General features: G+C 40.2%; 12 protein-coding genes and 5 pseudogenes across 13 annotated transcripts; 6 read left to right on the top strand and 11 right to left on the bottom strand.

The window, feature by feature from the left end:
• Positions 1-6671: 6671 nt before the first annotated feature.
• Positions 6672-8466, bottom strand: LOC146368892 (tripartite motif-containing protein 16-like; annotated as a pseudogene).
• Positions 8467-21557: 13091 nt separating this feature from the next.
• On the top strand, positions 21558-22885 carry LOC146368893 (uncharacterized; annotated as a pseudogene).
• Positions 22886-23953: 1068 nt separating this feature from the next.
• On the bottom strand, positions 23954-26346 carry LOC146368894 (tripartite motif-containing protein 16-like). Its single transcript, XM_084911346.1, has one exon. It carries the CDS (start codon positions 26088-26090, stop codon positions 24423-24425), a length of 1668 nt encoding a protein of 555 aa, XP_084767472.1. The 5' UTR covers positions 26091-26346; the 3' UTR covers positions 23954-24422.
• Positions 26347-35483: 9137 nt separating this feature from the next.
• LOC146368895 (tripartite motif-containing protein 16-like) lies at positions 35484-37210 on the bottom strand. The gene has a single exon (XM_084913600.1). The coding sequence runs from the start codon at positions 37208-37210 to the stop codon at positions 35909-35911; it is 1302 nt and encodes a 433-aa protein (XP_084769726.1). The 3' UTR covers positions 35484-35908.
• A 3637-nt stretch (positions 37211-40847) lies between these two features.
• On the bottom strand, positions 40848-45867 carry LOC146368896 (uncharacterized). Its single transcript, XM_084911368.1, has 6 exons — positions 45413-45867; positions 44452-44559; positions 44057-44223; positions 43754-43952; positions 43564-43654; positions 40848-41366 (listed from the first exon to the last, which is right to left on the bottom strand). Exons 1-6 carry the CDS (start codon positions 45629-45631, stop codon positions 41164-41166), a joined length of 987 nt encoding a protein of 328 aa, XP_084767494.1. The 5' UTR covers positions 45632-45867; the 3' UTR covers positions 40848-41163.
• A 355-nt stretch (positions 45868-46222) lies between these two features.
• On the top strand, positions 46223-47065 carry LOC146368897 (uncharacterized). Its single transcript, XM_084911381.1, has one exon. The coding sequence runs from the start codon at positions 46328-46330 to the stop codon at positions 46934-46936; it is 609 nt and encodes a 202-aa protein (XP_084767507.1). The 5' UTR covers positions 46223-46327; the 3' UTR covers positions 46937-47065.
• A 10178-nt stretch (positions 47066-57243) lies between these two features.
• LOC146368898 (uncharacterized) lies at positions 57244-58746 on the top strand. The gene has a single exon (XM_084913601.1). It carries the CDS (start codon positions 57244-57246, stop codon positions 58744-58746), a length of 1503 nt encoding a protein of 500 aa, XP_084769727.1.
• A 3887-nt stretch (positions 58747-62633) lies between these two features.
• LOC146368899 (uncharacterized) lies at positions 62634-64785 on the bottom strand (annotated as a pseudogene).
• A 768-nt stretch (positions 64786-65553) lies between these two features.
• On the bottom strand, positions 65554-68356 carry LOC146368900 (uncharacterized). Its single transcript, XM_084913603.1, has one exon. It carries the CDS (start codon positions 67387-67389, stop codon positions 65554-65556), a length of 1836 nt encoding a protein of 611 aa, XP_084769729.1. The 5' UTR covers positions 67390-68356.
• A 7246-nt stretch (positions 68357-75602) lies between these two features.
• LOC146368901 (uncharacterized) lies at positions 75603-77303 on the bottom strand (annotated as a pseudogene).
• A 1196-nt stretch (positions 77304-78499) lies between these two features.
• Positions 78500-81322, bottom strand: LOC146368902 (uncharacterized). The gene has a single exon (XM_084911335.1). The coding sequence runs from the start codon at positions 80430-80432 to the stop codon at positions 78519-78521; it is 1914 nt and encodes a 637-aa protein (XP_084767461.1). The 5' UTR covers positions 80433-81322; the 3' UTR covers positions 78500-78518.
• A 1785-nt stretch (positions 81323-83107) lies between these two features.
• Positions 83108-84378, bottom strand: LOC146368903 (uncharacterized). Its single transcript, XM_084911378.1, has one exon. It carries the CDS (start codon positions 84128-84130, stop codon positions 83435-83437), a length of 696 nt encoding a protein of 231 aa, XP_084767504.1. The 5' UTR covers positions 84131-84378; the 3' UTR covers positions 83108-83434.
• Positions 84379-94215: 9837 nt separating this feature from the next.
• LOC146368904 (uncharacterized) lies at positions 94216-99885 on the top strand. Of its 2 annotated transcripts, XM_084911372.1 has the most exons (7): positions 94216-94396; positions 94968-95332; positions 96187-96294; positions 96523-96689; positions 96794-96992; positions 97092-97182; positions 99381-99885. In XM_084911372.1, the coding sequence occupies exons 2-7, from the start codon at positions 95114-95116 to the stop codon at positions 99581-99583; spliced, it is 987 nt and encodes a 328-aa protein (XP_084767498.1). In that variant the 5' UTR covers positions 94216-94396; positions 94968-95113; the 3' UTR covers positions 99584-99885. The 2 variants fall into 2 exon arrangements, with proteins under 2 accessions (XP_084767498.1, XP_084767497.1); XM_084911371.1 differs by lacking the exon at positions 94216-94396 and having other exon boundaries at positions 94856-95332.
• A 1480-nt stretch (positions 99886-101365) lies between these two features.
• LOC146368905 (serine/threonine-protein kinase pim-2-like) lies at positions 101366-104303 on the bottom strand. Its single transcript, XM_084911393.1, has 9 exons — positions 103951-104303; positions 103329-103565; positions 103078-103203; positions 102860-102954; positions 102674-102721; positions 102371-102589; positions 102101-102281; positions 101844-102014; positions 101366-101754 (listed from the first exon to the last, which is right to left on the bottom strand). The coding sequence occupies exons 1-9, from the start codon at positions 104009-104011 to the stop codon at positions 101663-101665; spliced, it is 1230 nt and encodes a 409-aa protein (XP_084767519.1). The 5' UTR covers positions 104012-104303; the 3' UTR covers positions 101366-101662.
• A 2461-nt stretch (positions 104304-106764) lies between these two features.
• LOC146368906 (malonyl-CoA-acyl carrier protein transacylase, mitochondrial-like) lies at positions 106765-107611 on the top strand. The gene is made up of 3 exons (XM_084911382.1): positions 106765-106884; positions 106986-107203; positions 107338-107611. Exons 1-3 carry the CDS (start codon positions 106806-106808, stop codon positions 107572-107574), a joined length of 534 nt encoding a protein of 177 aa, XP_084767508.1. The 5' UTR covers positions 106765-106805; the 3' UTR covers positions 107575-107611.
• A 4271-nt stretch (positions 107612-111882) lies between these two features.
• Positions 111883-113570, top strand: LOC146368907 (tripartite motif-containing protein 16-like). Its single transcript, XM_084911366.1, has one exon. The coding sequence runs from the start codon at positions 111940-111942 to the stop codon at positions 113134-113136; it is 1197 nt and encodes a 398-aa protein (XP_084767492.1). The 5' UTR covers positions 111883-111939; the 3' UTR covers positions 113137-113570.
• A 1009-nt stretch (positions 113571-114579) lies between these two features.
• Positions 114580-116300, bottom strand: LOC146368908 (uncharacterized; annotated as a pseudogene).
• Between the last annotated feature and the right edge of the window lie 6954 nt (positions 116301-123254).

A 123254-nucleotide genomic window follows, 5' to 3' on the forward strand; every position in this document is an offset into this window, starting at 1 on the left:
GATTGAACTGGTTTACTTAAACATATACAGGGAGTGCAGAATTATTAGGCAAGTTGTATTTTTGAGGAATAATTTTATTATTGAACAACAACCATGTTTTCAATGAACCCAAAAAACTCATTAATATCAAAGCTGAATGTTTTTGGAAGTAGTTTTTAGTTTGTTTTAGCTATTTTAGGGGGATATCTGTGTGTGCAGGTGACTATTACTGTGCATAATTATTAGGCAACTTAACAAAAAACAAATATATACCCATTTCAATTATTTATTTTTACCAGTGAAACCAATATAACATATCCACATTCACAAATATACATTTCTGACATTCAAAAACAAAACAAAAACAAATCAGCGACCAATATAGCCACCTTTCTTTGCAAGGACACTCAAAAGCCTGCCATCCATGGATTCTGTCAGTGTTTTGATCTGTTCACCATCAACATTGCGTGCAGCAGCAACCACAGCCTCCCAGACACTGTTCAGAGAGGTGTACTGTTTTCCCTCCTTGTAAATCTCACATTTGATGATGGACCACAGGTTCTCAATGGGGTTCAGATCAGGTGAACAAGGAGGCCATGTCATTAGTTTTTCTTCTTTTATACCCTTTCTTGCCAGCCACGCTGTGGAGTACTTGGACGCGTGTGATGGAGCATTGTCCTGCATGAAAATCATGTTTTTCTTGAAGGATGCAGACTTCTTCCTGTACCACTGCTTGAAGAAGGTGTCTTCCAGAAACTGGCAGTAGGACTGGGAGTTGAGCTTGACTCCATCCTCAACCCGAAAAGGCCCCACAAGCTCATCTTTGATGATACCAGCCCAAACCAGTACTCCACCTCCACCTTGCTGGCGTCTGAGTCGGACTGGAGCTCTCTGCCCTTTACCAATCCAGCCACGGGCCCATCCATCTGGCCCATCAAGACTCACTCTCATTTCATCAGTCCATAAAACCTTAGAAAAATCAGTCTTGAGATATTTCTTGGCCCAGTCTTGACGTTTCAGCTTGTGTGTCTTGTTCAGTGGTGGTCGTCTTTCAGCCTTTCTTACCTTGGCCATGTCTCTGAGTATTGCACACCTTGTGCTTTTGGGCACTCCAGTGATGTTGCAGCTCTGAAATATGGCCAAACTGGTGGCAAGTGGCATCTTGGCAGCGGCACGCTTGACTTTTCTCAGTTCATGGGCAGTTATTTTGCGCCTTGGTTTTTCCACACGCTTCTTGCGACCCTGTTGACTGTTTTGAATGAAACGCTTGATTGTTCGATGATCACGCTTCAGAAGCTTTGCAATTTTGAGACTGCTGCATCCCTCTGCAAGATATCTCACTATTTTTGACTTTTCTGAGCCTGTCAAGTCCTTCTTTTGACCCATTTTGCCAAAGGAAAGGACGTTGCCTAATAATTATGCACACCTGATATAGGGTGTTGATGTCATTAGACCACACCCCTTCTCATTACAGCGATGCACATCACCTAATATGCTTAATTGGTAGTAGGCTTTCGAGCATATACAGCTTGGAGTAAGACAACATGCATGAAGAGGATGAAGTGGACAAAATACTCATTTGCCTAATTATTCTGCACTCCCTGTATATTTCGATTTATTTAATTTATTTTCAGCATGGCAGTATTGATAAACTGAGCATAATTAAACCTCAGTGAAACCACATATAAGTTCTGGTAACTGGCACATATTTATGTTTAATATGTTGTTTTGTATTGGGCAGCACGGTGGCACAGCAAGAAGGTCCTGAGTTCAATTCCACCATCAGGCCGGGTGGTTGTAACAGTTATGACAACTGCAAACTCCTTTCTGTGTGGAGTTTGCATGTTCTCCCTGTGTCTGCGTGGGTTCTCTCCGGGTACTCCGGCTTCCTCCCACCGTCCAAAGACATGCAGTTTGTGGGGATAGGTTAATTGGATAATCCAAATTGCCACTAGGTGTGAATGTGCGAGTGTGAATGGTTGTCTGTCCTTGTGTGTTAGCCCTGTGACAGACTGGCGACCTGTCCAGGGTGTACCCCGCCTCTCGCCCTATGACAGCTGGGATTGGCTGCAGCACCCCCCGCAACCCTGAAAAGGATAAGCGGTAGCGAATGGATGGATGGATGGATGTTGTTTTATATTTTGATCAGTTTAATCAATAAAGTGTCTTTAAAAATGATTCAAAAACAGTTGTAGGAGCAGTTTTATGAACCATGTTCTGTTAATATACTGACTAACCAGCAGCAACACTCTGACTCAGTGTTTCCATCTGTGTTTATTTCCATCTTTACAGTCAGGCAGAAACATCTCACAGCAGCTGGAAAAACCAGTGAGCACACTTTAGAGGAAAAAAGTGAAAGTTTATGTTCAACTGTAAAATATTCTCTGTAATGTAAATTGTTCTGCTCTCTGACAAACCATCAGAGGTGCAGCACGTGTATCATTTGGTGTTTGAAGCAGAAACAAAAGCAAAGAGTTAAAGGCACATTTGAAGAAGAAGGAAAATGAAAACAAGACGTCACTGAGCAACAACCTGACAGAACAAGAGCCAACAGTTTACTATCAGAACTGAGGCTGATCATTAACAGGGAGCAGCAGGTAACAAGGTCATCAGCAGTGGAGGAAAGTATGGAAGTAATACTCAGCTTCATATTTGAAGATACTCGAGTATCTTAGCTGCAGGTCTGGAACAATGGTTTTATTTCCTTTCCCATTAAACATCTCACACAGCCCCTCATCTGTGACCCTTAGCAAACCCACTGGATATCTACCTGTACATAAAGGAGATCAGATCAGTTCCATCTAGACCAGCTGTAACAGGAAAATGCTGCTTACACTTTGATGCATCACTTTCAGTTTGTCATATAAGACAATATATCAGATTGAGGCATTATTTTCCTGCAGTGAGTAAATCTACTTTGTACTTTACTCTTTTCTTTTAGGTAAAGGGTCTAAACAGTACTTGTACACTGTGGAAATCCCATAAGAACGTCTCCTGAACTCTGAAAAATAACAAAACAAAGACTAAAAGGAGGTCATGGGTGCTGATGATGATGATAATGATGAGGAGGAGTAGCATGCATTTAAAAAGTGACTGATGTCCTAGAATACAACAGAACAGTGTCTCTACAAACTTATGAAAACATGACAGTCTTGCATTAGTTTGTATTCTTATGATTTCAAAAAACGAGGGAAAAATCTCCTTGAAATCCACAATTCCTTTTTGTTATTTCTTAGTGTGTGACGTATTTTATTGCCTTTATGATTGGTGCAAACAGTTTCCTGATTCATAATGGAAATAGATTTTAGACACAGGAGGAACACGCAGTGATCAGCAGGAGCAGCTTGGAGTCCAGTCTTCTTCACACTGAGGAGGGACATATATGCAGGAACAGTTGTCATAACTGTTACAACCACCAGATGGTGAAAGAGTCCCACTGCAACTTTAAGCCATGAAGGATGTGTCTTGATGTTTGCTTGTGATAAATCTGCTTTATGTGAGTCTTTTTCAGAGAGTAACAGTAATATGTCTGATTATATGTCTTTAATCAGTAAAGTCTCGCTTTGCTAGAAATCAATAAATAAATAATAAAATTGTAAACATGCAGCTGTATGTTAGAAGTCAAAGGGTCCTTAAGTAAGTCTTCTGTAAATTGACGGGGATCAAATGAAGGACACAAGTATCTGTTCTTACTCTAATAAATGCTGCTTTAATATCCAACAGACTATTTTCCTTCCTCATCAGCAGTAAACAGCTCGACTGCGTCTGTGCATTTGTGTCCTCCATACTTGTTTACACAGACATCTCAGGCTTGATGCCACGATGCAGTGTAGAAACCTGACAACCCTCTGACTCATGTTCAAATGTTCAAGGACATTTCTCAGGATCATGTATGACCCCTTTTTGAAATTTGGACTTTCATTAATAATATTTGTGTTTCTGAGTCATTTTTGTGGAGACTTCTGTCCAACATAGTGTCCAAAGGAAGCCTGAAGCTTTTCTTCACCCTCTTGTCAGATGGTCAGCAACAAAACTCTGTTCCAACCAATGTCTGATAAGAGATGAGACACAGCAGCTGAGCAAATGATCATTTCATGCTGAAGACATCCTCAGACAGAATTAAATACATACATAAACACAGCCTGGTGCCAATAACACAGCTAATGACACTGCTGTATCACTGGCTTTACTGATTAAAGACCATATCTGAAGGAAATCTTTGAACACAACAGAAAGTGACCTTTTAAACCTGCGACACTGATGCTGCATTCAAGGACCATTAAAAACATTTTAGAACATCAAGAAAATGTGACTTGTTTCTCTGTAATGAAGCTGTTTTAGTGAAGAAAGTTGAAAGGTCACAGAGCGACTGCTGAATCTTCTGCTCTAAACATGAACTCTGAACTTTGTGATGCTTCAGGAGGAAAACTGCTTCAGTTATTCTCTCAGATTAGTTTCATATTTTCTGCATCAGATTTGAGTGAGATCCTGGAATGAAGACAGAAGAAAAGACTTTGTTCAAAGTTTGATTTATAGTCAAACCTTCCAGTTTATTCACACAATAAAACATCAACACAATATATGAATTCATTCATTCAAATCACAGTTTTTCCTCATTTGTTTGATGATTTTGACAAAAACAAACACAAACACACACACATGGTCTGCCATACTCATGAAGAGAAATGTCGACATTTTTCAATACAAATATTCCAGAAACATTTAGAGGATAGAGAAGTTTACATTTTCATGTGGAGAAATATTTTAGTAAATCAAAATGATGATGAGCAGTGATAGCCTCCATAAACAGTCACAGGAAAGATCTCCTTTAAAAACTCAGAAACATCAAGAGAACAACTAGAAGATGTGGAGGTACCACCCATAATGTTTGACTGACAGCTGATCTCTGTGCAGAAATGATGGAGAGAAAATAAAATGAAACTAAAATACAGATTTAAACCCACAATATGAAAGACTTTAGTCTATTTCACTTTAACAAACTCAGCGTTGGCTCCACAATTATAAGGCAACAGTCCAGCATAGAGCGGCTGAGTGAATGTGGTCTGGACTCTGTGGAGGAGAGTCATGGTTTCAGAGACGCTGTAGAAGGACAAAATACCTGGTTCTGTTAGCCGCCAGGGCTGGGGGGCTGGGAGGAGGTGCTGGCCGTCAGACTGGGGTCTGGGATGCGGGGCCTCCCTGCTACTGCAGATAAGGAGGTGGTCCGCTTGCCTCCACCCCAGAGAGAAGGGTTACATCTCCTGGGTCTAGGTGCGGCTTGCCCCTCTGGGGGTGGGGGTACCTGGACCTGGGATATAGAGTATGTTTGGGGAGTGCGACTGTCTGTGCAGTGTCTATTTGTGTCTGTCTACACGTTGGGTGAGTGCCGAGTATTTGGTTGTGCATATGGGGGTGGGAATGCACGTCTGTGTCCGCGTGTGCCTGTTTGTCTGTGTCTATATGTCAGGTTGGGTCTTAGACTCAACCTCTCTGGGTACATCTCAGGCCCTCTAAAGTACGGAGGCCTATCTCCCCTCACCACACTCCCTGCCGGTGGCTGATGCCCTTAGACGTTGGTGTGTTGGTGGTCCTTGTCATCTGGGGCTGGGCGCTCATGCATGTACCGGCTCACTCCTGGTGGCCGATTGGCGGGGCCGGGCGCCTGTGGCCCGGCTGGGCTCCTTCCGGGGGGTGGGATGCCCTCAGGCCTCTGGCCTCTGGGCCTGAAGCTCGGTCCTCTCTGGCACAGCTGGCTGCCGGCGGAGCCCGCGGGCACGCCACTGCAACCCCCTCTGGCCTCTGCTCCGTAGCTGCGGGGTGACCTCTCGTTTGGGGCTCTACTCAGCTCTTCCCAGGAGGGTGGCACGGTTCCCCCCCCCTTTGGTGGTCCTCCTCGGGTCCTTGTACTCTGGGGCCTCTGGATATCTGGGGCCTGGATCTCCTCCATACCTGCTTCATACCCTGGTGGACGGGGCTATGGCTCCCCACACTCCCTAGCAGATCGTTACATGGAGAAACCTTTGGAATACAAGCATGCTGATCCACACAGGTATGCACACAGGTGTACACACGGGTGTTCACAGACGCGGACTACACCTTTCTTGGCTGCTGCCTCAAAGCGCATTGTGCGCTGTCTATCTTGCGTGCTGCACAATATCGTTTATTATTTAGTATCTACTGTTATCTACTGCTAGCTAGTTTATTGTGATGGTGCTGTTTTTATTATGTTGCTCTTTGTTGTTTGCTTTCTCTTCTGTTTTTTTTCTCCATACAGGTGATCCAGGCGTTTTGTTTGTTTGTTTGTTTTTTCCTTTCTTCCCCCCCTTCTCACCGTCTCTTCTCCCCTTTGGTTTTCTTTCTCTCCCTCTCTTTCTTTCATTCTTTCTCCCTGTCCTATCCCCCAGTCACGTCTGTCCCGTTTGTATCAACCGAAAATAAAATAAATACATAATTATAATAAAGGTCAATCAAATGGACCAATATGGCAAGGCCACGATGATCCACTTGGTAAAATAAATCCGCTTGGCATCTTTCTTGGCCTTAAGACAACAATTCTGATGGCTAAAGATCCAAACGGGACACAAAAAAAAACAAACAAAAAAAAAAAAAAAAAAAAAAAAAAAGAAATGATGGAGAGAGAATAAAATGAAACTAAACTACAGATTTAAACCCACAATATGAAAGACTTCAGTCTATTTCACTTTAATCAACTCAGCAGTGTCTCCATCATTATAAGGCAACAGTCCAGCATAGAGCGGCTGAGTGAATGTGGTCTGGACTCTGTGGAGGAGAGTCATGGTTTCAGAGACGCTGTAGAAGGACAAAATACCTGCTCTGTGATCCAGGTACACTCCTACTCTGGAGGAACGAGGACCTGAGACAGGAGTTTGGATGTTGTTGTACCAAAATGTATAACTGTTGTTGTTACAATTTAATGACCAAGATTTGTCATTCCATCCAAAAACACACTCATTCACACTCCCTGCTCTGCTGATATTCTTCTAAGCGACTGCTACTCGAACTCCTCCCCCTCTCCACTCCACCTCCCAGTAACAACGTCCAGTCAGACTCTCTCTACTCAGGACCTGACGCCATCCAGTGAATCTGTCTGGATGATCAGAATAAGACTGTTGTTGATTCATTAATGTTACTTTTCTGTTCCCCTCTGATAATAACAGCTGTTTGTGTGCTGTGTTTGGATCCAGTGTGATTTCACATGAATATTTTAAGAATCCAGCTCTGGTCTTTGGCTCTGCTGGTGGATCTGACAGTAAAACATCCACTTCAGTGACTGTCAGTGAGATGTTTGTCCATTCCTCTCTCAGAATGTCCTGTAGTTTATCTCTGACCTCTGACACAGCTGCTGTCACATCCTCAAAGTAGCTCAGAGGACGGATATTGATGCTGGATGAGTCTGTAGACTCACTGAGTGCTGACAGTGAGGGGTAGTTGTGTAGAAACTGGATGTGATCCTCTGTGTGTGAGAGCTGCTTCAGCTCAGCATCTTTCCTCTTCAGCTCAGTGATCTCCTGCTCCAGCTTCTCCTGAAGCTCTTTGACTCGACTCACTTCAGTTTCCTGCTGGGATCTGATCTGCTGCTTCACATCAGAGCTTCTTTTCTGGATGAGATGGATCAGCTCAGTGAAGATCTTCTCACTGTGCTCCACTGTTTGATCAGCAGACTGATTGATGGCCTCCACCTCCTGTTGAAGCAGCTTCACATCTTTCTCTCTGTCCTGGATTCTCTGCTGGATGTTTTGTCGACTCACCTCCAGCTCTCTCTGCCTCTCAGTCCTTTCTGCTGCAGCTGAGACTGTGTCGTGGCCTTTATGTTCATCCACAGAGCAGAGATAACAGATACTCTGCTGATCAGTACGGCAGAACATCTTCATCACCTCATCATGACGAGAGCAGATGTTCTCCTGGAGCTTCTTGGAGGGCTCCACCAGCTTGTGTTTCTTGAATGTAGGTGAATCATAATGAGTCTGAAGGTGTTTCTCACAGTAAGATGCCAGACAGAATAAACAGGACTTGAAGGCTTTCATTTTTCTTCCAGTGCAGACATCACAGGCCACATCTTCAGGTCCAGCATAGCAGTGATCAGCAGGAGCAGCTTGGAGTCCAGTCTTCTTCAGCTCCTCCACTAAATCTGCTAACATGGTGTTTTTCTCCAGGACAGGCCTCGCTTTGAAAGTCCTCCGGCACTGAGGGCAGCTGTAGATTTTCTTCTTTTCCTCTTCATCCCAGAAGCTTTTAATACAGTTCATGCAGTAGCTGTGTCCACAGGGAATAGTCACCGGATCCTTCAGTAGATCCAAACAGACTGAACAGCAGAATTTTGTTTGGTCCATTTGATTCATGTGCTGTGCCGTTTCACCGTCTCTCAGTGACTGTCAGACAGTTTCACTTCCTCTGAACAGAAACAACCTCTGTGCTCTGAAGGGAAACAGATCTCTGCTCTTGTTCACCTTCAGACCCATCCTGATACAGACACATCTGTGAAGAGAGATATATTCTTACAGAGCGACCAAGAGCCAATCACATGATGCAGGGTGTGGTATGTGTGATTACATCATGCAGTAACAAGTCTGACCCAGTTAAAGTTTAATAGTTTATCTTTACTTGGTGCTTTGAAATGTGACAGTCAACACTCAGTGAGTTCATTTTAAATTTCAAAAAGTTCAGCAAAGTTTAGGATGCTGTGATGAATAAAAATAAATCAAACTTTATATTTTGACATTTTCTAATCTTAGTTCATTCTCACACTTACAGAATGATGCATGGGAACAACTGACTCCACTAAATCAAACCTATGTTCAAATGAAATTACTGTACAAGACAGGCAGCAAGCTTGATTTCTTGATTATTTTTTTAAATAGTAAAATATATGTAAAACTATTTAAAAAACAAATACAGATAGTGTTCTAATTCTACATTCTTTAGTAATGTTTCCTGTGTACCACCATGGATTTCGAAACAATACATTAATATGTGCTTTAAATGCAGACACTCAAATTTAACTCAACATTCACACTGAAGATACACAGTAGACATAAGAATCAGTTTTCATGCCCTTTATTTTTTCTTTCATTTAAAATCTTTTTGGTAAAGATCATCATAATTACCCATTAACTTTCATGTACAGCTTAAATGTTTCACTACACTGTTGGCAGCAAACTAGAAGCTAAACGACTCTTCAGTCCAAGGGCGTAGATTTGGCATTAACGGAAGGGACATGTCCCCACCAATATCCAGCGATTATTGAATTGTCCCCACCAATAATTTGAAAGAAAAACAAACCCGATAGAAAGAAAAAAACGATCTGTCAACGTCTCATTCGCCTAGCGGTGCAGAAAGAGTTAAATTACGTTCTCTACTGGAGTCCTACGTCATGTGACAAATATGGCCAATGTGACTGGAGCTCTGTTTAGTTTTAGCAGCGGCAAGCCTGCGCTGAACCACTGGATGAGAGACTAACTGAAAAGGCAGCTGGTTTTATTACTCAATGATTTGTTGTTACAAAGATAAAAATTGTGAACAGGAAGAAGTAATGGTATTACTTCTCCCTTGTCACAAGAAGTCACCACAGCAGGTAGATGCCTTTCCTGAACCAAACCCAATGGGATAAGCGTCTCCTTCTGGGATCTTTCACCTGGTAGGCGAACCACTGTAAACCACGATACCAACTAAACCACTTGATAGTTTAGTTAAGAAAAAGTCTGTACAGATAAGGAACGTGCATTCTTCACCAGCTTTAAACCTTTGTTCACATGTAATGCCATATTCCACACTTTGCTATCAGTTGTGTACAAATCGGTGGCTACTCATGAGTTCCTCTGAACTTTCATACAACTGAGCTCAACAAACAATAACTGTCAGTCAGCAGAGGAAACTCATTTTTCCTCCAAAGTGATTCAGTGCATCAGAAATCTACGGTGTGTTTATTTTTGTTATTCAGTTCAGTTGTGCGTCAAGCTGACTGCTGTTAATCGTACCGATCAGGCACAAAAGTAAAAGCAGATAGGAATGATACTGTCAATCCGAAAGTCCACCACAAGCTGAAAGAAACAACTCTAAATGCTCTAAAACATAGGTGTCAAACTCTGGCCCGCGGGCCAAATTTGGCCCGCAGCCTACTTACATTTGGCCCGCGAAGCCATACCAAATTACTATCAGAGCTGGCCTACTGGTATTATACAGCTAATATATATATTGTTTAGTATTAAGCTTTGCTTGTTCCATATTCAGTTTTCAGCAAAACGTGTTTGAGTCCATAAGAAAAGATTCATTCTTATATCTGGAGGAATAAATATATTTCAATAAATATTAACGTTAGCCCGCGACTTTGTTCCAGTTTTGAATTTTGGCCCACTGTGTATTTGAGTTTGACACCCCTGCTCTAAAAGAACAATAAATGTTTTTCCACAAAAAAGCAAAACCAAAGGCTCTGAGCCTGGCCTTTTAACGGCTTCACCTACTTTGGAGTTTTTTAAAAACTTCAATACTAGCGTTTTATCTTTCCTGACTTTGTTTAACTTTACTTTTAAATAACCCTTTAATCTCTGGGAAATAATAAAATCATCTTCAGTTTTAGTTTTTTCTTGAGCAAAATACATAGAAGACAGCAGATGCATCCAATAAATTTCTCCCGAGTAGGCTGACTCAGTCAAAAAGGCTCACTGTCTGGTGATATATCTTAATCTCGTGTGGTTTTACATTGCTGTAAAAACTTTATTACTACAGATATCTAATAAGAAAACAAAACTGCTGTCACAGCCACTACAAACACAGACTTACATTGAGTTCTATGATCCAGAGCATGGTGATGAACAAGAGGTCAAAGGTGACAAAGAGGCAGAAAGTCCTCCTCACATCCGAGATGCATTTCTTCTCTCCGATGTCGTACGCCTCCAATCTCACAGAAACGGCCGGGGAGTTGACAGACCCCATGCCTGTTCTGACAGGGATCTGTGAGTAGCTACCGCTGCTGCTGCCTCCACCACGTCGGCCTTCCATCGCTGGCCACCCCACCTGGGCAGGGCTGGCCCCACCTACTGGTCAATTTTAGGAAAGAGTCAGAGGTGGAAGATCATTGGAGCTGGAAGCGAGGCTGGTGTTGGTGATGTGGAGTCACTGTGTGGAGGTTAAAAGCATCACTGCATCTGTAGAAAAGAAGATGAAGAAGGTAAAGAAATGGCAATCTCCTCTCAGGGAGTAAACCTCAGCGATTTTCTAAAGCATCCAAGTCTTTGTAGACATAATAAAAATTCTGACAATCGTCTGCTTCTTTTTTTGAACAACATAGTAAAGCAGAATAAGCTCCATCAGGCTGTGGATTTACATTGTTGAGTTAGATTTTATAACGATTTGTTCATAATACAAAGCTTTTAGAGATCTTTGGGCTTTGCAGTGCTAAGAGTGTTTATGTTTCTGGTTGCTGAGAGCAGAGCTAAAAACAAAACAAAACAAAACACAAAACAAACAAAAAAACAAGCACAACACAACCCCCCCCAAAATCTAATTCAAACCACTAGTCATGCACAAAACCAACCATATATATGCAAAGTTGTTGATGCTCTCTGTATGGTTGCCACTCAAACTCTTCACCGTATCTCAAAGACTGAACCCTTCAGGAGAAACTCATTTCTGCTGCTTGCGTCTGTGATTTCTTCACTACTCAACGTTTCTGAGATCTGGAATGCAGATCGACTAGTAAATCAAAACGTTCACCTTCTGGCTCAGTTCTCCCGTCACCACCACAGTCTAGTGCAACACCTGAGGTGTCGGATGTCATCCCAGCCTGTTCACATCCAGCAGTAAACTCTCTACTACATGGTGATTGTTCGGATGAAGCCAACAGAAACACAATGTCTGAAAAAAACGTTGTATTACATCTTTTTCTTCATGTAAACGAACGAAACTTCTCTCAAATCCATCAGTCTTTTCACTTACTCTTGAGTTAATTAATCAATGTTTGCATTTCTTACCATTTCCTGCATGAAGAGATTACAACAGCTGCAACTCATTATTTTACAGTACTGAAGTGAGCAGCTTCAAATTGCTCTTTCACTTATAACTGAGCTTAAATTGGACTTTTCTACTAAAAAAAACCCTGTAAAAATCACTGTCACATGACCCAGAAAAAGATTTCCGTTATCATCTAGCTTCAATGACTTTTGGACCTCATACCATTAAACATGTTTACACTGTCTTTGGTTTAAGGAACTGAAACCAGTTGTGCTTTTGCTTTAACTGTCAGCTGCTCTGATACACAGAAAAAAAAGGCAGGATGGAAACGTGATTTGTACAGTCTGGTCCCAGCAGGTTTTCTCTGGTGATGTGGTTTCACAGTCTTGTGACTTTCATGTTTTACATGAATTAGTCTTTTTGGTTCACAAAATGCATCTATTTTAGGGCTTTAGTCAGGTTTAAATGACTGTTAATTACCTGAAAAATAAATCTGTTAAAAGAACCATTCAGTCACTTTGTAATGGGACGTATCTTCAGCACAATCGTATGTACTGTGCACCTGAAACTAATATCGTTCACCATTTGGCGCTTCCTTCTCACATGCCAGAGAGCTATTACAGTTACACCGCAGATGGTGTCTAAAACGATTTAACCCTCAACTTCCTAGCAGTTGCATCATTACATTATTTCAGCATTTGCAGTTATTCCAACTGTTTTATTAATCCTTAACATACTTTTCATTTACTTGTTCAACTTTACAAAATGCCAGTCAAAAAAAAAAAAAACCCAGAAAGTATACGGGACATTGACTGTCATTCAAACCTGAACTTTACCCAGTATTTTCCACATAAATCAGCTAGCACCAACATTAAAACCAATTACATTTGCCACGCTGCAATGGATCCTGGTTTTTATGTGGATGTTGTTTTCACACAGACTGCCCTACTTAAACATTATTACAGCCAAATTACACCTCCCATATGGCAATGGCACTCCCTGACAGCTGCAGCTTCCCTTGGAAGTCTAATGCGTCAGACCGGAGCTTAATTACTCAGGAACAACAACAACAACAACAACAAAAGATAAATCCACATATATATTAGCGTCTGAGTTGCAAGGGCCAGCAGTCAAAGCAATTTTAAATGACATTTTATTTAAACATATGGGATCCCAGCACCACCCTCTCCCCAGCCACCTACTCCACCTCTTCCAAAGTGAAGGTGTGGTATCAGGGTGCTCAGCCCCGCCGTGAGATGTAATGTCTCCAGCACGTCCTGGGTCTGCACCAGCTTACAAAACAAAGAAACAGATTAGAGCTGGGGACCTGTCGCTGTTCTAAATGTCTTTGAGTGGTTACAATTTCCACTGCTTCAAATCTGTTAACTAACAAGTTTTCATTTAAATATGTGTATGAGACTCCAACGTATTTACAAGTAGTAACCTCCAGGTCTGAAAAATTAATCCAGAATGGAAGTGCAAACAACTAACAGGAGCAGTTCCTCTGAAAGACACCAAGGCTGGTGCCAATTCCCGCAGTTAGAGCAACAAATACTGAGGCAGCAGTTTGAACAGGCTTGCCAAAGCTGGACACAGCGGAAGATTGAAAAGATGTTGCTGGTCTGATGACTGCTGTGACATTCAAATGGTAGGGTCAGAATTTGGTGTAAACGACATAAAAGAATGAACATCTTGCCTTGTATTAACATTTCAAGTTGCTGATAGCGGTGTGAGAGTGTGGAGAATATTTTCTAGGCATACTTTGAGCCAATTAGTACCAGCTTAGCATTGTTTAACCACCACAGCCCAGCTAATGCTGACCATGTCTATCACTTTATAACCACACTGTACCCATTTTTTGATGGCTGCTTCCAGCTCAAATCATCTCAAACTGGTTTCTTGAACATGAAGATGAGTTCACTGTACTCCAATAGAGCATCTTTGGGATGAGGTGGAACGGCAGATTCAAGTCAACAATTAATGAACATGACTTCATGACGCAGTTCTGTCAGCAACAGGGGTCATACCTGCTATAAACAAGGTGTACCTAACAAAGTGGCCAGTAATTGCATATATGCTGTTATGATGGATGTTTATAATAAATATTAACTGAGAGAGAAAAGATACACCAAAGCTACTCTAGGGTAATAACAAAATGAGGGAAATTAACAAACTACATCTAACTGTTTTGGATTCAGAACTATTATTTTCAGCCTTTTATAAGGATTAAAATTTATTTCTGGAATAATTTTGGCAGCTTGAACTAGTTAAAGAAGATGCTGCCTATCCTGACATTTACATGAAAAGTCAAAACTACTATTTAAACACAATGACGACAGACTCTAGGCAGACAATCCTGTAAAACATGGAAATATGAAGCATCTCTGATGGCTCAACACAGTAAGAAGAAGGGATGGAAATGATGTATAACTAGTTGAATACTGGAATCAGTGTTTTAAGCTGTGATGTAATAAACTAGTGCTGGGAAAATGAAAAAGAAAGATATTTTTTTTTGATATTGAACTTCACATACCCCATCTGCCTCCATTTGGGACTGCAATGGCCTTAAAAACCCTACACATATCTTCCCTACTTAAGTGCAGCCTTTTTTCTAATGGAATTACAATATCGGCATCTGGTCTCTGACTTCTCATCAATTGTGTGGCCGTCCTTTAGAGGACATTTCATCGGAATAAAGGCAAATACGGTGGTGCCTTTATCTGCAGAAATATGTGGCCTGTAGCCAGTGGGTGGGGCACCACATGCTCGCTCTCACTGTTAGATTGGATAGAAAAGTCTGCAGCAGGACAAGCGAATATTAATGACGTTTCTGAGTGTTTCGATTCCATCAAGAACAAAAACAAATCTTAGCTAACCAACACTCACTGGGTTTTAGTGGATTACTATATTTCACAGAAATATTACAGAAACAGTTTCTTTGGTACAATAATCCAGCTGTGCAGAAATCAGGGAGTCGGGAAGAAGCAGCTCATTAAATTCTGTGCTTGTTTAAGACTGAAGCACATATTATATTATCATAATACCAGAGCTGAACTGGATGACTCATTCCTCATTAAATTACTTCAGATGTTATTTAAAAAATATGTATATTTTATGCAAGTGAAGCTGCTTGTGCTGCCACCTAAACCAATCATAACGTGGCCTCAAATGTTAAAGTAACCTTATGAGCAGAATCTGATATAAGAGACTATCAGTTATGGAGACAAAGATAAAGGCAAAAAAAAAAAAAACTGTATTTAAATTAAATAAGCAAACTGATATGAATGAACCTTACATTTAGATAATACAAATCATCAGCAAGAATAATAAAAAACAAGCAAAAACAAATAATAAAACAAACCTCAGCTAACGTGGAAGCTACACTGCAAGGTGGTCTGTTTAATAAATAAAATCTGACAGGTCACATACAGGACCATTAACATCTCTGTAAACAGAACTCAGCTCCCACAAAGCTCCAAATGAAGAAAAACTGCCTCTGCATGCAGAGAACTGTTTGTGGAGACATCCAGCATGTCGACGCACAGTGAGTGAATGATGAAGAACAAACCATAACGAGGGGCAGGGCTACTACACTGCATTGTGTCCATCAGGTAAAAAAAAAAAGAAATCTGTTGGCTAATCTACACCATATCAATAACAGCTTCCTTAAGGTTTTAAAATGCACTGCAGCTGCATTTTAAAACATATCTACAAGCAATGCCAAAGAAACACACAGGTATGAGTACAGAGGTACTATGAAGGTAGCTCACTTCTTACTGGAGTATATCACCATAGTGACTTAAACTGTAGAGCAAACCTGCTTCAGAGCAGGTTGTGTTTGAGATTACGGATCAACAAGTATGAAATCACCACTTAGCTACCAATCAGTTCTCTGGAAAACTGCTTTACAACAAGTACCTGAAAGATCCCTTTGGACTGCTGTGCCATGGATAGTGGGAGGATCTTTCCATTGATGAGCATCAGTAGTCTAATCAGTTTAGATTCTTAAATTCAACTTCATTCTTTGACTTTTCCCATTTGTCTGCAGAACAATTTCACAACATTTTGAATTCCTCTATAAACATTAATCTCGTTTTTTTCTTTTGTCTGCAACGCTTGTCCCTAGCATGTCCTCGTCCATGAAAGCATTTAATCTTATCTGAGCAATTCCTCTTGGTCTCCTGTATCACTGCTCATCATTCGACATGCTTTTCCCAGTATATCCACGGCCATTTTTGTATTTATGCTTGTATTTTCTCCCAGACTGGTAAACATCAACAGAGCTCAGCAAAATAACTTTTAGTTCCTATTTGAACTTTATTAATACAAGTGTTTAACCTTTTCATGTTTATAGTTTTATCTTTCTTTGTAAAGTCAGCTGTTCTGCTGCTCTGTATGTGATTGGTCAGATGCCCCCAACGCCACCCCTTTCATGTAAACAGGCTAGTAGCTAAAATGGGAAACCCTGGTTTACCTTATAGAGTTGATAACTAGCGTCACTTAGTCTGATTGACAATGTTGGGATAAGTTAATCAAGATAACAGAAAGATTTCTTGAGTATGATGAACAATGAATTTAACTCCTAAATATGACTTCCTAACACAGAATGTGATGACGTCATACGCTTTGTACTTTGATGTGTGGTGATTGGAAGTGTCTGTGTGGTGCAGCCTGGACAGACCAGACCAGCTGCACCACACAGACACTTCAAACCTCACCCGAGGACAAAAAGCACAAGAACAACAACAAAAAAAGAAAGAAAACAAACCTTAGAAACATGCAGGGTTACAGGAGAAGCCAGTCGTGCAGAGGTGAGCCTGTGCGAGTCTGAATTTAACTCCTATTTATGACTTCCTACCAAAGAATGATGATGGGAGAATTTGGATTTATTTATTAACAGATTTATTACGCATTAGTTTTATGGGTCTGTTCCACTTAAGGTCAGATTGGTGTCTATGAACCAAAATGAGTTTCACACCAAGACTAAACTCGTGTCATGGTTTGCATTATGCAGTGGTTACAGTGGTGACACTTATTAGACTCTGAAGTCTGTGCACCAGTTTTTCAGGGTCCTATAGGTGCAATTGTTGCGACCACTGTAAATGTGACACCATCACAGAAAAATTGTATAAAATCAGAAGAAGAAAGAGAACTCTAATATGATGGCTGCACACCAGCTGGATCATTATAACAACATCACATCACATGAGTAACTTCAACATGACGAGACTCCAAAGACTCCAACAATGTTCATACAGTGAGGATAAATAATGTTTTTTATTATTTATTATAAAAAGGACACAATATAGATATATAAAATGCAGCCAGAACTCCAATAACTAACATGTCCATTAATTTGACACGTTGGTTTATATATAATTTCTTTTTCTCTCTTAGCTTTTCAGCTCCACATTTTTGCCATTTCTTCCACACTCAACTCTTTTCTACAAGCTGAGCACACAGTGAAGGTAGGGGAGGGCTGGTGGCATTAAGAGATTTGATTGGGCAATCTAGGGGCCAGTTAGTTCTTTCCTTTGGTGAAAGTTGGGCTCTTCAATTCAGCATGGTACAACTCCAAAGATTCTGCAACATCAAACCCTCTGTCTGCTAATATTACATCCAGTTACAAGATGAGCTTCCCGACCCCCTGAACTACGGATGCCCTACATGACTGTTAGGACAACTTATGTATTGCAAGTATGCAGTACTAAGAATAACTTGATGTTTCTGACTTTGCATTATGAATTGTTTACCCACTGACAAACATTTCAAGTTCTACTAAATTAAAAAACAATTTGTGGTAACCTGATTATGATTCAAAAAGAATAATTAACAACACTTCTTGTAATGGTGTTAAAATCAGCCCAGCTTTTATTTTCATATGCAAAAAGTAAAAGAAAATCAGCCAACATACTGGACACACATAATTGTCAATATAATTGTTTATTGTTCAACACAATAAACAATTATACTGTCACCACGGTTACTGGTATTGAAAGCTTATTGATAATTTGTCCAAGTAAAGAATGCCCTCTCACAAATGTCATGTGACCACCTCATTGGCTTACAGAATCGTGATGTCACACACATTTAGAATCTTACCACCACTGTGATCCTTTGATCCTTTGATCCTAAAACCCTTAAATAGGGGTGAGACGCAAGAACTTTCAGTCCGTTATTCGCAGCATTTATGTGTGCAGCATTTAAACGTTCGCCAGAGAAGCCTTTTTTTTTGGATCCTTTTCAGAGTCACTGTTAACAGATTCCAACATGTCTCCAAGAAAACAGAAAAAAAGAGAAAACGTAAAGCCCAGCGCTCCTCTTTGCAATCGAGAAGACGATACTCAACTGCAGAAGATGTGCTCGGAAGAAATGCATGAGCAAAATCTCATGAGCAATCACAATACGCGACACCCGCCCCAGTCAGAGTACACCAGTTACATCTGGGAAAGTTTTTTTAAACAACGAGCGGAGATTATCAAACTGAGAGAGCACTGTGAGAGAAGGACCGCCGAAGTAGATAGACTGTTCAAACAGCTTCTTGATAAGGAGGATATTCAAAAGGAGAAAGAAATGGAACTCCTAGATATGCGGGGGAGGAACTTTGAGCTCCAAGCAAAGCTTAATAAAGTACAAGAAAAACCAACAGAAGAAATCCTCCAACAGAAGAAAAACGAGAAAGAGAGGGAAAAAAAGATTCAGGAGCTGCAAGTAAAGCTGGATGAAGCTCTGCAAAAAAATCAAGAACTCCTCCAAGAGAAGAAACAACTGGTCATAAAACTCCAAGGCACTGAGATAAATCAAAAAGTGCTGAAAGGAAGGGTTGAGTTTCTTCAAAAGAAAGCGCAACAGACCATGAAAAAGGAAGATATGGATTGCAAGCTTCAGGACAGCGAGAAACACAAGGAAGCCTTGCAAATAAAGCTTGATGAAGCTCTGCAAAAAAATCAAGAACTCCTCCAAGAAAAAGAACAAATGGACATAAAGCAGCGCAAACTGCAAGGCATGGAGGAAAAGCACAAAGGACTTCAGGCAAAGCTTGAAAAAACACTGAACAAAAATAAAGAGTTGCTTCAAGAAAAAAAGCAACTAGAAATTAAACAGAAAGAAACGGACTCCAAGCTTGAAGGCGTGGAGGAAAAATACACCGCGCTGAAAATAAAGCTTGATAAAACAGTGCAAAGAAATAAGGATTTCCTACAAGACAAAGAACAGCATGACACGAAACAGAAAGATCTGGATTGTGAGCTGCAGAACATCAAGAAACACAACCAAGGTTTGCAAGTAATGCTTGATGAAGCTCTGCAAAAAAATAAAGAAATCCTTGAAGAGAAAGAAAAACTGGACATAAACCAGAGAGGCATGCAGGAAAAATACGGAGCGCAGCAGGTAAAGCTTGATGAAACGCTGCACAAATATCAAGAGCTGCTTCAAGAAAAAGAACAACGGGAAATAAAGCAGAAAAAAGATAAACAAATTCTCCAGAACTTTGAGAGGAAAAACCAACAACTGCAAGACAGTTATAACAAACTGAACTCCAAAACAACTGAGCTGGAGGGGGAAAAGAAAAAAGTGCAAAAACAATGCTCAGAGATGCAGAGTAAGCTCAGTGACATGCTGAGAAAAAACACAGAACTGGAGAAACTTTCCAACAACTTGAAGTGCAAAAACACTGAGGTGCAGATGTTAAAGCAGCAACTAGAGAAAACAAGCAAAGACCTGCAGTGTACACTTCAAGAACTCGAGAGAAGTCAGCAGCTACAAGACGCACACAACAAATTACAACACAGTTATACAGAGATGCACGAGGCAAAGCTTATGCAGGAGGCCAAATGTAAAGAACTGAAAGAAAGGCTCGAAGAAAAACAAGCCAAATTAGAAGAAGTGGAGACAACATGCAGGAAACTCGAGAAGGAAAATACACAAACAATTGATGAGTTACGAACCCTCATCCTAGAGAAAAAAGTGCTCGTGGAAAAGATGATGGAAAAGAAGAAAAAACGCTTCCGCTTCTTCTGGAGAAAGAGCACTCCTGCTTTTTCTACTTTTTCTACTTTTCCTTCTGCTGATGTCACCCCGTCTTCCTCCTCCACCGTTGCATCGTAATTTTCACCTTAACTCCTAACACCTGTCCCATCTCCCCCCCCCCCACCCCCACCCCCCCTTTCTCTTTCACCCTCACCCCCCAACCAGTCCCGACAGTTGACTGCCCCCTCTAGAGCCTGGTTCTGTCATAGGTTTCTTCCTTTAAAGGGAGTTGTTCCTATCCACTGTCGCACCCAGTGCTTGCTCAGAGGGCATAGTTGGGGTTCTCTCTCCTCTATCTCTTTCCTCCTTTCTATCCCTTTCCTTTACCCTCTTCTTTACCCCCCACCCCTCCCCCCTTTTCTATTCCCCCGCTTTTCTATTTCCTTAATAATTTAATAATAAACACAATTGGCTACATTTTAAATGTGTCTGATCAACGTCTTCATTCAAGAATGAATTGTCTTTCTCACGGAGTCATGTGTATTTTGTGTTTTCCTCGGGCTGGTGATCCCCGCGGTCGTTCAGCCCCGGAGTCCAGAGTTTTAGTGTTTTAATCACATTTAGTGTTACATTTCAGATCACCACAATAGGATATCCATAATTTAGGATTCAGGCATTTGTTTTAGTTCAATATCGTAATCATTCTATGACTGAGTAGTTTACAGAACCTTCAGTCTGCAGCAATAACTTCTGTTGGAGCTATTTGTTCTTATTTTTTATTATTTTGAAATTAGTTAAAGTTTGTTGTTAGTTTACTTATATTTTGGGGTTTATTTACAAGTTTATTTGTAGGTTAATATTTCTTTCAATGTTTTGTTTGTTTGATGTTACCTTGTTAAATTAGTCAGTAAAAGCTGTAGGGCCATTTTGTTTCTATAAATAAAGAGACTGGTATAGGACCAGCATGCACTGGGGTGAGCCTATGGTTTTTTTACTAGAGCAGGAGAAGCAGCAGGAAGTAACTAAAAATGGATCTTGTTATTGCTTGCCAAACTGGATAAAATAAACCATAAAAACGCAACTTTAAAGTAGTTTGGACAGTGGACTTCTTTTGCCTGCGTACGAAATATTATCTCAGTGCAGCAGTGGCTTGTGGACTTTTAATTGTGGGATGTTTGGTTTGTCAAACAAAAGGAATTGCCACTACAAAAAGTAAAAAACCTGCCCGTGGACAAAGGAATAATCCTTCATTAATGGATATGTTGGATATATGGATTTCAAGGATCACCGTCGAACTCGAATAAAAGTTACTGGATCGTCTGTAAGTACTCCAGACGGATTTGATGTTGAAGCCTGGATCAACATGTCACTCGTTCATCAAAGCTGGTGAGTGACAATATTGTTTAAGCCGTAAAGGAAAACGGTGAAGCTATTGGAGTTTAAAGACATTATTTCACTACAAAGACTGATGAACTGAGTTTTGATGTACTAAATTTGTGCATAATAGGATCACTAATTGAAACATGCCAACGCCCTCTGTGGAAATGTTTGTTCACTGCAATCATGTTTGCGCTTTATGCTATGGATTCTCAGTGTGCTGTGCATCTTTATAATGTTTGACATAATCCAAGAGGACAATAAAAATGTCGGATATTAAGAGTAAACAAGAGAGTAAACAAGAGGATGACACTCAGATGCAAGCAGAGAAAAGAAGCATCAAATTTACGCCAAAAGGTTTGGATTTGTATATAAAGACATGCCAAGAAAAGCGGAGTTCAATGTGTAAGCAAGCATCTAAGTACATGGGGAAAATTTCTGCTTTAATGACCTCACATGAGAAGGTTAAGGAAGTGTCTTCGGAATTTGGGAAGTTTATTAAATGCTATCAAGATGCAAACGCTTTGCAAGAATCCTTTTTAAGTTTGCCACTGCCAGAAGATGAAGTGAAAAGGCAAAGCGCACATTTTCAGTCTAAGGTGACAGCATTCTCTGTTTTTATGGACAAAGTAAAGGTTTGGTTGCAGCAAGCAGGCGAGCCGTATACTGAACAAAGCAATACTGCTCTTAATGATCAAGCTGTTGAAAGTTTGGATGAAATAAATCCTGAAGACAGTGTCTCTAATATCTCAAGTGTAAAGCCACCTTCGAAAACATTGTCACAGCAAAGTCGAATTTCATCAACATCTTCCGCACGCATTAAAGCTGCGGCTGACAAGGCAGCGCTCATGGAGCGACTCGCTGCATTAAAGAAAAACATTCTATTGAAGCGCAAGAGGAAAAACTGAGAAAAGAAAAGGAGAAATTATCCTTGGAAACAGAGTTGGCAGCAACTAAGGCAAAGCTTCGTGTCTTAAAAATAAACTCAGTTTGTAGCTCTGAGCGTTCTGATGGAATGAACTCTTATTTTGAAAGAGGGCACGTACAAGAAGCGCCTAATTTAAATCCTTGTGCTGATACATTTGTTCCGGCAGAAAGAGATTACTCTGGTACAAATTCTGCATCTGAATCACAAGTAATCACACCTAGACAAAGTCAAAACCAACATCAGGTGGATGAGGTGATGGTAAAAGTTGATGATTCAGCTCAAGTGACGCAGCAAACACAGCCTCAGTCTCCTACTTTGACTGAGAATTGCACGAAGGAGATTGTCAATATTATGCAAAAACAAAATGACATCACTACTTTGCTTGTAAAACAAAACTTATCTTCTGTCCTTCCAGCTAGAAACATCCCTATGTTTGATGGAGACCCTTTACAGTACAGATCATTTATGAATGCCTTTGAAAATGGAGTGGAAGCTAAAACTGATAACTGGAGTGACTGTTTGCATTTTTTAGAGCAGTTCACTAGGGGGCAGCCTAAAGACTTGGTGCATAGTTGTCAGCATTTACCTCCTGAGCAGGGCTATTCCACAGCCAAATATCTTCTTGAAGAACATTTTGGGAACGGAAATAAAATTGCCTCTGCATAGATGGAGAGGATTGTGAGTTGGGCACCTATTAAAAGTGAGGATGTGAAAGGTCTACAGTCATTCTCTCTTTTTCTTCAAGGATGTTCGAATCTAACACAGCAAGTTGTTTATATGAAGGAGTTGGATTTGCCCTCAAATATGAGAATGATTGTTATGAAACTTCCATACAAATTGAGGGAAAAATGGAGAGTTGTTGCCTATGAACTGCAGGAACAAAATGGTCACAGAGCAGTGTTCACTGATCTGGTTGCCTTCATAATAAAACAGGTGAAAGTAGCATAAGATCCAGTGTTTGGCAACATCCAAGACTCACAATCTGGAAGCAGCTTTAAAGTTTCAAGTTCCACCAAGCAAAGAAAAAAGGGAAGTAGTTTTGCCACTAATGTCAGTACGGTTCCAGGAGTCGAAACTCAATCAACTGGAAGCAGAACAAATTCCACTGTTCTGCATAGTTGTTTGTTTTGTTCACACAGCAATCATTTACTAGAGAATTGTAAGCAGTTTAAAGCTAAAATGCATCGAGATAAGCTGACTTTTATCAAGGAAAGGGGAATTTGTTTTGGTTGTTTAAAAGTTGGTCACATAAGCAAAGACTGTAGGAGTCGTTTGAGACACAGCAGCTGAGCAAATGATCATTTCATGCTGAAGACATCCTCAGACAGAATTAAATACATACATAAACACAGCCTGGTGCCAATAACACAGCTAATGACACTGCTGTATCACTGGCTTTACTGATTAAAGACCATATCTGAAGGAAATCTTTGAACACAACAGAAAGTGACCTTTTAAACCTGCGACACTGATGCTGCATTCAAGGACCATTAAAAACATCTGAAAGGACTTAAGAACATCAAGAAAATGTGACTTGTTTCTCTGTAATGAAGCTGTTTTAGTGAAGAAAGTTGAAAGGTCACAGAGCGACTGCTGAATCTTCTGCTCTAAACATGAACTCTGAACTTTGTGATGCTTCAGGAGGAAAACTGCTTCAGTTATTCTCTCAGATTAGTTTCATATTTTCTGCATCAGATTTGAGTGAGATCCTGGAATGAAGACAGAAGAAAAGACTTTGTTCAAAGTTTGATTTATAGTCAAACCTTCCAGTTTATTCACACAATAAAACATCAACACAATATATGAATTCATTCATTAAAATCACAGTTTTTCCTCATTTGTTTGATGATTTTGACAAAAACAAACACAAACACACACACATGGTCTGCCATACTCATAAAGAGAAATGTTGACATTTTTCAATACAAATATTCCAGAAACATTTAGAGGATAGAGAAGTTTACATTTTCATGTGGAGAAATATTTTAGTAAATCAAAATGATGATGAGCAGTGATAGCCTCCATAAACAGTCACAGGAAAGATCTCCTTTAAAAACTCAGAAACATCAAGAGAACAACTAGAAGATGTGGAGGTACCACCCATAATGTTTGACTGACAGCTGATCTCTGTGCAGAAATGATGGAGAGAAAATAAAATGAAACTAAAATACAGATTTAAACCCACAATATGAAAGACTTCAGTCTATTTCACTTTAATCAACTCAGCGGTGGCTCCATAATAATAAGGCAAAAGTCCAGCATAGAGCGGCTGAGTGAATGTGGTCTGGACTCTGTGGAGGAGAGTCATGGTTTCAGAGACGCTGTAGAAGGACAAAATACCTGCTCTGTGATCCAGGTACACTCCTACTCTGGAGGAACGAGGACCTGAGAAGGGAGTTTCAATGTTGTTGTACCGAAATGTATAACTGTTGTTGTAAAAATTTAATGACCAAGATTTGTCATTCCATCCAAATAAACATTCATTACCCCCTCCTTTTCTGCTGATATTCTTGTATGCAACTGCCACACGAACTCCTTCCCCTCTCCACTCCACCTCCCAGTAACAACGTCCAGTCAGACTCTCTCTACTCAGGACCTGCCACCTGTCAGTGAATCTGTCTGGATGATCAGAATAAGACTGTTGTTGATTCATTAATGTTGCTTTTCTGTTCCCCTCTGATAATAACAGCTGTTTGTGTGCTGTGTTTGGATCCAGTGTGATTTCACATGAATATTTTAAGAATCCAGCTCTGGTCTTTGGCTCTGCTGGTGGATCTGACAGTAAAACATCCACTTCAGTGACTGTCAGTGAGATGTTTGTCCATTCCTCTCTCAGAATGTCCTGTAGTTTATCTCTGACCTCTGACACAGCTGCTGTCACATCCTCAAAGTAGCTCAGAGGACGGATATTGATGCTGGATGAGTCTGTAGACTCACTGAGTGCTGACAGTGAGGGGTAGTTGTGTAGAAACTGGATGTGATCCTCTGTGTGTGAGAGCTGCTTCAGCTCAGCATCTTTCCTCTTCAGCTCAGTGATCTCCTGCTCCAGCTTCTCCTGAAGCTCTTTGACTCGACTCACTTCAGTTTCCTGCTGGGATCTGATCTGCTGTTTCACATCAGAGCTTCTTTTCTGGATGAGATGGATCAGCTCAGTGAAGATCTTCTCACTGTGCTCCACTGTTTGATCAGCAGACTGATTGATGGCCTCCACCTCCTGTTGAAGCAGCTTCACATCTTTCTCTCTGTCCTGGATTCTCTGCTGGATGTTTTGTCGACTCACCTCCAGCTCTCTCTGCCTCTCAGTCCTTTCTGCTGCAGCTGAGACTGTGTCGTGGCCTTTATGTTCATCCACAGAGCAGAGATAACAGATACTCTGCTGATCAGTACGGCAGAACATCTTCATCACCTCATCATGACGAGAGCAGATGTTCTCCTGGAGCTTCTTGGAGGGCTCCACCAGCTTGTGTTTCTTTAATGGAGCCACATCATAATGAGTCTGAAGGTGTTTCTCACAGTAAGATGCCAGACAGACTAAACAGGACTTGAAGGCTTTCATTTTTCTTCCAGTGCAGAAATCACAGGCCACATCTTCAGGTCCAGCATAGCAGTGATCAGCAGGAGCAGCTTGGAGTCCAGTCTTCTTCAGCTCCTCCACTAAATCTGCTAACATGGTGTTTTTCTCCAGGACAGGCCTCGCTGTGAAAGTCTGTCTGCACTGAGGGCAGCTGTAGATTTTCTTCTTTTCCTCTTCATCCCAGAAGCTTTTAATACAGTTCATGCAGTAGCTGTGTCCACAGGGAATAGCCACCGGATCCTTCAGTAGATCCAAACAGACTGAACAGCAGAATTTTGTTTGGTCCATTTGATTCATGTGCTGTGCCGTTTCACCGTCTCTCAGTGACTGTCAGACAGTTTCACTTCCTCTGAACAGAAACAACCTCTGTGCTCTGAAGGGAAACAGATCTCTGCTCTTGTTCACCTCCTACAGGAAATGAGGCTCACCAGCAACTGCATTTACACCATGTTGTTTAGACCCATCCTGATACAGACACATCTGTGAAGGGAGGCACTAAAGAAATATTCTTACAGAGCGACCAAGAGCCAATCACATGATGCAGGGTGTGGTATGTTTGGTTACAGCATGCAGTAACAAGTCTGACCCAGATAAACTAGTTTAACTGGTTTAAACTGTTAAAATTAGTTTCAACTGGGTCAGCCCAGTTTAAGTTTTCTTGAGTTATGACAGTCAACACTCAGCAAGTTCATTTTATATTTCAAAAAGTTCAGCAAAGTTTAGGATGCTGTGATGAATAAAAATAAATAAAACTTTATATTTTGACATTTTCTAATCTTAGTTCATTCTCACACTTACAGAATGATGCATGGGAACAACTGACTCCACTAAATCAAACAGAAAATCGCAGATTGCTGGATCGAAGATGGCGCCGATGTGTATGTCTTGCCGTCTGTTCCTCCAAATTTCTGTTTTAATGTTTTTATTCTGCTATGATGTAGACTCCCTGCTGGTCTATGATCTTCGACTATCCCCCAATACGCCGGTGTGTAGACCGGGAAATGCACACAAAATACCGCCTCCGCTCCTGTCGTTGGTTCTTACTCACCTGCTCCGTGTACCTGTGCCGTCTCTGCGGAAGCGAGGTCGCCGTCGCGGCAAACGGAGTGGGAGATTAGTGAAACTGAAGGCCTGTCTGGCGTTTGGTTTTGCTGTCCCTGGCGTTGCCTGTCGCCCCCCTTTTCCCTGGCATCTTCGTAAGCCATCCTATACGTATCTGGTGCCGCTCGCTGGCTCTGAGCTGTTCCCGCCCGGCCACCCCCTGCCTCCCTGTCCATGGCAGCGCGGAGTGAATCTGCAAAACCTGCGTTATGTTGCACGAGCTTCTAAGTCTGGTGACTATTCAACTCCGGCCAAATTTGGCCTGGTAAACGCCGGTATCGAATAAGACTTTTATCCTTAAGGAATATTTTTTGTCACAGTACTTGGACTTTCTCTGCCTAACTGAGACGTGGATAACTGCTGGTGATTCCAGCGCCTTTGCAGAACTTTTGCTGCTATTTTAATGTTCCACGCAGATCTGGTCGAGGTGGAGGAGTAGCTACTATCTTCAGAGATCGCTACAAGTGTAAACAGCTTTCATTGGAATTTTATTTTTCCAGTTTTTAACTGTTACTGTTTGAAATAGAGATTGACAGACCACGTGACTTTCGTGCATTGCATGCCGGGTACGAGTGGCAACAACATCAAGACACTGCATCAAACACTAGCATTTCCAGCACCGGTAATCATTAATTCTGCGGTTTTAATCCCTACTTGCATTTTATTTACCCCCAAAACAGTTATGTACAAAACGACGAAGAACTCGGCAGGTCCGTACGAAGACAGACTTGACGAAAAGGCCAAAAAAAAAAAGTACGAGGAAAAAATCAAAGGAGTGAAAGGGTCAGACCCATACGAGCATACAGAGTGGAGTAAGCACGTTAGCGTGCTGCCCAACTTTCATCATGCACATATTTAATATTATATGATCCTGAGTGAAGTGTGAGTGCATACACTCACAAAATGTTTAGTAACTTTAGATCCCTGCAACAAGCCCAGGTCCAGTTTACTTTGGTGATTTGGACTATTCCATTTCACTGCTGTTGTTACATTTTTGTTCTTTATCTCCTGTACAGGCCAACACAATCTATTTGTTGTTTCAGGTTGTAGTGTTACACAACATTTTCAGATCTAATAGAAAAAAAGTGTTTTGTAATTCATTCATTTTTTCTTTATTTATAAATGGCATTATTGTTTCATTCTATTATAGAATCTTACAAGAAAGAGGCAAACTTGTATTCCATCATGCTTTATTAGCTGCTTCGGTGAAAAACAAATCAACAATGAGAAAAAAAACCAACATACTGGAAAACAGTTATTCATCACTTGCTTGCTTCAATACAACACTTGGGCACATATATGCAGACTTTTTGTGGCTGTTTTGATATCGCTCTCTCTCTTAACCGATCAAATCTCGCTGTGGTAGCAGCTTTACACTCGGTATGACCCAGGTTGATAGAGGGTGCCCAGTCTGGATCGCATTCCAGCATTTTGTAGGCTGATTTTTCTATAAAACACATCAAAAATTGGCAAAAATTAGCCCGCAAAGCCACAGCGAACAAAGCAGCAACGAATTCAATTCAAATCAATATAAGACTTATTTGTAACCTACATCAACAATGATGTTATGATAAATTACGTAATAACTACAACAGAAGACTTACCTTTGTGGAAATGCTTGGAGCAGACTAACATGTGAGCTGGAGTGTTCTGAAACGTTATATTTGGTCTGCAATCCAGGCCATCCGTCGCCTCTTTGTTACTTCGGAAACGTTAAACAATTTCTCTTCCACGACGTAATCCGATAACAACCGATCTCTTTACCGTCGGCTTCCCGTGGCTGTCATGCGACCAGCTATTGCAGTTAATAATACAACAGCTTTTTGTCATTTTTTGTGTTTCTTTTTATCGCTGTGTGACTGTTTTCATGTGAAAGCCTGCGTGCGCTAGTACCGCTTGCCACTCGTTCCCAGAATCCTTTGCGGTTTTGCCCCTGAATGACGTCACATTTTCAATCTCTATAGCCTGTTCTCCCCCTGTACTGTGCACAATAATATACAGGGCCCCAAAATTCAGTAAGGACTTTATAAAGGAATTTGCTGCATTTCTAACTGAAGTCACGATAAAATATGACTCCTTTCTTATTGTTGGGGATTTTAATATTCATGTGTGCTGTCCAGATAAGCCGATGGTTTAAGACTTTTTGAATCTTACTGATTCTTTTAATTTAGTTCGATGTGTGTCTGCACCCACGCAACAGTGTGGCCACACTCTCGATCTGGTTGTAGCGCACTTATTGCCTGTTTTTAATCTGAAAGTCTCTGATCCTGTTTTCTCTGATCATATGCCGGTTCTGTTTGACATCTCTTTATCTAGAAATGAATTCAGGGGGCATGTCCCTGCTAAGACATTTCGTTTGTTAAATTCTTCCACTGCAGCACGGTTCTCCACCTACTATAATCAGTTCTCCATTCCTGAGACCAGGGGCGATTCGTGGATCAGAGCTTTGAGGGGGCTGAGCACCTAGAGAGCTGCCCAGCCAGGCAAGATAAACTTTACTCATCACGATGAGACTTCTTCCCTGTCTCTGTCAGTCCCTGCATCCTTAAATGTCTCCAGTTGTCCTGAGTTTCCTCTGAGTGTCTCCTTGGTGCATTTAAACCCCTGTTCCTCCCTGTCCTTGTCGTCTGTTGTCTTCATCTCCGTTATTAGTCATCATAATTTTACCATCTCTGTGCAAGTCTCTAAATTTCTTTATTAAATCATAAGATTCTTAAATTCATCAAGTTTCTCTGTGTCTGGGTCCTCGTCACAAAACATGACATCACTGTTTTGTACATTTTAACACAATTTAATCCCCACATTTGTGAAAGAAAAGCAAAACACGTTTTTAAAGTATATAACAAAACCATCAAATCAGATAAAGGTTATTTAAATGCTGCAAATGAAGAATGGATTGAAATAAAAAAAAAAACATATCCTAACCGTAATTACTGAGGGAGAATGATGCTCACAGTAAATGAGAAGTAAACTGAGTGCATTTTTTGGACAGAGGTTCACTTTTAATGTGTGTGTATAATACAATACAGATATATAAAAATACACTCCAAAAATAGAGTCCTTGAAATGTACAAATGTACAAAATATTGATATAAAATTACAAAAATGGAGGCAACTTTGCCTGTGGTACGGTGTATACTATGTATGAAAAAGATCTTTACTGCAGATACTACTATGGCTCTGCAGATGTTTTCTTTTATTTTAACCTATGTCGCCTCACCTTGAAGTTGGCAAATCTGTCTGTCACTTTTGGTGGTCAACTCTCTCAAGCAGGTTAACAGTTTCTCTTGTGCCTGTCACTGTTCCCTGTCTGGTTCCTTACCTGGTTCTTCCTGACCTTGTACTTTCTCCTCACGTTCCCCTCTTTCCTCCTCTCTCCCTCTTTGGACTGACAATCATACACAAATAGATTGTATTCAATTAGATGAAAAAATTACATTAATATGAAAAAATTTAATATGAAATTTTTTTTTTATTAAGATCACTAATAAAAGTCCTCTCTCAGTGTACTTTCAACAAAAGGCAAATAACCAAACCACATGTACATCTAATAAAAGATATAAATATTGAAACACTGATCCAACATTATCCTTTATTGATGGATCATTTGTTCTTACACTTTTACCTGAATGTGGCTCCTGGGTTTAATTTCGGCACATATGACAAAATAACCAGCTTCTCTCATTCCATTTCAAACAGGACAGTGGTAACAGCAGCAGGCTACTGACAATTTTAAGTTTTAGATTTTAAATAGGCTGTATAACTTTCAATGGGAGCAACAGGGCGGTCAAATGTGGCTGATTTTACTACAGAGCAGGACGGATTGTAGGGTAGCAAATATCGTCGGAAAACACATTTTTAACACTGCAGGTTACCTGGTGTAATGTTTTTCAGCTAAAAAGAAACATGGTCTGACTCCTACCTAACTATATAAAGAGTAACTGAAGGTTAAATGCAGCTAATATGTCCTGTTTTAAGCCAGGCACTTACACCTCCGCTCCGCTGCGTCTCAGCCACCATAGCTCTGGCACCAAGGGTGCTAGAGCCAGAGTAGGGGAGTAGGGGAGAGGCGAGCTGGAACAAACCATTTTGGGAGGGGGGAGGGGTTATCTATACTTTTGTTGTTAAAATGTTACGTCTCAACCAAGTACTGTGTGCTTTTTACATTTTTAGTAGTGTGTCACACAAACAGCAAATATTGTCAGAGAAGTAAGAAATCTTTGGGGGGCTTTGATTCATTCAAAAATGGGCTAAAATCAACCCTGCCTGAGACGCTCCAATACGTAGAGGAACTCAGTTTTTGGTTTCATACCACTTGTCAGACTGTCTTGGATATTGTTGCCCCTCTAAAAATCAGGCATCCTAAGACTACGTTTGAACATTGGTTGAATGATGAAACCCGTGCTGCGAGGCGTGAATGTCGTAGGACTGAGCGGAGATGGAAAAAAGATAACTTACTGGTCTCCTTACAAAATTTAAGAGAGCACTGGGCCTTATATCAGCTTACAATAAAGAAGCAAAGCGGAAATACTTTGCAAACATTATTATGGTGAATTATCAGAAACCACATATATTGTTTAAGTCAATTGAGACTATTTTAAGCCCTCCCTCTGCTCTTAGTTTTGAGCCTTCACATGAAATGTGTGAAAAGTTTCTGCACTTCTTTATAAACAAGGTAGCCTCGGCTAGGGCGCGGATTATTTTTCCCACATCTGACCCCTCTGATCTTCCAATTTTCTCAGCTGTCTTGCAACAGTTTGAGTTGGTTACTCTTGCTCAGCTACAGGAGGTGGTGGATCATTTAAAGCCTGTAGGCTCACCTTACGATGCTATCCCTCCCCGTTTTCTGAAAGAAGTTTTTTCTACCGTAGGTCCAACTATTTTAACCATTTTAAATATCAGCCTTACCTCAGGTGTGGTTCCAAAGGATTTCAAAGATGTAATTGTGCAGCCACTTCTTAAGAAACCTGGGCTAGATACAAACGCTGTTGAAAATTTTAGACCAATATCTAAGCTGCCCTTTTTATCTAAAGTCTTGGAAAAAATTGTATATGACCAATTGATCCCATACTTGAATGCACAAAATGTTCAGGAGATTTTTCAATCTAGTTTTAAAGCAATGCATAGCACTGAATCAGCACTTTTAAGAATTTTTAATGATAGATTTTCATCATGTGATTCTGGTGAAAGTGTCATTCTTATTTTACTCGATTTAACTGCTGCATTTGACACTGTAGACCATGAAATTTTAATCTCACATTTGGAGCAGTGTGTCGGTGTAACAGGTGTGGCTCTGAAATGGTTCAGGTCTTACTTAACAAATCGAACCTTTTCAGTTCGCTTAGGAAACTGTGAGTCCTCCCGTGCTCCGTTGTCTCATGGAGTACCACAGGGTTCCATTCTGGGCCTTGTTTTCGCTTTATTTACTTCCATTGGGCTCAATTCTTAGGAAACACGGACTCTCTTTTCACTGTTATGCAGATGACTGCCAGATTTATGTTCCTCTTAAAAAGAAAGATGGGTCGTCTGTAAATCGTTTGCAAACATGTCTGGAGGACGTCAAGTCGTGGTTGGCGCTAAACTTTCTTTGTTTTAATGATTCTAAAACTGAAGTAATGGTGTTCAGACCTGCCTCTACTGCTGTTCCGTGTGTTGATTTGCAATCCCTGAAATCATTCTGTAAACCAGAGATTGTTAATCTGGGTTTTAAAATGGATTCTGAGCTTAAGCTTGAAAGCCAGATCGGGTTGGTTGTAACGTCTAGTTTCTTTCATCTGAGGCCAAAATTAAGCACTTACTTGCGAGACAACAATTTGAAACAGTAATCCATGCTTTTGTAACCGTTCGGCTGGATTACTGTAATTCTCTTTATTTTGGGGTGAGTGGATCTTCTGTTTTTCGACTACAGCTAGTTCAGAATGCTGCTGCACGCCTTTTAACTGGCACTCGTAGATGCGAGCATATCACCCCAGTTTTATATTCACTTCATTGGCTGCCCGTGCATTTTAGGATCCATTTTAAGCTGCTTTTATTTGTTTTTAAATGTCTGTCCAATGCTGCCCCTCTGTACCTCTCTGAGCTTCTTCATACCTTCCCGGTCCCTCAGGTCGGTAGACCAGCTCCTCTTGAGTGTGCCTAGGACTAATCGTAAGCTCAGAGGGGATCGGGCGTTTGATGTGGCAGCACCAAAATTGTGGAATGAGTTGCCTTTACATGTTAGACAGGCACCTTCCTTATCTGTTTTTAAATCACGTCTTAAAACATATTAGATTAGAAGGGCCAGCTCTGTTCTAGGATGCCCTCTGGACCCAGTGGAGGTGGTGAGTGACAGGAGAATGGTGGCTAAGCTGTCATCCCTGATGGACAACATCTCCCACCCCATGCAGGAGACTGTGACAGCACTGAGCAGCTCCTTCAGTGGCTGCGGCACCCACGGTGTGGGACGGAGAGATTTCGCAGGTCTTTCCTCCCCACTGCTGTCAGACTCCACAACAAAGACTCCAACTGATCAAACACACACATCCACACATGTGCAATAACACTAAGTGCAATACTCTTTTTCTGACAAAGTTGTATTTTTACTCAGTTGTATAAAGCATTTGCATTCTATTTTTATCCTATTGTATATTTTATTCTATTTATTCTACTGTATATAGTATTTTATTTTGTTCTATTCTGTACAATTGTGTACAGTATTTTATTCTTATTGTATTCTAATTTTGCTGTATAACTTTTGCACTGTCCACTTCCTGCTGTGACAAAACAAATTTCCCACGTGTGGGACTAATAAAGGTTATCTTATCTTATCTTATCTTAAATTTATTTACCTTGGCTTTCAGCACAGCAGGACTTGTTGATGTCTCTTAATATGTTTTCTTATTAATTATATTATTTTTAATTTTAAGATATTTTATATGTAATTTAAACTGTTTTCTCTCTCTTTTATATTTGTAGCACTTTGGTCAACATTGTTGGATGTAAAGTGCATTATAAATAAAGATGCTATGCTATGTTCATATGACATTACTGCCATCATGATCATTTAATAGACACAAATATTTAAATTTAGCAATAACAAATGCAGATCGCTCCACAATGTTTACAAAAACAAACAAACAAAACATTATTTTGTAGTCTTTCCTGTGTACACAGTCACAGTGGATTTTAAATTAAAACATCAAGATGTGCTTGAAATGTAAACTTTAAAGTTTAATTCAAGGTTTTAGTAAAATTTTGCCTGAACTGTTTAGTAATTTTTCACAGTGTCCATGTCAGTAATTCATTCAAATGTATTTTGGTCTTAAACTGATCCAGTAAATGTAACTTTTTCTCACCTACTTAATCGAGTATTTTAGTTGTTTAACTGTCATTATAACTAAACTGAACATCCAAAGCTTTACTCACTGCAGTTTTGTTGTGCAGTTATAGCAGCACTTTGAATCATCCACAGTTTTATAGAACTGTCTGTTGAATTGTTGTTTTGTTTGTTGCAATGCTTGCTTTTATTTAAACATTGATGATAATTTGATGTATTTGATTATTTATTACTGTCTGTCTGATTATATGTCTTTAATCAGTAAAGTCTCGCTTTGCTAGAAATAAATCAATAAATAATAAAATTGTAAACATGCAGCTGTATGTTAGAAGTCAAAGGGTCCTTAAGTCTTCTGTAAATTGACGGGGATCAAATGAAGGACACAAGTATCTGTTCTTACTCTAATAAATGCTGCTTTAATATCCAACAGACTATTTTCCTTCCTCATCAGCAGTAAACAGCTCGACTGCGTCTGTGCATTTGTGTCCTCCATACTTGTTTACACAGACATCTCAGGCTTGATGCCACGATGCAGTGTAGAAACCTGACAACCCTCTGACTCATGTTCAAATGTTCAAGGACATTTCTCAGGATCATGTATGACCCCTTTTTGACATTTGGACTTTCATTAATAATATTTGTGTTTCTGAGTCATTTTTGTGGAGACTTCTGTCCAACGTAGTGTCCAAATGAAGCCTGAAGCTTTTCTTCACCCTCTTGTCAGATGGTCAGCAACAAAACTCTGTTCCAACCAATGTCTGATAAGAGATGAGACACAGCAGCTGAGCAAATGATCATTTCATGCTGAAGACATCCTCAGACAGAATTAAATACATACATAAACACAGCCTGGTGCCAATAACACAGCTAATGACACTGCTGTATCACTGGCTTTACTGATTAAAGACCATATCTGAAGGAAATCTTTGAACACAACAGAAAGTGACCTTTTAAACCTGCGACACTGATGCTGCATTCAAGGACCATTACAAACATCTGAAAGGACTTAAGAACATCAAGAAAATGTGACTTGTTTCTCTGTAATGAAGCTGTTTTAGTGAAGAAAGTTGAAAGGTCACAGAGCGACTGCTGAATCTTCTGCTCTAAACATGAACTCTGAACTTTGTGATGCTTCAGGAGGAAAACTGCTTCAGTTATTCTCTCACATTAGTTTCATATTTTCTGCATCAGATTTGAGTGAGATCCTGGAATGAAGACAGAAGAAAAGACTTTGTTCAAAGTTTGATTTATAGTCAAACCTTCCAGTTTATTCACACAATAAAACATCAACACAATATATGAATTCATTCATTAAAATCACAGTTTTTCCTCATTTGTTTGATGATTTTGACAAAAACAAACACAAACACACACACATGGTCTGCCATACTCATAAAGAGAAATGTCGACATTTTTCAATACAAATATTCCAGAAACATTTAGAGGATAGAGAAGTTTACATTTTCATGTGGAGAAATATTTTAGTAAATCAAAATGATGATGAGCAGTGATAGCCTCCATAAACAGTCACAGGAAAGATCTCCTTTAAAAACTCAGAAACATCAAGAGAACAACTAGAAGATGTGGAGGTACCACCCATAATGTTTGACTGACAGCTGATCTCTGTGCAGAAATGATGGAGAGAAAATAAAATGAAACTAAAATACAGATTTAAACCCACAATATGAAAGACTTCAGTCTATTTCACTTTAATCAACTCAGCTGTGTCTCCATAGTAAAGCCAAAGTCCAGCATAGAGCGGCTGAGTGAATGTGGTCTGGACTCTGTGGAGGAGAGTCATGGTTTCAGAGACGCTGTAGAAGGACAAAATACCTGCTCTGTGATCCAGGTACACTCCTACTCTGGAGGAACGAGGACCTGAGACAGGAGTTTGGATGTTGTTGTACCAAAATGTATAACTGTTGTTGTTACAATCTAATGACCAAGATTTGTCATTATGTCCGAATTTACATTCACCCCCTCCTTTTCTGCTGATATTCTTGTATGCGACTGCTACATAAGCTCCTCTCCCTCTCCACTCCACCTCCCAGTAACAACGTCCAGTCAGACTCTCTTTACTCAGGACCTGCCACGATCCAGTGAATCTGTCTGGATGATCAGAATAAGACTGTTGTTGTTTCATTGCTGTTGCTTTTCTGTTCCCCTCTGATAATAACAGCCAGTTGAATGCTGTGTTTGGATCCAGTGTGATTTCAGGTGAATATTTTAAGAATCCAGCTCTGGTCTTTGGCTCTGGTGGATCTGACAGTAAAACATCCACTTCAGTGACTGTCAGTGAGATGTTTGTCCATTCCTCTCTCAGAATGTCCTGTAGTTTATCTCTGACCTCTGACACAGCTGCTGTCACATCCTCAAAGTAGCTCAGAGGACGGATATTGATGCTGGATGAGTCTGTAGACTCACTGAGTGCTGACAGTGAGGGGTAGTTGTGTAGAAACTGGATGTGATCCTCTGTGTGTGAGAGCTGCTTCAGCTCAGCATCTTTCCTCTTCAGCTCAGTGATCTCCTGCTCCAGCTTCTCCTGAAGCTCTTTGACTCGACTCACTTCAGTTTCCTGCTGGGATCTGATCTGCTGCTTCACATCAGAGCTTCTTTTCTGGATGAGATGGATCAGCTCAGTGAAGATCTTCTCACTGTGCTCCACTGTTTGATCAGCAGACTGATTGATGGCCTCCACCTCCTGTTGAAGCAGCTTCACATCTTTCTCTCTGTCCTGGATTCTCTGCTGGATGTTTTGTCGACTCACCTCCAGCTCTCTCTGCCTCTCAGTCCTTTCTGCTGCAGCTGAGACTGTGTCGTGGCCTTTATGTTCATCCACAGAGCAGAGATAACAGATACTCTGCTGATCAGTACGGCAGAACATCTTCATCACCTCATCATGACGAGAGCAGATGTTCTCCTGGAGCTTCTTGGAGGGCTCCACCAGCTTGTGTGTTTGAAATGTGGAGGATATAAACAGAGTAGCCCAGTAGTGGGACATGGTTCCAGCAACTCTGACGGTGACGGCCCGTTTGAAGCTGAAGCTCCGGCATGTGTCAAAAAATCAACACACTGCTTCAGAAACGCTGTGCTGAGGCTTGGTTTGTCTGAACAGAGTCACGTGATCAATGACGTCTGAAGCTTCATTCAGCACGTCACTGCTTCAGTATCTGATTCAATGATTTATAAGGAATTGAATCATTGGTGGGATTTGTGCTGTGTTTTGGTGATTTTGTGAGAACGAATCAGTGTGTGACATAATTATAGACATGGAGCCAGGAAGAGAGGACGCTCTGCCTGTTCCTGAATAAAAACCAGTTCATCAGCATTTCTGCTCCCAGGTCTAAAATGTACATAAGAAATATGATATACACATAATTATAATGATATAACTTATAGTATATTATATATAAACGTACCAGTCTGCTGGTTAATTACATAATCAGGTGGAGGCAGTGACCTCACAACCTCCTATAAGCTTTAAGTTAAGGTTACTTTATTTATACCCACAGGTGAATTTGCTTTACAGAACAATGATAGCATTTGGCCTCCCTTCACAAACACACACACCTAATGAAACCTGACAAAACACATATTTAGTAATTAAACAAAATGAATCAAATCAAAAACAATTCTTATTGAGTTCAGTGACAGCAGCAGGGACAAAGCTGTTTTTATAATGCTTTGTCCTGCATCTTGGAACTAGAAACCTCCGTCCTGAAGAAAGAAGCTAAATCCACCCCGTAGAGGATGGGAACCATTTTTAAGGTTTGATTAAGCCATCTGTGGTACCTGTTTAGAGTACAGGGAGTCTAAACAGGCCTGTGACTCATCTATCAGACGACTGGACCATCTCACTAACTAATTCAGTCAATTTTTCTCTGTGACAGAGGTCTGACTGAACCATGCCACCAAACAAAAAGATAAAACAGACTCAATAAAAGAACAAGAAAACAAAGTTAAAATCTTTCGCTCAATGTGGAAATGAGCAAGTTTCCTGAGGCAGTAAAGGCACTGGTGACCCTTTTTACAGACCGATTTGCAATAAAAGTTCAGTTTTTCATTGATTATGGTCCCAAGATATTTATATGATTGCACTTGCTCTATTTTCTGACCTTTAATTAAAGTGACTCTGTGCCCATTTTGTTGTTTCCTAAAATCAATAACCATATCTTTAGTTTTAGATATGTTCAATTGGAGATAAGACTCCTCCCACCACTGAACAAAGTCATCAATGATTGGACCGTGGTGAGTTTCACCCTCTTTCAGTAAGCTGACAATAACAAAGTCATCTGTAGATTTAATGATGGCCCTGTTTTCATATCTGCTCTGACACATGTTTGTAAAGAGAATGAATAATAAGGGCGATAAGAGACACCCTGGAGGAGAAGCTGTGGAGGAGAACACTGGGTCAGACAGAACCCCATTTATTCTCACTCTTTGTGACCTGTCAGTTAAAAGATCTAAAATCCAGCAAACCAGGTTTTTCCTGATTTCAAACTCTTCTAAAAGTCTTTTAATTAAAATATGGGGCTGTATTGTATTAAAAGCATAAGAAAAATCAATGAAAAGAAGTCTTGCAAAAGTCCCTTTACTCTCTGCATGTTTAAGAATCAGATTTAGTCGAGTCAAAAGCGCGTCCTGCACTCCTCTGTTGGGCCTGTACGCAAATTGCATTGGATCCAGCTGATATTCAATCTCTTCCATAATCACATTTCTGATGATTTTTTCAAAGACTTTCATGACAACTCAGGTGAGGCAACAGGCCTGAAGTCATTCAGGACGTTTGGACGACTAGATTTAGGGACATGAACAACGACAGCTTCCTTCCAAAGCGAGGGCACATTTTGTATTTGAAAGGATTTATTAAAAATAACCTGAAATTTAGGACTGAGTTCTTTATCGCAAGATTTAATTAGGCGGCACTAATGTTATCAGGGCCCTGGCTCTTGTTCACATTAACTGTATGAAAGGCCTTTTGGACATCGCTGAGTTCAGTGATGAAGTGTTGAGTATCTTTCAGTTTCTGTTTCAGTTCAGAAGAACTAAAACGAGCATAAAGCATATTCAAATCTCTGTCTGACTTAAAACCGTCTACAATGATCTGACTGCTGCTCTGGGGATTTTGAAACCCTGATATGGTTTTCATACAAGTCCAGGCAGACCCAAGTTTTGCAGCAAATTTGTTCATCAAATAAAGATGTGTTTTACTTAAAGTAAAATTTGATCAAAATAAAACTTGTTTAATTCATCTTTGCTGAGGATTCTCCTTCATTACTATTTTGTTTTGTTTTTTTGTTTTGTTTTTTTTTACCCATGGTGCATTTTGACAAATAAGAAAACTGAATCAGGTTAAAGTGTGCACAAAGACAGTCACACTGCAAATGATCTGAAGACTTGCATCTGTTGCTCTAACCCCCAACTAGTTTAGACAGATTTCCTGGTTCTACCAGAGGTTTTTTCCTTCAAGAAGGGAGTTTTTCCTTCCCACTGTTGCTGAGTGTTTGCTCATAGTGGGTTGTAAAAGCATAAAAGTTAATAAGAGGCATTCATAGCAGAGTTATCACAGCGGGAACTATATAGCTTAAATGTACAATTTCTACAGGACAAATTATAACTTCATTATGTATAAAAGCTCCTGTGGATAATTACTCCTATTTGTAACTTTACACAAGAGAAAGTTTGCTGTCACACTATTTATAACAGGTTGGATTTTGTCCTCTGAGTTGAGCCTTTGGTTGCAGTTTATTGAAGAATTTCCTCTAAAGTAGCTGTTGATAAAGATTTAAAGTCCTGTTTATATACAGAAATATGCTTTAGTTCATGTTTTTTTACATGTCTGCCTCAGTGGATCAGTAGAAGATCTGGCACAGGAAACTAGATGATGAAAAAAGGGTACGAATACACATATATATCTATATCTATATAGATACAGATATACACACACACACACACACACAGGTTGCAACGTAGTATTTTCATTTTTTCTTAGCATTTCTTTAACGTCTTGGTGCAAAAGAATACCTGCATTTGTGTGTAAAGAAATGTTACATATATACTAAAAACAGTTGGAAAAAAGAACTACAAATTTGGAAAGGAATTTATTCATGTTCTTACTCATAGATGGAGTACATGGTTTAAAAAACACTGAGGAAACAGATATGAGGCGGCTGTATCAACATAAAAACATTAATACAGTTAAAAATGAATAAAAAGTTGCACGCTTAAACTTATTTCTCTACAGTTTGTACAATTAATCCATGTAACAATAGGTTCTCTCTTAATATAGTAGTTAATTAAAATATCTTTACATAAAAATACATTTTTAAGTACTCTCCGGTGGAAGTCTGTTGTGGCTTATGTTTCTAAATGACACAACCATAAAGCAGCCCACAGAATATACAAATATGTCTTTGATAAGTGAATGTTGGCTCCCACAATGGCCTGTTAAGTTATTGCAAAAATAATTTACTGCATAATATGTCAGATTAGAACATGTTATAAGCACAAAACTGAAGGGGAAACAATAAAAACAAAAATTAAAAAACAAATACTAAATTAAGTTAAAGGATATTTCTTACTATACTATATAATTGTATAATGTTGCGTTTGATTGCAAAAGAAAACCCACCAAGAAAAAAAGAAAGAAAGAAAAAGAGAGAATAGAGTTTGATTTATTCAAAACACATTCTTTTCTTTTATTTAAGCTGTAGCGAGATTCAAATGGACAAAAGAGAAAGAAAAATATTACAGATTTGTTTTATTAATCATGAATAAACTTTATTATACACAACTCTAAATTTCAGTTGGTCTTAGTCAGATGTGTTTTTAATTAAATCCTGCAACACTGTGCTCGCTGCCATCACTTTATATCTTAGTGTGCAATTCAAATATATACTTATTACAATATTTTTCCCCCTTAACTCTCAACTCGCGTTTTTAAAATGTCTGTGATCATATTTGTCCGTTGACTTCTGTCTGGGCCTCGAACGATTCATCAGACAGGTTGGCAGCCTCCAACTGATGCTCCAGACTTTCATCATCGCCTCTATTCTGATCAACTCTTATCTTAAACTTAGTGATGAACTCATTACTGGCCAGCGCGCCCTCCTTTTTAGGGCACGTGGGCTTTGATAACAGCCGGCTTTCCAGTCGCTCTGCAAAGAAAATTCACAAAACATTTCTTATTTGGTAAGCTTGTTAACAAATTTTAGTTCAGTTTTGCTGAAAGTTATAGCATGCATCAGGTAAGAAGCAATTGGTTTTTAAAAAGCATATACATTCCCCAAAACATTTTTATTATGTGCATTTTGGAGAATAAAAGATTGTACACAATTTCCCTTTTTAAAGTAAAAAGATTATTAAGTCTAATTCTTACTTATTCAGTAGATTAAAGTATTGAAACATCATTATTCATAAAATATGCACATTACAAAATTAAAGTTATTCAAAAATTACTCAAGTACTTACTCCAATACTCACATTATTCAAGTACATTTAATTTTTGCCAATGTAATGTCACATAAAATCTTAATCTGAATAAGGGATTTGAACCCCACTGTCACGGCCAGGGGATCAGCAGGCCGCTGACTAGTAGTGTTCTCTCTCTTGCTCTCTCTCTCTCTCTTGCTCTCTCTCTCGCTCTCTCGCCAGGGCGGAACTCATGGTGGGTTCACGCCCTCGGCCCACGCCCCTCTGAAGAGGAAACACCTGGGCCTCATCAGTGCAGCCAGCATTTAAGCCAGGGAGTGGCTTCTACTCATCGCTGGATCGTTGTGTGTGACTCGCGTCAGTGCAGCCCGGCTCTGAGCAAGTTCTCTTTTGCTTCCCTGTGCAAAACCTCTAACGTGTGTTTCCTTCTGTACATAGATGCCCTGGACCCGACTCTGCATTCCCCGAGCGGATTCCCTTTTTGTGTGAGTGTTTGGAGAGAGAGTCAGAAGAGGAGCAAGTGTCTTTTCCCTACCTGGATTTCCCCGGAGCCTTTTCCCTGTCACCGCTTTGTATATAGCACTATCCCCTGCACTGTTTGTATATACACCTGGTGGAACTGTAATAAATACTGACTGTGCCTCTGAGTCCTGCGTGTGAGTCCTCAAGCGAACCGTGACACCCACACAGATGAGAGCTTAGCAGTGAAGCTCTCTCTTAAAATTTGAGTTATAAAGTCAGAAGTTATCACTGACAGAGATCCATGTTCTTTTAACATAAGAAAGAATATTTGCTGAAATTGACATTAATCCAAGCCCTTAAAACGCCATTTTGGATTAAGCATTTCCTTTTAGAAAAGTCTTCAATGAGCAGGAAGCTCCAGTACTGAAAAAGAAGCCAACATCAACTGCTAAACGTGCTAAAAGTAAGTAAGTCCCCGTAGACTCCTATGATCAAAACACATACAGTATAAAAGTTATAGGTTACAGATCTGAAAAGTAAAACAAATGTCAAAGTGCAAAAAGACTTATGGTCCCATAGAAGTCTATTCCATTTGCCTGGAATTAGGTGAACACCTTTGTGACAAATTTAATGGCTCAGTCATTTGTTTCATGTCATATTTAATAAAAGACTGACATGGTGGCATGTTGAATTGTCCATTTTGCACATATTTGGTCATTCTAAGCGTCAGAAGGGGAAAGATCATTCTGGGAATGCCTACTGGCGAAGGACGTGTGACTGACAAGTCCAGTGTGTGAAGTTTAACTACAGTCTAAGGAGCTTGGAAAGAAAAGCATCTGGACTTCTTTAAGTTTCTTGAAGATGTTTCACCTCTCATCTGAGAAGCTTCTTCAGTTCAGAATTTCTTCAGAGAACTGAAGAAGCTTCTTGAATGAGAGGTGAAACGCTCTTCAAGAAACTTAAAGAAGTCCAGATGCTTTTCTTTCCAAGCTCCTTAGACTACGATGACCTGAACGACTGAGAACCTTAACAGACAGTTCTTCCCTTCATTCATCATGCCTGATTTCAAAACACCAAGATGGCAGTCGTGAAAACACTCATCTTGAGTCTTCATGGGACTACGGTGAGATCAGTTATGCCTCTTATGATGCTGTCCCAGACTTCAAAGCAGTATAAAACATATTTGCAGCCTGTAACAACTGTGCATGCGGTTATTTTTCATTTTAAGATTTCCGTGTTTAAATCATAATAAGATTTAGTTTTAATTTTAATTAACTTGAGGTGAGTCAGATTCTTTCATTCAAGTCACTGAATGAATCTCTTGACATGTTTGGGGGTAGGTGCCTTTTGTAGCATTTTAATGCAATTATCTGACAGATTATATGGTCTACACTGTTATTAACTATACTAACACTCTGTTCCAGAAGTCTGTGCTGCAAAGAGGCAAAGTGAATACGGCACCTGCAGGAGTAATGGGGGTCATCAGTCGGTTCAGCTGGATGTTCCAGTGCCGTACATGTTGACTGGCATTCCTCAGCCTCTCCTGAACCTCCTGGAAACAAAAATCATGCAGGCATCCTCATCAGTGTTGTTTTAGAAGAGCACTAAATAAGATGCTGCTCACAAAGCCAGTCAAAACAAACTTGTTCACCTCCAGACGCTGGTGGCTTCTTTGGCGAGATGCCTGCAGATCCTGGAGCTCCTGAGAGGCAGAGTTGAGGGCTGAGGGGGTGTCCTCATCGGGACTGCCATCTGACAGCTCCTGTATGGGGCTGAGGTTTTGCATTGTACGTTGCTGCTCCTGGAGGAGCTGGAAATGTTTCCTCTTTTCATCTTCAGCCTGCAGCAACCTGAAGGAGGGGAAAAAGGGAAGAAGCATCTAAAAATGTTAATACTTCTCATGGATATATCAGATCTCCATCACAAATAAAATAAGTTAGAAATCCATTGTTACCGCTCAAGCTCCAGTCTGGCCCTCTCCTCCTCCAGCCGAGCCTGGATCTCCATATTAAGGGCAACTTCCAGCTGCTGCTGTGTCAGCTCCAGCTCCCTGATCCTCTTCTTCTGTTGTTCAGCCTCCTTTTCCTTCACCTGCATCTCAGCCTGCATGCTGTCTTTTATCTATGCACACACACAGCTACATAAACAGATGCACCAACAGAGCGGTATAAACTGACCTATTCCTGAATCACCTTTTCCTGGACTGTCATAACCATTTTTCCAAATCATTAAAGACTAGGTGTGAATTTTATAATGACAGTCAACATTTTGCTGCAGTTCTCAAAGATCAAAGTCAAGGAGAAAAGACTCTGTACATAATTGGTGTCAAGTGGAAAACTTTTTTTTTACCATCTCAGCCTCTTTCAGCTGTCTTTCCAGTTCCATCTGCACCTCCCTCTGCTTCCTCCGCTCTCTCTCCTCTGCCTCCCTTCGGCGAGTTTCCAGTTCCCGTGCATGCTGTGAAACAGATGAAAGAGCCATTGTTTGGTTTGTGTTTTCACCTCTATCCAGCAGGTACACCAACAGTCCAGCATAGAGCGGCTGAGTGAATGTGGTCTGGACTCTGTGGAGGAGAGTCATGGTTTCAGAGACGCTGTAGAACATAGGTGTCAAACTCTGGCCCGCGGGCCAAATTTGGCCCGCAGCCTACTTACATTTGGCCCGCGAAGCCATACCAAATTACTATCAGAGCTGGCCTACTGGTATTATACAGCTAATATATATATTGTTTAGTATTAAGCTTTGCTTGTTCCATATTCAGTTTTCAGCAAAACGTGTTTGAGTCCATAAGAAAAGATTCATTCTTATATCTGGAGGAATAAATATATTTCAATAAATATTAACGTTAGCCCGCGACTTTGTTCCAGTTTTGAATTTTGGCCCACTGTGTATTTGAGTTTGACACCCCTGCTCTAAAAGAACAATAAATGTTTTTCCACAAAAAAGCAAAACCAAAGGCTCTGAGCCTGGCCTTTTAACGGCTTCACCTACTTTGGAGTTTTTTAAAAACTTCAATACTAGCGTTTTATCTTTCCTGACTTTGTTTAACTTTACTTTTAAATAACCCTTTAATCTCTGGGAAATAATAAAATCATCTTCAGTTTTAGTTTTTTCTTGAGCAAAATACATAGAAGACAGCAGATGCATCCAATAAATTTCTCCCGAGTAGGCTGACTCAGTCAAAAAGGCTCACTGTCTGGTGATATATCTTAATCTCGTGTGGTTTTACATTGCTGTAAAAACTTTATTACTACAGATATCTAATAAAAAAACAAAACTGCTGTCACAGCCACTACAAACACAGACTTACATTGAGTTCTATGATCCAGAGCATGGTGATGAACAAGAGGTCAAAGGTGACAAAGAGGCAGAAAGTCCTCCTCACATCCGAGATGCATTTCTTCTCTCCGATGTCGTACGCCTCCAATCTCACAGAAACGGCCGGGGAGTTGACAGACCCCATGCCTGTTCTGACAGGGATCTGTGAGTAGCTACCGCTGCTGCTGCCTCCACCACGTCGGCCTTCCATCGCTGGCCACGCCACCTGGGCAGGGCTGGCCCCACCTACTGGTCAATTTTAGGAAAGAGTCAGAGGTGGAAGATCATTGGAGCTGGGAGCGAGGCTGGTGTTGGTGATGTGGAGTCACTGTGTGGAGGTTAAAAGCATCACTGCATCTGTAGAAAAGAAGATGAAGAAGGTAAAGAAATGGCAATCTCCTCTCAGGGAGTAAACCTCAGCGATTTTCTAAAGCATCTAAGTCTTTGTAGACATAATAAAAATTCTGACAATCGTCTGCTTTTTTTTTTTGAACAACATAGTAAAGCAGAATAAGCTCCATCAGGCTGTGGATTTACATTGTTGAGTTAGATTTTATAACGATTTGTTCACAATACAAAGCTTTTAGAGATCTTTGGGCTTTGCAGTGCTAAGAGTGTTTATGTTTCTGGTTTCTGAGAGCAGAGCTAAAAACAAAACAAAACACAAAACAAACAAAAAAACAAGCACAACACAACCCCCCCCCCCCCCCCCCCCCCCCCCCCCAAAAAATCTAATTCAAACCACTAGTCAGTCTACTTGGCTCTCAGCGAAGGCGGTCGCACTTTTCTCCTCTCCTCCTCACCCTTATCTTTCCTGCTTAGCTTCTGTGTCCTTGTCTTGTCTCGTGTGCATTACTTTCCCTGGAATAGCCTCTCACTGTCGTTCTCTAAAACCTAAAAGAGAATTATGGATTTGATCAACTGGTCTCTGAATGCTATTGGCACCCTTTTCTCAACGAGAAGTCTGGGCTCGGGAGAGCCTGAGTGCCCTGGAGGGACTTTCCCTGCTGGATACACGATGGACGGGTGGCAGACCTGGAGGGTCATGTGCCTGGCGGGACTGTCGATCGAGGACGCTGAAGATATCTATCTATTCGGAACCGTGATAACAGGGTTCTTGCTGATCGGAGTTGGCTTAGCCCTGGTTTATCGGAGAAATAAGAGAGCGGAACCGGCTGTTCAAACCCCCCCAAGGCTGCCCGCTGGATTCGAAGCGATGGGACGAGGCGCGACCTCTCACACCGAACGTAATATGGTCAACACCTTGGAGACGCTTGCATCGGCTGTGAAGGCTCAAAGCAACAACATTGAGCGTATGGGGGGATACATCAGAGAGAGGCCTGCTCAAAATGAGACCCTTGAGCGACAGTTGGAAGACATCGCGGAACGGATCACTGCAGTTGTGAGGTCTCAGAATCAAAAGAATGACAACACCATGGAACAGAAGTTTGATACCATCATGGGGAGGCTCGCGACTCTCCAACGGGAGATCGAGAGACCAGTGTCAGAGTGTTAGGGCAGCCTGAATATTCTCCTGGGCTGCTCGCATGGAAATTTACAAAATCAACATCAACATTGCGGACCCCCATCACGGCGCCAGCTGCAGGCCCAAGGCTGGAGCCGAACAATCACTCCCTGATAACGACTGTGTTACAGCTATTCTTCCCGTCCCATGCAAGGTCACCTGGATTGGCTGGAGGACTGTTTTCTTAGCCTGATAGGCCGAAGGACACTGTCTCAGCTGAACTATGGACACGCACACACATACACTTACACTGATAAGCACTCACTCATCCCCCCTCCCTTTCCAACGCCTTCGATGCTTGTTGCCCCCTGGGAACACGAGGCGGGTCCGGGCCCGTGCTGTCGAAGAGATGACGGCGCCGTCGCAGGATGGCTGCTGTGTTGCCTGGGGTTACTCCTCATCCCCTACCCATCCCTGTGGCTTGTCATGTCTTCCATAATGTTGTGCTGTGGACATTTATGTGCTTTTTTGTGCAGAGGAGTTTTTTTGTTTCCTGTTCTCGTGCTGTCCTACCATGGAAGCACAGCATGAGTGGAGGTCTCTTTTTTTCCTCTTGTACCTTCCCGATGTTGTGTACATTTCAGTGTTTTTCTTGTAACGCTACCGATCTCCGACTTGTAATCCCATGTGATGTCTGTGTTATGTGTGTAAGGTCGGGGGGGGTTACCATCTCGCTGCAGGGCAACCTGCTTGCGACAAATAAAGCTGTCATTCATTCATTCATTCATTCATTCATTCATTCATATGCAAAGTTGTTGATGCTCTCTGTATGGTTGCCACTCGAACTCCTCACCGTATCTCAAAGACTGAACCCTTCAGGAGAAACTCATTTCTGCTGCTTGCGTCTGTGATTTCTTCACTACTCAACGTTTCTGAGATCTGGAATGCAGATCGACTAGTAAATCAAAACGTTCACCTTCTGGCTCAGTTCTCCCGTCACCACCACAGTCTAGTGCAACACCTGAGGTGTCGGATGTCATCCCAGCCTGTTCACATCCAGCAGTAAACTCTCTACTACATGGTGATTGTTCGGATGAGGCCAACAGAAACACAATGTCTGAAAAAAACGTTGTATTACATCTTTTTCTTCATGTAAACGAACGAAACTTCTCTCAAATCCATCAGTCTTTTCACTTACTCTTGAGTTAATTAATCAATGTTTGCATTTCTTACCATTTCCTGCATGAAGAGATTACAACAGCTGCAACTCATTATTTTACAGTACTGAAGTGAGCAGCTTCAAATTGCTCTTTCACTTATAACTGAGCTTAAATTGGACTTTTCTACTAAAAAAACCCTGTAAAAATCACTGTCACATGACCCAGAAAAAGATTTCCGTTATCATCTAGCTTCAATGACTTTTGGACCTCATACCATTAAACACTGTTTACACTGTCTTTGTTTTAAGGAACTGAAACCAGTTGTGCTTTTGCTTTAACTGTCAGCTGCTCTGATACACAGAAAAAAAAGGCAGGATGGAAACGTGATTTGTACAGTCTGGTCCCAGCAGGTTTTCTCTGGTGATGTGGTTTCACAGTCTTGTGACTTTCATGTTTTACATGAATTAGTCTTTTTGGTTCACAAAATGCATCTATTTTAGGGCTTTAGTCAGGTTTAAATGACTGTTAATTACCTGAAAAATAAATCTGTTAAAAGAACCATTCAGTCACTTTGTAATGGGACGTATCTTCGGCACAATCGTATGTACTGTGCACCTGAAACTAATATCGTTCACCATTTGGCGCTTCCTTCTCACATGCCAGAGAGCTATTACAGTTACACCGCAGATGGTGTCTAAAATGATTTAACCCTCAACTTCCTAGCAGTTGCATCATTACATTATTTCAGCATTTGCAGTTATTCCAACTGTTTTATTAATCCTTAACATACTTTTCATTTACTTGTTCAACTTTACAAAATGCCAGTCAAAAAAAAAAAACCCAGAAAGTATACGGGACATTGACTGTCATTCAAACCTGAACTTTACCCAGTATTTTCCACATAAATCAGCTAGCACCAACATTAAAACCAATTACATTTGCCATGCTGCAATGGATCCTGGTTTTTATGTGGATGTTGTTTTCACACAGACTGCCCTACTTAAACATTATTACAGCCAAATTACACCTCCCATATGGCAATGGCACTCCCTGACGGCTGCAGCTTCCCTTGGAAGTCTAATGCGTCAGACCGGAGCTTAATTACTCAGGAACAACAACAACAACAACAAAAAAAGATAAATCCACATATATATTAGCGTCTGAGTTGCAAGGGCCAGCAGTCAAAGCAATTTTAACTTACATTTTATTTAAACATATGGGATCCCAGCACCACCCTCTCCCCAGCCACCTACTCCACCTCTTCCAAAGTGAAGGTGTGGTATCGGGGTGCTCAGCCCCGCCGTGAGATGTAATGTCTCCAGCACGTCCTGGGTCTGCACCAGCTTACAAAACAAAGAAACAGATTAGAGCTGGGGACCTGTCGCTGTTCTAAATGTCTTTGAGTGGTTACAATTTCCACTGCTTCAAATCTGTTAACTAACAAGTTTTCATTTAAATATGTGTATGAGACTCCAACGTATTTACAAGTAGTAACCTCCAGGTCTGAAAAATTAATCCAGAATGGAAGTGCAAACAACTAACAGGAGCAGTTCCTCTGAAAGACACCAAGGCTGGTGCCAATTCCCGCAGTTAGAGCAACAAATACTGAGGCAGCAGTTTGAACAGGCTTGCCAAAGCTGGACACAGCGGAAGATTGAAAAGATGTTGCTGGTCTGATGACTGCTGTGACATTCAAATGGTAGGGTTAGAATCTGGTGTAAACGACATAAAAGAATGAACATCTTGCCTTGTATTAACATTTCAAGTTGCTGATAGCGGTGTGAGAGTGTGGAGAATATTTTCTAGGCATACTTTGAGCCAATTAGTACCAGCTTAGCATTGTTTAACCACCACAGCCCAGCTAATGCTGACCATGTCTATCACTTTATAACCACACTGTACCCATTTTTTGATGGCTGCTTCCAGCTCAAATTTATTTTTTATTTTTTTTATTTTATTTTTTTGTTTCACACATGGTACAGCAGTAATGCATTCCCATACACAACCTTCCTTTCAATTAAAGTAACACTGTTTCCATGCATGAAAAGGAGCAGGAAGAAGAATAAATTCTTATTGATACCTGCCCCCTATCTGTGGTAATACAAGTAGGCAACCAAAATTACACTATGACAATTTTCTGCACATAACAAAACAAAACAAAGCAAACAGAACAATATACTCAACAATGAGCAATACCACTAAATATCAAACTAAAAGGATCATTTTTCTACAATTAAATTCTATTCTTTTCAACTTCTTCATATTGGTTTATCATTTTATTCTTATAGCAGATTTTAAATTGAGAAACATTTATACAACACTTAAGATGATCACTGAGAGAATTCCAGTTTCTTATGCCTATGACTGTTGGACACATTTGCCTGTGTGTGGTTCGAGCAAACCGGTGCTTAAAATAAAACTTCCTTCTGCCGTCCCCATTTTCTGAACACAATACAAATAAACTTTGTAACTTAAGAGGTAGTGTTTTATTTTTCGCCCTAAACATAATAGTTAAAGTCTGTAATTTCACTATGTCTTCTAGTTTTAACAATTTCGATTTTATAAACAAATTATTAGTGTGTTCTCTATATTTAACAATATGCATAATTCGAATCGCTCTCTTCTGTAATAAATATAATGGTTTCATATTAGTCACGTATGTATTCCCCCATACTTCAACACAATAGCTCAGATAGGGTAGAAACAATGAAAAATATAATATTCTCATTGTCTTGTAATCTAATATATATCTAACATTACCCAGGATATAAATACTTTTAGCCAACTTTTTTTTAACATGTTCAATATGTGATTTCCATGTTAACTTGTCATCCACTATTACACCCAGAAAACGGAATTCTGTCACTCTTTCAATTAATACTCCCTCTATAGATAATACTATCTCTTCCTCCTTTACACGGTTTCCGAATATCATAAACTTTGTTTTTTCCAAATTCAGCGATAACTCATTTACATCAAACCATTTTTTAATTTTTTTCATTTCAATAACCATAATTTTAGCCAATTCTTTCAAGTTCTCTCCGGAACAGTAAAAATTTGTATCGTCTGCAAACAAAACAAAATTCAACATTTTTGACACATCACAAATGTCATTTATATATAAATTAAAAAGTTTTGGTCCTAAAACAGAACCTTGAGGGACCCCACATTCTATTTTCATTCTATCAGATGAATTGCCTAAACACTGCACATACTGAAACCTATTATCTAAATAGCTGCTTAACCAGTTCAATACTATTCCTCTCACACCATAAGTTCTTAACTTAGAAATCAAGATGGAGTGTTGCAGAGTGTCAAAAGCTTTTCTTAAATCAATGAATACCCCTATAGTATATTTATTATGATGTGTTGCTGATGAAATGTCTTCAATAGTATTCATTAATGCTATTGCTGTTGATCTGTTCCGTCGAAAATCCGTATTGACTTTCGCTTAACAGTTGATGTTTTTCAATGAAACTATCAAATTTTTGTGCAAAGAGTTTTTCAAGCACTTTAGAAAACTGTGATAGCAATGATACTGGTCTATAATTATTAAAACTATGTCTGTCTCCCGATTTATAAAGAGGGATAACTTTTGCCACTTTCATTCGGTCAAGAAATACACCCGAATAAAATGAGAGATTAAAAATATAACCGAGAGGTTTGATTATACAATCCAAGGTCTTTTTTACGATGACCATGTCTAACCCATCACAGTCAGTGGATGTCTTGTTTTTAGATTCTGCTACAATAGCTATGATTTCTTTTTCAGTGATTTCCCCTAAAAACATAGACTGTACCACTCCATCTCAAAATCATCTCAAATCATCTCAAACTGGTTTCTTGAACATGAAGATGAGTTCACTGTACTCCAATAGAGCATCTTTGGGATGAGGTGGAACGGCAGATTCAAGTCAACAATTAATGAACATGACTTCATGACGCAGTTCTGTCAGCAACAGGGGTCATACCTGCTATAAACAAGGTGTACCTAACAAAGTGACCAGTAATTGCATATATGCTGTTATGATGGATGTTTATAATAAATATTAACTGAGAGAGAAAAGATACACCAAAGCTACTCTAGGGTAATAACAAAACGAGGGAAATTAACAAACTACATCTAACTGTTTTGGATTCAGAACAATTATTTTCAGCCTTTTATAAGGATTAAAATTTATTTCTGGATTAAATTTGGCAGCTTGAACTAGTTAAAGAAGATGCTGCCTATCCTGACATTTACATGAAAAGTCAAAACTACTATTTAAGCACAATGACGACAGACTCCAGGCAGACAATCCTGTAAAACATGGAAATATGAAGCATCTCTGATGGCTCAACACAGTAAGAAGAAGGGATGGAAATGATGTATAACTAGTTGAATACTGGAATCAGTGTTTTAAGCTGTGATGTAATAAACTAGTGGTGGGAAAATGAAAAAGAAAGAAGACAAATGTTTCCCTTTTGTGTTTTCCCGATTATGTGTCCGATATTTAAAAAAAACAACAACTATCTATCATGTACAAACTCTTAACAGGAATAAACCTGAAACCAATTGTTCTGCTGGGGAAGTTTCGTAAGCGGTACGAAGTTTAAAAAACAACATTCACCTGAGGGAGGCCCCCAGGAGCTCAGGTCTGACTGGTTTCAGCGACCAGAAACTGGAATGTACGGTGAGCAAACTGTGTTAAAATGCAGTGACTGATAAAAGACGGATGAGCACCATCACCATCACAATTAGTTGATCAATGTTCTCAATAATATAAAAAAAAAAGGCTTTCTCACAGACTGTATTATAATACAAATACAAACCACACATGGATTATTGCATGGTCCTGAAGCCAGCAGCGCCCTTGGTCATGAGATTTGTTTTAAATGTTTGCTGTATTATTGTTTTTAAATCATTGGAGTATACAGATTTTAAAAGTGTTTTATGATTACAATAGTTCGTAAAGTAGCAGAAGTATTCACACATCACAGTGACGCAGGTTAAAGGTTAATTATCAACCTTCTGTGGAGGAAATAAGGTGCTTGTTGTGCATTACGTTCAACATTTTCCTAATGTACCTTCAAACAGCTAATACCGCTTGAGCATTCCTGTCTGTGCCTAATGTCAAGTCATAGTCATGTAGTTTCTCTTTTCAAGTTCTTCTTGATGAAAATCACACTTTAACCTTTGACTTTCATAAATGATGTGACAGACTTAACACCATGTTAAGTCTATTTGGCAAATTCTGATCAATTATGAAGGATTTTCCAGAATATTCTGACCGGCTACCTTTGATAACGCAGAAACAGAAATCTTGAGTTGTGGTATCAGGGTGCTCAGCCCACAGATATTGAACTTCACATACCCCATCTGCCTCCATTTGGGACTGCAATGGCCTTAAAAACCCTACACATATCTTCCCTACTTAAGTGCAGCCTTTTTTCTAATGGAATTACAATATCGGCATCTGGTCTCTGACTTCTCATCAATTGTGTGGGCGTCCTTTAGAGGACATTTCATCGGAATAAAGGCAAATACGGTGGTGCCTTTATCTGCAGAAATATGTGGCCTGTAGCCAGTGGGTGGGGCACCACATGCTCGCTCTCACTGTTAGATTGGATAGAAAAGTCTGCAGCAGGACAAGCGAATATTAATGACGTTTCTGAGTGTTTCGATTCCATCAAGAACAAAAACAAATCTTAGCTAACCAACACTCACTGGGTTTTAGTGGATTACTATATTTCACAGAAATATTACAGAAACAGTTTCTTTGGTACAATAATCCAGCTGTGCAGAAATCAGGGAGTCGGGAAGAAGCAGCTCATTAAATTCTGTGCTTGTTTAAGACTGAAGCACATATTATATTATCATAATACCAGAGCTGAACTGGATGACTCATTCCTCATTAAATTACTTCAGATGTTATTTAAAAAATATGTATATTTTATGCAAGTGAAGCTGCTTGTGCTGCCACCTAAACCAATCATAACGTGGCCTCAAATGTTAAAGTAACCTTATGAGCAGAATCTGATATAAGAGACTATCAGTTATGGAGACAAAGATAAAGGCAAAAAAAAAACACCTGTATTTAAATTAAATAAGCAAACTGATATGAATGAACCTTACATTTAGATAATACAAATCATCAGCAAGAATAATAAAAAACAAGCAAAAACAAATAATAAAACAAACCTCAGCTAACGTGGAAGCTACACTGCAAGGTGGTCTGTTTAATAAATAAAATCTGACAGGTCACATACAGGACCATTAACATCTCTGTAAACAGAACTCAGCTCCCACAAAGCTCCAAATGAAGAAAAACTGCATCTGCATGCAGAGAACTGTTTGTGGAGACATCCAGCATGTCGACGCACAGTGAGTGAATGATGAAGAACAAACCATAACGAGGGGCAGGGCTACTACACTGCATTGTGTCCATCAGGTAAAAAAAAAAAGAAATCTGTTGGCTAATCTACACCATATCAATAACAGCTTCCTTAAGGTTTTAAAATGCACTGCAGCTGCATTTTAAAACATATCTACAAGCAATGCCAAAGAAACACACAGGTATGAGTACAGAGGTACTATGAAGGTAGCTCACTTCTTACTGGAGTATATCACCATAGTGACTTAAACTGTAGAGCAAACCTGCTTCAGAGCAGGTTGTGTTTGAGATTACGGATCAACAAGTATGAAATCACCACTTAGCTACCAATCAGTTCTCTGGAAAACTGCTTTACAACAAGTACCTGAAAGATCCCTTTGGACTGCTGTGCCATGGATAGTGGGAGGATCTTTCCATTGATGAGCATCAGTAGTCTAATCAGTTTAGATTCTTAAATTCAACTTCATTCTTTGACTTTTCCCATTTGTCTGCAGAACAATTTCACAACATTTTGAATTCCTCTATAAACATTAATCTCGTTTTTTTCTTTTGTCTGCAACGCTTGTCCCTAGCATGTCCTCGTCCATGAAAGCATTTGATCTTATCTGAGCAATTCCTCTTGGTCTCCTGTATCACTGCTCATCATTCGACATGCTTTTCCCAGTATATCCACGGCCATTTTTGTATTTATGCTTGTATTTTCTCCCAGACTGGTAAACATCAACAGAGCTCAGCAAAAGAACTTTTAGTTCCTATTTGAACTTTATTAATACAAGTGTTTAACCTTTTCATGTTTATGGTTTTATCTTTCTTTGTAAAGTCAGCTGTTCTGCTGCTCTGTATGTGATTGGTCAGATGCCCCCAACGCCACCCCTTTCATGTAAACAGGCTAGTAGCTAAAATGGGAAACCCTGGGTTACCTTATAGAGTTGATAACTAGCGTCATGTGATCACTTAGTCTGATTGACAATGTTGGGATAAGTTAATCAAGATAACAGAAAGATTTCTTGAGTATGATGAACAATGAATTTAACTCCTAAATATGACTTCCTAACACAGAATGTGATGACGTCATACGCTTTGTACTTTGATGTGTGGTGATTGGAAGTGTCTGTGTGGTGCAGCCTGGACAGACCAGACCAGCTGCACCACACAGACACTTCAAACCTCACCCGAGGACAAAAAGCACAAGAACAACAACAAAAAAAGAAAGAAAACAAACCTTAGAAACATGCAGGGTTACAGGAGAAGCCAGTCGTGCAGAGGTGAGCCTGTGCGAGTCTGAATTTAACTCCTATTTATGACTTCCTACCAAAGAATGATGATGGGAGAATTTGGATTTATTTATTAACAGATTTATTACGCATTAGTTTTATGGGTCTGTTCCACTTAAGGTCAGATTGGTGTCTATGAACCAAAATGAGTTTCACACCAAGACTAAACTCGTGTCATGGTTTGCATTATGCAGTGGTTACAGTGGTGACACTTATTAGACTCTGAAGTCTGTGCACCAGTTTTTCAGGGTCCTATAGGTGCAATTGTTGCGACCACTGTAAATGTGACACCATCACAGAAAAATTGTATAAAATCAGAAGAAGAAAGAGAACTCTAATATGATGGCTGCACACCAGCTGGATCATTATAACAACATCACATCACATGAGTAACTTCAACATGACGAGACTTCAAGGACTCCAACAATGTTCATACAGTGAGGATAAATAATGCTTTTTATTATTTATTATAAAAAGGACACAATATAGATATATAAAACGCAGCCAGAACTCCAATAACTAACATGTCCATTAATTTGACACGTTGGTTTATATATAATTTCTTTTTCTCTCTTAGCTTTTCAGCTCCACATTTTTGCCATTTCTTCCACACTCAACTCTTTTCTACAAGCTGAGCACACAGTGAAGGTAGGGGAGGGCTGGTGGCATTAAGAGATTTGATTGGGCAATCTAGGGGCCAGTTAGTTCTTTCCTTTGGTGAAAGTTGGGCTCTTCAATTCAGCATGGTACAACTCCAAAGATTCTGCAACATCAAACCCTCTGTCTGCTAATATTACATCCAGTTACAAGATGAGCTTCCCGACCCCCTGAACTACGGATGCCCTACATGACTGTTAGGACAACTTATGTATTGCAAGTATGCAGTACTAAGAATAACTTGATGTTTCTGACTTTGCATTATGAATTGTTTACCCACTGACAAACATTTCAAGTTCTACTAAATTAAAAAACAATTTGTGGTAACCTGATTATGATTCAAAAAGAATAATTAACAACACTTCTTGTAATGGTGTTAAAATCAGCCCAGCTTTTATTTTCATATGCAAAAAGTAAAAGAAAATCAGCCAACATACTGGACACATATAATTGTCAATATAATTGTTTATTGTTCAACACAATAAACAATTATACTGTCACCATGGTTACTGGTATTGAAAGCTTATTGATAATTTGTCCAAGTAAAGAATGCCCTCTCACAAATGTCATGTGACCACCTCATTGGCTTACAGAATCGTGATGTCACACACATTTAGAATCTTACCACCACTGTGATCCTTTGATCCTTTGATCCTAAAACCCTTAAATAGGGGTGAGACGCAAGAACTTTCAGTCCGTTATTCGCAGCATTTATGTGTGCAGCATTTAAACGTTCGCCAGAGAAGCCTTTTTTGGGATCCTTTTCAGAGTCACTGTTAACAGATTCCAACATGTCTCCAAGAAAACAGAAAAAAAGAGAAAACGTAAAGCCCAGCGCTCCTCTTTGCAATCGAGAAGACGATACTCAACTGCAGAAGATGTGCTCGGAAGAAATGCATGAGCAAAATCTCATGAGCAATCACAATACGCGACACCCGCCCCAGCCAGAGTACACCAGTTACATCTGGGAAAGTTTTTTTAAACAACGAGCGGAGATTATCAAACTGAGAGAGCACTGTGAGAGAAGGACCGCCGAGGTAGATAGACTGTTCAAACAGCTTCTCGATAAGGAGGATATTCAAAAGGAGAAAGAAATGGAACTCCTAGACATGCGGGGGAGGAACTTTGAGCTCCAAGCAAAGCTTAATAAAGTACAAGAAAAACCAACAGAAGAAATCCTCCAACAGAAGAAAAACGAGAAAGAGAGGGAAAAAAAGATTCAGGAGCTGCAAGTAAAGCTGGATGAAGCTCTGCAAAAAAATCAAGAACTCCTCCAAGAGAAGAAACAACTGGTCATAAAACTCCAAGGCACTGAGATAAATCAAAAAGTGCTGAAAGGAAGGGTTGAGTTTCTTCAAAAGAAAGCGCAACAGACCATGAAAAAGGAAGATATGGATTGCAAGCTTCAGGACAGCGAGAAACACAAGGAAGCCTTGCAAATAAAGCTTGATGAAGCTCTGCAAAAAAATCAAGAACTCCTCCAAGAAAAAGAACAAATGGACATAAAGCAGCGCAAACTGCAAGGCATGGAGGAAAAGCACAAAGGACTTCAGGCAAAGCTTGAAAAAACACTGAACAAAAATAAAGAGTTGCTTCAAGAAAAAAAGCAACTAGAAATTAAACAGAAAGAAACGGACTCCAAGCTTGAAGGCGTGGAGGAAAAATACACCGCGCTGAAAATAAAGCTTGATAAAACAGTGCAAAGAAATAAGGATTTCCTACAAGACAAAGAACAATGGGAAATAAAGCAGAAAGAAGATAAACAAATTCTCCAGGACTTTGAGAGGAAAAACCAACAACTGCAAGACCGTTATAACAAACTGAACTCCAAAACAACTGAGCTGGAGGGGGAAAAGAAAAAAGTGCAAAAACAATGCTCAGAGATGCAGAGTAAGCTCAGTGACATGCTGAGAAAAAACACAGAACTGGAGAAACTTTCCAACAACTTGAAGTGCAAAAACACTGAGGTGCAGATGTTAAAGCAGCAACTAGAGAAAACAAGCAAAGACCTGCAGTGTACACTTCAAGAACTCGAGAGAAGTCAGCAGCTACAAGACGCACACAACAAATTACAACACAGTTATACAGAGATGCACGAGGCAAAGCTTATGCAGGAGGCCAAATGTAAAGAACTGAAAGAAAGGCTCGAAGAAAAACAAGCCAAATTAGAAGAAGTGGAGACAACATGCAGGAAACTCGAGAAGGAAAATACACAAACAATTGATGAGTTACGAACCCTCATCCTAGAGAAAAAAGTGCTCGTGGAAAAGATGATGGAAAAGAAGAAAAAACGCTTCCGCTTCTTCTGGAGAAAGAGCACTCCTGCTTTTTCTATTTTTTCTACTTTTCCTTCTGCTGATGTCACCCCGTCTTCCTCCTCCACCGTTGCATCGTAATTTTCACCTTAACTCCTAACACCTGTCCCATCTCCCCCCCCCCTTTCTCTTTCACCCTCACCCCCCAACCAGTCCCGACAGTTGACTGCCCCCTCTAGAGCCTGGTTCTGTCATAGGTTTCTTCCTTTAAAGGGAGTTGTTCCTATCCACTGTCGCACCCAGTGCTTGCTCAGAGGGCATAGTTGGGGTTCTCTCTCCTCTATCTCTTTCCTCCTTTCTATCCCTTTCCTTTACCCTCTTCTTTACCCCCCACCCCTCCCCCCTTTTCTATTCCCCCGCTTTTCTATTTCCTTAATAATTTAATAATAAACACAATTGGCTACATTTTAAATGTGTCTGATCAACGTCTTCATTCAAGAATGAATTGTCTTTCTCACGGAGTCATGTGTATTTTGTGTTTTCCTCGGGCTGGTGATCCCCGCGGTCGTTCAGCCCCGGAGTCCAGAGTTTTAGTGTTTTAATCACATTTAGTGTTACATTTCAGATCACCACAATAGGATATCCATAATTTAGGATTCAGGCATTTGTTTTAGTTCAATATCGTAATCATTCTATGACTGAGTAGTTTACAGAACCTTCAGTCTGCAGCAATAACTTCTGTTGGAGCTATTTGTTCTTATTTTTTATTATTTTGAAATTAGTTAAAGTTTGTTGTTAGTTTACTTATATTTTGGGGTTTATTTACAAGTTTATTTGTAGGTTAATATTTCTTTCAATGTTTTGTTTGTTTGATGTTACCTTGTTAAATTAGTCAGTAAAAGCTGTAGGGCCATTTTGTTTCTATAAATAAAGAGACTGGTATAGGACCAGCATGCACTGGGGTGAGCTTATGGTTTTTTACTAGAGCAGGAGAAGCAGCAGGAAGTAACTAAAAATGGATCTTGTTATTGCTTGCCAAACTGGATAAAAGAAACCATAAAAACGCAACTTTAAAGTTTGGACAGTGGACTTCTTTTGCCTGCGTACGAAATATTATCTCAGTGCAGCAGTGGCTTGTGGACCTTTAACTGTGGGATGTTTGGTTTGTCAAACAAAAGGAATTGCCACTACAAAAAGTAAAAAACCTGCCCGTGGACAAAGGAATAATCCTTCATTAATGGATATGTTGGATATATGGATTTCAAGGATCACCGTCGAACTCGAATAAAAGTTACTGGATCGTCTGTAAGTACTCCAGACGGATTTGATGTTGAAGCCTGGATCAACATGTCACTCGTTCATCAAAGCTGGTGAGTGATAATATTGTTTAAGCCGTAAAGGAAAACGGTGAAGCTATTGGAGTTTAAAGACATTATTTCACTACAAAGACTGATGAACTGAGTTTTGATGTACTAAATTTCTGAAATACTCAGACAAGCCTGTCCGACACAAACAACAATGCATGTTCAAAGTCATTTAAATCCCCTTTGACCTTTGACCTTCAGCAGGTCGTCTTATTAACGTATACATGCCTAAATGCACTGAGCTGCTGCCATGTGATAGGCTGATTAGGTATTTGACCTAATGAGCAGCTCAACAGGTGTATCTAACAAAAATGTGGCCAGTGAGTGTACATGGTACTTTTTAAATGGACAAAATGAACTGCACTGGCAGCTGCCCAGTGCCACTATGAATTAGTTAAATAATCACTACCATGGATAGTTTGGCGCATGATGTAATTAAATAAATATTACAAAAAAAGATTCTTATAGCCCTCACTTACCTTGATAATGTTTTCAATCTCTAAGTCCTGTTTGTCTTTCTCTTTTTCTGTCTTCTCCGTCTCATGGATAGTCAAGTCATCAGATTGGCTGCCCCTGCTGCTGCAGCTGCTGCGGGCGCTCCGGCTGCGTTCCCGCTGACTGTTTTCCCGCTGGATCCCTCTCTTCAGTTTGAGTTCATGGTGAAGGGAAGACTTTCCCTCACTCTGAAGACGGAGGGCAGTTTGAATGGCTGAATACCAGATGTAAAATCTTGGGTGTACTTTCCATTTAACTTTCCGAGTCAGACTGAATAGGATGGGTTATCTTAAAAAAATGAGGACTGGTGTAGCTTTACAGAGTAATTGAATGCATGTTTCAGAAAATATGTTAATCCCTTTTGGATAAAGTGGCTGACTGACCTCCACCTGCCGGAGCACCTCTCTGAGGGGTTCAGTAGCCGATGCCATCAGCTCAGTGTGGAACGCACCACTGACTGGGAGAGTTTTGGTCCGCATGAACTTTAGGCGCCGAGAGTTTTCCTGGAGGAAATCCAGAGCCTGAGAAGTCAAAGAAGACAGCAGAAATGACAAGAGCAGCTCTAACAACTTTTTTGATGGTTGAGAGAAGACAGAAAAGAGAACACAATAGATTCACGGTATATTAAAGCAGCAAGAATATATGAATGCATTACCTGCTGGTGCCCTGCAATAACCCTGCCATCTGGAAACAGGTAGTTGGCCACAGAGCACACAGGATTCTCCATCCCCAGACTCTTGCAGTGCTCTTTTGCCTGCAGACAGGCATAATTATACTGAGCCTGAGGTCTACCAATGACTGACAGCATCCCACTGGGAACCAGTTCTGAGGCCTTCTGCATTGTTGTCTGTTGTCGGTATATTTAGACATTTTCCAAATCACATTGTAGTGACGTATACAGAACACAATAAATTATATAATGTAAACAACTACCTGAAAAACAGGTAGAACGATACTTTTGTATCGTTTATTGCATTTATGGAGGGAGTGGTGTATGCTGGGTAATGGCACAGCTAGCTAGTGGGTGACTTTATTCACCCGCTTCGGCTGTTATCAGTCCATACAGTGGGCGTTATTAGCACAAATCAGTCCCATAGATATGGGCCATCTCCTGCTAGATTGTTCAGAATGTTGTTATCATCCATCCAGATGGAGGATCACTAACAGGAGCGTGGAAGACTCCAGAATCCACTCTGGCTGGAATCCGGTGGATATGCAGTGATCTCACTCAAATCTGATGCAGAAAATATGAAACTAATCTGAGAGAATAACTGAAGCAGTTTTCCTCCTGAAGCATCACAAAGTTCAGAGTTCATGTTTAGAGCAGAAGATTCAGCAGTCGCTCTGTGACCTTTCAACTTTCTTCACTAAAACAGCTTCATTACAGAGAAACAAGTCACATTTTCTTGATGTTCTTAAGTCCTTTCAGATGTTTTTAATGGTCCTTGAATGCAGCATCAGTGTCGCAGGTTTAAAAGGTCACTTTCTGTTGTGTTCAAAGATTTCCTTCAGATATGGTCTTTAATCAGTAAAGCCAGTGATACAGCAGTGTCATTAGCTGTGTTATTGGCACCAGGCTGTGTTTATGTATGTGTTTAATTCTGTCTGAGGATGTCTTCAGCATGAAATGATCATTTGCTCAGCTGCTGTGTCTCAAACGACTCCTACAGTCTTTGCTTATGTGACCAACTTTTAAACAACCAAAACAAATTCCCCTTTCCTTGTTAAAATTCAACTTATCTCGATGCATTTTAGCTTTAAACTTCTTACAATTCTCTAGTAAATGATTGCTGTGTGAACAAAACAAAAAATTATGCAGAACAGTGGAATTTGTTCTGCTTCCAGTTGATTGAGTTTTGACTCCTGGAACCGTACTGACATTAGTGGCAAAACTACTTCCTTTTTTTCTTTGCTTGGTGGAACTTGAAACTTTAAAGCTGCTTCCAGATTGTGAGTCTTGGATGTTGCCAAACACTGGATCTTATGCTACTTTCACCTGTTTTATTATGAAGGCAACCAGATCAGTGAACACTGCTCTGTGACCATTTTGTTCCTGCAGTTCATAGGCAACAACTCTCCATTTTTCCCTCAATTTGTATGGAAGTTTCATAACAATCATTCTCATATTTGAGGGCAAATCCAACTCCTTCATATAAACAACTTGCTGTGTTAGATTCGAACATCCTTGAAGAAAAAGAGAGAATGACTGTAGACCTTTCACATCCTCACTTTTAATAGGTGCCCAACTCACAATCCTCTCCATATATGCAGAGGCAATTTTATTTCCGTTCCCAAAATGTTCTTCAAGAAGATATTTGTCTGTGGAATAGCCCTGCTCAGGAGGTAAATGCTGACAACTATGCACCAAGTCTTTAGGCTGCCCCCTAGTGAACTGCTCTAAAAAATGCAAACAGTCGCTCCAGTTATCAGTTTTAGCTTCCACTCCATTTTCAAAGGCATTCATAAATGATCTGTACTGTAAAGGGTCTCCATCAAACATAGGGATGTTTCTAGCTGGAAGGACAGAAGATAAGTTTTGTTTTACAAGCAAAGTAGTGATGTCATTTTGTTTTTGCATAATATTGACAATCTCCTTCGTGCAATTCTCAGTCAAAGTAGGAGACTGAGGCTGTGTTTGCTGCGTCACTTGAGCTGAATCATCAACTTTTACCATCACCTCATCCACCTGATGTTGGTTTTGACTTTGTCTAGGTGTGATTACTTGTGATTCAGATGCAGAATTTGTACCAGAGTAATCTCTTTCTGCCGGAACAAATGTATCAGCACAAGGATTTAAATCAGGCGCTTCTCGTACGTGCCCTCTTTCAAAATAAGAGTTCATTCCATCAGAACGCTCAGAGCTACAAACTGAGTTTATTTTTAAGACACGAAGCTTTGCCTTAGTTGCTGCCAACTCTGTTTCCAAGGATAATTTCTCCTTTTCTTTTCTCAGTTTTTCCTCTTGCGCTTCAATAGAATGTTTTTCTTTAATGCAGCGAGTCGCTCCATGAGCGCTGCCTTGTCAGCCGCAGCTTTAATGCGTGCGGAAGATGTTGATGAAATTCGACTTTGCTGTGACAATGTTTTCGAAGGTGGCTTTACACTTGAGATATTAGAGACACTGTCTTCAGGATTTATTTCATCCAAACTTTCAACAGCTTGATCATTAAGAGCAGTATTGCTTTGTTCAGTATACGGCTCGCCTGCTTGCTGCAACCAAACCTTTACTTTGTCCATAAAAACAGAGAATGCTGTCACCTTAGACTGAAAATGTGCGCTTTGCCTTTTCACTTCATCTTCTGGCAGTGGCAAACTTAAAAAGGATTCTTGCAAAGCGTTTGCATCTTGATAGCATTTAATAAACTTCCCAAATTCAGAAGACACTTCCTTAACCTTCTCATGTGAGGTCATTAAAGCAGAAATTTTCCCCATGTACTTAGATGCTTGCTTACACATTGAACTCCGCTTTTCTTGGCATGTCTTTATATACAAATCCAAACCTTTTGGCGTAAATTTGATGCTTCTTTTCTCTGCTTGCATCTGAGTGTCATCCTCTTGTTTACTCTCTTGTTTACTCTTAATATCCGACATTTTTATTGTCCTCTTGGATTATTTCAAACATTATAAAGATGCACAGCACACTGAGAATCCATAGCATAAAGCGCAAACATGATTGCAGTGAACAAACATTTCCACAGAGGGCGTTGGCATGTTTCAATTAGTGATCCTATTATGCACAAATTTAGTACATCAAAACTCAGTTCATCAGTCTTTGTAGTGAAATAATGTCTTTAAACTCCAATAGCTTCACCGTTTTCCTTTACGGCTTAAACAATATTATCACTCACCAGCTTTGATGAACGAGTGACATGTTGATCCAGGCTTCAACATCAAATCCGTCTGGAGTACTTACAGACGATCCAGTAACTTTTATTCGAGTTCGACGGTGATCCTTGAAATCCATATATCCAACATATCCATTAATGAAGGATTATTCCTTTGTCCACGGGCAGGTTTTTTACTTTTTGTAGTGGCAATTCCTTTTGTTTGACAAACCAAACATCCCACAGTTAAAGGTCCACAAGCCACTGCTGCACTGAGATAATATTTCGTACGCAGGCAAAAGAAGTCCACTGTCCAAACTTTAAAGTTGCGTTTTTATGGTTTATTTTATCCAGTTTGGCAAGCAATAACAAGATCCATTTTTAGTTACTTCCTGCTGCTTCTCCTGCTCTAGTAAAAAACCATAGGCTCACCCCAGTGCATGCTGGTCCTATACCAGTGTCTTTATTTATAGAAACAAAATGGCCCTACAGCTTTTACTGACTAATTTAACAAGGTAACATCAAACAAACAAAACATTCAAAGAAATATTAACCTACAAATAAACTTGTAAATAAACCCCAAAATATAAGTAAACTAACAACAAACTTTAGCTAATTTCAAAATAATAAAAAATAAGAACAAATAGCTCCAACAGAAGTTATTGCTGCAGACTGAAGGTTCTGTAAACTACTCAGTCATAGAATGATTACGATATTGAACTAAAACAAATGCCTGAATCCTAAATTATGGATATCCTATTGTGGTGATCTGAAATGTAACACTAAATGTGATTAAAACACTAAAACTCTGGACTCCGGGGCTGAACCACCGCGGGGATCACCAGCCCGAGGAAAACACAAAATACACATGACTCCGTGAGAAAGACAATTCATTCTTGAATGAAGACGTTGATCAGACACATTTAAAATGTAGCCAATTGTGTTTATTATTAAATTATTAAGGAAATAGAAAAGCGGGGGAATAGAAAAGGGGGGAGGGGTGGGGGGTAAAGAAGAGGGTAAAGGAAAGGGATAGAAAGGAGGAAAGAGATAGAGGAGAGAGAACCCCAACTATGCCCTCTGAGCAAGCACTGGGTGCGACAGTGGATAGGAACAACTCCCTTTAAAGGAAGAAACCTATGACAGAACCAGGCTCTAGAGGGGGCAGTCAACTGTCGGGACTGGTTGGGGGGTGAGGGTGAAAGAGAAAGGGGGGGGGGGGGTGGGGGGGGAGATGGGACAGGTGTTAGGAGTTATGGTGAAAATTACGATGCAACGGTGGAGGAGGAAGAGGGGGTGACATCAGCAGAAGGAAAAGTAGAAAAAGTAGAAAAAGCAGGAGTGCTCTTTCTCCAGAAGAAGCGGAAGCGTTTTTTCTTCTTTTCCATCATCTTTTCCACGAGCACTTTTTTCTCTAGGATGAGGGTTCGTAACTCATCAATTGTTTGTGTATTTTCCTTCTCGAGTTTCCTGCATGTTGTCTCCACTTCTTCTAATTTGGCTTGTTTTTCTTCGAGCCTTTCTTTCAGTTCTTTACATTTGGCCTCCTGCATAAGCTTTGCCTCGTGCATCTCTGTATAACTGTGTTGTAATTTGTTGTGTGCGTCTTGTAGCTGCTGACTTCTCTCGAGTTCTTGAAGTGTACACTGCAGGTCTTTGCTTGTTTTCTCTAGTTGCTGCTTTAACATCTGCACCTCAGTGTTTTTGCACTTCAAGTTGTTGGAAAGTTTCTCCAGTTCTGTGTTTTTTCTCAGCATGTCACTGAGCTTACTCTGCATCTCTGAGCATTGTTTTTGCACTTTTTTCTTTTCCCCCTCCAGCTCAGTTGTTTTGGAGTTCAGTTTGTTATAACGGTCTTGCAGTTGTTGGTTTTTCCTCTCAAAGTTCTGGAGAATTTGTTTATCTTTTTTCTGCTTTATTTCCCGTTGTTCTTTGTCTTGAAGCAGCTCTTGATATTTGTGCAGCGTTTCATCAAGCTTTACCTGCTGCACTCCGTATTTTTCCTGCATGCCTCTCTGGTTTATGTCCAGTTTTTCTTTCTCTTCAAGGATTTCTTTATTTTTTTGCAGAGCTTCATCAAGCATTACTTGCAAACCTTGGTTGTGTTTCTTGATGTTCTGAAGCTCACAATCCAGATCTTTCTGTTTCGTGTCATGCTGTTCTTTGTCTTGTAGGAAATCCTTATTTCTTTGCACTGTTTTATCAAGCTTTATTTTCAGCGCGGTGTATTTTTCCTCCACGCCTTCAAGCTTGGAGTCCGTTTCTTTCTGTTTAATTTCTAGTTGCTTTTTTTCTTGAAGCAACTCTTTATTTTTGTTCAGTGTTTTTTCAAGCTTTGCCTGAAGTCCTTTGTGCTTTTCCTCCATGCCTTGCAGTTTGCGCTGCTTTATGTCCATTTGTTCTTTTTCTTGGAGGAGTTCTTGATTTTTTTGCAAAGCTTCATCAAGCTTTATTTGCAAGGCTTCCTTGTGTTTCTCGCTGTCCTGAAGCTTGCAATCCATATCTTCCTTTTTCATGGTCTGTTGCGCTTTCTTTTGAAGAAACTCAACCCTTCCTTTCAGCACTTTTTGATTTATCTCAGTGCCTTGGAGTTTTATGACCAGTTGTTTCTTCTCTTGGAGGAGTTCTTGATTTTTTTGCAGAGCTTCATCCAGCTTTACTTGCAGCTCCTGAATCTTTTTTTCCCTCTCTTTCTCGTTTTTCTTCTGTTGGAGGATTTCTTCTGTTGGTTTTTCTTGTACTTTATTAAGCTTTGCTTGGAGCTCAAAGTTCCTCCCCCGCATATCTAGGAGTTCCATTTCTTTCTCCTTTTGAATATCCTCCTTATCAAGAAGCTGTTTGAACAGTCTATCTACTTCGGCGGTCCTTCTCTCACAGTGCTCTCTCAGTTTGATAATCTCCGCTCGTTGTTTAAAAAAACTTTCCCAGATGTAACTGGTGTACTCTGACTGGGGCGGGTGTCGCGTATTGTGATTGCTCATGAGATTTTGCTCATGCATTTCTTCCGAGCACATCTTCTGCAGTTGAGTATCGTCTTCTCGATTGCAAAGAGGAGCGCTGGGCTTTACGTTTTCTCTTTTTTTCTGTTTTCTTGGAGACATGTTGGAATCTGTTAACAGTGACTCTGAAAAGGATCCAAAAAAAAGGCTTCTCTGGCGAACGTTTAAATGCTGCACACATAAATGCTGCGAATAACGGACTGAAAGTTCTTGCGTCTCACCCCTATTTAAGGGTTTTAGGATCAAAGGATCAAAGGATCACAGTGGTGGTAAGATTCTAAATGTGTGTGACATCACGATTCTGTAAGCCAATGAGGTGGTCACATGACATTTGTGAGAGGGCATTCTTTACTTGGACAAATTATCAATAAGCTTTCAATACCAGTAACCATGGTGACAGTATAATTGTTTATTGTGTTGAACAATAAACAATTATATTGACAATTATATGTGTCCAGTATGTTGGCTGATTTTCTTTTACTTTTTGCATATGAAAATAAAAGCTGGGCTGATTTTAACACCATTACAAGAAGTGTTGTTAATTATTCTTTTTGAATCATAATCAGGTTACCACAAATTGTTTTTTAATTTAGTAGAACTTGAAATGTTTGTCAGTGGGTAAACAATTCATAATGCAAAGTCAGAAACATCAAGTTATTCTTAGTACTGCATACTTGCAATACATAAGTTGTCCTAACAGTCATGTAGGGCATCCGTAGTTCAGGGGGTCGGGAAGCTCATCTTGTAACTGGATGTAATATTAGCAGACAGAGGGTTTGATGTTGCAGAATCTTTGGAGTTGTACCATGCTGAATTGAAGAGCCCAACTTTCACCAAAGGAAAGAACTAACTGGCCCCTAGATTGCCCAATCAAATCTCTTAATGCCACCAGCCCTCCCCTACCTTCACTGTGTGCTCAGCTTGTAGAAAAGAGTTGAGTGTGGAAGAAATGGCAAAAATGTGGAGCTGAAAAGCTAAGAGAGAAAAAGAAATTATATATAAACCAACGTGTCAAATTAATGGACATGTTAGTTATTGGAGTTCTGGCTGCATTTTATATATCTATATTGTGTCCTTTTTATAATAAATAATAAAAAACATTATTTATCCTCACTGTATGAACATTGTTGGAGTCCTTGGAGTCTCGTCATGTTGAAGTTACTCATGTGATGTGATGTTGTTATAATGATCCAGCTGGTGTGCAGCCATCATATTAGAGTTCTCTTTCTTCTTCTGATTTTATACAATTTTTCTGTGATGGTGTCACATTTACAGTGGTCGCAACAATTGCACCTATAGGACCCTGAAAAACTGGTGCACAGACTTCAGAGTCTAATAAGTGTCACCACTGTAACCACTGCATAATGCAAACCATGACACGAGTTTAGTCTTGGTGTGAAACTCATTTTGGTTCATAGACACCAATCTGACCTTAAGTGGAACAGACCCATAAAACTAATGCGTAATAAATCTGTTAATAAATAAATCCAAATTCTCCCATCATCATTCTTTGGTAGGAAGTCATAAATAGGAGTTAAATTCAGACTCGCACAGGCTCACCTCTGCACGACTGGCTTCTCCTGTAACCCTGCATGTTTCTAAGGTTTGTTTTCTTTCTTTTTTTGTTGTTGTTCTTGTGCTTTTTGTCCTCGGGTGAGGTTTGAAGTGTCTGTGTGGTGCAGCTGGTCTGGTCTGTCCAGGCTGCACCACACAGACACTTCCAATCACCACACATCAAAGTACAAAGCGTATGACGTCATCACATTCTGTGTTAGGAAGTCATATTTAGGAGTTAAATTCATTGTTCATCATACTCAAGAAATCTTTCTGTTATCTTGATTAACTTATCCCAACATTGTCAATCAGACTAAGTGATCACATGACGCTAGTTATCAACTCTATAAGGTAACCCAGGGTTTCCCATTTTAGCTACTAGCCTGTTTACATGAAAGGGGTGGCGTTGGGGGCATCTGACCAATCACATACAGAGCAGCAGAACAGCTGACTTTACAAAGAAAGATAAAACTATAAACATGAAAAGGTTAAACACTTGTATTAATAAAGTTCAAATAGGAACTAAAAGTTCTTTTGCTGAGCTCTGTTGATGTTTACCAGTCTGGGAGAAAATACAAGCATAAATACAAAAATGGCCGTGGATATACTGGGAAAAGCATGTCGAACGATGAGCAGTGATACAGGAGACCAAGAGGAATTGCTCAGATAAGATTAAATGCTTTCATGGACGAGGACATGCTAGGGACAAGCGTTGCAGACAAAAGAAAAAAACGAGATTAATGTTTATAGAGGAATTCAAAATGTTGTGAAATTGTTCTGCAGACAAATGGGAAAAGTCAAAGAATGAAGTTGAATTTAAGAATCTAAACTGATTAGACTACTGATGCTCATCAATGGAAAGATCCTCCCACTATCCATGGCACAGCAGTCCAAAGGGATCTTTCAGGTACTTGTTGTAAAGCAGTTTTCCAGAGAACTGATTGGTAGCTAAGTGGTGATTTCATACTTGTTGATCCGTAATCTCAAACACAACCTGCTCTGAAGCAGGTTTGCTCTACAGTTTAAGTCACTATGGTGATATACTCCAGTAAGAAGTGAGCTACCTTCATAGTACCTCTGTACTCATACCTGTGTGTTTCTTTGGCATTGCTTGTAGATATGTTTTAAAATGCAGCTGCAGTGCATTTTAAAACCTTAAGGAAGCTGTTATTGATATGGTGTAGATTAGCCAACAGATTTCTTTTTTTTTTTTACCTGATGGACACAATGCAGTGTAGTAGCCCTGCCCCTCGTTATGGTTTGTTCTTCATCATTCACTCACTGTGCGTCGACATGCTGGATGTCTCCACAAACAGTTCTCTGCATGCAGAGGCAGTTTTTCTTCATTTGGAGCTTTGTGGGAGCTGAGTTCTGTTTACAGAGATGTTAATGGTCCTGTATGTGACCTGTCAGATTTTATTTATTAAACAGACCACCTTGCAGTGTAGCTTCCACGTTAGCTGAGGTTTGTTTTATTATTTGTTTTTGCTTGTTTTTTATTATTCTTGCTGATGATTTGTATTATCTAAATGTAAGGTTCATTCATATCAGTTTGCTTATTTAATTTAAATACAGTTTTTTTTTTTTTTTGCCTTTATCTTTGTCTCCATAACTGATAGTCTCTTATATCAGATTCTGCTCATAAGGTTACTTTAACATTTGAGGCCACGTTATGATTGGTTTAGGTGGCAGCACAAGCAGCTTCACTTGCATAAAATATACATATTTTTTAAATAACATCTGAAGTAATTTAATGAGGAATGAGTCATCCAGTTCAGCTCTGGTATTATGATAATATAATATGTGCTTCAGTCTTAAACAAGCACAGAATTTAATGAGCTGCTTCTTCCCGACTCCCTGATTTCTGCACAGCTGGATTATTGTACCAAAGAAACTGTTTCTGTAATATTTCTGTGAAATATAGTAATCCACTAAAACCCAGTGAGTGTTGGTTAGCTAAGATTTGTTTTTGTTCTTGATGGAATCGAAACACTCAGAAACGTCATTAATATTCGCTTGTCCTGCTGCAGACTTTTCTATCCAATCTAACAGTGAGAGCGAGCATGTGGTGCCCCACCCACTGGCTACAGGCCACATATTTCTGCAGATAAAGGCACCACCGTATTTGCCTTTATTCCGATGAAATGTCCTCTAAAGGACGCCCACACAATTGATGAGAAGTCAGAGACCAGATGCCGATATTGTAATTCCATTAGAAAAAAGGCTGCACTTAAGTAGGGAAGATATGTGTAGGGTTTTTAAGGCCATTGCAGTCCCAAATGGAGGCAGATGGGGTATGTGAAGTTCAATATCTGTGGGCTGAGCACCCTGATACCACAACTCAAGATTTCTGTTTCTGCGTTATCAAAGGTAGCCGGTCAGAATATTCTGGATAATCCTTCATAATTGATCAGAATTTGCCAAATAGACTTAACATGGTGTTAAGTCTGTCACATCATTTATGAAAGTCAAAGGTTAAAGTGTGATTTTCATCAAGAAGAACTTGAAAAGAGAAACTACATGACTATGACTTGACATTAGGCACAGACAGGAATGCTCAAGCGGTATTAGCTGTTTGAAGGTACATTAGGAAAATGTTGAACGTAATGCACAACAAGCACCTTATTTCCTCCACAGAAGGTTGATAATTAACCTTTAACCTCCGTCACTGTGATGTGTGAATACTTCTGCTACTTTACGAACTATTGTAATCATAAAACACTTTTAAAATCTGTATACTCCAATGATTTAAAAACAATAATACAGCAAACATTTAAAACAAATCTCATGACCAAGGGCGCTGCTGGCTTCAGGACCATGCAATAATCCATGTGTGGTTTGTATTTGTATTATAATACAGTCTGTGAGAAAGCCTTTTTTTTTATATTATTGAGAATATTGATCAACTAATTGTGATGGTGATGTGCTCATCCGTCTTTTATCAGTCACTGCATTTTAACACAGTTTGCTCACCGTACATTCCAGTTTCTGGTCGCTGAAACCAGTCAGACCTGAGCTCCTGGGGGCCTCCCTCAGGTGAATGTTGTTTTTTAAACTTCGTACCGCTTACAAAACTTCCCCAGCAGAACAATTGGTTTCAGGTTTATTCCTGTAAAGAGTTTGTACATGATAGATAGTTGTTGTTTTTTAAATATAGAATAGAATAGAATAGAATGCCTTTATTGTCACTATACAGTTGTACAATGACATACAGAGCATCTCCTACTCAGTGTAAACATGCTGGGGGGGGTACAGTTCTGCAGCGCTATGTACATATGGACAGTATTAACATAGGGAAAAACATATATATATATAAAATGTACAATATACAAGCCGTAAGTAATATGTAATAAATAGTGTTATGTATATACAGTTGAGTTATTGCACATAGAATTGGTATTAGATTAGATTAGATTAGATTAGATTAGATTAGATTAGATTAGATTAGATGAAACTTTATTAATCCCTTGGGTGGGTTCCTCCGGGAAATTCAGTTTCCAGTAGCAAAGCACTGAAAGAAGTTGCATGTTACAGATACATTAAGGGGAATGAGAGTAAGGATATAACCATAAATACACCATATATACACATATACACATACAGGGAGTGCAGAATTATTAGGCAAGTTGTATTTTTGAGGAATAATTTTATTATTGAACAACAACCATGTTCTCAATGAACCCAAAAAACTCATTAATATCAAAGCTGAATGTTTTTGGAAGTAGTTTTTAGTTTGTTTTTAGTTTTAGCTATTTTAGGGGGATATCTGTGTGTGCAGGTGACTATTACTGTGTATAATTATTAGGCAACTTAACAAAAAACAAATATATACCCATTTCAATTATTTATTTTCACCAGTGAAACCAATATAACATCTCCACATTCACAAATATACATTTCTGACATTCAAAAACAAAACAAAAACAAATCAGCGACCAATATAGCCACCTTTCTTTGCAAGGACACTCAAAAGCCTGCCATCCATGGATTCTGTCAGTATTTTGATCTGTTCACCATCAACATTGCGTGCAGCAGCAACCACAGCCTCCCAGACACCGTTCAGAGAGGTGTACTGTTTTCCCTCCTTGTAAATCTCACATTTGATGATGGACCACAGGTTCTCAATGGGGTTCAGATCAGGTGAACAAGGTGGCCATGTCATTAGTTTTTCTTCTTTTATACCCTTTCTTGCCAGCCACGCTGTGGAGTACTTGGACGCGTGTGATGGAGCATTGTCCTGCATGAAAATCATGTTTTTCTTGAAGGATGCAGACTTCTTCCTGTACCACTGCTTGAAGAAGGTGTCTTCCAGAAACTGGCAGTAGGACTGGGAGTTGAGCTTGACTCCATCCTCAACCTGAAAAGGCCCCACAAGCTCATCTTTGATGATACCAGCCCAAACCAGTACTCCACCTCCACCTTGCTGGCGTCTGAGTCGGACTGGAGCTCTCTGCCTTTACCAATCCAGCCACGGGCCCATCCATCTGGCCCATCAAGACTCACTCTCATTTCATCAGTCCATAAAACCTTAGAAAAATCAGTCTTGAGATATTTCTTGGCCCAGTCTTGACGTTTCAGCTTGTGTGTCTTGTTCAGTGGTGGTCGAAGCGGGTGAATAAAGTCACCCAGTAGCTAGCTGTGCCATTACCCAGCATACACCACTCCCTCCATAAATGCAATAAACGATACAAAAGTATCGTTCTACCGGTTTTTCAGGTAGTTGTTTACATTATATAATTTATTGTGTTCTGTATACGTCACTACAATGCGATTTGGAAAATGTCTAAATATACCGACAACAGGCACTTCCGCGGCAATCTCTTCAATCGGAGGACCCTTCACGTCAATTCCCGACGCGAGGGGGGTACCCTGCGCGTCCATAAGTGAAGCAGAGGGAGCCTGGCCATGCGTCACACGTTTGACGAGTTGGGAGTGAGAACGTGTTGGACTGGACTTGTTACTGGGAGGTGGAGTGGAGAGGGGAAGGAGTTGATGTAGCAGTCGCATACAAGAATATCAGCAGAAAAGGATGGGGTAATGAATGCTGGTTTGGACATAATGCCAAATCTTGGTCATTAGATTGTAACAACAACAGTTATACATTTCGGTACAACAACATTGAAACTCCTGTCTCAGGTCCTCGTTCCTCCAGAGTAGGAGTGTACCTGGATCACAGAGCAGGTATTTTGTCCTTCTACAGCGTCTCTGAAACCATGACTCTCCTCCACAGAGTCCAGACCACATTCACTCAGCTGCTCTATGCTGGACTTTGGCTTCAAAATTATGGAGCCACAGCTGAGTTGATTAAAGTGAAATAGACTGAAGTCTTTCATATTGTGGGTTTAAATCTGTATTTTAGTTTCATTTTATTTTCTCTCCATCATTTCTGCACAGAGATCAGCTGTCAGTCAAACATTATGGGTGGTACCTCCACATCTTCTAGTTGTTCTCTTGATGTTTCTGAGTTTTTAAAGGAGATCTTTCCTGTGACTGTTTATGGAGGCTATCACTGCTCATCATCATTTTGATTTACTAAAATATTTCTCCACATGAAAATGTAAACTTCTCTATCCTCTAAATGTTTCTGGAATATTTGTATTGAAAAATGTCAACATTTCTCTTTATGAGTATGGCAGACCATGTGTGTGTGTTTGTGTTTGTTTTTGTCAAAATCATCAAACAAATGAGGAAAAACTGTGATTTTAATGAATGAATTCATATATTGTGTTGATGTTTTATTGTGTGAATAAACTGGAAGGTTTGACTATAAATCAAACTTTGAACAAAGTCTTTTCTTCTGTCTTCATTCCAGGATCTCACTCAAATCTGATGCAGAAAATATGAAACTAATCTGAGAGAATAACTGAAGCAGTTTTCCTCCTGAAGCATCACAAAGTTCAGAGTTCATGTTTAGAGCAGAAGATTCAGCAGTCGCTCTGTGACCTTTCAACTTTCTTCACTAAAACAGCTTCATTACAGAGAAACAAGTCACATTTTCTTGATGTTCTTAAGTCCTTTCAGATGTTTTTAATGGTCCTTGAATGCAGCATCAGTGTCGCAGGTTTAAAAGGTCACTTTCTGTTGTGTTCAAAGATTTCCTTCAGATATGGTCTTTAATCAGTAAAGCCAGTGATACAGCAGTGTCATTAGCTGTGTTATTGGCACCAGGCTGTGTTTATGTATGTATTTAATTCTGTCTGAGGATGTCTTCAGCATGAAATGATCATTTGCTCAGCTGCTGTGTCTCAAACGACTCCTACAGTCTTTGCTTATGTGACCAACTTTTAAACAACCAAAACAAATTCCCCTTTCCTTGATAAAAGTCAGCTTATCTCGATGCATTTTAGCTTTAAACTGCTTACAATTCTCTAGTAAATGACTGCTGTGTGAACAAAACAAACAACTATGCAGAACAATGGAATTTGTTCTGCTTCCAGTTGATTGAGTTTTGACTCCTGGAACCGTACTGACATTAGTGGCAAAACTACTTCCCTTTTTTCTTTGCTTGGTGGAACTTGAAACTTTAAAGCTGCTTCCAGATTGTGAGTCTTGGATGTTGCCAAACACTGGATCTTATGCTACTTTCACCTGTTTTATTATGAAGGCAACCAGATCAGTGAACACTGCTCTGTGACCATTTTGTTCCTGCAGTTCATAGGCAACAACTCTCCATTTTTCCCTCAATTTGTATGGAAGTTTCATAACAATCATTCTCATATTTGAGGGCAAATCCAACTCCTTCATATAAACAACTTGCTGTGTTAGATTCGAACATCCTTGAAGAAAAAGAGAGAATGACTGTAGACCTTTCACATCCTCACTTTTAATAGGTGCCCAACTCACAATCCTCTCCATATATGCAGAGGCAATTTTATTTCCGTTCCCAAAATGTTCTTCAAGAAGATATTTGTCTGTGGAATAGCCCTGCTCAGGAGGTAAATGCTGACAACTATGCACCAAGTCTTTAGGCTGCCCCCTAGTGAACTGCTCTAAAAAATGCAAACAGTCGCTCCAGTTATCAGTTTTAGCTTCCACTCCATTTTCAAAGGCATTCATAAATGATCTGTACTGTAAAGGGTCTCCATCAAACATAGGGATGTTTCTAGCTGGAAGGACAGAAGATAAGTTTTGTTTTACAAGCAAAGTAGTGATGTCATTTTGTTTTTGCATAATATTGACAATCTCCTTCGTGCAATTCTCAGTCAAAGTAGGAGACTGAGGCTGTGTTTGCTGCGTCACTTGAGCTGAATCATCAACTTTTACCATCACCTCATCCACCTGATGTTGGTTTTGACTTTGTCTAGGTATGATTACTTGTGATTCAGATGCAGAATTTGTACCAGAGTAATCTCTTTCTGCCGGAACAAATGTATCAGCACAAGGATTTAAATTAGGCGCTTCTTGTACGTGCCCTCTTTCAAAATAAGAGTTCATTCCATCAGAACGCTCAGAGCTACAAACTGAGTTTATTTTTAAGACACGAAGCTTTGCCTTAGTTGCTGCCAACTCTGTTTCCAAGGATAATTTCTCCTTTTCTTTTCTCAGTTTTTCCTCTTGCGCTTCAATAGAATGTTTTTCTTTAATGCAGCGAGTCGCTCCATGAGCGCTGCCTTGTCAGCCGCAGCTTTAATGCGTGCGGAAGATGTTGATGAAATTCGACTTTGCTGTGACAATGTTTTCGAAGGTGGCTTTACACTTGAGATATTAGAGACACTGTCTTCAGGATTTATTTCATCCAAACTTTCAACAGCTTGATCATTAAGAGCAGTATTGCTTTGTTCAGTATACGGCTCGCCTGCTTGCTGCAACCAAACCTTTACTTTGTCCATAAAAACAGAGAATGCTGTCACCTTAGACTGAAAATGTGCGCTTTGCCTTTTCACTTCATCTTCTGGCAGTGGCAAACTTAAAAAGGATTCTTGCAAAGCGTTTGCATCTTGATAGCATTTAATAAACTTCCCAAATTCAGAAGACACTTCCTTAACCTTCTCATGTGAGGTCATTAAAGCAGAAATTTTCCCCATGTACTTAGATGCTTGCTTACACATTGAACTCCGCTTTTCTTGGCATGTCTTTATATACAAATCCAAACCTTTTGGCGTAAATTTGATGCTTCTTTTCTCTGCTTGCATCTGAGTGTCATCCTCTTGTTTACTCTCTTGTTTACTCTTAATATCCGACATTTTTATTGTCCTCTTGGATTATTTCAAACATTATAAAGATGCACAGCACACTGAGAATCCATAGCATAAAGCGCAAACATGATTGCAGTGAACAAACATTTCCACAGAGGGCGTTGGCATGTTTCAATTAGTGATCCTATTATGCACAAATTTAGTACATCAAAACTCAGTTCATCAGTCTTTGTAGTGAAATAATGTCTTTAAACTCCAATAGCTTCACCGTTTTCCTTTACGGCTTAAACAATATTATCACTCACCAGCTTTGATGAACGAGTGACATGTTGATCCAGGCTTCAACATCAAATCCGTCTGGAGTACTTACAGATGATCCAGTAACTTTTGTTCGAGTTCGACGGTGATCCTTGAAATCCATATATCCAACATATCCATTAATGAAGGATTATTCCTTTGTCCACGGGCAGGTTTTTTACTTTTTGTAGTGGCAATTCCTTTTGTTTGACAAACCAAACATCCCACAGTTAAAGGTCCACAAGCCACTGCTGCACTGAGATAATATTTCGTACGCAGGCAAAAGAAGTCCACTGTCCAAACTTTAAAGTTGCGTTTTTATGGTTTATTTTATCCAGTTTGGCAAGCAATAACAAGATCCATTTTTAGTTACTTCCTGCTGCTTCTCCTGCTCTAGTACAAAACCATAGGCTCACCCCAGTGCATGCTGGTCCTATACCAGTGTCTTTATTTATAGAAACAAAATGGCCCTACAGCTTTTACTGACTAATTTAACAAGGTAACATCAAACAAACAAAACATTGAAAGAAATATTAACCTACAAATAAACTTGTAAATAAACCCCAAAATATAAGTAAACTAACAACAAACTTTAACTAATTTCAAAATAATAAAAAATAAGAACAAATAGCTCCAACAGAAGTTATTGCTGCAGACTGAAGGTTCTGTAAACTACTCAGTCATAGAATGATTACGATATTGAACTAAAACAAATGCCTGAATCCTAAATTATGGATATCCTATTGTGGTGATCTGAAATGTAACACTAAATGTGATTAAAACACTAAAACTCTGGATTCCGGGGCTGAACGACCGCGGGGATCACCAGCCCGAGGAAAACACAAAATACACATGACTCCGTGAGAAAGACAATTCATTCTTGAATGAAGACGTTGATCAGACACATTTAAAATGTAGCCAATTGTGTTTATTATTAAATTATTAAGGAAATAGAAAAGCGGGGGAATAGAAAAGGGGGGAGGGGTGGGGGGTAAAGAAGAGGGTAAAGGAAAGGGATAGAAAGGAGGAAAGAGATAGAGGAGAGAGAACCCCAACTATGCCCTCTGAGCAAGCACTGGGTGCGACAGTGGATAGGAACAACTCCCTTTAAAGGAAGAAACCTATGACAGAACCAGGCTCTAGAGGGGGCAGTCAACTGTCGGGACTGGTTGGGGGGTGAGGGTGAAAGAGAAAGGGGGGGTGGGGGGGGGGAGATGGGACAGGTGTTAGGAGTTAAGGTGAAAATTACGATGCAACGGTGGAGGAGGAAGACGGGGTGACATCAGCAGAAGGAAAAGTAGAAAAAGTAGAAAAAGCAGGAGTGCTCTTTCTCCAGAAGAAGCGGAAGCGTTTTTTCTTCTTTTCCATCATCTTTTCCACGAGCACTTTTTTCTCTAGGATGAGGGTTCGTAACTCATCAATTGTTTGTGTATTTTCCTTCTCGAGTTTCCTGCATGTTGTCTCCACTTCTTCTAATTTGGCTTGTTTTTCTTCGAGCCTTTCTTTCAGTTCTTTACATTTGGCCTCCTGCATAAGCTTTGCCTCGTGCATCTCTGTATAACTGTGTTGTAATTTGTTGTGTGCGTCTTGTAGCTGCTGACTTCTCTCGAGTTCTTGAAGTGTACACTGCAGGTCTTTGCTTGTTTTGTCTAGTTGCTGCTTTAACATCTGCACCTCAGTGTTTTTGCACTTCAAGTTGTTGGAAAGTTTCTCCAGTTCTGTGTTTTTTCTCAGCATGTCACTGAGCTTACTCTGCATCTCTGAGCATTGTTTTTGCACTTTTTTCTTTTCCCCCTCCAGCTCAGTTGTTTTGGAGTTCAGTTTGTTATAACGGTCTTGCAGTTGTTGGTTTTTCCTCTCAAAGTTCTGGAGAATTTGTTTATCTTTTTTCTGCTTTATTTCCCGTTGTTCTTTGTCTTGAAGCAGCTCTTGATATTTGTGCAGCGTTTCATCAAGCTTTACCTGCTGCGCTCCGTATTTTTCCTGCATGCCTCTCTGGTTTATGTCCAGTTTTTCTTTCTCTTCAAGGATTTCTTTATTTTTTTGCAGAGCTTCATCAAGCATTACTTGCAAACCTTGGTTGTGTTTCTTGATGTTCTGAAGCTCACAATCCAGATCTTTCTGTTTCGTGTCATGCTGTTCTTTGTCTTGTAGGAAATCCTTATTTCTTTGCACTGTTTTATCAAGCTTTATTTTCAGCGCGGTGTATTTTTCCTCCACGCCTTCAAGCTTGGAGTCCGTTTCTTTCTGTTTAATTTCTAGTTGCTTTTTTTCTTGAAGCAACTCTTTATTTTTGTTCAGTGTTTTTTCAAGCTTTGCCTGAAGTCCTTTGTGCTTTTCCTCCATGCCTTGCAGTTTGCGCTGCTTTATGTCCATTTGTTCTTTTTCTTGGAGGAGTTCTTGATTTTTTTGCAGAGCTTCATCAAGCTTTATTTGCAAGGCTTCCTTGTGTTTCTCGCTGTCCTGAAGCTTGCAATCCATATCTTCCTTTTTCATGGTCTGTTGCGCTTTCTTTTGAAGAAACTCAACCCTTCCTTTCAGCACTTTTTGATTTATCTCAGTGCCTTGGAGTTTTATGACCAGTTGTTTCTTCTCTTGGAGGAGTTCTTGATTTTTTTGCAGAGCTTCATCCAGCTTTACTTGCAGCTCCTGAATCTTTTTTCCCCTCTCTTTCTCGTTTTTCTTCTGTTGGAGGATTTCTTCTGTTGGTTTTTCTTGTACTTTATTAAGCTTTGCTTGGAGCTCAAAGTTCCTCCCCCGCATGTCTAGGAGTTCCATTTCTTTCTCCTTTTGAATATCCTCCTTATCAAGAAGCTGTTTGAACAGTCTATCTACTTCGGCGGTCCTTCTCTCACAGTGCTCTCTCAGTTTGATAATCTCCGCTCGTTGTTTAAAAAAACTTTCCCAGATGTAACTGGTGTACTCTGACTGGGGCGGGTGTCGCGTATTGTGATTGCTCATGAGATTTTGCTCATGCATTTCTTCCGAGCACATCTTCTGCAGTTGAGTATCGTCTTCTCGATTGCAAAGAGGAGCGCTGGGCTTTACGTTTTCTCTTTTTTTCTGTTTTCTTGGAGACATGTTGGAATCTGTTAACAGTGACTCTGAAAAGGATCCCAAAAAAGGCTTCTCTGGCGAACGTTTAAATGCTGCACACATAAATGCTGCGAATAACGGACTGAAAGTTCTTGCGTCTCACCCCTATTTAAGGGTTTTAGGATCAAAGGATCAAAGGATCACAGTGGTGGTAAGATTCTAAATGTGTGTGACATCACGATTCTGTAAGCCAATGAGGTGGTCACATGACATTTGTGAGAGGGCATTCTTTACTTGGACAAATTATCAATAAGCTTTCAATACCAGTAACCATGGTGACAGTATAATTGTTTATTGTGTTGAACAATAAACAATTATATTGACAATTATATGTGTCCAGTATGTTGGCTGATTTTCTTTTACTTTTTGCATATGAAAATAAAAGCTGGGCTGATTTTAACACCATTACAAGAAGTGTTGTTAATTATTCTTTTTGAATCATAATCAGGTTACCACAAATTGTTTTTTAATTTAGTAGAACTTGAAATGTTTGTCAGTGGGTAAACAATTCATAATGCAAAGTCAGAAACATCAAGTTATTCTTAGTACTGCATACTTGCAATACATAAGTTGTCCTAACAGTCATGTAGGGCATCCGTAGTTCAGGGGGTCGGGAAGCTCATCTTGTAACTGGATGTAATATTAGCAGACAGAGGGTTTGATGTTGCAGAATCTTTGGAGTTGTACCATGCTGAATTGAAGAGCCCAACTTTCACCAAAGGAAAGAACTAACTGGCCCCTAGATTGCCCAATCAAATCTCTTAATGCCACCAGCCCTCCCCTACCTTCACTGTGTGCTCAGCTTGTAGAAAAGAGTTGAGTGTGGAAGAAATGGCAAAAATGTGGAGCTGAAAAGCTAAGAGAGAAAAAGAAATTATATATAAACCAACGTGTCAAATTAATGGACATGTTAGTTATTGGAGTTCTGGCTGCATTTTATATATCTATATTGTGTCCTTTTTATAATAAATAATAAAAAACATTATTTATCCTCACTGTATGAACATTGTTGGAGTCCTTGAAGTCTCGTCATGTTGAAGTTACTCATGTGATGTGATGTTGTTATAATGATCCAGCTGGTGTGCAGCCATCATATTAGAGTTCTCTTTCTTCTTCTGATTTTATACAATTTTTCTGTGATGGTGTCACATTTACAGTGGTCGCAACAATTGCACCTATAGGACCCTGAAAAACTGGTGCACAGACTTCAGAGTCTAATAAGTGTCACCACTGTAACCACTGCATAATGCAAACCATGACACGAGTTTAGTCTTGGTGTGAAACTCATTTTGGTTCATAGACACCAATCTGACCTTAAGTGGAACAGACCCATAAAACTAATGCGTAATAAATCTGTTAATAAATAAATCCAAATTCTCCCATCATCATTCTTTGGTAGGAAGTCATAAATAGGAGTTAAATTCAGACTCGCACAGGCTCACCTCTGCACGACTGGCTTCTCCTGTAACCCTGCATGTTTCTAAGGTTTGTTTTCTTTCTTTTTTTGTTGTTGTTCTTGTGCTTTTTGTCCTCGGGTGAGGTTTGAAGTGTCTGTGTGGTGCAGCTGGTCTGGTCTGTCCAGGCTGCACCACACAGACACTTCCAATCACCACACATCAAAGTACAAAGCGTATGACGTCATCACATTCTGTGTTAGGAAGTCATATTTAGAAGTTAAATTCATTGTTCATCATACTCAAGAAATCTTTCTGTTATCTTGATTAACTTATCCCAACATTGTCAATCAGACTAAGTGATCACATGACGCTAGTTATCAACTCTATAAGGTAACCCAGGGTTTCCCATTTTAGCTACTAGCCTGTTTACATGAAAGGGGTGGCGTTGGGGGCATCTGACCAATCACATACAGAGCAGCAGAACAGCTGACTTTACAAAGAAAGATAAAACTATAAACATGAAAAGGTTAAACACTTGTATTAATAAAGTTCAAATAGGAACTAAAAGTTATTTTGCTGAGCTCTGTTGATGTTTACCAGTCTGGGAGAAAATACAAGCATAAATACAAAAATGGCCGTGGATATACTGGGAAAAGCATGTCGAATGATGAGCAGTGATACAGGAGACCAAGAGGAATTGCTCAGATAAGATTAAATGCTTTCATGGACGAGGACATGCTAGGGACAAGCGTTGCAGACAAAAGAAAAAAACGAGATTAATGTTTATAGAGGAATTCAAAATGTTGTGAAATTGTTCTGCAGACAAATGGGAAAAGTCAAAGAATGAAGTTGAATTTAAGAATCTAAACTGATTAGACTACTGATGCTCATCAATGGAAAGATCCTCCCACTATCCATGGCACAGCAGTCCAAAGGGATCTTTCAGATTAAAATCACCACAGATAAACAAAACTTTTTGATTTGTTTTAGAGAATATTTCCTCTATGAAGTCATTAAATACTTGAATACTAGAGCCAGGTGTTCTATATATACAGCTAATTATTACATTTTTCTCTTTTTCCTTATAAATTTCAATTGTTATACATTCTAGTAAATTATCAATTACAGTTGTCATACTTTCTACCACCTTGTAGTTTAGGTTTTTATCCACATAAACAGCTACTCCCCCTCCACTCTTGTTCCTTCTATCTACAAAATTCACTTCATATCCCTCCAGTCCAAAGTCCATTCCTTTCTCCGCATTGATCCATGTTTCAGAAATGGCAATAATTCCAAATGGATTTGTCAACTCATTTAGATATTCCTTTATATTGTTGAAGTTGGCATACAGACTGCTGCTATTAAAATGGATTATTGATAATTTATTTTCCGTGTTGATGGTGTGCTTAAACTGTTCATCAGTGAAGTAGCAGCAGTTACTGCTAATGTTGTAGAAGAAATTATTTTCCGGGTCTATATCCTTTTCTAAGTCTAGAACATTATGGTCTGTGTATCGAAATGTTCTCAGTTCCAGATTATCATAAAGAGAATTCCAATGAGTTATATTGATATTGTTGCCGGATGCAGATGAAGTTCTTTTGGACTGTGCCATGTGTTGTGTTGTGTGTCACGTCACATGTGTATTCATACCTCCAGAGTAAGTTGACCTCAGTATTTGTCCAGCTCCTCCATATTTCTGATGACCAACACTTTGGCTTGTTCCGGTGTTCCATTGAGTTTAATGAATACTTTGCAGTTGGTGGTCCATGTATTTTGAATTTTTCCCTGTTTCTTCAAGTAACGTGCTTTCCTGGCAATGTCCACATTTCTTTTTATCAGATGTTCGTTCATGAAGACATCGGATCCTTTCAGTTTCTTTCCTTGTTTTAACAGTGCTGTTTTGTGTTTTCTGTTAGCAAATCTCACAATGATGGCTGGTTTGTCACTGTCATTTTTTCGGGGTAGAGGGTGGCAAGCCTCAATGTTGTTATAATCCACTTCCACACCTTTGGACCGTAGAAAGGTAACCACTTGATGCTCCGTGGAGTTGACATCTTCCTCTCCTGGCTCTCCTACATTGTCAGCGGCGACCGCCCGGGCGTATGACCGGGGTTTGATGCGAAGCCCCGTGATGATAACATCGTTCATCCGGGTGTACTGCTCCAAATCCGCCACTCTGTTCTCCAGGTACGCCAGCCGCCGATCCTTCTCGGCGTTCTGGATGCGGAGAGCCTTAACTTCCTCGACCAGGTCCAGGATGGCTTTCTGCTGCAGTTTGACAGTAGAAATCTCCTCTGTCATAAACTCCAGCGACTTCTTAATATCGTCACCTTCCTCGGCTGACAGAACTTTTTTCGGGCCCATGCTGAGAGACGCTCTTGTAGCGTTGCCGTGACAACCGGCTAGCTAGTTGATGCTAGCGTCCTTCCTCTCTCTCACCGCTACGGTTCAAAAACATCAACTTCTGAGTTTTCGAGAGGTCGCAAATGACGAGCCACCACTTCTGGACGGTTTCCCACACACGCTCTCAAAGATTAGTATCCACGGAGAGCTGCCGTTTTCAGGAGATATGTTAAGTTTGCCAACGTTTCTGCTCAGAGAACCTGTTGCTGACAGCCAAGAACCTGTTGCTGACAGCCAAGGTTCATTCATATCAGTTTGCTTATTTAATTTAAATACAGTTTTTTTTTTTTTTGCCTTTATCTTTGTCTCCATAACTGATAGTCTCTTATATCAGATTCTGCTCATAAGGTTACTTTAACATTTGAGGCCACGTTATGATTGGTTTAGGTGGCAGCACAAGCAGCTTCACTTGCATAAAATATACATATTTTTTAAATAACATCTGAAGTAATTTAATGAGGAATGAGTCATCCAGTTCAGCTCTGGTATTATGATAATATAATATGTGCTTCAGTCTTAAACAAGCACAGAATTTAATGAGCTGCTTCTTCCCGACTCCCTGATTTCTGCACAGCTGGATTATTGTACCAAAGAAACTGTTTCTGTAATATTTCTGTGAAATATAGTAATCCACTAAAACCCAGTGAGTGTTGGTTAGCTAAGATTTGTTTTTGTTCTTGATGGAATCGAAACACTCAGAAACGTCATTAATATTCGCTTGTCCTGCTGCAGACTTTTCTATCCAATCTAACAGTGAGAGCGAGCATGTGGTGCCCCACCCACTGGCTACAGGCCACATATTTCTGCAGATAAAGGCACCACCGTATTTGCCTTTATTCCGATGAAATGTCCTCTAAAGGACGCCCACACAATTGATGAGAAGTCAGAGACCAGATGCCGATATTGTAATTCCATTAGAAAAAAGGCTGCACTTAAGTAGGGAAGATATGTGTAGGGTTTTTAAGGCCATTGCAGTCCCAAATGGAGGCAGATGGGGTATGTGAAGTTCAATATCTGTGGGCTGAGCACCCTGATACCACAACTCAAGATTTCTGTTTCTGCGTTATCAAAGGTAGCCGGTCAGAATATTCTGGATAATCCTTCATAATTGATCAGAATTTGCCAAATAGACTTAACATGGTGTTAAGTCTGTCACATCATTTATGAAAGTCAAAGGTTAAAGTGTGATTTTCATCAAGAAGAACTTGAAAAGAGAAACTACATGACTATGACTTGACATTAGGCACAGACAGGAATGCTCAAGCGGTATTAGCTGTTTGAAGGTACATTAGGAAAATGTTGAACGTAATGCACAACAAGCACCTTATTTCCTCCACAGAAGGTTGATAATTAACCTTTAACCTGCGTCACTGTGATGTGTGAATACTTCTGCTACTTTACGAACTATTGTAATCATAAAACACTTTTAAAATCTGTATACTCCAATGATTTAAAAACAATAATACAGCAAACATTTAAAACAAATCTCATGACCAAGGGCGCTGCTGGCTTCAGGACCATGCAATAATCCATGTGTGGTTTGTATTTGTATTATAATACAGTCTGTGAGAAAGCCTTTTTTTTTATATTATTGAGAATATTGATCAACTAATTGTGATGGTGATGGTGCTCATCCGTCTTTTATCAGTCACTGCATTTTAACACAGTTTGCTCACCGTACATTCCAGTTTCTGGTCGCTGAAACCAGTCAGACCTGAGCTCCTGGGGGCCTCCCTCAGGTGAATGTTGTTTTTTAAACTTCGTACCGCTTACGAAACTTCCCCAGCAGAACAATTGGTTTCAGGTTTATTCCTGTAAAGAGTTTGTACATGATAGATAGTTGTTTTTTTTAAAATATAGAATAGAATAGAATAGAATAGAATGCCTTTATTGTCACTATACAGTTGTACAATGACATACAGAGCATCTCCTACTCAGTGTAAACATGCTGGGGGGGGTACAGTTCTGCAGCGCTATGTACATATGGACAGTATTAACATAGGGAAAAACATATATATATATAAAATGTACAATATACAATATACAAGCCGTAAGTAATATGTAATAAATAGTGTTATGTATATACAGTTGAGTTATTGCACATAGAATTGGTATTAGATTAGATTAGATTAGATTAGATTAGATTAGATTAGATTAGATTAGATGAAACTTTATTAATCCCTTGGGTGGGTTCCTCCGGGAAATTCAGTTTCCAGTAGCAAAGCACTGAAAGAAGTTGCATGTTACAGATACATTAAGGGGAATGAGAGTAAGGATATAACCATAAATACACCATATATACACATATACACATACAGGGAGTGCAGAATTATTAGGCAAGTTGTATTTTTGAGGAATAATTTTATTATTGAACAACAACCATGTTCTCAATGAACCCAAAAAACTCATTAATATCAAAGCTGAATGTTTTTGGAAGTAGTTTTTAGTTTGTTTTTAGTTTTAGATATTTTAGGGGGATATCTGTGTGTGCAGGTGACTATTACTGTGTATAATTATTAGGCAACTTAACAAAAAACAAATATATACCCATTTCAATTATTTATTTTCACCAGTGAAACCAATATAACATCTCCACATTCACAAATATACATTTCTGACATTCAAAAACAAAACAAAAACAAATCAGCGACCAATATAGCCACCTTTCTTTGCAAGGACACTCAAAAGCCTGCCATCCATGGATTCTGTCAGTGTTTTGATCTGTTCACCATCAACATTGCGTGCAGCAGCAACCACAGCCTCCCAGACACCGTTCAGAGAGGTGTACTGTTTTCCCTCCTTGTAAATCTCACATTTGATGATGGACCACAGGTTCTCAATGGGGTTCAGATCAGGTGAACAAGGTGGCCATGTCATTAGTTTTTCTTCTTTTATACCCTTTCTTGCCAGCCACGCTGTGGAGTACTTGGACGCGTGTGATGGAGCATTGTCCTGCATGAAAATCATGTTTTTCTTGAAGGATGCAGACTTCTTCCTGTACCACTGCTTGAAGAAGGTGTCTTCCAGAAACTGGCAGTAGGACTGGGAGTTGAGCTTGACTCCATCCTCAACCTGAAAAGGCCCCACAAGCTCATCTTTGATGATACCAGCCCAAACCAGTACTCCACCTCCACCTTGCTGGCGTCTGAGTCGGACTGGAGCTCTCTGCCTTTACCAATCCAGCCACGGGCCCATCCATCTGGCCCATCAAGACTCACTCTCATTTCATCAGTCCATAAAACCTTAGAAAAATCAGTCTTGAGATATTTCTTGGCCCAGTCTTGACGTTTCAGCTTGTGTGTCTTGTTCAGTGGTGGTCGTCTTTCAGCCTTTCTTACCTTGGCCATGTCTCTGAGTATTGCACACCTTGTGCTTTTGGGCACTCCAGTGATGTTGCAGCTCTGAAATATGGCCAAACTGGTGGCAAGTGGCATCTTGGCAGCTGCACGCTTGACTTTTCTCAGTTCATGGGCAGTCATTTTGCGCCTTGGTTTTTCCACACGCTTCTTGTGACCCTGTTGACTATTTTGAATGAAACGCTTGATTGTTCAATGATCACGCTTCAGAAGCTTTGCAGTTTTGAGACTGCTGCATCCCTCTGCAAGATATCTTACTATTTTTGACTTTTCTGAGCCTGTCAAGTCCTTCTTTTGACCCATTTTGCCAAAGGAAAGGAAGTTGCCTAATAATTATGCACACCTGATATAGGGTGTTGATGTCATTAGACCACACCCCTTCTCATTACAGAGATGCACATCACCTAATATGCTTAATTGGTAGTAGGCTTTCGAGCCTATACAGCTTGGAGTAAGACAACATGCATGAAGAGGATGATGTGGACAAAATACTCATTTGCCTAATAATTCTGCACTCCCTGTATATAGATACAGAATATACAATATGGATAAATACAATTGCTCATTTGAGTGAGTATATTGCACAGTGATTATTGCACAGTCAAATATAAGAAAAAAGACAAAACAAAAACAAAAAACAAATATTGCAAATATTGCACAGTGTAGAGAAGCACCTACAGCTCAGTTGTTCCCGCCCTCCCTTGTCCCCCTGTTTCTCCTCCCTCTCCCCTCCAGTGAGGAGTTAAACAGTCTGATGGCGTGTGGGACAAAGGAGTTTTTAAGTCTGTTGGTTTTTGACTTTGGGAGAAGCAGCCTGTCGCTGAATAGGCTCCTCTGATTGTTTACGACCGTGTGCAGAGGATGCCCGGCATTGTTCATAATGTCCATCAGTTTCTTTAAGGTCCTCTTCTCTGCCACTGTCACCAGAGTGTCCAGCTTCATGCCGACCACAGAGCCCGCCTTCCTGATTAGTTTCTCCAGCCTGGATGAGTCCTTCTTTGCTGTGCTGCTCCCCCAGCACACCACAGCATAGAAAAGGACTCCTGCGACCACTGACTGGTAAAACATCCTCAGGAGCTTCCTGCAGATGTTGAAAGACCTCAGCCTCCTGAGGAAGTACAGTCGGCTTTGGCCTTTTTTATACAGGTGCTGCGTGTTGCATGACCAGTCCAGTTTGTTGTCCACCCACAGCCCGAGGTACTTGTATGTGTTGACCACCTCCACCTCCTCTCCCTCTATCTGAACCGGCAGTGGACCTGGTCTGGACCTCCCGAAATCCACAACCAGTTCCTTGGTCTTTGAAGTGTTGAGTTGCAGGTGGTTTGTGTGACTCCATGTGACAAAGTTCCTCACCAGGCTCCTGTACTCCTCTTCCTGGTCATCCCAGATACACCCCATGATGTCTGTGTCGTCTGCAAACTTCTGAATATGGCATAATTCAGAGTTATAGCAGAAGTCAGAGGTGTACAGGGTGAAGAGAAGAGGAGACAGCACAGTTCCCTGTGGTGCTCCTGTGCTGCTGACCACAGTGTCCGAGGTGATGTCCTTCAGCCTGACATACTGTGGTCTGTCAGTGAGGTAGTCGGAGATCCAAGCGACCAGGCAGGGGTCCACCTGCATCCTGTTTAGTTTCTCCTGGAGCAGACAGGGCCGGATTGTATTAAAGGCACTGGAAAAGTCAAGAAACAGGATCCTGACCGTGCCTTTTCCCTTGTCCAGGTGTGAGTGGGCTCTGTGTAGGAGGTACAGGATGGCATCCTCCACACCGACATCTGCCTTGTAGGCGAACTGTAGTGGGTCCTGGGCATGTTGTACCTGTGGTCAGAGGAGGTTAAGGAAGAGCCGCTCTAAAGACTTCATAAGATGTGACGTCAGTGCCACTGGTCGGAAGTCATTCAGCTCATTGGGCCGGTTCTTTTTGGGGACCGGGACGATGCAGGATGTCTTCCATAGGGCGGGCACTCTCCCCAGTCGCAGGCTGAGGTTGAAGACTCGTTGTAGCGGCTCCCCAAGTTCAGCAGCACACGCCTTTAGCATCCTAGGACACACCTTGTCTGGGCCTGCTGCCTTTCTGGGGAGAAGCTTCCTCAGTTGTCTCCTGACCTGATCCACTGTGACACTGGGAGATGATTGGAAGGGGGGGAGAGAGGCTGTGGTGCTGTTTAGAGAGGGGTTGGAGAAGGAGGAGGGGGAGGATGTCATAGTGTCAGGGAGGGGGGGAAGCGAGGGAGGTAGGAGAGTAGGGAGAGGGCTCTGTAGTAAAGGTGAGGGTGAGGGTGGGGGGGTTGTGGGCTGGTCAAACCTGTTGAAGAAGTTGTTGAGTTCGTTTGCCTTCTCCACAGTCCCCCCCACTGTGCTGTTCTTGGTGTTTTGGCCTGTGATGGTTTTCACACCATTCCAGACCTCCCTCATATTGTTCCTCTCCAACTTCTGCTCCACCTTCCTCCTGTAGGTGTCCTTTGCTTCCTTCAAGCAGCGTTTCACCTCCCGCTGTGCTGCTTTCATCTCCTCCTTCACTTTGCTCCTGGTATTGCACAGTGGTGGTCCATAGAGGAAGTGGGAAGTGGGGGGCTGTGTTATCTGTGCATGTGTGAGTTCAGGGTGGTTATCGCTTTGGGGAAGAAACTGTTTTTGAGTCTGTGGGTTTTTGTGTTGATGCACCTGTAGCGCTTCCCTGAGGGAAGCAGGCTGAACATGTTGAAGCCAGGGTGGGAGCTGTCCTTGATAATGTTTGCTGCTCTGCTGAGGCAGCGGGAGGAATAAATGTCCATCAGGGAGGGGAGAGGGCAGCCGATGATCTTTTGTGCTGTCTTGACCACACTCTGAAGCCTCACTCTATCTGCTTTGGTGCAGCTGCTGTACCATACCGTGATGCAGTAGGTTAGCAGGCTCTCAATGGACGAGCGGTAGAAGGTCAGCAGCAGGTTGGAGTTCAGTTTGTACTTCCTGAGGACTCTCAGGAAGTGCAGCCGCTGTTGGGCCTTCTTGATGACCGCTGAGATGTGGACCCTCTCCACACACTCCCCGTTGATGTAGAGGGGGGCCAAGTCGGTGCTGTGTCTCCTGAAGTCAACAATGAGCTCTTTGGTTTTCTTAGTGTTCAGTGCCAGGTTGTTTTCTGAACACCATGCTGCCAGCTTCAGGACTTCCTCTCTGTACTCTGCCTCGTCTCCCTTCGAGATGAGTCCGACTACCGTGGTGTCATCAGCAAACTTGATGATGAGAGTGTTGTTGTGGGTCGAACTGCAGTCGTGGGTGTAGAGAGAATACAGGAGGGGGCTCAGCACACAGCCCTGTGGGGAGCCGGTGCTCAGTGTGCGAGTGGAGGAGAGATGAGGGCCGAGTCTTACAGTCTGGGGCCGGTTTGTGAGGAAATCCTTTATCCAGGCACATGTGAGAGGAGGGAGGCCAAGAGTGACCAGTTTGGTGATGAGGATGTCCGGGATGATTGTATTAAAGGCTGAGCTGTAGTCCACAAAGAGCATTCGGACGTAGCTTTGCCGCTGCTCTAGGTGACTCAGCACAGCGTGGAGGGCTGTGGCGATGGCGTCTTCTGTGGATCTGTTTGCACGGTATGCAAACTGGTGGGGGTCGAATTCTGGGGGGAGGTAATCCTTGATGTGCTGAAGGACTAGTCTCTCAAAGCATTTCATGATTACCGGTGTGAGGGCCACAGGGCGGTAATCATTCAGGCTGGAGATGGGAGACTTCTTCGGCACTGGGATGATTGTGGCTGATTTTAGACAGGATGGGATGGCTGCCTGATCCAGTGAGAGGTTGAAGAGTCTGGTGAAGATGAGGGTGAGCTGGTGTGCGCATGCTCTTAGTACCTTGCCATGTACTCCATCTGGACCGGCCGCCTTCCTGGGGTTCACTGCTAGGAGCACACGTCTGACATCGTGCTCTGTTACAGTGAGTGGAGCGGTGCAGGAACCAGGTGAGGATGAGGATGGGAGCAGGGCTGAAGCAGATGAGTGTTGCTGTTGTGGTGTTTCAAAGCGGGCGAAGAAGCTGTTTATTTCCTCTGCCAGCTGCCCACTCGGATTTTCTGTTTTCGCAGTGCTGCCTCTGTGGTTGATGATGTCTTGCATATCGGAGACATAATCGGGAAAACACAAAAGGGAAACATTTGTCTTCTTTCTTTTTCATTTTCCCACCACTAGTTTATTACATCACAGCTTAAAACACTGATTCCAGTATTCAACTAGTTATACATCATTTCCATCCCTTCTTCTTACTGTGTTGAGCCATCAGAGATGCTTCATATTTCCATGTTTTACAGGATTGTCTGCCTAGAGTCTGTCGTCATTGTGCTTAAATAGTAGTTTTGACTTTTCATGTAAATGTCAGGATAGGCAGCATCTTCTTTAACTAGTTCAAGCTGCCAAAATTAATCCAGAAATAAATTTTAATCCTTATAAAAGGCTGAAAATAATTGTTCTGAATCCAAAACAGTTAGATGTAGTTTGTTAATTTCCCTCGTTTTGTTACTACCCTAGAGTAGCTTTGGTGTATCTTTTCTCTCTCAGTTAATATTTATTATAAACATCCATCATAACAGCATATATGCAATTACTGGTCACTTTGTTAGGTACACCTTGTTTATAGCAGGTATGACCCCTGTTGCTGACAGAACTGCGTCATGAAGTCATGTTCATTAATTGTTGACTTGAATCTGCCGTTCCACCTCATCCCAAAGATGCTCTATTGGAGTACAGTGAACTCATCTTCATGTTCAAGAAACCAGTTTGAGATGATTTGAGCTGGAAGCAGCCATCAAAAAATGGGTACAGTGTGGTTATAAAGTGATAGACATGGTCAGCATTAGCTGGGCTGTGGTGGTTAAACAATGCTAAGCTGGTACTAATTGGCTCAAAGTATGCCTAGAAAATATTCTCCACACTCTCACACCGCTATCAGCAACTTGAAATGTTAATACAAGGCAAGATGTTCATTCTTTTATGTCGTTTACACCAAATTCTAACCCTACCATTTGAATGTCACAGCAGTCATCAGACCAGCAACATCTTTTCAATCTTCCGCTGTGTCCAGCTTTGGCAAGCCTGTTCAAACTGCTGCCTCAGTATTTGTTGCTCTAACTGCGGGAATTGGCACCAGCCTTGGTGTCTTTCAGAGGAACTGCTCCTGTTAGTTGTTTGCACTTCCATTCTGGATTAATTTTTCAGACCTGGAGGTTACTACTTGTAAATACGTTGGAGTCTCATACACATATTTAAATGGAAACTTGTTAGTTAACAGATTTGAAGCAGTGGAAATTGTAACCACTCAAAGACATTTAGAACAGCGACAGGTCCCCAGCTCTAATCTGTTTCTTTGTTTTGTAAGCTGGTGCAGACCCAGGACGTGCTGGAGACATTACATCTCACGGCGGGGCTGAGCACCCTGATACCACACCTTCACTTTGGAAGAGGTGGAGTAGGTGGCTGGGGAGAGGGTGGTGCTGGGATCCCATATGTTTAAATAAAATGTAAGTTAAAATTGCTTTGACTGCTGGCCCTTGCAACTCAGACGCTAATGTATATGTGGATTTATCTTTTTTTGTTGTTGTTGTTGTTGTTCCTGAGTAATTAAGCTCCGGTCTGACGCATTAGACTTCCAAGGGAAGCTGCAGCCGTCAGGGAGTGCCATTGCCATATGGGAGGTGTAATTTGGCTGTAATAATGTTTAAGTAGGGCAGTCTGTGTGAAAACAACATCCACATAAAAACCAGGATCCATTGCAGCGTGGCAAATGTAATTGGTTTTAATGTTGGTGCTAGCTGATTTATGTGGAAAATACTGGGTAAAGTTCAGGTTTGAATGACAGTCAATGTCCCGTATGCTTTCTGGGGGTTTTTTTTTTGACTGGCATTTTGTAAAGTTGAACAAGTAAATGAAAAGTATGTTAAGGATTAATAAAACAGTTGGAATAACTGCAAATGCTGAAATAATGTAATGATGCAACTGCTAGGAAGTTGAGGGTTAAATTGTTTTAGACACCATCTGCGGTGTAACTGTAATAGCTCTCTGGCATGTGAGAAGGAAGCGCCAAATGGTGAACGATATTAGTTTCAGGTGCACAGTACATACGATTGTGCTGAAGATACGTCCCATTACAAAGTGACTGAATGGTTCTTTAACAGATTTATTTTTCAGGTAATTAACAGTCATTTAAACCTGACTAAAGCCCTAAAATAGATGCATTTTGTGAACCAAAAAGACTAATTCATGTAAAACATGAAAGTCACAAGACTGTGAAACCACATCACCAGAGAAAACCTGCTGGGACCAGACTGTACAAATCACGTTTCCATCCTGCCTTTTTTTTCTGTGTATCAGAGCAGCTGACAGTTAAAGCAAAAGCACAACTGGTTTCAGTTTCTTAAACCAAAGACAGTGTAAACATGTTTAATGGTATGAGGTCCAAAAGTCATTGAAGCTAGATGATAACGGAAATCTTTTTCTGGGTCATGTGACAGTGATTTTTACAGGGTTTTTTTAGTAGAAAAGTCCAATTTAAGCTCAGTTATAAGTGAAAGAGCAATTTGAAGCTGCTCACTTCAGTACTGTAAAATAATGAGTTGCAGCTGTTGTAATCTCTTCATGCAGGAAATGGTAAGAAATGCAAACATTGATTAATTAACTCAAGAGTAAGTGAAAAGACTGATGGATCTGAGAGAAGTTTCGTTCGTTTACATGAAGAAAAAGATGTAATACAACGTTTTTTTCAGACATTGTGTTTCTGTTGGCTTCATCCGAACAATCACCATGTAGTAGAGAGTTTACTGCTGGATGTGAACAGGCTGGGATGACATCCGACACCTCAGGTGTTGCACTAGACTGTGGTGGTGACGGGAGAACTGAGCCAGAAGGTGAACGTTTTGATTTACTAGTCGATCTGCATTCCAGATCTCAGAAACGTTGAGTAGTGAAGAAATCACAGACGCAAGCAGCAGAAATGAGTTTCTCCTGAAGGGTTCAGTCTTTGAGATACGGTGAAGAGTTTGAGTGGCAACCATACAGAGAGCATCAACAACTTTGCATATATATGGTTGGTTTTGTGCATGACTAGTGGTTTGAATTAGATTTTGGGGGGGGGGGTTGTGTTGTGCTTGTTTTTTTGTTTGTTTTGTGTTTTGTTTTGTTTTGTTTTTAGCTCTGCTCTCAGAAACCAGAAACATAAACACTCTTAGCACTGCAAAGCGCAAAGATCTCTAAAAGCTTTGTATTATGAACAAATCGTTATAAAATCTAACTCAACAATGTAAATCCACAGCCTGATGGAGCTTATTCTGCTTTACTATGTTGTTCAAAAAAAGAAGCAGACGATTGTCAGAATTTTTATTATGTCTACAAAGACTTAGATGCTTTAGAAAATCGCTGAGGTTTACTCCCTGAGAGGAGATTGCCATTTCTTTACCTTCTTCATCTTCTTTTCTACAGATGCAGTGATGCTTTTAACCTCCACACAGTGACTCCACATCACCAACACCAGCCTCGCTTCCAGCTCCAATGATCTTCCACCTCTGACTCTTTCCTAAAATTGACCAGTAGGTGGGGCCAGCCCTGCCCAGGTGGGGTGGCCAGCGATGGAAGGCCGACGTGGTGGAGGCAGCAGCAGCGGTAGCTACTCACAGATCCCTGTCAGAACAGGCATGGGGTCTGTCAACTCCCCGGCCGTTTCTGTGAGATTGGAGGCGTACGACATCGGAGAGAAGAAATGCATCTCGGATGTGAGGAGGACTTTCTGCCTCTTTGTCACCTTTGACCTCTTGTTCATCACCATGCTCTGGATCATAGAACTCAATGTAAGTCTGTGTTTGTAGTGGCTGTGACAGCAGTTTTGTTTTTTTATTAGATATCTGTAGTAATAAAGTTTTTACAGCAATGTAAAACCACACGAGATTAAGATATATCACCAGACAGTGAGCCTTTTTGACTGAGTCAGCCTACTCGGGAGAAATTTATTGGATGCATCTGCTGTCTTCTATGTATTTTGCTCAAGAAAAAACTAAAACTGAAGATGATTTTATTATTTCCCAGAGATTAAAGGGTTATTTAAAAGTAAAGTTAAACAAAGTCAGGAAAGATAAAACGCTAGTATTGAAGTTTTTAAAAAACTCCAAAGTAGGTGAAGCCGTTAAAAGGCCAGGCTCAGAGCCTTTGGTTTTGCTTTTTTGTGGAAAAACATTTATTGTTCTTTTAGAGCAGGGGTGTCAAACTCAAATACACAGTGGGCCAAAATTCAAAACTGGAACAAAGTCGCGGGCTAACGTTAATATTTATTGAAATATATTTATTCCTCCAGATATAAGAATGAATCTTTTCTTATGGACTCAAACACGTTTTGCTGAAAAACTGAATATGGAACAAGCAAAGCTTAATACTAAACAATATATATATTAGCTGTATAATACCAGTAGGCCAGCTCTGATAGTAATTTGGTATGGCTTCGCGGGCCAAATGTAAGTAGGCTGCGGGCCAAATTTGGCCCGCGGGCCAGAGTTTGACACCTATGTTCTACAGCGTCTCTGAAACCATGACTCTCCTCCACAGAGTCCAGACCACATTCACTCAGCCGCTCTATGCTGGACTGTTGGTGTACCTGCTGGATAGAGGTGAAAACACAAACCAAACAATGGCTCTTTCATCTGTTTCACAGCATGCACGGGAACTGGAAACTCGCCGAAGGGAGGCAGAGGAGAGAGAGCGGAGGAAGCAGAGGGAGGTGCAGATGGAACTGGAAAGACAGCTGAAAGAGGCTGAGATGGTAAAAAAAAAGTTTTCCACTTGACACCAATTATGTACAGAGTCTTTTCTCCTTGACTTTGATCTTTGAGAACTGCAGCAAAATGTTGACTGTCATTATAAAATTCACACCTAGTCTTTAATGATTTGGAAAAATGGTTATGACAGTCCAGGAAAAGGTGATTCAGGAATAGGTCAGTTTATACCGCTCTGTTGGTGCATCTGTTTATGTAGCTGTGTGTGTGCATAGATAAAAGACAGCATGCAGGCTGAGATGCAGGTGAAGGAAAAGGAGGCTGAACAACAGAAGAAGAGGATCAGGGAGCTGGAGCTGACACAGCAGCAGCTGGAAGTTGCCCTTAATATGGAGATCCAGGCTCGGCTGGAGGAGGAGAGGGCCAGACTGGAGCTTGAGCGGTAACAATGGATTTCTAACTTATTTTATTTGTGATGGAGATCTGATATATCCATGAGAAGTATTAACATTTTCAGATGCTTCTTCCCTTTTTCCCCTCCTTCAGGTTGCTGCAGGCTGAAGATGAAAAGAGGAAACATTTCCAGCTCCTCCAGGAGCAGCAACGTACAATGCAAAACCTCAGCCCCATACAGGAGCTGTCAGATGGCAGTCCCGATCAGGACACCCCCTCAGCCCTCAACTCTGCCTCTCAGGAACTCCAGGATCTGCAGGCATCTCGCCAAAGAAGCCACCAGCGTCTGGAGGTGAACAAGTTTGTTTTGACTGGCTTTGTGAGCAGCATCTTATTTAGTGCTCTTCTAAAACAACACTGATGAGGATGCCTGCATGATTTTTGTTTCCAGGAGGTTCAGGAGAGGCTGAGGAATGCCAGTCAACATGTACGGCACTGGAACATCCAGCTGAACCGACTGATGACCCCCATTACTCCTGCAGGTGCCGTATTCACTTTGCCTCTTTGCAGCACAGACTTCTGGAACAGAGTGTTAGTATAGTTAATAACAGTGTAGACCATATAATCTGTCAGATAATTGCATTAAAATGCTACAAAAGGCACCTACCCCCAAACATGTCAAGAGATTCATTCAGTGACTTGAATGAAAGAATCTGACTCACCTCAAGTTAATTAAAATGAAAACTAAATCTTATTATGATTTAAACACGGAAATCTTAAAACGAAAAATAACCGCATGCACAGTTGTTACAGGCTGCAAACATGTTTTATACTGCTTTGAAGTCTGGGACAGCATCATAAGAGGCATAACTGATCTCACCGTAGTCCCATGAAGACTCAAGATGAGTGTTTTCACGACTGCCATCTTGGTGTTTTGAAATCAGTCATGATGAATGAAGGGAAGAACTGTCTGTTAAGGTTCTCAGTCGTTCAGGTCATCGTAGTCTAAGGAGCTTGGAAAGAAAAGCATCTGGACTTCTTTAAGTTTCTTGAAGAGCGTTTCACCTCTCATTCAAGAAGCTTCTTCAGTTCTCTGAAGAAATTCTGAACTGAAGAAGCTTCTCAGATGAGAGGTGAAACATCTTCAAGAAACTTAAAGAAGTCCAGATGCTTTTCTTTCCAAGCTCCTTAGACTGTAGTTAAACTTCACACACTGGACTTGTCAGTCACACATCCTTCGCCAGTAGGCATTCCCAGAATGATCTTTCCCCTTCTGACGCTTAGAATGACCAAATATGTGCAAAATGGACAATTCAACATGCCACCATGTCAGTCTTTTATTAAATATGACATGAAACAAATGACTGAGCCATTAAATTTGTCACAAAGGTGTTCACCTAATTCCAGGCAAATGGAATAGACTTCTATGGGACCATAAGTCTTTTTGCACTTTGACATTTGTTTTACTTTTCAGATCTGTAACCTATAACTTTTATACTGTATGTGTTTTGATCATAGGAGTCTACGGGGACTTACTTACTTTTAGCACGTTTAGCAGTTGATGTTGGCTTCTTTTTTCAGTACTGGAGCTTCCTGCTCATTGAAGACTTTTCTAAAAGGAAATGCTTAATCCAAAATGGCGTTTTAAGGGCTTGGATTAATGTCAATTTCAGCAAATATTCTTTCTTATGTTAAAAGAACATGGATCTCTGTCAGTGATAACTTCTGACTTTATAACTCAAATTTTAAGAGAGAGCTTCACTGCTAAGCTCTCATCTGTGTGGGTGTCACGGTTCGCTTGAGGACTCACACGCAGGACTCAGAGGCACAGTCAGTATTTATTACAGTTCCACCAGGTGTATATACAAACAGTGCAGGGGATAGTGCTATATACAAAGCGGTGACAGGGAAAAGGCTCCGGGGAAATCCAGGTAGGGAAAAGACACTTGCTCCTCTTCTGACTCTCTCTCCAAACACTCACACAAAAAGGGAATCCGCTCGGGGAATGCAGAGTCGGGTCCAGGGGATCTATGTACAGAAGGAAACACACGTTAGAGGTTTTGCACAGGGAAGCAAAAGAGAACTTGCTCAGAGCCGGGCTGCACTGACGCGAGTCACACACAACGATCCAGCGATGAGTAGAAGCCACTCCCTGGCTTAAATGCTGGCTGCACTGATGAGGCCCAGGTGTTTCCTCTTCAGAGGGGCGTGGGCCGAGGGCGTGAACCCACCATGAGTTCCGCCCTGGCGAGAGAGCGAGAGAGAGAGCAAGAGAGAGAGAGAGAGAGAGAGAGAGAACACTACTAGTCAGCGGCCTGCTGATCCCCTGGCCGTGACAGTGGGGTTCAAATCCCTTATTCAGATTAAGATTTTATGTGACATTACATTGGCAAAAATTAAATGTACTTGAATAATGTGAGTATTGGAGTAAGTACTTGAGTAATTTTTGAATAACTTTAATTTTGTAATGTGCATATTTTATGAATAATGATGTTTCAATACTTTAATCTACTGAATAAGTAAGAATTAGACTTAATAATCTTTTTACTTTAAAAAGGGAAATTGTGTACAATCTTTTATTCTCCAAAATGCACATAATAAAAATGTTTTGGGGAATGTATATGCTTTTTAAAAACCAATTGCTTCTTACCTGATGCATGCTATAACTTTCAGCAAAACTGAACTAAAATTTGTTAACAAGCTTACCAAATAAGAAATGTTTTGTGAATTTTCTTTGCAGAGCGACTGGAAAGCCGGCTGTTATCAAAGCCCACGTGCCCTAAAAAGGAGGGCGCGCTGGCCAGTAATGAGTTCATCACTAAGTTTAAGATAAGAGTTGATCAGAATAGAGGCGATGATGAAAGTCTGGAGCATCAGTTGGAGGCTGCCAACCTGTCTGATGAATCGTTCGAGGCCCAGACAGAAGTCAACGGACAAATATGATCACAGACATTTTAAAAACGCGAGTTGAGAGTTAAGGGGGAAAAATATTGTAATAAGTATATATTTGAATTGCACACTAAGATATAAAGTGATGGCAGCGAGCACAGTGTTGCAGGATTTAATTAAAAACACATCTGACTAAGACCAACTGAAATTTAGAGTTGTGTATAATAAAGTTTATTCATGATTAATAAAACAAATCTGTAATATTTTTCTTTCTCTTTTGTCCATTTGAATCTCGCTACAGCTTAAATAAAAGAAAAGAATGTGTTTTGAATAAATCAAACTCTATTCTCTCTTTTTCTTTCTTTCTTTTTTTCTTGGTGGGTTTTCTTTTGCAATCAAACGCAACATTATACAATTATATAGTATAGTAAGAAATATCCTTTAACTTAATTTAGTATTTGTTTTTTAATTTTTGTTTTTATTGTTTCCCCTTCAGTTTTGTGCTTATAACATGTTCTAATCTGACATATTATGCAGTAAATTATTTTTGCAATAACTTAACAGGCCATTGTGGGAGCCAACATTCACTTATCAAAGACATATTTGTATATTCTGTGGGCTGCTTTATGGTTGTGTCATTTAGAAACATAAGCCACAACAGACTTCCACTGGAGAGTACTTAAAAATGTATTTTTATGTAAAGATATTTTAATTAACTACTATATTAAGAGAGAACCTATTGTTACATGGATTAATTGTACAAACTGTAGAGAAATAAGTTTAAGCGTGCAACTTTTTATTCATTTTTAACTGTATTAATGTTTTTATGTTGATACAGCCGCCTCATATCTGTTTCCTCAGTGTTTTTTAAACCATGTACTCCATCTATGAGTAAGAACATGAATAAATTCCTTTCCAAATTTGTAGTTCTTTTTTCCAACTGTTTTTAGTATATATGTAACATTTCTTTACACACAAATGCAGGTATTCTTTTGCACCAAGACGTTAAAGAAATGCTAAGAAAAAATGAAAATACTACATTGCAACCTGTGTGTGTGTGTGTATATATATATCTGTATCTATATAGATATAGATATATATGTGTATTCGTACCCTTTTTTCATCATCTAGTTTCCTGTGCCAGATCTTCTACTGATCCACTGAGGCAGACATGTAAAAAAACATGAACTAAAGCATATTTCTGTATATAAACAGGACTTTAAATCTTTATCAACAGCTACTTTAGAGGAAATTCTTCAATAAACTGCAACCAAAGGCTCAACTCAGAGGACAAAATCCAACCTGTTATAAATAGTGTGACAGCAAACTTTCTCTTGTGTAAAGTTACAAATAGGAGTAATTATCCACAGGAGCTTTTATACATAATGAAGTTATAATTCGTCCTGTAGAAATTGTACATTTAAGCTATATAGTTCCCGCTGTGATAACTCTGCTATGAATGCCTCTTATTAACTTTTATGCTTTTACAACCCACTATGAGCAAACACTCAGCAACAGTGGGAAGGAAAAACTCCCTTCTTGAAGGAAAAAACCTCTGGTAGAACCAGGAAATCTGTCTAAACTAGTTGGGGGTTAGAGCAACAGATGCAAGTCTTCAGATCATTTGCAGTGTGACTGTCTTTGTGCACACTTTAACCTGATTCAGTTTTCTTATTTGTCAAAATGCACCATGGGTAAAAAAAAACAAAACAAAAAAACAAAACAAAATAGTAATGAAGGAGAATCCTCAGCAAAGATGAATTAAACAAGTTTTATTTTGATCAAATTTTACTTTAAGTCAAACACATCTTTATTTGATGACATTAAAGTCATCAAATAAAGACAGTTTTGATGGAGCTCCTGACCCAGCCCAAGCTCTCTATGAAGACGAGGAAAAACTCCCCAGGGGGCCAGATCGATGGGAAGAAACCTCGGGAAAGCCCATTCAAAGAGAGATCCCCTTTCCTGGGATGGCTGGGGGGGTTACAGGAACTCCAAAAAAGCTAAATTTTTATTTATTTATTTTTTAAGATTGACCCATTCTATCTATTCCTGTCCAACAGAAAAAAGAAAGGAAGTTACTACAATGTATCATACTTATATGATAAGGTGTGAATTGTGTGTTTGTGTGTGTTATCTTAGCCAGGGGTGAAGCTGGAGCTCCTCCAGTGTTGGGCGCTTCTCCGGGACTGTAGTTAAACATGCGTCCAAGAAATTCCGGCATTCTTGAAAGAAAGAAAAGATCAAAAAGATGAAGATGATAGTTCTAGTGATCCAAGGCATCAGTGAATCTGGAAGTGTGAAGTTTTCTTACCTGTGGACAGACGCTTCTTGATGCTCAGTTTCTTTGTGAGGAACCTCTCGGTACTAAAGTCCCGTGCATGAAGCGCTTCATACAACACCACTCCCATTTGCCACACCGTGGTGGGTCCACACCTGTAGCAGCTCCTCCTGTACCACTCGGGAGGGGTGTGAAGAGGCGTGCCTAACAAACAGACACAATTGCAATTTCTTCTAAAACAAAAGACACAAATTGTTACATCTGTGAAAAGCAGGAGCAGAATATGTTACCATAGAAGATGCGATACAGAGATCGCTGCTTAACAAAGCAGCTCAGTCCAAAGTCAATGATGCGAACTCGAGGCACATCTGAGCCGGTCTCAATCAGAATGTTTTCTCCCTTGATGTCCCGATGAAAGATGTGTTTATCCTCAAGTTCCTTTACAGCATCAACTAGTTGCTTCAGAATGACCTGGAAAAGATGAAAAACACAATAATGAGTTAATGCTTTTCTGCCTTGATTGAATGCTGTACAGTCTAAGGTTCTCCCAGTCAACCTACCTTGGCCTTGTCCTCTGGTAAAGTTCTTCCATTTTCTGCTTTGTATTTTTGCAGGTCCACAGCGGGGACAGGTCTCTCCAGCACCAGGATCAGCTCTTTGCCAAGGTCGAACCACTCCAGCAAGGACACAGGTGCTGATATTCCCACTGACCCTTCTGCTTCACCTGCAAGTTTAACCATAATGGCCACTTCCACTGAGAGCTTCTTCCCGCTTTCATCCTGAAATATTACAACAAAGTGGATGATGAGGAACGCCGCATTCAATCCAGTAATGTAAAACTAATTCAAGTGTTGGACGCTTACCGCCACTTTGCAGTAGACTTTATTTTTGGGAATGTGTTTGATGGCAACCTAGAAGACACAGAGCATTGGTGAGCATTTCCTCAGTATGACATAATGAAAGGTGGAAACACAGCAGACGTCTCAGTTTACGATATTATCCATTATCTGCGTTACTGCCTGTCTTACTACCATCATCTGAACACTTACTGGAAAACGATCTTCTATCCGGTAGCCAGCAAACACTGCTCCGCAGCCTCCTTCTCCGAGCTGGTGCTCCTCCACATATCTGGCTTGGAATTCACCTGAACAGACAAAACAACAAATCTTGTTTTATTACAGCTGTGACACAAATTACTCTCCTCTGTAGCCTAAATGTTCCTTTTGCCCTTCCCCTGAATATAAAACCCAAGCTGCTTGCTACTTACGTTTTTGGTCTGCCACTGATTTTTTGTCCTGGTCCACATTCCTTTTTTTTTTCTTGGGTGACTCTCTGTTGTCTCCCGCGGCCTTTCTTTTGCCATTTTTTGCGCACACCTGTTTGTTGTTCAAGTCTGGAGATGTGGAAAACACCAAAAGCACATCAGCTCACTGGATGATAGACACAAACACTAAACACTAATATCTTAAACCTAGCAAGCACACTTAATCTACCCCCTTATTCAACTAATTAGCCTACCTTTACCAGAGTCCAACGAGGAGGATGCTTGCTCCTTGTCACCGCTCATATGGTCGAGAAGTTTAGCCTTCTTTGCTTTCTTTGTTGTGCCCTCTTCATCTTGCACAACCTTGCGCTTCACTCCTTTGACCACATCTGAGCTGGTGGAAGGACCAGCCTGCTCAGCGACCCTCCTCCTTTTTATTGGGGTCTTCTTTTCAGGACTGGCCTTTCTTTTAGCAGTCCTGCTCTTACAATCTATAAACGACAACAACACAGTGGTGAAAAAGAGTCCCCGACATCAGGACTGGAAGCAGTTTGGCAAAGAATTTGAAATTGCTTTTGCTTAAATTATCACAAGTTTATTCTTGGGATAAAAAAACTGACCAGTGCGAATTGATACTAGGTTTACTAAGTCTTAGATCTTGATGACACTTGTTGGTCTGTTTTTACTGTTGAGTCCAAGAATAAACTTATTACATTATTTTACCAAAAGACCGGTAACCTTTCTTTGATTAGACATCTTGTATTAAAGCTATTTTCAATCAAACATATGATTCAATTGCTCCAAAAATGATTCACACAGTGTCAACATTTCTAGGATTTGGATTTTACCAGGATTTGATTTTATTATTTTACTTACCTTGATCTCCTGAATCTTTCTTATCGGCTGGAGTGGTAATTTTTCTTGTTTCCTTTTTCATTGTAATTTCGGAGAACTTTTAAACTCGAAAATGTAAACCGTAATGAGTTAATATTGAGTTAATATTCCTTCAAATGTGCGCCCTTCAAATCCTTGACTTTTCTAACTGAATTCTGTTAGTGAGCTTTATAAGTAAACTCTGGAAACTACGGCAACACAACATAGAATCTTGCCTTTCAGTGACTTCACTGACTGCCAGTAGTTCAAAGTAGTTTACAGAAAAACACTGGCAGACAAAGCCATAATATTTCATATAATTCAATCATTTCATATCAATTAAACAGTTTCTTTCATTATCTTTCATCGTTTGTATAAAAACCTCATGTATGGATGACAGTATGAAGATTTGTGGTTGACCACACACTAATAAACACAGTGTCAGCTACATTGTCATCTAATTTAAAGTATTTATTATGTACATTTAACTGTCATGGTACTGAGTCTGTGACCCAGTGTTTTGTGTTTGTTCATTTATATTCATTGATTATTCTTATGTATGTTTTTGGTTCTCTTTATTGTTTTCTTCTTGTGTTATATTCTTAGGCTTTAGGTTTCTGTTACTTTGCCTTGCCCCTGTGTCCCACGTGTCATGTCTAGTCACTCTTGTTTCCATGTTCCCCAATTTCTCCCCAGTCAGTCATGTCTCTGTGTCAACTCTGTGTCTTTGTAAAAGTCTCTTGTTTGCTGTTTTACTTTGATAGTCTTGTGTGCTATGTTAGTGTTTTCATGTCTGTGAAGGTTCTCAGTCATCTAGGTCATCGTAGTCTAAGGAGTTTGGAAAGAAAGCGTCTGGACTTGAAGTTGCTTGAAGATGTTTCACCTTCTCGGATGAAAAGAACTGAAACTTTGCTTGAACGTCTTCAAGCAACTTAAAGAAGTCCAGACGTTTTCTTTCTAAGCTCCTTAGACTATGTTAGTGTTTTCAGTTTTCCTTCCCCATGGTCTTGTTGTTTGTGATTTCTCGCAGCTGTGCTCTCATCCTGTGTCTTATTCCCTCATTTATCCCTCTGTGTATTTAAGCCCATTGTTTTCCTCTGTTTGCTGTTGAGTTGTCTGTGTATCATCCATGACAATTAAATTAAATAGCAAATGCAACTACAATTTCAATGAGATTCATTCCTGGCATTCTACTGCGGTGGCTGAAAGTAGACACCAAGCATTATCACTGTAACTGATGTAAATATTGGACTTGGAGGGGATTCATCTGATAGACTGATGCAAACATTACTGTGAGGAAAATTTTGAATCTCCCAATTTTCTTTTTTTCTGAAAGAAAGAAAGTTGGTTACTGTATCACATTTGTATGGCAAGATGTGAATTCAGTATGCGTGTGTGTTTGTGTCAGAGAGGAGTTTATCTGAGCCAGGGGTAAAGCAGGAGGTCCTCCAGCATTGGGCACTTCTCCAGGACTTTGTTAAAACTTGTTTTCAAGACGTCTGAAATGAAAGAAGGACAAGAGATATCGAGATGATAATTCCAGTGATCCAAGCAATCACATTGATTTTCTCCAAAATTTTCTTTTTGAGAGTCATTCGGCTGGGCAGGGGGTATAACACATCTGCAATGCAGCAACATCTGCTCTCTGGGCCTGTGTGAGAGTGTTATCTGAATGGCGGGAATGAGGATGTTGGAATTTGGCATCTCAGGCACCAACTCATCTCTTTCCTTAACCGGGCTCACCAGAGATTGGTTTCAGCCTCTCTCCATGCTTTAAGGAGGTTGAGTTGATAAATCTGACTGGCCCCTCCCCTGTCTGACCATATCTCTTCATAGTCAACACCAATGTTCTCACCGTGTGACCATGAACGGTCCTTACCACTTGGCAAGTAATTTCGAGCTAGAAGAAGGGAGTAAGACAAGCACTTTATGTCCCTGTTAAAATACAATTACATTTTATCAAATATCACTAAGCAGTCCTTACCTTTAAATACAGCCTGGTTTCTTTCTCTTTCTTTCTATATCTCTGAGTGAAGTTAGCTCTCACTCTTTCTCTTCCTGTGAAATACAGCAAGTGGAGCTTTAGCTAGCAACACACTGTGACACAGTTAGTGTTTGTTGAGGTGATAGAAATGCTGCATTTGAAATTACCTGACACAACATTTTACTCCCTTTTATGTTCACTCCTTTTTTTCTGAAGTACCGCAAATTATGGGCACGTGGGGTTGTTCTGGTGTTGTGCTAAAAATAAATAAATCAAAACTACGGTACATGGTTTGCTCTTTCATCTCTACTGATTAAAACGCGACTGCCTTTCATGTGTCACTGTTTAGGCTCAAATCTCATTGTTTGAAGGCCTGCAGTGACGTGAAATATTAACTTCCCCCAAATGCGTTAAACCCAAAGTAACGAGTTTGTTTTGAAAATATACGGAGTGGAAACTACAGATATTTGTTTAAAAATGTAGGGAGTAAAAATTAAGTACAGCAAGGAAGTTTTTTTTTACTTTTTTACTTTGCATCTTTCAAATGCAAAGTTTCTAATTTCAACTTTAATTACTGCACCTGATTAAGGCGATAGAGTAAATAAGGCTTCCAACAGTGGTTATTTCTTATTATCACATCTTGTTTTTATTGTTTTTATCAGTAGATTGTTGTTTCACTCCCACCAAAAACATCACCGTAAATAATCTTCGGATTCTGAATGACCATTTAAAAAAATAAACAAATTGTTCTGAGTTAATTTCAGTTACGGATGTATCAGTGACGTAAATGATATATCGGTCATAATTGGAAGGCTGTTACATTTTCATTTTTATTTTTTTTTGACTTGTTTCCTGCTGTACACAGGCCATTGAGATGTGTTTCGCTGCTGCAGGTTTCAGTGTCGGAGAATTTGCTGCTCTTGTCTTTTCTGGGGCGATGAACTTTGCAGAAGGTAGAAAGATTTCTTTTTTGGGTTTTTTTGTGCATTTGTAAAAGGTGTTTTAATCACAACTTTGGTTAATATTCTGTATTTACTCCTTATGCATCTTCTAGCTTTGTATGCAGTGAAGGTGCGAGCGGAGACTATGCAGAAGGCCTCAGAACTGGTTCCCAGTGGGATGCTGTCAGTCATTGGTAGACCTCAGGCTCAGTATAATTATGCCTGTCTGCAGGCAAAAGAGCACTGCAAGAGTCTGGGGATGGAGAATCCTGTGTGCTCTGTGGCCAACTACCTGTTTCCAGATGGCAGGGTTATTGCAGGGCACCAGCAGGTAATGCATTCATATATTCTTGCTGCTTTAATATACCGTGAATCTATTGTGTTCTCTTTTCTGTCTTCTCTCAACCATCAAAAAAGTTGTTAGAGCTGCTCTTGTCATTTCTGCTGTCTTCTTTGACTTCTCAGGCTCTGGATTTCCTCCAGGAAAACTCTCGGCGCCTAAAGTTCATGCGGACCAAAACTCTCCCAGTCAGTGGTGCGTTCCACACTGAGCTGATGGCATCGGCTACTGAACCCCTCAGAGAGGTGCTCCGGCAGGTGGAGGTCAGTCAGCCACTTTATCCAAAAGGGATTAACATATTTTCTGAAACATGCATTCAGTTACTCTGTAAAGCTACACCAGTCCTCATTTTTTTAAGATAACCCATCCTATTCAGTCTGACTCGGAAAGTTAAATGGAAAGTACACCCAAGATTTTACATCTGGTATTCAGCCATTCAAACTGCCCTCCGTCTTCAGAGTGAGGGAAAGTCTTCCCTTCACCATGAACTCAAACTGAAGAGAGGGATCCAGCGGGAAAACAGTCAGCGGGAACGCAGCCGGAGCGCCCGCAGCAGCTGCAGCAGCAGGGGCAGCCAATCTGATGACTTGACTATCCATGAGACGGAGAAGACAGAAAAAGAGAAAGACAAACAGGACTTAGAGATTGAAAACATTATCAAGGTAAGTGAGGGCTATAAGAATCTTTTTTTGTAATATTTATTTAATTACATCATGCACCAAACTATCCATGGTAGTGATTATTTAACTAATTCATAGTGGCACTGGGCAGCTGCCAGTGCAGTTCATTTTGTCCATTTAAAAAGTACCATGTACACTCACTGGCCACATTTTTGTTAGATACACCTGTTGAGCTGCTCATTAGGTCAAATACCTAATCAGCCTATCACATGGCAGCAGCTCAGTGCATTTAGGCATGTATACGTTAATAAGACGACCTGCTGAAGGTCAAAGGTCAAAGGGGATTTAAATGACTTTGAACATGCATTGTTGTTTGTGTCGGACAGGCTTGTCTGAGTATTTCAGAAACTGTACAACCATCTAACCGGTTTATAGAAAATGGTCTGAAATGGAGGAAATCTCCTGTGAGCAGCACTTCTCTGGGAAAAAATCACTTGTTGGTGCCAAAGATCAAAAGCGGAATGAGCAGATTATTTACAGCTGTAAGGAAAGCAACATGAACTCAAATACCCACTTACTTCAACCAAGTTATCAAGAAGAGCACCGCTGAAAGCACAATACGTTGAGCCTCGAAGCTGATGGCCTAGTGTCACCTGCTGGATAGAGGTGAAAACACAAACCAAACAATGGCTCTTTCATCTGTTTCACAGCATGCACGGGAACTGGAAACTCGCCGAAGGGAGGCAGAGGAGAGAGAGCGGAGGAAGCAGAGGGAGGTGCAGATGGAACTGGAAAGACAGCTGAAAGAGGCTGAGATGGTAAAAAAAAAGTTTTCCACTTGACACCAATTATGTACAGAGTCTTTTCTCCTTGACTTTGATCTTTGAGAACTGCAGCAAAATGTTGACTGTCATTATAAAATTCACACCTAGTCTTTAATGATTTGGAAAAATGGTTATGACAGTCCAGGAAAAGGTGATTCAGGAATAGGTCAGTTTATACCGCTCTGTTGGTGCATCTGTTTATGTAGCTGTGTGTGTGCATAGATAAAAGACAGCATGCAGGCTGAGATGCAGGTGAAGGAAAAGGAGGCTGAACAACAGAAGAAGAGGATCAGGGAGCTGGAGCTGACACAGCAGCAGCTGGAAGTTGCCCTTAATATGGAGATCCAGGCTCGGCTGGAGGAGGAGAGGGCCAGACTGGAGCTTGAGCGGTAACAATGGATTTCTAACTCTTATTATGGCCCTTTATTATTTTATTTGTGATGGAGATCTGATATATCCATGAGAAGTATTAACTGTCATGCGGCGGCTGTGTGAAGGCAAGAGAGGACCCAAATGCACGGCTCTAGACACACGGGAATGAACTCAAAGGCAGGTCTTTATTAACAGGAACATAAGAAGTCATACAAAACTATACTGGGAGAAACTAAAGCTGAGGCGCTGGGAAGACACGGGAAATGCACACAACCTAGAGGGACGACGCAACACAGAACAAAGGGACACTCTGACATAAATACACAGAAGGTAATGAGGGAAGTGGGAGTTGTTACAGGATGCAAACATGTTTTATACTGCTTTGAAGTCTGGGACAACATCATAAGAGGCATAACTGATCTCACCGTAGTCCCATGAAGACTCAAGATGAGTGTTTTCACGACTGCCATCTTGGTGTTTTGAAATCAGGCATGATGAATGAAGGGAAGAACTGTCTGTTAAGGTTCTCAGTCGTTCAGGTCATCGTAGTCTAAGGAGCTTGGAAAGAAAAGCATCTGGACTTCTTTAAGTTTCTTGAAGAGCGTTTCACCTTTCATTCAAGAAGCTTCTTCAGTTCTCTGAAGAAATTCTGAACTGAAGAAGCTTCTCAGATGAGAGGTGAAACATCAAACAAATTTGCTGCAAAAATTGGGTCTGCCTGGACTTGTATGAAAACCATATCAGGGTTTCAAAATCCCCAGAGCAGCAGTCAGATCATTGTAGACGGTTTTAAGTCAGACAGAGATTTGAATATGCTTTATGCTCGTTTTAGTTCTTCTGAACTGAAACAGAAACTGAAAGATACTCAACACTTCATCACTGAACTCAGCGATGTCCAAAAGGCCTTTCATACAGTTAATGTGAACAAGAGCCAGGGCCCTGATAACATTAGTGCCGCCTAATTAAATCTTGTGCTAAAGAGCTCAGTCCTAAATTTCAGGTTATTTTTAATAAATCCTTTCAAATACAAAATGTGCCCTCGCTTTGGAAGGAAGCTGTCGTCGTTCATGTCCCTAAATCTAGTCGTCCAAACGTCCTGAATGACTTCAGGCCTGTTGCCTCACCTGAGTTGTCATGAAAGTCCAACAGAGGAGTGCAGGACGCGCTTTTGACTCGACTAAATCTGATTCTTAAACATGCAGAGAGTAAAGGGACTTTTGCAAGACTTCTTTTCATTGATTTTTCTTCTGCTTTTAATACAATACAGCCCCATATTTTAATGAAAAGACTTTTAGAAGAGTTTGAAATCAGGAAAAACCTGGTTTGCTGGATTTTAGATCTTTTAACTGACAGGTCACAAAGAGTGAGAATAAATGGGGTTCTGTCTGACCCAGTGTTCTCCTCCACAGCTTCTCCTCCAGGGTGTCTCTTATCGCCCTTATTATTCATTCTCTTTACAAACATGTGTCAGAGCAGATATGAAAACAGGGCCATCATTAAATTTACAGATGACTTTGTTATTGTCAGCTTACTGAAAGAGGGTGAAACTCACCACGGTCCAATCATTGATGACTTTGTTCAGTGGTGGGAGGAGTCTTATCTCCAATTGAACATATCTGAAACAAAAGATATGGTTATTGATTTTAGGAAACAACAAAATGGGCACAGAGTCACTTTAATTAAAGGTCAGAAAATAGAGCAAGTGCAATCATATAAATATCTTGGGACCATAATCAATGAAAAACTGAACTTTTATTGCAAATCGGTCTGTAAAAAGGGTCACCAGTGCCTTTACTGCCTCAGGAAACTTGCTCATTTCCACATCGACCGAAAGATTTTAACTTTGTTTTCTTGTTCTTTTATTGAGTCTGTTTTATCTTTTTGTTTGGTGGCATGGTTCAGTCAGACCTCTGTCACAGAGAAAAATTGACTGAATTAGTTAGTGAGATGGTCCAGTCGTCTGATAGATGAGTCACAGGCCTGTTTAGACTCCCTGTACTCTAAACAGGTACCACAGATGGCTTAATCAATCCTTAAAAATGGTTCCCATCCTCTACGGGGTGGATTTAGCTTCTTTCTTCAGGACGGAGGTTTCTAGTTCCAAGATGCAGGACAAAGCATTATAAAAACAGCTTTGTCCCTGCTGCTGTCACTGAACTCAATAAGAATTGTTTTTGATTTGATTCATTTTGTTTAATTACTAAATATGTGTTTTGTCAGGTTTCATTAGGTGTGTGTGTTTGTGAAGGGAGGCCAAATGCTATCATTGTTCTGTAAAGCAAATTTACCTGTGGGTATAAATAAAGTAACCTTAACTTAAAGCTAATAGGAGGTTGTGAGGTCACTGCCTCCACCTGATTATGTAATTAACCAGCAGACTGGTACGTTTATATATAATATACTATAAGTTATATCATTATAATTATGTGTATATCATATTTCTTATGTACATTTTAGACCTGGGAGCAGAAATGCTGATGAACTGGTTTTTATTCAGGAACAGGCAGAGCGTCCTCTCTTCCTGGCTCCATGTCTATAATTATGTCACACACTGATTCGCTCTCACAAAATCACCAAAACACAGCACAAATCCCACCAATGATTCAATTCCTTATAAATTATTGAATCAGGTACTGAAGCAGTGACGTGCTGAATGAAGCTTCAGACGTCATTGATCACGTGACTCTGTTCAGACAAACCAAGCCTCAGCACAGCGTTTCTGAAGCAGTGTGTTGATTTTTTGACACATGTGCCGGAGCTTCAGCTTCAAACGGGCCGTCACCATCAGAGTTGCTGGAACCATGTCCCACTACTGGCTACTCTGTTTATATCCTCCACATTTCAAACACACAAGCTGGTGGAGCCCTCCAAGAAGCTTCAGGAGAACATCTGCTCTCGTCATGATGAGGTGATGAAGATGTTCTGCCGTACTGATCAGCAGAGTATCTGTTATCTCTGCTCTGTGGATGAACATAAAGGCCACGACACAGTCTCAGCTGCAGCAGAAAGGACTGAGAGGCAGAGAGAGCTGGAGGTGAGTCGACAAAACATCCAGCAGAGAATCCAGGACAGAGAGAAAGATGTGAAGCTGCTTCAACAGGAGGTGGAGGCCATCAATCAGTCTGCTGATCAAACAGTGGAGCACAGTGAGAAGATCTTCACTGAGCTGATCCATCTCATCCAGAAAAGAAGCTCTGATGTGAAGCAGCAGATCAGATCCCAGCAGGAAACTGAAGTGAGTCGAGTCAAAGAGCTTCAGGAGAAGCTGGAGCAGGAGATCACTGAGCTGAAGAGGAAAGATGCTGAGCTGAAGCAGCTCTCACACACAGAGGATCACATCCAGTTTCTACACAACTACCCCTCACTGTCAGCACTCAGTGAGTCTACAGACTCATCCAGCATCAATATCCGTCCTCTGAGCTACTTTGAGGATGTGACAGCAGCTGTGTCAGAGGTCAGAGATAAACTACAGGACATTCTGAGAGAGGAATGGACAAACAGCTCACTGACAGTCACTGAAGTGGATGTTTTACTGTCAGATCCACCAGGGCCAAAGACCAGAGCTGGATTCTTAAAATATTCATGTGAAATCACACTGGATCCAAACACAGCAAACAAACAGCTGTTATTATCAGAGGGGAACAGAAAAGTAACAGCAATGAAACAACAACAGTCTTGTTCTGATCATCCAGACAGATTCACTGGATTGTGGCAGATCCTGAGTAGACAGAGTCTGACTGGACGTTGTTACTGGGAGGTGGAGTGGAGAGGGGGAGGAGTTTATGTAGTAGTCGCATACAAGAATATCAGCAGAAAAGGAGGGGGTAATGAATGTTTATTTGGACATAATGAAAAATCTTGGGCATTAAATTGTATCAACAACAGTTATACATTTATGTACAACAACATCCAAACTCGTGTCTCAGGTCCTCGTTCCTCCAGAGTAGGAGTGTACCTGGATCACAGAGCAGGTATTTTGTCCTTCTACAGCGTCTCTGAAACCATGACTCTCCTCCACAGAGTCCAGACCACATTCACTCAGCCGCTCTATGCTGGACTTTTGATTTATGATTATGGAGTCACTGCTGAGTTGATTAAAGTGAAATAGACTGAAGTCTTTCATATTGTGGGTTTAAATCTGTATTTTAGTTTCATTTTATTTTCTCTCCATCATTTCTGCACAGAGATCAGCTGTCAGTCAAACATTATGGGTGGTACCTCCACATCTTCTAGTTGTTCTCTTGATGTTTCTGAGTTTTTAAAGGAGATCTTTCCTGTGACTGTTTATGGAGGCTATCACTGCTCATCATCATTTTGATTTACTAAAATATTTCTCCACATGAAAATGTAAACTTCTCTATCCTCTAAATGTTTCTGGAATATTTGTATTGAAAAATGTCAACATTTCTCTTTATGAGTATGGCAGACCATGTGTGTGTGTTTGTGTTTGTTTTTGTCAAAATCATCAAACAAATGAGGAAAAACTGTGATTTTAATGAATGAATTCATATATTGTGTTGATGTTTTATTGTGTGAATAAACTGGAAGGTTTGACTATAAATCAAACTTTGAACAAAGTCTTTTCTTCTGTCTTCATTCCAGGATCTCACTCAAATCTGATGCAGAAAATATGAAACTAATCTGAGAGAATAACTGAAGCAGTTTTCCTCCTGAAGCATCACAAAGTTCAGAGTTCATGTTTAGAGCAGAAGATTCAGCAGTCGCTCTGTGACCTTTCAACTTTCTTCACTAAAACAGCTTCATTACAGAGAAACAAGTCACATTTTCTTGATGTTCTTAAGTCCTTTCAGATGTTTTTAATGGTCCTTGAATGCAGCATCAGTGTCGCAGGTTTAAAAGGTCACTTTCTGTTGTGTTCAAAGATTTCCTTCAGATATGGTCTTTAATCAGTAAAGCCAGTGATACAGCAGTGTCATTAGCTGTGTTATTGGCACCAGGCTGTGTTTATGTATGTATTTAATTCTGTCTGAGGATGTCTTCAGCATGAAATGATCATTTGCTCAGCTGCTGTGTCTCAAACGACTCCTACAGTCTTTGCTTATGTGACCAACTTTTAAACAACCAAAACAAATTCCCCTTTCCTTGATAAAAGTCAGCTTATCTCGATGCATTTTAGCTTTAAACTGCTTACAATTCTCTAGTAAATGACTGCTGTGTGAACAAAACAAACAACTATGCAGAACAATGGAATTTGTTCTGCTTCCAGTTGATTGAGTTTTGACTCCTGGAACCGTACTGACATTAGTGGCAAAACTACTTCCCTTTTTTCTTTGCTTGGTGGAACTTGAAACTTTAAAGCTGCTTCCAGATTGTGAGTCTTGGATGTTGCCAAACACTGGATCTTATGCTACTTTCACCTGTTTTATTATGAAGGCAACCAGATCAGTGAACACTGCTCTGTGGCCATTTTGTTCCTGCAGTTCATAGGCAACAACTCTCCATTTTTCCCTCAATTTGTATGGAAGTTTCATAACAATCATTCTCATATTTGAGGGCAAATCCAACTCCTTCATATAAACAACTTGCTGTGTTAGATTCGAACATCCTTGAAGAAAAAGAGAGAATGACTGTAGACCTTTCACATCCTCACTTTTAATAGGTGCCCAACTCACAATCCTCTCCATATATGCAGAGGCAATTTTATTTCCGTTCCCAAAATGTTCTTCAAGAAGATATTTGTCTGTGGAATAGCCCTGCTCAGGAGGTAAATGCTGACAACTATGCACCAAGTCTTTAGGCTGCCCCCTAGTGAACTGCTCTAAAAAATGCAAACAGTCGCTCCAGTTATCAGTTTTAGCTTCCACTCCATTTTCAAAGGCATTCATAAATGATCTGTACTGTAAAGGGTCTCCATCAAACATAGGGATGTTTCTAGCTGGAAGGACAGAAGATAAGTTTTGTTTTACAAGCAAAGTAGTGATGTCATTTTGTTTTTGCATAATATTGACAATCTCCTTCGTGCAATTCTCAGTCAAAGTAGGAGACTGAGGCTGTGTTTGCTGCGTCACTTGAGCTGAATCATCAACTTTTACCATCACCTCATCCACCTGATGTTGGTTTTGACTTTGTCTAGGTATGATTACTTGTGATTCAGATGCAGAATTTGTACCAGAGTAATCTCTTTCTGCCGGAACAAATGTATCAGCACAAGGATTTAAATTAGGCGCTTCTTGTACGTGCCCTCTTTCAAAATAAGAGTTCATTCCATCAGAACGCTCAGAGCTACAAACTGAGTTTATTTTTAAGACACGAAGCTTTGCCTTAGTTGCTGCCAACTCTGTTTCCAAGGATAATTTCTCCTTTTCTTTTCTCAGTTTTTCCTCTTGCGCTTCAATAGAATGTTTTTCTTTAATGCAGCGAGTCGCTCCATGAGCGCTGCCTTGTCAGCCGCAGCTTTAATGCGTGCGGAAGATGTTGATGAAATTCGACTTTGCTGTGACAATGTTTTCGAAGGTGGCTTTACACTTGAGATATTAGAGACACTGTCTTCAGGATTTATTTCATCCAAACTTTCAACAGCTTGATCATTAAGAGCAGTATTGCTTTGTTCAGTATACGGCTCGCCTGCTTGCTGCAACCAAACCTTTACTTTGTCCATAAAAACAGAGAATGCTGTCACCTTAGACTGAAAATGTGCGCTTTGCCTTTTCACTTCATCTTCTGGCAGTGGCAAACTTAAAAAGGATTCTTGCAAAGCGTTTGCATCTTGATAGCATTTAATAAACTTCCCAAATTCAGAAGACACTTCCTTAACCTTCTCATGTGAGGTCATTAAAGCAGAAATTTTCCCCATGTACTTAGATGCTTGCTTACACATTGAACTCCGCTTTTCTTGGCATGTCTTTATATACAAATCCAAACCTTTTGGCGTAAATTTGATGCTTCTTTTCTCTGCTTGCATCTGAGTGTCATCCTCTTGTTTACTCTCTTGTTTACTCTTAATATCCGACATTTTTATTGTCCTCTTGGATTATTTCAAACATTATAAAGATGCACAGCACACTGAGAATCCATAGCATAAAGCGCAAACATGATTGCAGTGAACAAACATTTCCACAGAGGGCGTTGGCATGTTTCAATTAGTGATCCTATTATGCACAAATTTAGTACATCAAAACTCAGTTCATCAGTCTTTGTAGTGAAATAATGTCTTTAAACTCCAATAGCTTCACCGTTTTCCTTTACGGCTTAAACAATATTATCACTCACCAGCTTTGATGAACGAGTGACATGTTGATCCAGGCTTCAACATCAAATCCGTCTGGAGTACTTACAGATGATCCAGTAACTTTTGTTCGAGTTCGACGGTGATCCTTGAAATCCATATATCCAACATATCCATTAATGAAGGATTATTCCTTTGTCCACGGGCAGGTTTTTTACTTTTTGTAGTGGCAATTCCTTTTGTTTGACAAACCAAACATCCCACAGTTAAAGGTCCACAAGCCACTGCTGCACTGAGATAATATTTCGTACGCAGGCAAAAGAAGTCCACTGTCCAAACTTTAAAGTTGCGTTTTTATGGTTTCTTTTATCCAGTTTGGCAAGCAATAACAAGATCCATTTTTAGTTACTTCCTGCTGCTTCTCCTGCTCTAGTACAAAACCATAGGCTCACCCCAGTGCATGCTGGTCCTATACCAGTGTCTTTATTTATAGAAACAAAATGGCCCTACAGCTTTTACTGACTAATTTAACAAGGTAACATCAAACAAACAAAACATTGAAAGAAATATTAACCTACAAATAAACTTGTAAATAAACCCCAAAATATAAGTAAACTAACAACAAACTTTAACTAATTTCAAAATAATAAAAAATAAGAACAAATAGCTCCAACAGAAGTTATTGCTGCAGACTGAAGGTTCTGTAAACTACTCAGTCATAGAATGATTACGATATTGAACTAAAACAAATGCCTGAATCCTAAATTATGGATATCCTATTGTGGTGATCTGAAATGTAACACTAAATGTGATTAAAACACTAAAACTCTGGATTCCGGGGCTGAACGACCGCGGGGATCACCAGCCCGAGGAAAACACAAAATACACATGACTCCGTGAGAAAGACAAGTCATTCTTGAATGAAGACGTTGATCAGACACATTTAAAATGTAGCCAATTGTGTTTATTATTAAATTATTAAGGAAATAGAAAAGCGGGGGAATAGAAAAGGGGGGAGGGGTGGGGGGTAAAGAAGAGGGTAAAGGAAAGGGATAGAAAGGAGGAAAGAGATAGAGGAGAGAGAACCCCAACTATGCCCTCTGAGCAAGCACTGGGTGCGACAGTGGATAGGAACAACTCCCTTTAAAGGAAGAAACCTATGACAGAACCAGGCTCTAGAGGGGGCAGTCAACTGTCGGGACTGGTTGGGGGGTGAGGGTGAAAGAGAAAGGGGGGGTGGGGGGGGGGAGATGGGACAGGTGTTAGGAGTTAAGGTGAAAATTACGATGCAACGGTGGAGGAGGAAGACGGGGTGACATCAGCAGAAGGAAAAGTAGAAAAAGTAGAAAAAGCAGGAGTGCTCTTTCTCCAGAAGAAGCGGAAGCGTTTTTTCTTCTTTTCCATCATCTTTTCCACGAGCACTTTTTTCTCTAGGATGAGGGTTCGTAACTCATCAATTGTTTGTGTATTTTCCTTCTCGAGTTTCCTGCATGTTGTCTCCACTTCTTCTAATTTGGCTTGTTTTTCTTCGAGCCTTTCTTTCAGTTCTTTACATTTGGCCTCCTGCATAAGCTTTGCCTCGTGCATCTCTGTATAACTGTGTTGTAATTTGTTGTGTGCGTCTTGTAGCTGCTGACTTCTCTCGAGTTCTTGAAGTGTACACTGCAGGTCTTTGCTTGTTTTGTCTAGTTGCTGCTTTAACATCTGCACCTCAGTGTTTTTGCACTTCAAGTTGTTGGAAAGTTTCTCCAGTTCTGTGTTTTTTCTCAGCATGTCACTGAGCTTACTCTGCATCTCTGAGCATTGTTTTTGCACTTTTTTCTTTTCCCCCTCCAGCTCAGTTGTTTTGGAGTTCAGTTTGTTATAACGGTCTTGCAGTTGTTGGTTTTTCCTCTCAAAGTTCTGGAGAATTTGTTTATCTTTTTTCTGCTTTATTTCCCGTTGTTCTTTGTCTTGAAGCAGCTCTTGATATTTGTGCAGCGTTTCATCAAGCTTTACCTGCTGCGCTCCGTATTTTTCCTGCATGCCTCTCTGGTTTATGTCCAGTTTTTCTTTCTCTTCAAGGATTTCTTTATTTTTTTGCAGAGCTTCATCAAGCATTACTTGCAAACCTTGGTTGTGTTTCTTGATGTTCTGAAGCTCACAATCCAGATCTTTCTGTTTCGTGTCATGCTGTTCTTTGTCTTGTAGGAAATCCTTATTTCTTTGCACTGTTTTATCAAGCTTTATTTTCAGCGCGGTGTATTTTTCCTCCACGCCTTCAAGCTTGGAGTCCGTTTCTTTCTGTTTAATTTCTAGTTGCTTTTTTTCTTGAAGCAACTCTTTATTTTTGTTCAGTGTTTTTTCAAGCTTTGCCTGAAGTCCTTTGTGCTTTTCCTCCATGCCTTGCAGTTTGCGCTGCTTTATGTCCATTTGTTCTTTTTCTTGGAGGAGTTCTTGATTTTTTTGCAGAGCTTCATCAAGCTTTATTTGCAAGGCTTCCTTGTGTTTCTCGCTGTCCTGAAGCTTGCAATCCATATCTTCCTTTTTCATGGTCTGTTGCGCTTTCTTTTGAAGAAACTCAACCCTTCCTTTCAGCACTTTTTGATTTATCTCAGTGCCTTGGAGTTTTATGACCAGTTGTTTCTTCTCTTGGAGGAGTTCTTGATTTTTTTGCAGAGCTTCATCCAGCTTTACTTGCAGCTCCTGAATCTTTTTTCCCCTCTCTTTCTCGTTTTTCTTCTGTTGGAGGATTTCTTCTGTTGGTTTTTCTTGTACTTTATTAAGCTTCGCTTGGAGCTCAAAGTTCCTCCCCCGCATGTCTAGGAGTTCCATTTCTTTCTCCTTTTGAATATCCTCCTTATCAAGAAGCTGTTTGAACAGTCTATCTACTTCGGCGGTCCTTCTCTCACAGTGCTCTCTCAGTTTGATAATCTCCGCTCGTTGTTTAAAAAAACTTTCCCAGATGTAACTGGTGTACTCTGACTGGGGCGGGTGTCGCGTATTGTGATTGCTCATGAGATTTTGCTCATGCATTTCTTCCGAGCACATCTTCTGCAGTTGAGTATCGTCTTCTCGATTGCAAAGAGGAGCGCTGGGCTTTACGTTTTCTCTTTTTTTCTGTTTTCTTGGAGACATGTTGGAATCTGTTAACAGTGACTCTGAAAAGGATCGAAAAAAAAGGCTTCTCTGGCGAACGTTTAAATGCTGCACACATAAATGCTGCGAATAACGGACTGAAAGTTCTTGCGTCTCACCCCTATTTAAGGGTTTTAGGATCAAAGGATCAAAGGATCACAGTGGTGGTAAGATTCTAAATGTGTGTGACATCACGATTCTGTAAGCCAATGAGGTGGTCACATGACATTTGTGAGAGGGCATTCTTTACTTGGACAAATTATCAATAAGCTTTCAATACCAGTAACCATGGTGACAGTATAATTGTTTATTGTGTTGAACAATAAACAATTATATTGACAATTATATGTGTCCAGTATGTTGGCTGATTTTCTTTTACTTTTTGCATATGAAAATAAAAGCTGGGCTGATTTTAACACCATTACAAGAAGTGTTGTTAATTATTCTTTTTGAATCATAATCAGGTTACCACAAATTGTTTTTTAATTTAGTAGAACTTGAAATGTTTGTCAGTGGGTAAACAATTCATAATGCAAAGTCAGAAACATCAAGTTATTCTTAGTACTGCATACTTGCAATACATAAGTTGTCCTAACAGTCATGTAGGGCATCCGTAGTTCAGGGGGTCGGGAAGCTCATCTTGTAACTGGATGTAATATTAGCAGACAGAGGGTTTGATGTTGCAGAATCTTTGGAGTTGTACCATGCTGAATTGAAGAGCCCAACTTTCACCAAAGGAAAGAACTAACTGGCCCCTAGATTGCCCAATCAAATCTCTTAATGCCACCAGCCCTCCCCTACCTTCACTGTGTGCTCAGCTTGTAGAAAAGAGTTGAGTGTGGAAGAAATGGCAAAAATGTGGAGCTGAAAAGCTAAGAGAGAAAAAGAAATTATATATAAACCAACGTGTCAAATTAATGGACATGTTAGTTATTGGAGTTCTGGCTGCATTTTATATATCTATATTGTGTCCTTTTTATAATAAATAATAAAAAACATTATTTATCCTCACTGTATGAACATTGTTGGAGTCCTTGAAGTCTCGTCATGTTGAAGTTACTCATGTGATGTGATGTTGTTATAATGATCCAGCTGGTGTGCAGCCATCATATTAGAGTTCTCTTTCTTCTTCTGATTTTATACAATTTTTCTGTGATGGTGTCACATTTACAGTGGTCGCAACAATTGCACCTATAGGACCCTGAAAAACTGGTGCACAGACTTCAGAGTCTAATAAGTGTCACCACTGTAACCACTGCATAATGCAAACCATGACACGAGTTTAGTCTTGGTGTGAAACTCATTTTGGTTCATAGACACCAATCTGACCTTAAGTGGAACAGACCCATAAAACTAATGCGTAATAAATCTGTTAATAAATAAATCCAAATTCTCCCATCATCATTCTTTGGTAGGAAGTCATAAATAGGAGTTAAATTCAGACTCGCACAGGCTCACCTCTGCACGACTGGCTTCTCCTGTAACCCTGCATGTTTCTAAGGTTTGTTTTCTTTCTTTTTTTGTTGTTGTTCTTGTGCTTTTTGTCCTCGGGTGAGGTTTGAAGTGTCTGTGTGGTGCAGCTGGTCTGGTCTGTCCAGGCTGCACCACACAGACCCTTCCAATCACCACACATCAAAGTACAAAGCGTATGACGTCATCACATTCTGTGTTAGGAAGTCATATTTAGGAGTTAAATTCATTGTTCATCATACTCAAGAAATCTTTCTGTTATCTTGATTAACTTATCCCAACATTGTCAATCAGACTAAGTGATCACATGACGCTAGTTATCAACTCTATAAGGTAACCCAGGGTTTCCCATTTTAGCTACTAGCCTGTTTACATGAAAGGGGTGGCGTTGGGGGCATCTGACCAATCACATACAGAGCAGCAGAACAGCTGACTTTACAAAGAAAGATAAAACTATAAACATGAAAAGGTTAAACACTTGTATTAATAAAGTTCAAATAGGAACTAAAAGTTATTTTGCTGAGCTCTGTTGATGTTTACCAGTCTGGGAGAAAATACAAGCATAAATACAAAAATGGCCGTGGATATACTGGGAAAAGCATGTCGAATGATGAGCAGTGATACAGGAGACCAAGAGGAATTGCTCAGATAAGATTAAATGCTTTCATGGACGAGGACATGCTAGGGACAAGCGTTGCAGACAAAAGAAAAAAACGAGATTAATGTTTATAGAGGAATTCAAAATGTTGTGAAATTGTTCTGCAGACAAATGGGAAAAGTCAAAGAATGAAGTTGAATTTAAGAATCTAAACTGATTAGACTACTGATGCTCATCAATGGAAAGATCCTCCCACTATCCATGGCACAGCAGTCCAAAGGGATCTTTCAGGTACTTGTTGTAAAGCAGTTTTCCAGAGAACTGATTGGTAGCTAAGTGGTGATTTCATACTTGTTGATCCGTAATCTCAAACACAACCTGCTCTGAAGCAGGTTTGCTCTACAGTTTAAGTCACTATGGTGATATACTCCAGTAAGAAGTGAGCTACCTTCATAGTACCTCTGTACTCATACCTGTGTGTTTCTTTGGCATTGCTTGTAGATATGTTTTAAAATGCAGCTGCAGTGCATTTTAAAACCTTAAGGAAGCTGTTATTGATATGGTGTAGATTAGCCAACAGATTTCTTTTTTTTTTTACCTGATGGACACAATGCAGTGTAGTAGCCCTGCCCCTCGTTATGGTTTGTTCTTCATCATTCACTCACTGTGCGTCGACATGCTGGATGTCTCCACAAACAGTTCTCTGCATGCAGAGGCAGTTTTTCTTCATTTGGAGCTTTGTGGGAGCTGAGTTCTGTTTACAGAGATGTTAATGGTCCTGTATGTGACCTGTCAGATTTTATTTATTAAACAGACCACCTTGCAGTGTAGCTTCCACGTTAGCTGAGGTTTGTTTTATTATTTGTTTTTGCTTGTTTTTTATTATTCTTGCTGATGATTTGTATTATCTAAATGTAAGGTTCATTCATATCAGTTTGCTTATTTAATTTAAATACAGTTTTTTTTTTTTTTGCCTTTATCTTTGTCTCCATAACTGATAGTCTCTTATATCAGATTCTGCTCATAAGGTTACTTTAACATTTGAGGCCACGTTATGATTGGTTTAGGTGGCAGCACAAGCAGCTTCACTTGCATAAAATATACATATTTTTTAAATAACATCTGAAGTAATTTAATGAGGAATGAGTCATCCAGTTCAGCTCTGGTATTATGATAATATAATATGTGCTTCAGTCTTAAACAAGCACAGAATTTAATGAGCTGCTTCTTCCCGACTCCCTGATTTCTGCACAGCTGGATTATTGTACCAAAGAAACTGTTTCTGTAATATTTCTGTGAAATATAGTAATCCACTAAAACCCAGTGAGTGTTGGTTAGCTAAGATTTGTTTTTGTTCTTGATGGAATCGAAACACTCAGAAACGTCATTAATATTCGCTTGTCCTGCTGCAGACTTTTCTATCCAATCTAACAGTGAGAGCGAGCATGTGGTGCCCCACCCACTGGCTACAGGCCACATATTTCTGCAGATAAAGGCACCACCGTATTTGCCTTTATTCCGATGAAATGTCCTCTAAAGGACGCCCACACAATTGATGAGAAGTCAGAGACCAGATGCCGATATTGTAATTCCATTAGAAAAAAGGCTGCACTTAAGTAGGGAAGATATGTGTAGGGTTTTTAAGGCCATTGCAGTCCCAAATGGAGGCAGATGGGGTATGTGAAGTTCAATATCTGTGGGCTGAGCACCCTGATACCACAACTCAAGATTTCTGTTTCTGCGTTATCAAAGGTAGCCGGTCAGAATATTCTGGAAAATCCTTCATAATTGATCAGAATTTGCCAAATAGACTTAACATGGTGTTAAGTCTGTCACATCATTTATGAAAGTCAAA

This window comes from Perissodus microlepis, chromosome 18 (genome assembly GCF_051167445.1).
Source record: "Perissodus microlepis isolate ML-2025 ecotype Zambia chromosome 18, ASM5116744v1, whole genome shotgun sequence".
NCBI classification, from domain to species: domain Eukaryota; kingdom Metazoa; phylum Chordata; class Actinopteri; order Cichliformes; family Cichlidae; genus Perissodus; species Perissodus microlepis.

Bases quoted from the DNA above. Each gene is read 5' to 3' on its own strand.
- LOC146368894 (XM_084911346.1), bottom strand. From the start codon at position 26,090: ATGAATCAAATGGACCAAACAAAATTCTGCTGTTCAGTCTGTTTGGAT.
- LOC146368895 (XM_084913600.1), bottom strand. From the start codon at position 37,210: ATGTCCCACTACTGGGCTACTCTGTTTATATCCTCCACATTTCAAACA.
- LOC146368896 (XM_084911368.1), bottom strand. From the start codon at position 45,631: ATGGAAGGCCGACGTGGTGGAGGCAGCAGCAGCGGTAGCTACTCACAG. The intron at 44,560-45,412 runs GTAAGTCTGTGT...TCTGTTTCACAG, and splicing joins TCTGGATCATAGAACTCAAT to CATGCACGGGAACTGGAAAC. The intron at 44,224-44,451 runs GTAAAAAAAAAG...GTGTGTGCATAG, and splicing joins AGCTGAAAGAGGCTGAGATG to ATAAAAGACAGCATGCAGGC.
- LOC146368904 (XM_084911372.1), top strand. From the start codon at position 95,114: ATGGAAGGCCGACGTGGTGGAGGCAGCAGCAGCGGTAGCTACTCACAG. The intron at 95,333-96,186 runs GTAAGTCTGTGT...TCTGTTTCACAG, and splicing joins TCTGGATCATAGAACTCAAT to CATGCACGGGAACTGGAAAC. The intron at 97,183-99,380 runs GTGCCGTATTCA...TTTTCTTTGCAG, and splicing joins GACCCCCATTACTCCTGCAG to AGCGACTGGAAAGCCGGCTG.
- LOC146368903 (XM_084911378.1), bottom strand. From the start codon at position 84,130: ATGGGCCCGAAAAAAGTTCTGTCAGCCGAGGAAGGTGACGATATTAAG.
- LOC146368907 (XM_084911366.1), top strand. From the start codon at position 111,940: ATGAAGATGTTCTGCCGTACTGATCAGCAGAGTATCTGTTATCTCTGC.
- LOC146368906 (XM_084911382.1), top strand. From the start codon at position 106,806: ATGTGTTTCGCTGCTGCAGGTTTCAGTGTCGGAGAATTTGCTGCTCTT. The intron at 106,885-106,985 runs GTAGAAAGATTT...TGCATCTTCTAG, and splicing joins GGCGATGAACTTTGCAGAAG to CTTTGTATGCAGTGAAGGTG. The intron at 107,204-107,337 runs GTAATGCATTCA...TTGACTTCTCAG, and splicing joins TTATTGCAGGGCACCAGCAG to GCTCTGGATTTCCTCCAGGA.
- LOC146368898 (XM_084913601.1), top strand. From the start codon at position 57,244: ATGCATGAGCAAAATCTCATGAGCAATCACAATACGCGACACCCGCCC.
- LOC146368902 (XM_084911335.1), bottom strand. From the start codon at position 80,432: ATGTGTGCAGCATTTAAACGTTCGCCAGAGAAGCCTTTTTTGGGATCC.
- LOC146368900 (XM_084913603.1), bottom strand. From the start codon at position 67,389: ATGTCTCCAAGAAAACAGAAAAAAAGAGAAAACGTAAAGCCCAGCGCT.
- LOC146368897 (XM_084911381.1), top strand. From the start codon at position 46,328: ATGGATTTGATCAACTGGTCTCTGAATGCTATTGGCACCCTTTTCTCA.
- LOC146368905 (XM_084911393.1), bottom strand. From the start codon at position 104,011: ATGAAAAAGGAAACAAGAAAAATTACCACTCCAGCCGATAAGAAAGAT. The intron at 102,590-102,673 runs GTAAGCGTCCAA...GTAATATTTCAG, and splicing joins AAGTCTACTGCAAAGTGGCG to GATGAAAGCGGGAAGAAGCT. The intron at 102,282-102,370 runs GTAGGTTGACTG...CATCTTTTCCAG, and splicing joins TACCAGAGGACAAGGCCAAG to GTCATTCTGAAGCAACTAGT.